At 40.1% G+C, this 128,932-nt stretch overlaps 4 protein-coding genes and 1 long non-coding RNA gene across 10 annotated transcripts; 2 read left to right on the top strand and 3 right to left on the bottom strand.

Moving 5' to 3' along the window:
• Positions 1–9,158: 9,158 nt before the first annotated feature.
• tmem167a (transmembrane protein 167A) lies at positions 9,159–16,004 on the bottom strand. Its single transcript, XM_044369832.1, has 4 exons — positions 15,908–16,004; positions 13,654–13,763; positions 10,047–10,081; positions 9,159–9,920 (listed from the first exon to the last, which is right to left on the bottom strand). The coding sequence occupies exons 1-4, from the start codon at positions 15,908–15,910 to the stop codon at positions 9,850–9,852; spliced, it is 219 nt and encodes a 72-aa protein (XP_044225767.1). The 5' UTR covers positions 15,911–16,004; the 3' UTR covers positions 9,159–9,849.
• A 15-nt stretch (positions 16,005–16,019) lies between these two features.
• On the top strand, positions 16,020–40,272 carry LOC122994957 (DNA repair protein XRCC4-like). 5 transcript variants are annotated; one of them, XM_044369818.1, is made up of 8 exons: positions 16,020–16,147; positions 21,383–21,543; positions 22,344–22,546; positions 31,633–31,799; positions 32,422–32,586; positions 33,327–33,427; positions 33,632–33,659; positions 36,937–36,996. In XM_044369818.1, the coding sequence occupies exons 2-8, from the start codon at positions 21,396–21,398 to the stop codon at positions 36,941–36,943; spliced, it is 819 nt and encodes a 272-aa protein (XP_044225753.1). In that variant the 5' UTR covers positions 16,020–16,147; positions 21,383–21,395; the 3' UTR covers positions 36,944–36,996. The 5 variants fall into 5 exon arrangements, with proteins under 5 accessions (XP_044225753.1, XP_044225726.1, XP_044225744.1 ...); XM_044369791.1 differs by lacking the exon at positions 33,632–33,659 and adding an exon at positions 39,813–40,272 and having other exon boundaries at positions 16,021–16,147; positions 36,937–37,069; XM_044369809.1 differs by lacking the exon at positions 33,632–33,659 and adding an exon at positions 38,197–38,329 and having other exon boundaries at positions 16,021–16,147; positions 36,937–37,069.
• LOC122994981 lies at positions 33,767–36,554 on the bottom strand. Its single transcript, XR_006406697.1, has 3 exons — positions 36,307–36,554; positions 34,770–34,826; positions 33,767–34,367 (listed from the first exon to the last, which is right to left on the bottom strand). It is a non-coding gene; the product is annotated as an uncharacterized LOC122994981 (long non-coding RNA).
• Positions 40,273–50,415: 10,143 nt separating the features above from the next.
• On the top strand, positions 50,416–94,037 carry LOC122994944 (versican core protein-like). Of its 2 annotated transcripts, XM_044369774.1 has the most exons (12): positions 50,416–50,482; positions 51,871–52,254; positions 53,592–53,766; positions 53,935–54,062; positions 55,922–56,215; positions 87,580–87,693; positions 87,834–87,947; positions 89,539–89,697; positions 89,981–90,063; positions 92,152–92,296; positions 92,487–92,669; positions 92,778–94,037. In XM_044369774.1, exons 1-12 carry the CDS (start codon positions 50,419–50,421, stop codon positions 92,933–92,935), a joined length of 2,001 nt encoding a protein of 666 aa, XP_044225709.1. In that variant the 5' UTR covers positions 50,416–50,418; the 3' UTR covers positions 92,936–94,037. The 2 variants fall into 2 exon arrangements, with proteins under 2 accessions (XP_044225709.1, XP_044225700.1); XM_044369765.1 differs by lacking the exons at positions 50,416–50,482; positions 51,871–52,254; positions 53,592–53,766; positions 53,935–54,062; positions 55,922–56,215 and adding an exon at positions 79,235–87,480.
• Positions 94,038–96,906: 2,869 nt separating this feature from the next.
• LOC122994937 (hyaluronan and proteoglycan link protein 1-like) lies at positions 96,907–106,053 on the bottom strand. Its single transcript, XM_044369752.1, has 4 exons — positions 105,735–106,053; positions 100,473–100,835; positions 98,916–99,215; positions 96,907–98,712 (listed from the first exon to the last, which is right to left on the bottom strand). Exons 1-4 carry the CDS (start codon positions 105,823–105,825, stop codon positions 98,423–98,425), a joined length of 1,044 nt encoding a protein of 347 aa, XP_044225687.1. The 5' UTR covers positions 105,826–106,053; the 3' UTR covers positions 96,907–98,422.
• Positions 106,054–128,932: the final 22,879 nt, after the last annotated feature.

The following is a 128,932-nucleotide window of genomic DNA, read 5'->3' as shown; positions in this document are numbered from 1 at the left end:
CCAATCAGAGGCAGAGTAGGACAGGTCATGACTTCGCCATCCTAGGAAAAGAAATTTGGTGAGTGGTATTCAGGAAACACAGGATGTATAGTATATTGTGAGTATTATGTGACCAATTATTAATAATACAGTAATGTTCTCATTAAGAATAAGAAAAACTAACTAATGTTAAGGGTTAAACTGGTCAGTTGAAAGTGTTCAGTCACACTGAAGAGGCTACGAAAATCTTAGATGCATTACTGAGTACTTTACGATTCCCTTAGCCTGGCTGAATGGTACTTTTGTCATTGAAATAAATAACACTTTTTTTCCCCTTTTTTAAAATCTTTGAAACAGTAATAGTACAAAGTAACAGTTTTTAATCCTTAGACATTGAGAGCATGAAAAAAGATGAGGAGGAACTGTGTGAACCAAATACAGATTACAGGGTTCAAGTGGCACATTGCCTCTCTTCTCTGGAATATTTCATTCTATAAAAATCACAGCCAATAAATTACAGAAAATCTGTGCTTTCTGTATTCAAGCCACTTTCCATACTCAAACCTGGAGATCTCGTTTTGTTTCTTTATCTCCCAGCAGTTCATGAAATTGAAGCTGAGCAGAGAATTACAACGTTGAAGGCTCGTGATATTTCATTTTCATCTCTTTACAACCACTGACTCTCAAGTGGTAAAAGTCAATGAGTCGACTCATCGTCTGTCTCCCCCTAAGCTCTATACCCTCTCAGGTGGTCTTCACCCCCCTCCAGCTTCTTCAACCCTGCTGAATTTCAACCTATGGATCCAGACATTGTGTACTACATCAGACATTTCCAGAGAGGAAGCTCCCCAGTCACAAGTTGCTCCAGTGATCTTCATCAGTGAAGCTCAGGTGAAGAGAGAGATGGTGCCCTATTATCCCGGCTACAATGCTCATTCTTCCACCTTGCAGAAGTTCTCATGTCATTTTTGGTTATGCAGGTTAGATGGACCATGACTTCATTATCTCTCCATCATTATTTTCAGGCAAATGGAACTATAAAAACCTTGGGGTATCTGAAAAACAGACAGGATAGACATGATAAGACAAAAGCTATGTGTGGAAAAACTTAATTTGTTAAGGCTCAAGTCCCTCAGTGTTTGCACAAAACTAATATTGGCCCTTTTCATCTAATTACTCTCAGGAACTGAGCTCATGAGTCCCTTTTGTACATTCCTGTTTGCATTTCCACCACACATCTTTCATATTCTAGCGCAACTGATACACAGAGGCTGCACAAGCTTGTCAAGAAGCCAATCTAATGTTGGTTTTACAATGAAGTCAGTAGCGGAGTTGGGTTCATTGGCCAACATATGCACACGCTGATTCCACTTACTTTGGTATAAGTGATTATACTATTTCAAAATACCATGGGCCCAATTATTTTGTTTTCCAAAGAAAGTATTAAGTATTACGATAGTGCCCGTATTTCTCCCACTGCTCACCATTCCTTTTGTTGATCTTTTGTTATGGTCCATAAACAGCAAATCTAAAGCAGGACTGTTGTTAATTAGAAGATGCGTTATTTTCATTGCACAGCACCAAATCCTGTTGTCAGCTGAGTGTGATAAGGGCCTGTTTGTGGCTGCTTATAACAACACTGTTTGGTTGCATCACTGCCGTTTCCATTGAACCAGAGAACATTTACTGAAAATTCAACAAGTGCATCACATATGTGGAGGGCTAATGAATAAAAACAAATGATACGCTTGTAGATTCACGAGAAACATTTTCTGAGAAACATAACACTGTTAAAGTTTTCATCTGTCTTATGAAGATGTTTGTGCTCTAAATCCCTGCAGATCCACTGCATTGTGTGCAGTTGCTGATACAACTGGGGATTATTCATGTGATTACTTCTCAGTTTGAGGTTACACCCATGAGTGTTACTCTAAGATGGGCATCTGACAGACTTTTTAAACTAATGATTTCAAGCTAGTTGGCATGTTTATATTGGCCAGATGTGCCTCGCCACTGCTCTGTGAGTAGCAGTGCTGTCATACATGTTACTGTGCCAGGACGCGCCTGTTTTACTCCATCAGTCCAACATCAGTGTAGCACAACAGTCCAGCACCAACTGCAGTTTCACTAACAAAGACCACACCAACAAAGATATAGGTTTGAAATGATTTTTGGATAGAATTGGAGGGGAGCTGGGATGATGTGGGAGAGATGGATTGACAGCCCAGGGGAAGGGATGAAGGGTTGACGGGTTGAGGCGAAGGTCAAGGGATGGAGGGATGAGGGATGAAGGAATGAGGGTGAGAATCGAGTTGAGGATAGATAAATGAAGGTGTATTATTAATTTTATTGGTTATTCTTGTATTGTTTTCTTACTTCTATATTTTCTTTTTCTTTTTTCTTTTTTAAACATGTTAGAAGTAAATCTAAATCTAATCAGATCAAAATCAAAGATGTTTACAGAGAGTCTTCTTGTAGAGCAAGGAACTGGCTAATTATACTGTACATGTGATATAGAACTGTCGTCAAGAAATGCACAGTACAATCTCTAATCTTTAATACGAAGTGACTGTAATGGAATCCATTAAGTGATGGTTGAGGATTTCTGTTGTGTATTAAGTGTTGTGAAAAGTAGTGAATGTTAAATTATCTTAATCTATAGACTCAACTGGTGTCTAATTTTTGACAGACTCACGTCTCCTTAACGAGATTTTACTTTTAAAACCAGACCAACATATATTAACATCTGAAAGAACAGAGGAGCTTTTATGATATAATTCCATAAAATAGTACTGCATAATCAAGCAGATGGATTCAAGAGTAATTCACAAGAAATGTGTGTGTATGTGTGGGAGGGAATCTGGATGCCTGTGTTGACCTTGGACCTGTATATGCATACGTGCGGTATGTGGGCATCTGTGGTTGTGCAAGAGCAACATGATCTTAACATGCTGACTACTGACATCTGATATTACTGTTCATTACTATCAACAGGCTTCACTCAGCTGCCCAAGTACGAGCTATTAGAGTACGTGTGTTGTTCCATCAACTGCGTGGTTCCTATGGCAGCTCTGAGAGATGAAGTAGAGGAGCTCATGTCCCACCTCATGTCTGGAAACCTGCCTGCTGGACTCCAGAGGCCATCTCAGCTGCCAAAGTTTGAAACAGTCCTTGCTCTTCCTGGAAGCGAAAGAGGAACGCAAAACTCTGGTAGTCAGAGACACCTCGCACAACTGATTTCCACAGTGTCCCACAGTATCTTTACAGTATCTTCATACATGACAAGCTCATGTAATTTAGGAGTATTCACATTGAACGCACAGCAATTTTCACCTTGATTTGTTCAAACAAATATTACTGCTTGCAGTCTGTGTTTATTTGCTACAATACAAACACTGATTGTACATGTATGGACCAACTGTGTGTGTGTGTGTGTGTGTGTGTGTGTGTGTGGAGTGTTTGTGTGCCAGCTGAGACTTTGGATGACCTCAAGAACTTCCATAAACGTGTTAATCTCAAGAATACAGCAAATCTGTGTCTCTGTGTTACGTGTTCTCCACTTTCAGTAACTATGATGATGCATACTCACAGACTCACTCACAGACTCACTCACTCTCACACACACACACACACACACACACACACACACACACACACACACACACACGAAAAGGGCTGGTGAGACCATATCAAACAGAAAAGAAGGATAGTGCTACAGTTATTCCAGGTAAAAAACAACAACCACAATAATCCAGAAGTATATACATTTAGATAAGAGAACCTACATTTCCATAATAACCTAAAATGTAAGTGCAGCCTCACGCCCTGTGTGAAACTAGGTTGGGCCAAAACCACTTCTGAAATGTAGGATACAGCGTCATTGTGAAATCACACACATTATCAGTTGATCTTAGACCAGATAAGGCAATGACTAAAATGTAATTCTTAGGATTGCCACACTTTCACATGGATTTATGTGCCAAATGAGTCCATCCGTCAGTTAACAGGAACTGTGACTGTGTTCACTGTGTTCACATAAAGACACAATGTGGCTTTAATTAGTTTATAGATACAGATCATTATTGATGAAATCTGATAGCCATACTTGTCAGAACTCCTGAGACCAAATCAGCTTTTCCTGTTAAATGGGGATTCTCCTGTGGTAATACAACTAAATGCACAATCATTTTAGAAGAGCATAAGACAGAAAAGACGGAGGGGGAAGGTGAGAGGATAAGTGCTATGATTAATGGCCAGCTTGTCATAGCAGGAAAAGCACAGGTGCCATTAAACGATGCATTAGGGATGACTCTGTTCTATTTAGGTGTGCCAGTAAGATATGCAAATAAGCCAGCATGCACGGTAGCAGAGCCCTGCCACTGACACGGCTTAATGGAATACAGCTATTATTCATTAATGTCATTTATTACACTTGTGTTTGACAAGTCTGTCATCTTAATAACTGCAGTCTGAGTGTGTCCAGCAACAGACTGCGGATGCAAATTGCCACATCAAGATCTAAAGCTTTGACCCCCCCCCCATTGTCTCATCTTCCTTCATGTGCAGTCAGCTTTAAGTGTCTCATTTTTACTCAGCATCATCATTAATTCACATCACAATATGTATTTCTACCACTGAAAAATCTCTGCTGGCACAGACCTTGGGCTCTTCAGTGGAACCGCCTCGGGTTAATGAGCATGGAGTGAAATGTCCTCTGAACAAACTGCGAATGCCACCTTCAAAGGAGACATGCAGTGCCTCAGTTTCTTTGGCCACAGGGAGCTGTCTGACAGGACTGAGTTTAAAAATTTCTCTTGTTACCATAAAATTTCTGGTAAAAGATTACATGTGGAAGGAGTTAGGGTGACCTAGAAGGCCTGGGTTTCAGGGTGAGACCACATAAGCTAATGTACAGTGTTTAAACTATCCAGTGTCCACTGATAACTCATTCAAGCACATTATCATAAGGATTACCTCCGCCCCAGACTTTCCCTACATGGAGGATATTGGTGTCTTTCAGCTTCTTGTCGTTTGTTCCCTCAGAGGCAAAAAGCAAACGTTGCATGTTCCTAATGAGGAAGTGAGGACAGAACAAAGGCTTTGTAGTATGAATGTGATGTCAAGCATTTTTTTATGCCCTTGCTCTGGCAACAGCTGTGGCCAGAGGCATTATGTTTTCAGGTTGTCCATCTGTCCCATTCTCATGAACGCGATATCTCAGGAACGCCTGGAGGAAATTTCTTCAAATTTGGCACAAACGTCCACTTGGACTCAAGGATGAACTGATTAGAATTTGGTGGTCAAAGGTCAAGGTCACTGTGACCTCACATCTGTCCCATTCTCATGAATGTGATATCTCAGGAACGCCTGGAGGGAATTTCATTACATTTGGCACAAACGTCCGCTTGGACTCAAGGATGAACTGATTAGAATTTGGTGGTCAAAGGTCAAAGGTCAGTGTGACTTCACAAAACACGTTTTTGGCCATAACTCAAGAATTTATATGCTAATTATGACAAAGTTTCACATAAATGTCTCATAGGATAAAATGATGAAGTGATGACATTTTATATCCAAAAGGTCAAAGGTCAACTTCACCTTGAGATCATAATGTTCTGCAAAAATACTTTTCTGGCCATTATTCAACACCATAACTTATGAACAGAAGGGGAGACTGTGACCATGTTTCAATTTTGGTTGAATACTGAATAGTTGACAGTAATCTTGGTTCCCACCTTGAAACTGTGGTGATTGTTTAGATCTTCTGTGCTGTCGGGTTGAAGATGTGTGTGAAGCATCAACGTTTTAGAATTTGTAGCTTCTTTGCAGCAACATCTGTATCTGAAGCTTTGTCTACTGTCATGGCTACAACTTTGTGTTCTATCAGAACCAGCTTTATTGGCCAAGTATGTGAACACATAGAGGGAAAATATACTTAATACCTTTTATCAAATTCCTTGAAAATCTTCACTACAAATATCATATGAGTCTGGACAGACATGGATGCAAACTGCAACTTGACTGGCTGGCGGAGGTGTACAACTGCAAGGCTGTATTTCTAGTGAATCAATGATACTGTGGCCTCTAATCCTCTGACTACAGAGGAGTTTGGATTTGTGGCTGAAACCAAAAACAGCCACAAGAGAGATCTTGCCCTCCAAGGTATCAGTAAAACAATAAGTCACTGTTTTTTCTTTTTAAATAAGCAAGGAGGAAAATATGTGTTCATAGGGATGTTGATCATTGACAGATACCAGTTGTATAATAAAGGCTAATCCACTCTAGTCATGTATCCTTCCCTCCTCTTTTACCGTGCCGCTGTCATTATCTCTCACACTTTCTCATCATCCAGGCATCTATTTTGCAGTTTTCTCTCCTTCTATTCATCTTTCATTCCCTTCGACAGCAGAGTCAGTGCTGCGATTCAAACAGGCTCCACTGAAAATTTAAAGGGTCATAGTCTGTTTGGACACTTCTGGTCTGCTCAGCAGGAGATGGTAGAGACTTTATTACCCTGATTGCCTTTGAAGTCCTCAAAACGACTGCAGGAAACTGCCTGTCTGATCAAAGGAGGGAAGAGACATGGAAATTAAAGTGATATGCTTTGGGTACTCCTCTGCTGGAGCTTTATGGATGATGATGTTGAAGGCATAAATACTTTGGATATGAGTTATGGTGTAGAGCTGCACTAGTAATAGTACAAATCTCCAATTATCTTTGAAGGGAAAAATGCAGTGAAAGGTTTCATTTAGCCTTAATGTAAATGTCCTCATCGCTTATCTGAGAATATTTTTCCACAATCACCAGGGGAAAAATAGTCTGAAAGAAATAACAATCTAGAATTAAAACCGACCGAGCTCAGTATTGAACCATTTAGCGAGGTCGACATGAGTCCTGACTACCTGCATCATATGCACCTCTTTACTGACAGGGATTGACTGGTTTATAATGACACAGCTGACGTTTACCATAATTATTCACATAAATTAATAATGCATGAAGCACAACATTGTATTAAATGGGGAATGTTGGAATAGATGTCTAAACTTCATGTTGCCTCATGCTGTCACATCCTTGGCTGCTCCTGTGATCCCTATAAAACAAAAGATAAGAGGGTTCGTAGAGAAAGGCTCAGTGTCAAGTGGGCCTCAGTAATGGAAAATGATAAAAAATGGTCATTGAAACGTTTGGGAAATATGTGCATTAAAAATAATCAGTAGCAACAAACATATTTGACAATTTCAGTATAAATCAGTTAAAAAACTATGTGGCCTCTTAGCTTTAAATGTCCATGAAGTCAAACCAACTTCTTTTTTTTGTGTGTGTAGGCAATTTAGGACGTTTTGTTGCCAGCCTCGCCCCGTGTTTGAAGTGTAGAGAAAGAAATAAAAACTTCCAGCATGAAGGTAATGATATTCAACAGATGACATGTAAAACATAATTTTAAAACAATGAAAAGCTATTGTGTCCTTAGCCATTTGGCATCAACACGAGTAAATTTTGATCAGCCAACTCAAACACAGAAATCAGGACATGCATTAGGTCACTTTACAAACAACAGGAACAGTCCAAATGTTGTTTTAGGCATCTATTCATCGAGTCACTGCCAGATATTATTCTTTGTCATTGTTTAGCAACTGTGCCCACAGTTTAAGTGAGATTAAGAATAATCATTTTTATCCAAAAAGTAAAGAACAAATATTGTCTTGGTTAGATGTTGTCCTGAAATGTCCCTTAAGGCAGGCCCTGGACTTTATAACCCATGTGTTTACTTTCAGTGTTCTGCAGGTTTATTCTGTGTTACTGCACTACAAATAACACACTATTCTTCTTATACATGTGTTAATTTTGTATGAATAACCAGAACAATCTCTTAAACATGTAATGGGACTGATGATAACAGCTGCTATCATCTGCAGTAAGTGACTTCAGGTCTTCCATATCATTTTCCTTTCATCATCACCCAAGACATTCACTTGGTTCATTGACCCAGTGAAAATCCGTCCAGCCCTCCCGTATCTCTGCTCCCAAAGATAGAAGCAGATGACTGAGAGCTTCCTGCTCCTCTGTGTCTCCTGTATCTGCGTCACTGCCTGATAATCACAACTTTACCAGCAGGCATTGATGCCTTATCTGAACCTGGGAGTGCCAAAACGGATGCACATCAGTATGGGAGTGATGTTGCCTAACAAGGGACTGTCCGTGGGAGTGTTGGGATCTGAACACTCATCAGTGATGAGAGTATCAAAGGCGAGTATGTCAACAAGTCTCCTCCTTTATTTAGTCCTCTGTACCACACAGGAGAGAAGAAATGTGTATGGGATTGTTTTTAATCCACAACTTACTTATAATTTATCTATATGTCTTTATTTATCCCTTTCTTGCACCTTTTCATTGCAAACCCTTGATGCAATTTAAACAATACACACCAGCATTTATTCAGATTTAATAAATTAGGCCAATTTCATGGCTTACAATAGTTAATTGGACTATTCTGAACTCGTCCGAATCATATATCATATAATTAAAGCATGCAACATGCAGACTTGGAATACTGTTGTCACATCATGAATTTGGCTTTTATGCTACAAGTCAGAAGATGAAATTGAAAGGATTTGTCATTTAAAATTGGCAATCATAGTCATAACTTTTCCAAAACATTCTGGATGTCCCCCACAGTCTCCTGAATATTTTCCAAAACTTCAAGGCACAACTGTTCATCACTCTTAAGGTTTTCTTTCAGAATGCAAACCCTGCTTCCAAATCTAATGCAGCTTATACTTCTAAATATCTGAGATGAAATATTAAGACAGCTGCACTTTTGTGCAAATATCTGGCCATGTCGTGTCGTGCAGTACAGTCAGCTGACAGTTCCTTTGCAGTAAACCCTGTGAAGATGAGTGTTGACTTCAAGGTTACAGAAGAGGTTATCGCAAACTCTTCACTGTCCATCTCACTCCGAGAAGAATCCTGAGTGCTATACACTTCAGAAGGGACTTAAAGCAGCAATTCTTAACTTTCTCTTAGCCTAAAATTACTACAGCAATTTTTATACACAAGACACTTCTTGTGTCACTTTCCCTATCTTACAGTGTGGCATTACAACAGGATGGTGTTGACAGCAAAAAGTCATCAAAATGGTTGAGTTTAAATGACAAAATCAGCCTTCTCAAACCAGATTTCCAAAAAAGGTTCTTTAATAAATAGCGGCAAACTGACTGGCTTTAAAAACATTAGCTCTTTATATGAAGGACACCTTAAGAGCTAGAACACCATTTTGTTTGCTGTGGGTTACGTTTGTCATTTCTAGATACAACAAAAAGGGCACCGGTTACAAAGGGGGTGGTGAGATGACTCAAAGTCACACCTCTATGTCCAAGTGTATCACAAAACATTTATGAGATATTCAAACAGGTAGATGCAAACGTGACAAACTCAAAAAGGAAAAAAAACAAATTAAATCTTTTTAAGCGACTGTTTGAAATATTTGGACAAACAATATCTCATTTGATCCCACAAATGATGTCAGAATGTGAGTTATTTCCTTTAAACTAAATGGCAGATAACAGAAAGCATTGGCCCCCCCACACACATACATCCGGAGTAAACATTCCACCTAAGCAAACACAAGGACAGACCTCGAGGTCCAGGGAGGGATCTAGACACATTCTGGGGCTATCTGCTCACCCCTCCTCCCACACAGACACATTTTCTCTCTCTGTGGCTACAGTGAGTGGTGATGGGTCTCCGTTTTTACATTATCTAAGTGACAGCCACTGGAGTTCCTGTTGTGCTTCTATGATTGTATTGTCCATGCCTTGCGGTCTGTTCATTTCCCCAATGTTTCCATTTGTGGTTTTCTTTGGACTTCTACTGTAGAAACAGTATGCTGAAAGCCATGATGATACAGCAACAAGCCACCCAGGGACTCTTCCGCTCACCTAAAATGGAGGAAAAAAAAAAAAAAAAAAAGTAAAAAGTTCAAGACTACACTTTGCAACATTTAATTGAAACTACAGAAGTAAAAATATGGGTTCATGTAAAAATAATCACTGCCAATCACTTACCTATTCTGGCACATTTCCAGAAAATTCCTAGAAGCCTAAAAGATAAAAAGGAATTTACTTTACCCATGTTGTAAAATGTAATTAACCTTTTACTGCATTTAATCAAAACAAAGGCAGACATCACTCGGTTGGTTTGATATTAAAAGTAAAAAAATGGCTAGGTGCTGTATTGATTTGTCATGGTAATAGATTAAAAAAAATTCTAACCTTGCTACAAAACCTATAGGCCAAGGCCCAAACGCATTAAACCCGTTCATCAATTGATGCTCCTATGGCGCACTGCAGGCATCAGATTTGAAATTCAAACACAATTTGTCACTTTGTATTTATCACTGCATTAGTTGGATGTAATAAATGAATGAAAAGGAGAAATGCAGAGGAGGAAAATGAAACTGAAACTAAGAGTGTCCACAGTAAATCATCTGTTGACTGTTTAATGGTTATTTATTTGTGCTTTAAAACGTGATTGCCCTGAAATAATCAGAATATAACGTTTTATTTCTCTCATTCAGAGGTTTTGTTCTCACTACTGCTCTCTCTCCTTACTCGTCCACCGCTGTGCTATCTCTCTCTCTCTCTCTCTCGCCGGTGCTGAGCTGGTTTGCGCTATTTCTCTCTTTTTCGGCTGCAGAGAAAACAGCTTTGGTTGCTGGGTGCTCATTTGAAGCTCCAAAAATTGAAACAAGGTCAGAGTGGGCGCGTCAAGGCAGTTTGACGCGCGTCATAAAGCTTCTAGTGCGTGTTCGGCCATTAAAAACAATAGATGTACTTCAAAATGTGTGCGTCAGACGCTTCCAGTGCGTTTAGGCCTTTAGATGTGCATTTCCATGTAAGGAATATGCACAGAAGAAGAAAAGGAGACAGCAAGCAAGTCTCACCATCTCTAGTGACAGCTGAGGCACATGTGGCATTCCAGGCCTTCACTCTTCTGATGCATCTGTCTGCCTGTGTGTCTGTGTATGTTTGAAAGTCACCGTTCTTAACTTTCATACTGACCAGAGGGTGTCAGCATCCCATTGTGCAATTTTCTTACACTGATTTAAGATGGTCCTAGTTTAGGTTACATTTTCTATAACAATCTGTATACTATACGCTGTTCTTCAGTACGAACGACAAATTCTTAGAAATTGCCTGGAGATGGTATTTCCCTCAGATTCTAGGCCTATCCCTACACCACTACAATTATTTGCATAATGTGTGGCACCACATCAACACAAATAATGCCTCATGGCTAAGTCAACAAATCAGTCAAGAGGGAAAACTATTAAATCATCCAATCTGCCACTCGCAGTCTCATGTGTTAAGACTGAAGAGGAGGTCCCTCCCTGCTAAAGTGGTGTGTCTTTATGAGTGGGGTGTGTGTGTGATTGTGTGTGGCTGTTTTTCGCCCATGCCAGACCTATTAAAAGTGAATCATGGATTTTGTACATCCAAGAATAATAATGATTCAGTAATGATGAATATTTATGCCTCTGCTACTTTACTCGCCTCAATGATGAGCTCCTTGTTAGCTGAAAAAAGCAAGTGTCTTTGGTAGCTACACTGAGTGTGTTAGAGTGGGACAGATAATTTAAAAATGTGGGGCATAATTCATATATATATATATATATATATATATATATATATATACACATACACATACTGTATTCTCTAATAGTGGCCGGGGCCTTTATTTACCTCAACTGCAGAGGGTACCAGGCCTTTATTGGAAGCAGGCTTATATTAGAGAGAGGCCTTTATTCCTAATTCCCTGTTTGATAAGTATATTTGCTCATATTTTAGTACGAAACCTCCCTGTTTTCTGATCTGCTTCCGTTTGCTCTGTTAAATCTTTGTTACTGCATTATGCTATTAATAAAATTAAAAGCCCATGGACATAATGCCTTCATTTCCTGACATTTATTGTGAAACATTACACAAAGATTTCAATTTAACTTGTGTGACGTCTGACCAGTCAAATACCGGAGGGGACATATGGCCAGTGTCAGTTAAAAACTAAACAAATTTGAGGTAACGTTACGCTGGATATAGACATTAATAGCACAGCACAATCAAATATTTATTATCAATCAGCTGCCTCTCTAGCTCCAAGCTAACTTTCTTCCTCCCACCTCCAGCTAGCCGTGCTCTCCTCTTGTCAGTTAACAGCAGCTCACGCTTCTGTTTTTTCCAGTATCTGATTCTTTTCGGGTCAGTGTCAAAATGTCTTGCAGCTTTCGCTCCTTAATTTTCCTCCACATATTGCAAAACTCTCTCTTTGAATTTGACATCAAATTTCTGTCTGATGGGTGCCATGTTTGCTCTCTACAGTGTTGTGGCATCGGTGTTATGAAAAATTTAGTCACTGACACTTGCACAGGTCCTACATGGTACTTCAAATATAGCTACCGCCATCTTGTGGCACTTACATTACTACAAACCACAGTTACATTATAACAGGCACTAAGAGGAGGGGGGGCGGACATTTCTTTTCATTTGATAACGTTAAAAGTAGAGTCAGGCTTTGCTGTCAGTTTCCCAACTCATTTTAAAAAAAGATGAGAGAAAAAGAGAGAGAGGGAGCTAGAGAGTGAATAAAGAGATGGAGCTGGTAATAAAGCAGTGAGTCAGATCAATAACAAAATATCTAATTGTTTCACAGCAGTTACTTTCCAGAGCACAAATAAACATAAACACACACACCTGCACACCACAGTACATCCCTGCAGCGGAGCGCAGCAACACCTGATTTGGTCTGAATACGGCCTCAACCCATCCTTGTTTTTTCCCTCCCCGGCCTGTATTTGTTTGTGTCAACCCCCGGCCATTATTGGAGACCCGGCTTTTAATTGAATACCGGCCACTATTAGATAAAATACGGTACACACACTCCATTGTTACATAGTACACAGCAGAATCAGCTCTATGATAGGCCATTGCTTGTTGGGGGTTTTCTCCCACAGAGACAAAACAAACCAGCCTAATATGAGGTAAAACACAGAATAAACCCCTTAGATTAAACTGGCAAAATTGGAGAAGTTCACTGACAGCACCTTGACAGATGGAACAGAATGTAAAGCACTTTGAAATAAAAATCATTTGTGTGTCTAATCATTGCCTTATCCTTACCAGTGGAGGCTGTAATAAAATAGGGAACACTGAAACTATGGTGGCTGCAATATTAAGATATGATCTCTTGCAATTACCTTAGTCTTTGCACTTCATTCTAAGGTCATCTCTTCATTTTAACTGCCTTGCTGTCCGTCAAGATAAGTGCTTTTATCTCCTTCTACAGTTGAAATTGTCACATCAAACTACATGCCAAAAAATGCTTTTAAATTTTGACCTCTCATTTGGCAAAAGAACTGTACATGAATTTGACACACAGTACATTATTTGAAGAAATACTAAAAATAATAATAATTGATTGTTCCCTTCATTGTTGAAATGCTAATAGAAGTAACTTTGCATGACTGCTGATTTTGAGTTAGTTGCACTCCTCTGATTATCAAGTTTGATACTGACATTGTGTCTCATTCAAAGAGATATAGACAGGTCTTTGAGGAGTCAACTTATTATTGGGGAAACTTCATTGTAAAGTACCTGGAATAATTTAATATAATCATACCCGGTCTTGTTCTTGTCTAGCAGGCTGGGAGCCAGAGCTCTGATGTAGGCACAGGTACAGATCAGGAGGAGAATCACTGTAAGCAGTGACTGGAAGTTGAAAATGGCCGACTGTGAAAAAGACAAGACACAAGTCAATGATTTGTTTAGTACAGACACAGTGTAATGCAGGCTACAAGCAATATGTCATAGAAACAATGAACACTGAATTCACCTTAGTTTATCTTCTGTACCACTGACTGATGTTATGCTATTGGTGGCTAGGAATGCTGATGTACCAGCTGTTCATTCTGGTGCTGTGACAAAAAAATGAATGGGCTGTCCAGACCCAGTAAGTCTCACAAAGACACACTGCCAGACATGTTTTCCCATAGAGTGCCAGTCAAAATGTTTTCTTTCAGTGCATTAGAACTAGACTAATATATATTGATATACACTGTATAGATCTATTAGTATTTGTTTATATGTCACCCAAATGCAGTACATATATGCCAAACTTTTAAGGTATCTGTATCAAGATTGCTTATTTATGTATTTATGTTAAAACATTATGATCTGAAGATATATTATATTGTTGTTGGATTTTTTAATTCCCAAATATCTATATCGGTAATGGCCTCAAAAATACAGTATCAGCTGGGCTATATTATGTATATTAATTTACAAGACTAACCAGAAGCCTAACAGGTCTCATACTGCCATGTGCCAAAATGTAGCCCCAAGACTGCTCTGCCTGGCTTTAAGCTATGTAGCTCATATATAAGCTATTATAAACTGTAGGATCCTGCTTCATCACACTACTTCATAAACACATCAAAATCAACTGCAGATTTTTCATTTAGTATTTGGTTTCTGTGTGCAAAAAGCAGAATAAACTTTCCGCTATTACTCCTCATGGTGTCAGTCAGCTCTACCTGCAATTTAATGATTATGACCTTGTTAGCTTGTCACCTGTCTGTATCTGCTGATGCTCCTGACATGGTAAGCAATTCTAAACAAGGATTACAATGAAATCATAGTACACTAAGTTAGCGCTTCCCTGTCAGGGCATAAAATCGTGGGCCTGTCAAACAGACCTGTCAGGTAGGGTTAGGAAATGCAGTTGCAGATAGATTTAATCAAGTACTCATGTAGTTAATTTCTGTCTTACTCTTAATTATTAAAAGCTGCCAGGGAGATGTTGTATTATTTATGGACTTTGCTCTTTCTCCTCACCGATATTATATGTGCATTAATCCGAGGAGACAGAATCTCTGTTCATGTAGAATCACTCTTGGATGATCTCATATCTGATCTTAACTAGAAAAATCAAGAATTTACCTTTTAAATATATACTTGCTAACATGGTCATAAGAAGGCCTTTTAAGATCATTTAAGTTTAATATGCATCGAAGAAAAAGATATTTTGAGGAGAAAAAAACCCAATAAGGACAATTTTATTTTATCACAACATTTTCTATATTGATTGGGAAATTTTACTCTACAATAAGGAATCTATTTTGCTATAATATTACCATAATCTTACTGTTGGCAAAATGAATGTATTATAACCATATAGAATTTTAAACTTGTGTACTTTGTATAATAATTTAGTAACTTGTGATGTATTAAGATTTTTTTCTGTATTTGGTGTTGCTACATGATTTATTGTTGATGAAAACAAAACTGCTGATAACTTCTCTGCTTGAAGATCTCAGTTAAATAAATCAGTGCAGTGAATAACTCAGTTATTAAGTTGGTCACTGCACGTATTAGCCTGCCACTTGTAAACTTCTGTTTCAAATATTATTGCAAGTTTATACATAACAACCTCGTCCACAAATTGTAGCTCACACACATGAGCGCGCACGCGCTTCCTGGTGAACTGTGGTGCAGCTACGTGGCACAACTCAAAACACAGCGATGCACGCATTCATCGTACTCGTTAATTAGTGATTTCTTTCACCTTTGTAATCAAACAGCTCATGTTAACACAAGACCGCCACTAATGTTATGATGTAAATCTATGATATAATCATGCTTAACAAAAGAAACATAATGTGATCGCTAGATTGTCGAAACATTTCGCATATCTTAGCTAGTCAATGCTAGCTGGGTAGTTTAGCATTAATTCGTCCTACTTTCCACCGAATATTCACATTAGTTGCTGTCACAGCGTATTGCCGATACAGATGAGGCGTAGGGTACGTTTAGATGATGCTTAAAAGTCGCTTTAAAAGAGCAGAGGCCCTTGTTTAATAATAGAAAAAGCTTACCATTTTTGTTGGGAGTCAAAGCCACATCACACTTCCTGCTCCCTGGATTTTACGTAACGTATGCACAGCAGTTTACGTAACGTGATTACGCACAACGCTGCAAAACCGTTTGCTGATTGGCTGAGGAAACAAGAGTTGAAGGTTGAAACTGCTGTCAAAAGAACTGTCAACTGAGAGAAAAAGCGGTTTCATACAAAAATGCGTCGTTTGGACACTGCAGTAGTTAGCCTATACAATACCGTAAGTGTTTTGAAAAACAATATTTACTAAGTATTTTACCCACACTAAATATACAGTGCATTTAACCACTGTAGTATTCAAGCAACGCTGAATCACTCGGCGCCCTTCCTTACCACCATGGTGTAGTTTTATATTAGTGTAAACATGGTGGGGATAATACTGAAAGCTGTATTATACAGGAAAGAGAAGAAAGTAAAAATCTGTATCCTAAAGCATAGTGCTCAAACACTGCTTAACCAGTCGATCAGCAGACAATTAACTGGTTAAAGTTGATAGATTGCATGGATACTGCTTCTAAAATGAAAACATCTGCTTGATTTCGCAGAACTGTAAATTTAATACCTCAGGATGTTTGGTTGGATTTTTGAAGTTTGGTCAGGTGGAAAAAGCAATTTAAACATCACTTACTGTATTTAGCAATTAAGCAATTATACAGTTAATTGAACCCTATAGAGAGATTTGATTGATATTTATAGGTCTATAATAGATAAAGTCCTCACTTGATGACGTCAGACTGAAATTTTTGTGGTCCACGTTTCCCTCAAAGTTTTCACAATGGGGTACAGTCAGCTAGCCACAACAGCATCTTGATTGCATTTAATGCGTGTTTCAAATCGCCCTCAATTTTTCCTTCCCAGACACCCCAGAGAGTTCTGTGTGGAAGAAGAAATGTGTCAGATTGCAAACCACACATAAAAAATGTTTAACATATTTTGCTACAAGCGTGGCCGAAAACTGGCTGTCAGTTAAAAGTGATTTTACGTGTTTGGGTGGTGAGTCTGGTTTCTAAGAGCAAGAGATGACGCGTAAACTTTAAACAGACTCACATCCCTCTTAATGTCATTAAGTTTTATTGTTTACAGTAAAGTGATCCGTTTACATCCATGCCTAACTACTGAGCTGATTTTTTAAATCAGTTCAGCTTCAGTATGATGGGAGAATAATGAGAGAGAACATCATTACTTAAGGTGTTTATCTGTGCATAACATGTTAAGTTTGATGCCAAGAGAAAAATTTCATTCAAGCAATGTTAGGGGAAGCTATCCATTGGGGGGGACAATGGTCGCATGTTTTCTTTAGTGTTTTAACCCTTAAATGAAATATGACTTTTACAAATTGCAGAGCATGTTGGCAATTCAATTAGGCCTACACTGGTTTTCTTGTGCCAGAGGCTCAATACTTTTACAGAACCGTTAATCACCAAGGAAAAACCCCTGTACATTTGAGTTTTGCTTTTCATTTAAGCAGGTTTTCACTGTAACTCATCCCTATATTGGATATGTGAAAATGTTATTGTGCAGCTGTATCCAGGGTTAGGCTAGAGGTTACATACAACTTAATGTGTATGCAGAATTACTGATCTTAATTGTACAAGCCTGGCAGGGTAGACATGTTGTTTTGTTTAAAATGATTGCCGTCTTTTTCAAATGAGTCTTCTCTTCAATGATTTGAATACAGTACTGAAGTTGATGTGATCGCTGTTTCACTCCTGTTTGTTCCAGTAGTTTGCAGATAACTTTTTCTATGCTAACGAATGCTTTAGTGGTACAGTTTCTATTATGGAATATGAATTATTGACTGAAGTAATATTTAGTCTTTGTGTGATTTCAGCTTCTGTTCTTATTTTTTCACTCAGTGCCATTAAAGTTGGCAGTAGAGTTGAAATTATTATTGAGGATTAAGTCAAGCGAGCATGTTCACTTGAGGAGCATAGAGATAAATACATTTGTAAGGCTATGTTGGCAACACAGTCCACTAAGAAGACACATTGCCAATGATATTTGGCGGAGGTGGAGGTCACTTGTTCCACTTTGCAGTTGTCACCAGTCTCCAAATACTTTTGCTACCGTAAGGTGACAGGAAATCTTTCAATCTATAAGGAGGAGTTTAGGAAAATGTAGTGTCTGTATGACCCTGACCCATTTGCACTACATCACTGTCTCCTCTGCAAGCAGCAAGAATATATGCACTAAAAGTGTCCATGCTGTAGTTTTTCAAACCTTGTTTTGTGTTGAGACATGCATCAGTCAGGTCACGGTCACATTTCATTATTTCTGCCACTGACATGATCATGGTGTCAGCAAGATTTTACCTACAGACACATTTTTAGCCTATAAGACTTGTTTTACAACATATTATATTAGCTATTTGCTGAATACTGTTCATATATCAAGTGTCCTAAGAAAGATGATACGTGGGAAGAGTAATGAAGAAAAGGCCTGCTGCTATTTGGGACAGCATTGCAAAAATAATCCTTGACTGATCACAGTAACAGCGGACTAGCCAAAGAGTTTTCTTGTTCATCTCAACCCTCATCAAAGCATGAGGAGAAAGTCCAGTGAAAGCACAGTGAGAGGACTTGCCTAATTGTCAGGGCCCATTAAAGAGACAGTTAACTGCTTTGGCTTCTTCTGCTCTGTATGAACTCCTCATTTAAAACACTAGATTCATAATTAGAGGCTCTCTTTCTGACTGGACTCTCTAGAAAATCCCTCATTTGCCTAGTACTTCCTACACACAGAGTTATGTCTTTCTGTTTTCATATGAGGCAAAGCTGAAGAAATGACAATGAAAAGGTTGAGCAAAAAATTACAGAGGGAGTAAGAGAAGAGGATAAAGGCTGTGTGTCATGACTGTAGGGGAGCTATGGCTGATGATTTAAACATTCCAGTGATTGTGTGTGCTAATCGAGTAACTAAACAGATGCCAACAGGAAGACTTCAGGATTGACTTTGAAGGTTTTGCGCGGTTTGCCATTCCTGACAGACAGCGCTGTTTATTTAATTGGAGTGTCCTTCTGTCATTACCACAGGGTCATCGTCCCTGCACAACAGATGTTACAGTAACTAATGAGTAGCTGGGCTCACTTTATGAGGTTAAAGTTGAACCCTTCAGCTCCCTCATCTTGTTCAGCCCCTTCATCCAGCCACACCCCTTCTTGAAGCACAAAGGGTCAACTTTAATCTGTTGGAAGGTTCTTTGTGCATGTGCACATGTGCATACATTGGTATGTCCGTGTGTGTGTCTGTCAGATCTCTGCTTTATCTCTCATTTTGAATAACCTTGACCTCCTGCTCTGTCAGCATATATGATGGTGGATATAAAGAAAAAATACAAAAACCCACCCAAAAAACGTGCTGTCACGTCATAACTTATAGCACAGTGACCGAAGGGGCTCATTTTCATTTTTTAAACATGTCCAACTTGGCTAACTGCCAATTTAGCTGTCCTTTTCCCTCCATCTCCACACTCTTTGCCCTGTATTTAGGTAGGGGAGATGTCCAACTCACCTCTCACTTCACGTGGAAGCAGTAATCACATGTTCTGGCCTGGACATCCGCAATCAAGTAAAAGTTTCTCAAGCTATTTCAGAGAAAAAAAGACAATGTGTAGCCAATAGACCAAAGGGACCTTTTAGGAACAATTTCATAGATCATATTGTAATCCTTAGATCAACATCTTTTGTAACTCTTCTGTTGAACATAGGCTGTTTCTGGCAATGGACTGAACCTAAACTGCAGTACTCAGTCAGTTAGCCAAGACATTAGCCTGAGGGTAAGGTGACATTATCAAACAATCATGCTCAGTAATCACACTGAACAGTGTAGTATTTGCGAATAATGATTTAGTATCAGTATAAAGTAATTTTTGCTTGGCTCACTGTGGTCAGAAATGGCCATGGATGAATTTCCTTGAGACATGATTGGCTGCAGTAGTAAATAATCGGCTATTCTCTCCTTCGTTTACATTAATCCAAACCCCTTCACCTGATTGCACGCATGACTTGCAAGGCTGGCATTGGTCTTTGCTCCCTATTTTCAAACTGGGTAAATTTCCATTTCTGGGAATGTCAACTATCCACCAGTATCTGAATAAGTCCATGCAGTTGCAGAATCATGCATGTAGTTTTAAGGTTTGTTGCGAAGGTTTGTCAGTTTAGAGAGCTTAATCAGGCTTAATCCATCTCAAGTGGCTATTTGGTTGTAAAAACAGGTCATGAGATGTAGTTTTACTATGCAAGGCGAGGATGTTTAGACCCACACTCTGAAATACATGTATTTTATATCTTTGGATAAATGCACACACAGAATAAAATCAGACCACAGACTGGGCCTTTTAGGTAATAGTCTTCAATGTATCTTTCATAGTATGTAATTACCTTGTTTTGTGGTTAGGGAGCCCACACTCCCACACAAAATCCTGCCAAAACCTGTTAATCTCCATGTGGTTCCACTGACTCAATGAGACCCCCATTGAAGACACACACCGAGGCTTTTATTACGAAATCCATGAAGTAAAACAATGAGGCACATTGATGCAACAGAAAGATTAACACAACCGTACAACATCAAAATTGATTGGAGGGCTGTCTTTTCTAAAGACAATGTAACAGCAGGCACACTAAATATCCTGAGCACAATGCAGTGGCCTCATTGCTGGAAACAATGAATCACATTGGCTCCTTGTTAAAGGTCTGGTGTTGTGGAAAACAAGAAAAATGAGCTTTGGGAATGATTAGGGTGATGGTGGGGGCCCTCCTGCGCTGTTAAATTACTCAATTCAATGTCCTCGATCTTTTTAAGTTGTTTGAAATTTTGAAATTCACAGCTCAAGAGCTAGTGGCATTGAGGCGGAACCTGTTAGTACGTCACTCCAGAGAGTCAAATCAAATATGCTAGGAAGCTTTAGCATCAGCCCACCTCTGCACAGCGCTACGCAACTTCTGTAGTTTGTATCGTAGCCGGATGACGAGCAAAGCAGGACACTGGAAGTCTGCTGTTGTACTTTGTGAGGATACTTCGACACAATCTTACTGCTCTGAAACATCCTTTTGAAATATCAACTGTGCAACAGCAGGTTCTTCCCCTTCCCATTCAGGATCAAACTCTGGTTCATAGGCTGTTATATACTGTCTGACGTCTCCAGCTGCAGCCATTACTCCAGGTAAAGATAGGGCATAAGGGAATTTGCATTATTCATTAGGTTGTATTCTGATTGGGATCAGAGTAGGTGGTCATTAATAATGCTAATTTTATGTAAATAGCTTCCGCAACAGCCTGCTGGAGGATAGAGAGGAATCTGGCCTACAAGGAAAGATGGATTTAGAGAAATCTAAACAAAATGTCTCAGATATATTTAAAATAGACTCAGTATTCATAAAAATTAGTCAAAAAAGGCCATAGCTAATACCAGATATTTAAGAGTTTCTGAATTCCTGTCTTTGATTGTCTACAGGTCTGAAGGCCGTATGGGAGACATGAGTGGTAAAATTCGACAGATTGCTGTAACCACTGACCCAGGCACCCCTTATTTCCTGCGAGTAGACTGGGCCATAGACCTTGGCGCTGGGTTCACACTAGCTCTCACTGATGGCAGCTCTGCATGGATTGGAGAAGGTACAGTATGTGTTACATGTAAGGATACAGGTATAGGTTGAGTCTGCTACAGATCAGTCATTAGCGACTTTATCACAATATTCACAACATTCTCAGGCCACATTTGTAGCGATTTTACCCACAATTTTAAGCTTATATGCACTACAAAGACTTGCATCTTTTCTGTGCTGACTAGATTGGGTTGTCAGCAGGTCTACCATTCATCAGGCTGTCCAAACTGTGTAGGCACCTGGCTGAATCCTGTCTCATAATATTATAACTGTTGGTCCTTTAACCAGAGGCACAGCAATGACCTTGTTTTCATTCATCCCTCTTCACTCTTGTGCTGCAGCTTACAGGTGTATAAAGTAGATTAAACTCTACAAGGCTTGCCTTTGTATATGCAAGTCAGTGTTCAGTGTGTGTGTGTATGGTTACATATGCACATGTGTATGTTTTCTCTGGAGGGACACCTGGAACATAACTGCTCCCTAGTTTTCTATTGCTGTCCATCTGCAGAGCTGACAGGCAGAGATGGGGTTGTGACAGCTATGTGCAGGCTTCTGGGTCGTCAGTGTTTCTGTGTTTGATGTGTTAATTGGGACCCTCAACCCCTTGTGAGCAGCTGTGCAACAGCTGATGACATTCCCCTTGGTTTCTCTGCATGCTTCCCTTTAAATCGGCTTTCACATGCACTCATGCATTACTACATAATTCATGTTTATAGTTTTCTTCTGCAGTCTGCTACCACCTCTTTGCCCTCTGTCCAGTTTCTCTCAACTGTATGACAAAAATGAGAAAAATGCTTTCTTTGTGTCCAGTTTCAGAAGATGAGGTGACGAGGGAAGCCAATGACATGGGGGTCACAAGGGAGAGATATGTCAAGGATCTTCTTCAAGCACTAACGGGAGGTGAAGAGGGAAGAGGAGGGGGAAGGAGAGTAGGTGACACAGAGGTGTATTCTTTCCAGCTCACTCCAGATCACTGTCATCTCTCATATCAGAAGATCTGTAACGGCATCTCGGTGAGCAAAAGCTTTGGGAAGCTATTTATTATTATACAAATATGTATTCACATACAAGAAAGATGGGAAACCGTCACTCTTATCCTCATGCAGAAGGGAATACAATAGGGTTTAGTTAACACACCCTTTACATTTTTAGGTTTTAAAGGTCATATAATAAACTTTAAAACACACACACAAGCAGCAGCTTTAAGACTTTATTCAGAAAATACAATAAATGCAGGGGTTGTCTGGGAAAAAAGTTGAACCTGGCTCAACTTTTGCTGCAACACCATCCAGCAAATTGCTTTGTTGGCCAGTCAAAATGCATGCTCACATTCCTGTAGATTACTTTGAAATGTTAATGCCATATATCTACTGTTTACTTCACCATTATTATGATAAAAAATGCAATTTCACTGTGATAACTTTCCAGAGTTCTTAAAATCCTGCCTCATAGTTTTAGCTGCTCTGGAGTGTTCTGGTGTCTGACAAACTCTCAAACTCATGAATTTATTTCTCAATTAGCCTTTCTGGATTGCCAGCAGGTGGCAAAAATTGCAGCAGTTGCTACCCACCTTGCCCGAGGAGCACATTGACATGTCCTCAGTAGTAAACTGCTTACCTCTTTTGCTGACAAATGGCACCAGGTTGGACTGCAGCTCTGAAACTGACTGCAGTGTGTCTCTGCAGATGTTTTGCATCAATGATACTATGTGGACAACATTCAGGGATATATCATATATGTTAATAAAATATAATAATATACTATCCAATAGAGGAATGGCAAACTCCTTAACTAAATTGGATAGACAAGTGTCTATCTGTTTTAGAAAGTCGTCATTCTTAATTATGTAGATCTATCAGTAGTTCACCCTTGAATTCCTCAACATCATGTACCTCCTCATCCCTGTCATTGTTCCCCGAGGATAAATGCAGCTAATGACATACAACAAAATAGAAAGGAAGTCTTATTTTTTACAGGGGGCTGTTAAAAAGATAAGGTTTATAGTCTCTCCGCATTATTGCAGAATAAGAAAAGCCTGTGCCTCCAGGCGACTATGGAAAAAGCCACAGATAGGAATCATTTAGTTTGTTACCGCTCATCCAATAGCAACAGTAAGAGGTTGTGGTCTTATGGCCACAGCTTGTAAATGTTCAGGGAAAAAGGTTGAAAGTTTGTTAAATGGAGAGGTCGAGTTAGCTTGCATTGATCTAAACAATAAGTTACCCACATGAAAGCACATCCCTTGTTAAATTTATGCAACAGTCACGGACAAAAACGAGAAATGTGTGGACGGATACATGTATCACATGCTGTGCTAAGGTGGTTCTTACACAATTCACAGTGAGTGACAGGTTTGATGGAGTACAGGTCATGGTGCTTTCAGAAGATTTTGGTGTTATTCTTCCAAACTAAGAGAGCATGTGGTTGCCTCCAGGGAGCAGGTCACTTGGGGTCCTGTGACTTCTGTGTAGGCAGAGGAGACCAGAGGGAAGGCCAGAGGGTTATGAACACTGTAGAGACCATAAAACTCAGATTTATGGATAGGGCCGTCTCTATCTAACAATGTTAAACAACAGTTGATTTTTTCCTTCTCTTCCTCAAACTCCCCCTGGCTTTTTGCCTCTATGAGTGTGGGCCATGAATACAAGTGTGCCTATGTGTGCTTGCATCCATGTCTGGACATGTGCAGACATACTGTTGGTTTTAGAAGAGGTTGCCTGGCTATCAGCCTTTGGGTGCCATACTTGACAAACAGGTTATTTCAAGTGAATGGAAAATGGTCTCATCCCATATTTCAATAATGGAATGGCGATATTATATATTTTACACAACATGGATTTCCTTTTGTTTTGTGGATGTTTGTCCCACTTTCTCTTTCTGTCAGATACAGAAACACGCAGAGGCACATTTCTTAAAATGTGGTTCATTCCAAGTATTATTGCAAAATAGAATTTGATAGAGTAGTGTTACTACTACAGGGCTATTAGTCAATCAGTGGATTATTGTTATTGGCTGTATAGCCCATTAATGTCTGTTATTGTTGATTAATCTACCAATTTTGTTCACGATGAATCGACATCCTGGAATCCAAGGTGACATCCTCAAATGTCTTTTTAGTCCAACCAACAGTCCAACAATTACATTTACAGTAAACCAAGAAGAGCAACAAGTTCCCAAATTTGAGAGCACTAAACTAGCGAATGTTTGGCATTTTTACTCAAAAAAATAACTTAAACGATTATTTGATTATTAAAATAGTTGCTGATTCATTTTCTGTTGATCAACTAATCAATTAATTGACTAATCAGTGTTGCGCTAGATTATTGTATCTCATTGCACTTTAGGGAAAAAAAATCCTTTATACACTCCATCAAATCACTAACATTTTCTGACCTTGTTTTCATGGAATCTCTGTGAAGTGGCACAAACAATAAACAGCAGCCATCATTTGAATTTGTATTCCCTAATTACACAGTTTCATTGTTTTTTCATTGTTTGTGTGAATGAATGCTTTTGTAGGTGTTTAGGTGGATTTTTTTTTGTTGCCAAAAGGAGCAATCAGATCACACAAAATGATTGACAGTGGCCCAAATTTATCCAGCCCTGTGTGTGCTTTCTTAAAAATGCAATCCATGCTCACATCATTGCTGACTGTAATCATCACTGTGTGCAGAGTGTGTGTGTGGTAGACACAAATATGATACAAGCCATTAAGTGCAAACTACTACTCTTGTCTAACACCTGCTTCTTTTCTTCTCTCTTTTCTTGCTCTCCCTGCCTTTTTTTTTTTTTTTTTTTTACACGTCAGAGGTTAAAAAGTGGAACATATTTTCCCAGCTGGATAATTTGAGGGTGCAGAAATGACCAAAAATGAGACAAGTTTCCTTTGGGAATAGAAGAAAGGAGGGTAAAGACAAAACAGGTGGTGAACTTAACCTGACATTAATATTTTATGAATATGACCCCAGAAGTTGTAATGATGAATGTAATTTGGGTGGTTGTTGTTAAACTGCTACTAAGCAGGTGTTTTACATGGCTAAGTCAGACATTATCTCCTCCTTAATGTCTATTTAAGTACCAATCTGTCACTGGTGGAAAAATAAATATTCCAGCACTACCAATACAGGCCTGATTCACTGATGTAGATTGACAACATCATGGTGGACTTGTGGTTTACTCTGTCATCAATCTGTTGCCTCTCTTTTTGTTTAGTGAAGAGAACAACTTTTCCTTTTGAAATACATTTTAATAATGGAAGTAATAAGCAGTTATAAGTTGCACTCTAAATATTCTAATATAAAGCGCTGTTGGAAACTAACAAGGGCTTCCTGTCATTTTCTAGGAACTGTCACTCAGTCTTTGACTATCACTTAGCTCAGTTCTTATTTCAGACCGCAGCTTCGATCCAGGAAGATTTAATTCTTGACATTTGTGGTAACTTAAGCCACAGGATTTTGGAGGGCTCTGGGTGGATGAATTTGACACTGATTGCTCCATGTTTTATGTTTGTCAAATAGAGCTTGTGTGGGTATTCCAGCTGCACATTGGGACACCACTCACATATTTCACTGGAGTAGTGAAATATGTTCTCTTCCTCTCTGATTCTGATTTTCCCAAATTATGAAGTGCTAAATTGTACAATATTCATTTGTGTGTGGTTATGCCTCCACAGCTTACATTATTTACAAACACTAATGTTTGTAAATCATGTATATATCATTTCAAAGTGTGGGGTTTTTGGAACTATGAATTACATACAATCTACTGAATGAGAAAGCAGTTGATATAATGGACTAAAAGTAAATGCTGTACAGACAAAAAAACATGGCAATACAAAACATTATACGGCAATTTTGATGCATATTTCTTTTCTAGTAACTTTTTTAACTTCAACGGCTTTTATTTGGTTATCCATTGGCTTGTTTTTCTATTTCTTGTCTTCCTGTAAGTTGATTTTGAGTTAACATTTGGTGATGTTTTTCCACATCTGGTCTGTGTCTTTCTTCCACTCTTTTTATATTTTGCAGCTTTACCACTGTGTTTGGTGGCACATCTCAAGGCTGTCCCATTTCTCTCTTTCTTTTCTACCATGCCAAACATTATCAAACCGTGCATCAAATAACATTCTTGGGCCTCTCAGCTGTTTTAAAATGCAGATCTGTGGAGTTCACAGTGCATATAATTTGCAGTAATAATACCTTGTCAAATAGCAAGAAAAATTGCAAACCACACATGAATGACTCATCGTTTTAAACACATGATAAGAGATCTCTTTATCTGGCTTTCATCTGGATTCGCATAACGAATTCCCAGTGAAATGACTTTCAGCCTGTGATTCACAGTCACTGAGCGTGAGTTGTCAGGCCACTCATTTCTGGTATTTGTGCAGTTGTGGTATTGGCATGTAGGGCTGCAACTAATAATTATTTTATTATTGATTAATCTGTTTGTTATTGACCATAAAATAACAGAAAGTAGAAACCTCAAAATTTCCCAGAGCCCAATGTCATATCTTTAAATTGTTTGTTTTGTCCAACTAAGGGTCCAAAACTCAAAGATAATCAATCAATGACACAAAACAGGAGGAAGCAGTAAATCCTGCTGAACCAGTGAATGTTTGGCATGTTTGCTCAATAAATGACTTACCCAATTAACGAATTATCAAAATTGTTGTTGATCCATTATTTTCACCTACTAACCTAGCCTGTATGGAACTAATGTAAAATAGGGCCTGCCTTGTATGATTTTTCACCTAAATTGAGTGATTGAAATAAAGTTTAGTATATTTTTCTCTCTATTTGATACTGTGCCACGGCATTCCTGATGATTGTGGGAACCTTCGTGTTATCGGGGACAGACTGGCTGCTGTCGCCCCTCACTTCCTGCGCCTTATCTGGCCTTACGCCTCTGCACAGTGGACGACGGAGCTGATGGGACAAGCTGATCTCTGCTTCATGCCCACACTTCCCATACTGTGCACCCTTGCTTGCCCTTGAACACTGTCTCTTTGTCATCATGCACACAGCACTCGCCCACTCACTTCCCCGTTCCCTCAAACACAATAGTTATTTTGAGAAAGATAAAGAAAAAGGAGATTTGATTACTGGCATGTTCAGCATATTTTTAATATGAGTTCAATTATAGTTTGAGGGCATCGTCCTGGTCTTGCATGACATTGTAAGAATTTCATTAAGAGCTAGACCTCTTCTTAGCAAATGAAATAAATTAATATGACAGGAATATTTAATCTCTGTATTACAATAATGTCAATTTAGCGTTATTGACTACTTGTTATTGATTAAAGGGGGTTAATGTCCTCGGACCCTTAGGAACATATGGTGGGTCTCCAGCAGTGTGTTGGACGGCGCTATAAAGAAAGTTTTGTGTTTTCTGTGCCCACACTGTGTTATGGTATCACTTTCACAGGGACTGTGTTCTTTTGGCTTTGTCTTCCACACCTACGTCCCCCCTTCTCCACGGGTTTGACCTTATGATCTGCCTAGCTGTCTGGAGACACACACACACAAACAAACAGTTAGACCACACACACTTGTATCTTGAAACCAAGACTTTACATTCACAACCTCTGCTAAATCTCAAATCCAGATCTGATGTCCTCTTTTATGTGCTGCTTTTTCTGGTGTAGATGATGTATCATTTTGTATATATCATCTTGAAAGTAGGTTTTTCAGGGTTTGTAAGGTCATGAACTCTACCTCAGATGACACAGAGATGTACAGTAGGATGCATCTCATCTGAGAGGTCTTTACTCATTCTTTCTGTCTTTCATATTAGCAGCACTGATTTTTTAATTGTCAAAAATTTGCCAACCCTTTGGTATAAAAGTCATATGTCTAATTTGGCTGAAACAACTGTTATGAACAATTTCACTATTCTATTGTTCTTCAGATTGAGTAACATTAGAAAAATGTGGCAGTGGGTCGTGGATCACAGACAAACTGCAGTCTGACCTCCCACATGTTGGCAGCGGCTGGCAGTGTGCAGACTTTTAACTTTATCTCTGTGTCTCAGGAAAGAAGCAGAAGCTCAAGAAAATAAAGAGAGCTATTTAGACATTTCCTTTCTTTCCACACGGAACCTTAATCTGTTTTACTATCTTTCACTGATATTTTAAAAAATAGCATGCTGCTTGGCCACATTTTTAGATGCAAATCTTGTTTTATGCATCCTTCCTCTTTTAGGCTGCACGGTAAGTTAGAAATAAACTTTTGGTTATGTGGAATTCACATGTTTACTGCAGCAGGTTTTCTCAGAAACCCTGAAAGCAAAGACAGTAAAATACACAATCTTTGGTATTTAAAAGAAGGAGAAGATGAAATAAACAGCAGCTGAGTGTCATTACCAGTGTTAATCTGGTAAATGCTTTTTAATAGTAAATACTCTGGTAAATAATTTTCAGTCTATTGTAAACATGGGTTATGCTTCCATCAGTTTAGATCTCTATATCTGGTGTTTTAAACTGGTAAAACCAGCACAGCACTTCAGTAGGGACCGATCACAGAGGCAGAACAGTGCAAGTCAGGAAGATTTATGGTATATAACAGCGTCAGTGGGTTAAACTTTGATGACAAACTTTGACAAGTAAGGGTTTGACTTTTACTGTAGATGGACATTACGACATTCTTTAAAGTGTTTAAATATTAGTGTACTCAGCATGTCAGGGTCACAGGCCTTCACATTATCCTTTCGCACGTGGTTGATTTACTGCTAAGTGACTTTCCTCTGGAAGTACGGTGGAGATTTAGGCACAGGTAGAGGCAGGTTAAGGAGAAGATTGAAGGAAGGTTTGAAGCGAGGTGCAGCTCAAACCTTCAGAGCCTTTGCAAGTATCACTCCTTGAAAACTGCACAACTCTGCATCTGTGCATATAGATATTAATGTGTAAAATTTACTGTATCATTGAGTAGAGAAATTAGAACTTTTACAAACTATTTTATAAAACTCTAAATTCACAATCATGACCAAGCCAGACGTTGCCCATTCTCACTTGACCTCCACCTAGACTAATCTCACTGTTTTGTATTACTGGTGGACCATCTTACACAAACACTGAATCACAGCTATGTCAACCTGTCGATGACTTATGAAGATCAGTGTCACACACAGATATCCTCTAAATCCCTGAGAGGAGCCTGCACTGGATCACTGTGACATCCTGATGTTTCTCTAGATTTTTATGAGTTCTTAGGAGCCTCATCCTCCTTAGATCCTGGGTGGTCTACTCTGTATCCCGATACCATTAAGAGGGCTTTTGTTAAATCACTGATTTCCTTGTTGTGATCAGGCTGACCATTGGCAGCATTGGCACCGAATAAGAAAGTACAAAAGAGCTGAGAGGGCTTATACTACTTGTGCAAAAAAGATTTTTCGCAGAATTATCTCACATTCTTAAGTATATTATGGAATGATACTGAATGGGGTCTTAACCTTTGAGCAGTCACTGTCTGCAGTAATTTAAATGTACCAAAAGTGTTTTTGACCACTTGCAAGTATTTGATTAGCAATCCCAGTTTTGTTTTCTTATCTCATGCCTGAAAAGCACATAAGGGCAAAAAAGGATTTTATATATGATATGAGGTAATGGAGGTAATATTATACATTATATATATTTAGAGAAAGAGAAAGAGACTAAGAATAGCGGATAGACTGAGACAGCCTTGTGATGTGAACGTTGACTCATTGTAACATGTTCATGTTCACCCATGGAGGGGAAAACAGCTGTGTGGCCTGCCAGGACAGCATCAGCCCAGGACAAAAATGACAAGTATTTTATGAGAGTGTTTGAAGATGGCGGCTTTATTACAGTGGGTCTGCGACCTCAACGCAGCCCACTAAGATTTAGCACCTCATCACCTTCTGGTTTCCCAGTGTATCACGAGCAGCACCTCTGTGTGTGTGTGAATAGGAGAAGGATGTTGTTGCTGGAGGAGGGAAATCTTGACAGGTATCTCCAAGGCAACAAGCAAACACAGTTTGTATGGCTAGTTGAAAATATTTGGCGTGACAGCTTTGATGAGTGCATACTGACACTCAGTCATTCTGTGTTTCTTTGCCTTTAGGGTGTGTAAAATGTTAAACTAATCTAATTGTAGCTAGTACACATTTTGCCCTACATTCTTCATTCATTCATTTCAGTTTGAGAGCTAGAATCCCAAAAATTTTACACGTGGTCAAATTGTTTGAAGGTTTCCACATTTATCTTTAGCCCGCTGCAGTGCCTCAGCCCTGCTCTGTAAGTTTGTGCCAAAATGTAAACCAAATGAGGAATGTTTTATTACATCTGAAGCTTGCCTGTGACTCCAAGAGCCACTGACAAGAAGCAATGGAGAGGAAACTGTGTGTTCACTTGCATAGTTTACTGCTGACCGATGAATATATCCTGTATTTCTACCAGACAGAAGAAAACACCTCATCATCACATAAAGTCTCCCACTTCAAAGAAAATGTGATGTAATGGTTTGTTGCACCTTCAGAGCAGAGCTTCTTGGGACGGCGCAGAGGTGCAGATGCTTACTGAAATTTCACTGTAAGCAGGTTCTGGAAGCTGCTTTAGATGAGTGTATATTTTTTTGCTTAAATGTATCCATTTATGTATTTGTTTTCTCATGCCTTACCCATGCCAGGGTTAGAGTGCCATATGTCCTTTTTCCTGGTAACTTTCTCTCTCCTTCTCTTAGAGGATCCCCAGGTATTCCCGGGGCAGCTAGGAGATATAGTCTTAAATCTGTCCTGAGGTCTCCTCCCAGTTGAACGTGCTCAGTACATGTCCAAAGAGAAGCACCCAGAGGTTATGCTTATTGTGTGCCATGAACTACCTTAACTGTCACCTGTCAATGCAGAGGAGGAATGGTTCAGCACTGAGGTCCTCCTTCATTGCTGAGCTCCTCAATCATTCATAAAGAGTGAGGCCAGCTACCCTGCAGAGAAATCTTTATTGCCATAAATACATGCAAAAAACAAAACAAAACTGTGTAAAAACAGTTTATAAAAACTGTATAATGTTATGAATTGTCTTATTTGATCTTGCTTTCTCATTTTCCCTCTTCTTTTTCTTCTCTTCTTCTCCTTCGTCCATCAGGTGCACTTGGGCTCTGCAGAGCTTCAGCCAGCTCCGGACCCTCTAGAGTTGAACCGGGAGATGATTGGCCAGTCTCTAAAGCACAGCACAGATCTGGAGACAGAAAACTGCCTGCTACTGGAGGAGAACCATAGACTAAAACAGCAGCACCAGCGAATACTTAGACAGTAAGATTGAGGAGGAAAGCAACACTGTGTTTTGTGCTGGTGGATTAAAATGTGTGTGTATCAAAGAATATGTGATGGAGAAGAAATGTCAAGTTCAAATGGAAAATACCCAGACAGAATCTAATTATCCTCTTAAGATATTCAGTACTGGTATTTGTTTATTGATTGTATTGTTTTCATGCAAACCCTCTTTGCTTTTTAACTTGCACTGCCAGCTGTTTATATGCGCAGCAGTCACACAGTATGACATCATCACTGGTCACCCATCTGAGAGTTTCGAGGGTTCCACCCAGTGTTGCAAACTGATTTCTGGGAACTAACTACTAATGATTCACTTGTGTGTCTTTCATTTTATATGTCCCTGATGCTTATTTTCAAATAGCATTTTTTGTGTAATTGTTTATCTTCTGGTCAATGAATAGAGTGTTGCCAGAGGTGGAAAATGAGAGTGACTTATGTCTGAGCAGGCAGAGTCACCCGCGTTGTTCCTCATAGCAAATTACCCTCGGACGCCAGACAAACAAGAATCTTCAGCTTTTTAAACATGTTTGTCTGTGTATGCATGTATACCTGTGTGTCATACGTTGTGTGTATTTGTGCACATACGTGTGTTTCTCATCAGGCTGAAGCAGCAGGTTCAGGATAAGGAGATGTTGGAGAGGGAGCTATACTCCCGTTTTGTCATGGTGATGAACGAGAAGAAGGCCAAGATCAGAGGCCTGCAGGATGCTGTCCGTCAGCTCCAGCAGACCAATGACCAGCAGAGAGATGAGCAGAAGAGACAAAGGTTTGCAGACCTTTTGTTTTCTTTGGCACATCTGTCTTTCTGCTTTAAAATGCAGGAATGAGTGAATTATTTATTTATTCTACACAAGTCTGGATTACTGGTAAAAGCTAACATCTGCCTCAGGGCATGTATCCAGTCACCTAATAAGCCCACTAATCAAATAGTTTTATAAGGAATATGCACTGTGTGGGGCTCACAGCTCATTTTTGCCCCAGGGCCCCCAAAAGGGTTTATCAGACCATATATTTCTCATGCATTCCTGCATATTTAACATCTTTATACAAAGGGATTTGATAAGTCAAAGTCCAGTCAAATGCTAGCTAACAGTTATCACCTTTAGTGCAGACTTACAGTACTCATTTGTCTATTACATTCTTTGATTTATGTGTAGAATTCGCAAGACACAATGTATTCGAGTTGTTATTTTGAATACTAATTTAAAAAGTTTCCCTACATTTTATGAGAAACACTTGCAGGTTTTGTTTCCAAGTAGGTCAGCACAGTGCTGTCAGATGTGCCACACCTCTGACTGTTGCAGAACACAGATGGTGGCAAATTTATTGTTTTATATCCTCGGTCATTGCAGGCCACAGTGCAGGGATGAAAGACTTTAATTACCTACAAGCTTTGCCAGCATAGTTAAGTGAGATGCTGTATTTTCTAAAGCATATTCACCCATTAACTTCATTTTTCTTCTTTATTTTTTGACAGTTTCTCTCTCTCTCTCTCATTTCCTTTAGTGACAATGACACAACTCAAGGTGAAGACGGCAGCCAGGACAGAAGAGAGGAGACAATTCAGAACATCCATCCATCACTGGAACCAACCATCCTCATCACAGGTGTGTGTGTCTCTGTGTTTCATCAGATGGGAAACTGCCTCTAAGCCCTGTGACCATTCTCTGCCAAGGCAGACTGAATAATTGAGTATTACTCATGAGTAATACAAAAAAACTTTTCCTCTTTGCCTGTGTCAGGATATGTTGCAACAACAATATGATGATAATAACCAGACTGAGATATCTTCTTAATCTCTAATTACTCAGAGGGAAATAACAAAGGCTTTTCTCAATGGTAAGGCAGCACCTGCCTGATGCAGTTGGCTGTGTGTTTGTGAGTTTGCACGTAAAACTGTGTGAGTTTGATGGCCATGTAAAAACCTTTAGAGTCTTAAAGGGCTTCCTATCTTGATACTGTGGATACTTGAAGCCATTTTGGACTTTCTCAAAGGTCATCTTCATAGAAATGTATGTACCATCAACGCATTGTGGTCCGATATTCCACTCACTCACACATGCACCATGTCTTGGTGGAGCAGGGTGTGCAAGTATTGAACATGGCAAATTTTCGCTCATTCCCATCACTCCTTGTGATGTCATAGGTCACAATCTGACTCAATAATGATGCAAACGGTCAGTGAAACTCTTGAGTTCTAGCTTCCCTTTAGCTGATTTTTACTGTCCAAAAAAAGTGATGGTTGAAAGTAATTGATTATGTAAGCAGGGGGTTTGTACGTAAACTTAAAAGCACACACAAGCAGAGAATATACCCTTGGGTAGCCGGGTTCTGGGAAATAAACTCACCCAACAAAGTCTGCTGTGATTGCTTCAACACGGCCAGTCGTGAGGTGGTCTTCCCCTTCCTGCATCATGCAGAGCCAGTGTGACATCACACCTGCTGAGTCATATCCCCCTGTACTACTGCGCTGCACTCTGCTGGGATATCCCCCTGATCGCTCTCTCAATGGCTGTGTTTGTGTTCAGAGCCAAACTCAAGCCACCCCTAGAGGATAATACAGTTGCAAAACACACAGATGTTGTAGTAACTTCAGCAGGTTGTGTCATTTGGCTCTAAATTGCTGAACTCTCTCTCACTCACATACATACGCACTCACACCTCCCCTCCATGGCTTCAGTAAATATGGATGGAGGTTGTAGATTGTGCTATGTTGCGTCAGTATGGGTCTTGGATCACACACTTTGTTGCTGTGCAGTCTAAAAACTTTTTTGTGTTTTCAGCATGCCAGTGAAAATCATGCATCATTTATCTTTTATTGCTATGCCTTGATAAAGTTATCCGCCTAGTCTGTTGATATTCTAAGATTTTTAACATTATGTGTGTGTGTGTGTGTGTGTGTGTGTGTGTGTGTGTGTGTGTGTGTTTGTGTGCACGTGTTATATTTACACTAATTCAGCTGTCCAACAAATCAGTCTCTGGGCGTTTCTCTCCTGGCCTTGAGCACTGTAGTGGAAACAAGCCATACATAATAATGTTGATGCCTGTTACATTATGCTAATAGTTGCCTAATGCATTGTTACTCCTTTTTGTTTATTTTGTGCAGCCATAGTCTGGTAACCCCAGTGATCAATTAATTCACAGCCACCTAATATGCGCCACAATAATCTTGTGAGTTTACACATTCAGTAAACACAATAGTAATTTAAGTAAACTCTTAGACCTCACTGACATTTGTAACGTTCTATGCTAGGCCCCACCCATTTGGTTATTGCAAAGTTTGACCCAGATCTGAAACTGTGTGCGCAATAGCAGACTGGTGTTTTATTTACATTTAGAAATCTACCCAAACTTTAATGACATAGTGGGCTACACAATTCCCCTGTTACATGCTTGGCCCTAGTTAACCCCTCGTGCCTCAGGCTGTGTTTTCATATTGCTGAGGCCTGATAAGAGAGAGTAATGACAGAGCAGAAATGGAGACGAAAGAAGAAACTCTCTCTTTGACCTGTTCCCTCCAGGTTTAGCATCTGATAGTGACAACAGGAAGCATATCACTCACATTGGGGCGACAGAAGATAAAAGAGGTAGAGAAGGACGTAGGAGAATAAAAGGAGAGGCAGTGTGACACAACGGATGAGAGGGTGTCAGTGTTCCGATAGGGAGAGTAGTAATGGAAAAAACTGACAGACTTAATCTGCTCTTTATTTATTTTGCTCTAAATATCTACAGTGGCATTAACTTCATCATTCACATTATGTCTTTTATCTCCTAATCAGTTCATCTCAACTCTTCGAAGTATTTCTTTTTATCTAACACAACTGCTCAATCTGTTGATCTTCGAATTTGACTAGGCTAGCAGCAGTGTTAAAGGGCAAACAGGTGTGTTTGTATGTCTGTCCGTATATAAACGATTGCATACCAGTGTGATCCAGCTTGTGTGGAATGCCAGATCTCATTTCCCGATAAAGGTTGCAGGACATCAGGGGTGGAGTTGACTGGGGTTAACAAAGGTTATCTGAGGCAATATGCCCTGAAACTGCCACAAATGTGCCACAAGTGACACTGATGGAGGATAGGTTTAACCGATGAAGATGGAGAATTTGGGCTTCAGTAATGAAACCACCAGCAATCTCAAAAATTTGGAGCAAGACAAGATATTAGCATGCAGGCATTTAGAGGCATTTGACTGAACTTGCAGTTCAGTTGTTTTATGTTGAATGTAGACTGTAAAAAAAATGGACATGGCCACCGTGACGTCACCCATTGATTTGTGGACTCCCATTTTGAAGCCTTGATTTTGGACCGTAGTCATCTTGGATTTTTGGAGCCAGAAGTGACTATATTTGAAGAGGGTGGAGCTAGCTGCTAGCTTGGTTAGCATGATGCATTTACAGTCTATGTTTAATTGTGATAATGCTAGTGCTAATGCTAATTTTTGCTAGCGAAAAACTGGCTTCAAACGTTTAAAACCAAATGTACTTACCGGAAAAACTGAACATCCACCTTAGAGGGTCTCTTAGTAGAACCAAATGCTGAACAAGACTTTTAGGTGACCAAAATGTTACAATTAACTTTAATGAACTGAAAACACACTGCAATAGTGATGGCCATGGCTATGGCTACACTCAGTGAATCTGGGTTTATGCCAGTTGCATTATCTAATCAGTGTTGTCAGTGTGGGCCATGCCCAAAAGCATACCCTGCTTTATCATCTGTTCTACTCTAAATGGGGCCATAATTTACAAAATGAACATCATGATGTATTTAAGAAGACTTGAAACTAGCGATTTAGACCATAAACTCATTAGGAATCTGTTTACTGAGGTAATAAATCAAGTGAGTCAAGTAGGATCAATTCTCGTAGACTTTCATACAATCTGACTTCTTTTTGGAGCTAGTGGAGTCGCCCCCTGCTGGCCACTAGAATGAATGCAGGTTTAAGCCACTTCTCCATTGGCTTCACTTTTCAAACCTGGAGCTACCTGCTTGAGTTTGAAGCAACGTAATTGGCATCTAGTACCTTTGCCATACAGTAGACATGATGGATTTTTTCAGATTAACTGCCCTGACTGTTTTCTGAACGGCTCTGTGTGTGTGCACATACTGTTTGCAGGTCGTGATCTGACATGCCATGGCATCCCCGTGGACCACACCTTTTCTGATGATGAGGATGTACTACCGAGACGGAAACGTCACTTGCTTCACTCCCCAAGCCCGGAACCTTCTGAGCTGGAATAGTATCACAGGTTTGTCAGATAACCAGTGAAACCAATGTGTCGCCATAATTGGTACCATAGCTACTTTCCTTAAATTACTTACTTTTATTGGTTCATAAAGATGTCTGGGGAGCCTCTTTTCACATACTGCAGCAGTACAAGGACAGAACTTAACATAGAAAATTTAGGAGAGGGCCAAATTATATATCGCAGATTTTAAAGTAGGTCATATTAAGATAGTGTCAACATCACACAAACTTCTTACTGTTCCTTCATTTAAAAAAAAAGCTGTTCCATGTGGCTCAAAACCAGATTTTAACAGCAATGCAAGAAAATCATTTCAATCTTTGAGTTTAATGGCCCTATGAAACATTTTTCTCTTTTCCCTCAAAATTCATTCATGACTTTTTTTTCAGTCTCTGCATTCAGAAAAACGTCTGACTAAACCACCGCAATAACAGATGTGGGGTGCCCTACTGAATTTTTATCTCCCAATTACTTATTCTTCTCAAATATTGACTCATCATTTTATCGTCACAGAAAAACCCGCAGATGCAGAATGTCTGCCACTTCCCAGCATCCAATGGTCACAGCTCTGGCCTGTTATGTCTAGTATTTTTTTTTTTCTCTTTATCTTTTGGTATTGATTGCATTACTCATCAGGGATATAGTTGTCCCGCTGTCTTTACCACAGAACTAGTCTTAGATGTGGAGTTGGTCTCCAGCTGCTAGACCGGTTACCATCATCTCCTAATAAGCAGGATGGATTAAATGCATGACATGACATGTTTGGGGTTTGTAAAAATGTACTTGGCAAAAAACAAACACAATGTTTCTTCATATTCTATCAACGGTATATAACCTCATAAACGCTTCTGAGTTTCCCTTGGGATTGTGGCTAGAATTTAAAATGTATTTCTATGGGTGTGAACATCTAACAACATGACTTTGTAACGGTGGACTCACTGGTGGGTCTGACAGACTTAAAGAGATTAATCAGCCCCTGTTAATGTTTGGTTTTTCAGTGTCTCCTGTTCTGAATATCCGGCTTAAACATACAATGTTGTGAGGTCTTTTCTCATTCAGCAGCTGGATGTTCTCTCATACTGATGCACTATGGCTGAATGACCATAGATTCTTGGACTTCTGCTTTCTAGGACTGCAAATGGGATCACGCAAACACTGCATGTTGTTTGTATGCTACTGCTACACAAGAGTCTGAGTCTGAAAAGCAACATTTGCTGTATGTATAGTCTGAAAAAAGCATAAATAAATATTTTAACCTTTTTATATCTCCAGATTAAGTTGCAAAATGTGTCGCACTGGGATAATATCAGATTTTAGTTGCCATCATGTCATCAGTCAATGGTACATATAAGATAACCTCTCATTTGTTGTAGCTACACTTCCATGAAGTTCATAACATCCTCCCTCAGCTTACATTTGGGTGTTGGCTGGCAAATAAACAACACTGAAAATGACTGCAGTGTTTAGTGTCGCTTGGTCCAACTAAGCACTGACAGCAAAAGCTTGTGAGCTCCAGTAAAAGCATAAACTTTTTCATTTTCATCCTTGCCTTTGCATTCTATCAGATTTCCTTTGTTGCTTGTGTCTTTTTTGTTGTTGTCTCTAAACAAATAACATGAGCTCCTCACTCACAGTGCAATTCAGTCTTGGTTTGTATTTATACAATGCACTGTATTTCCCCAGTGTAAAGGTATATATTTTTTATATTTCTATCCTCTATCCCTTTCTGTTTTTCCTGTCATCGCCTTGCTTTCTCTCTGTCCTCTCTCCACCCTCTTCCTAAGTGAATAGATGACTTCCAGGACTAATTAACATGATTAAAGCTCTAAATCTAAGGCGGTTGTGAGAAACAGGTTCTCTTGATCCCTCTCCAGCATTGTGGCAAGCTACTTACCGCCACTCAGCCCTCACCTCATTTCACACAACCAAAACAATGACAACCAGGCAACAGAATCCTGGAGATGTCCCCAAATTTGATGCCAGATTTTGTCCCAGATTGTGAAAGCAATTTTCAGAAAGCCAGAGCATGTTACTGCCATCTGGTTCGCCTTAACTGTGACAATTACCTGCCGCAACTCTCATGAGACGCCCACTGCTTGTGTCTTGTCTTGAATAAATCAAAAGACGAGCAAATTAATGCCACCGTGATTTACCATGTGCCCCAGACTTTGTGCTCTAACCAGTGTTGCCGTAAAGACTTAGCTGAGATGCGTTAGTGGCCATGTGATAACAGGCACTTAACGCCCTCCAGTGCTTCCTCTGGAACTGATGGCATTGCTGCTAATGACTTGGAGAATGTGTAAGAGAATCTGGACCTGGAGTATGGAAGCAATTTCTCAAGAGTTCGACTTCACCCTGAGCTCGAAATCCGGCTGCCAAGCTCCGTGGCCTTGGCTCCGTGTGAGACCAGAGAAAGAGTAACACTACTGAAGGACATCAGGCTACACCCAGAAAACAGGGTGTCACCAAGGCACTAAAGCTGCTATGTTGCTGCTTATTCATCATGTCATGCTGATGTTTTCCTCCCTCTTTTCATTATGAAAATAAACTAAACTCTTTAATTTCCATTTTGTAAACCTGCATTTTGCAAACGATAATTTGACCTCCCCACTTCTTCTCGTTTTGATCTGCCCTTTTATTCTGTAGATGTTCTGTGGCCCAAACTACCTGAGGGGTGTTTAGCAGAGGGTTAATAGGGTTAGTTTGTCTCTCACTGTCTTCACCTCCTCACCTCTTCCCTTACCAGCTTTAGGTCCTGAGGTCATCACAGTGTGTCTTCACACTGACAGTAATGAACCCATGGAGAACTACTCAGGGACTTTATCTGACCATTCTACCTTTGACATCTGGACCTGCCTGCTGTCTTTTATGATTTTGATGATATCTACTCAACTCCTGAAGACAACGGGTGGCCGCCAGGATAATCCCACAACACGCGCTTCCTGGTTTAGTAATCCCCACAGGAATGTTACACTCTCCTCCACACTTCCCATCAATATGGCAATTTTATAAAGGGATGTGCAGATCAGTGTATGAGGATAACTTACAGATGAATGGATGACAATGTGCGATTGAGGATGAAACGTGTGAAAGATTAGGAGACTATACTGAATATTTTAGACAGTGGTTCCATTTAGAAAATTGCAAAAAACATGTTTATAGATTTAATTTTAAATATTCTAAAAACGGCATTTGTGTCTTTTTTAAAAAAAAAAAAAATTAAAAATACATTTGTATTGTTTTCATTTTCATTTTTGATTCAAACACGTATATATTTTTACTTAATTTTGAAAATGTTCTCTGGAAATGTTTTAAAAAATACATGCTGGAGAGGAAATAAGATTTTAACATGTGAAATATAATGATTAGATTATATTTACTGTTAACTGTCTCACAAGACAAAGCATGTTCATGTCAGCTTTAGACTTAAGTAAACATTTTACACTGTTATACATTTGCCTTTGTGACATTTTCTAAATAAACTGTCTAAGATGCAAACAACAAACCTTTATGAGAAGCATCCTTTCCCTGATCAGATAAATTCACTTGAAAGCCTGTCATTGATTTTAGACATGTGACTTGTTTCAGTCCTGAGATGTTTCATACTATACACTGGGTTTTAGATTTGTCTTAATTTAATAAAGGCATGTTTTCCCTTTAACATGCCTTTAATGTTTCTGTACTGTCGAAGCCTTTAATATTCAGATGATAGATCTTGTAGCCTGAAGAATATTGATTACTTTTAAGACTGTAATAATTGAGGAGAGACTGTAGTATTGATGTATTTCATTATGACATGAGATACCAGTTGACTGCATGACTTAAGCTGACTTTCTACCAACACAAAAGTAAAGCATATTTAAAAAAGAGGGAGATATATGAACTGCTTGAGGAAAATGAAATCTGATGACTATACCTAGCCACCTCCTACATGCCTGCTGTATCACCGTGTGCCTGTCTTTGTGTGGACATGTTTTTTATAACTCAAGAAAATGAAATGTGATAGAAACCATCCAGTTAAACAAAAAACACTCAAATCGTTCATCCAGCAGTCCAAGTGATTTGATTACATTTTTTAGCACCATGCTGCATAAAGTGACATGTCAACAAGTTCCTTCCATTTGTTGTGGAGCCCTAATTGCTCCTTATTTTCCAATAGTATAAAGTTCAGATGGATTTTCATTGATTAACTCCCTTATTGTTGGCTTGTCATACTAGCTTTAATGACATTTTGACTAATCAATTATTTTTAAAGTTGGTAACTAAGTTGGTGACTAAGTCCCTAATGTTTGAGTGGAAGCGGGTGAATTCCCGATAGTCTGTTGATTTTCTTCACAGTGGAGCCAGGATTTTGGAATAAAACCTTAGTTACAACCACATGGCCTTCTATCAAGCGCACTCTAGACCAAGGTGCTTAGCAGCAGCCCGTGCAGCTGAAAGGGTTATTTGTGAGACACTGTTTGTGAGAGAACAATGATGGCCAGTGCCAGCCTGAAATTAAACATTAAGTCACTTGCTTATCATCGTCACCCACTTATTGCATGCACCTGTAGGATTCCCATCATCCAGGGAAATGACAGCAGTCTTCCTGCTTTCCCGCCACAGAGCTGCAGTGAGACAGAGTGGTCTTTGTTTGTTTTCAGGCTGTGCTGTGCTCTCACCGCTAACACTGTAATGTCTGAAACAAGACATGGCTTGGCTTTACATAAGCAATGCCTGAAAACTGAAGATGACAATTTATTTGTTAAATTCTATCATCAAATACTCAATTATGAGTAATGCTAACAGTTAAGTAGTCACACTCGGAACATATTGGATCATTTGGTGTGTGTTTCCACTTATTATTATTACTCTGCAGCCCTCTTTGTTACACTGTATGTGAATCAACCCAATGTTGTGATTCATTGAAACTACAGTGACTGATGATCAGAAGAGAACTTTTTTACACTACTTCATTTGTTTTGTTTTTTTTTCTAACTCAGAAATGTAATCGTTTTATTGGGCTCATCATGTCAGACTGCATTACCTGTTGTTTCTTTTGCTCACAGTGGGCAGCACTGCATTTTCTGCTGGGGGCGGCACACATATGGAAGTAAAGCAGTGGGCAGGCTGTTAGATACCCAGAGAATATATTTCAGGGCAATACAAAACCAGCAGTGAGTCTTCCTGCTGAACCTCTTTGAACCGAATGTGTAAGCTTTGAGTTCTGTGGATATAGTGTTAAGTGCAGTTGTATATTTGGCGTTTGAAGACATGTAATTACTTACATATATTCAGTAAAAGCCTCATATATGTATATTACAGCCATATACTGCACATTACTTCTCTTGCTGCTTTGCTTGGTGGCATTTACTGCTGCCTTGTCCTCCACTCACATAGTCTTTTTTGCATTGGTCCTCAAGTTTTGCCAGTAGCAAAAGAGTATGCGCTTTGTTTCAACCCGGTCATTAAAACCGCCCTTTGATCATCACAAAAATTAGTGGTTTCCCTTTAAGATGCTAGTGTGAACTGATTGGCCTCATTATTTGAATTAAAGCAAATGTTCTGCAGGTTTTAAAAGGATGGTAGTTGAACATTAAGTGTGTGATAATGACAACCTGCTGCAGAGTGTGCTGGAGGGAGACTTTCTCTTCACATTGTGAAGCACTTGGTGTAGAAATGTGCCTTTTAGATATATATTTTTTTCTTTACTTTCACAGTAAGTCATGCATAGATATTCCTATTCCCATTCCACAAAGCATTTTTTATGATGATTGCCACCTTTTTCATGTCCCTCTTATAATTGGAGGGGAAGGTTGAAATCTGACTCACTTTTCTGCTTGTTAAGATGATTTGTGATGTTTGCAAGTGTGTTGATATGTGTCACCATCATATAGTTGTTTCATGTTTCTGAATGAGGCACTACCTGTAGCTACTTACAGTATGTAGATGTACAGTAACATACAGTAACCACTAAGCAATTTTAAATATTATGTATGCTATCCAAGCATTTTAAGTGATGACCAAAATGGATTTTTATTTCAGTTTTACCAAAACATCCTTGAGAATTGTAATTGGAACCAAAGAAACCAAAATGACTTTCTACAGTTGAGTTGATTTTCTCTCATGGCTGGGAATGCATTATGTTATTATCTTGACTTCCTCTTGGTCAGAGACCAAAGGATTGTTGAGCTGTCCACATTGCCTTCTCTTGTGTAGGCCTAATTGCTGCCTGGCTGAGTAACTGTCTCACACACCCATTTCTTCTGTGGTTGAAGTACAGTGAGACGAATGACTCTACCAGAAATTTCACCCATAGGGGAATTTTTTTAGATGGTCTGCACAAATGTCATAGATCACACTTTGGTGATAAGTTGTCAGATATGACACCCAAGTTTAATTAGAAAAATTGTGATCCCGACTTCCTAGAGGTCATGTATGTACTGTATCAGCTGATTACAGCACAGGGGATGAGGTTAGAGAATTAAATGGGTCCCACAGTATTGCATTATACTAACTGCAATTGGCAAAGATCTATGACGTGGGAATGGTCTGTTTCTGGTTATCAAACCATTTTGTCTTTTCCTCCTCTCTCTCCCTCTCATTCACTTCCTCTGTCTTTGTTCCTTTGTCCTCCTTCCAGATTAAAGTGGTTTGCTAGAAGGTGGCAGATGCAGTGATTCATAAAGGTCCAGTCTGCTGAGCTTCTCAAACAATCACAATTTAAACTATATCCTTCACTAGAGCTTTGACGCTGAGATTTGGGTTAGGTGGTTGAAGCACAGAAAATGTGTTTTTGTGTGTTACATTTAGCAGTACAGACAGGCCTTATCATCTTATCAAGTGATTCAGCCTCACCACAGTGGTGTGAAAACATGTGCTGTGATTTTATCTGTCAATTATCAGGTGATTTTCTTTAAAAGTATCTATGCTAAATTTAAGCTTGACCTAACCTAACCTACATTTTTCCTAAAAGCTGATCCCAGCTACCATCCAATCCACTGTCTAGCTGGAGTAGGAAAGGTACCACTTACACTTTTATAAGCCTTGGAGCCTTCATCTAGTCTTGTAGTCACATGGCTACAGAAAAAAGGTGCAAGATTTTAAAGAGAGAAGTGTGTACAGAGAAAGAAAACACCCAGTGAATGAAGAATTTAAAGCTAGACCAGCTGAAAGATGGATGGAAAGTTGATGGCTCTCGCTAGAAACACCAATTAGTGGACAACAGGACAAACCAACGTATCGCTCTAACACCCTTCAGACTGACTGATAGTCCACCAGCTGTCTCAAAATGATTGACACCTGCCCATTGATTGACACCTGGTGCTGAGGGCTCCAGACAGTTGTGTGACTGCACACTCTTCCTCACTATGGCAGTGTCCAGCCCTTTCTTTTTCTTTTCTTTCTTTTTCCTTTCAATTATTTTTATGTTCGGAAGCATAGAAACGAGCGGGTGTGGTTGGCTGGGAAGAAGAGTGGTATTCTGCTGCTGTCTGGTTGTGTTTCTATTAAAACACAGGACATAGTTTACTGTAACAGCTAGTTGTATTTACTGTAACATCTATTTTTAACATGTTAGACTTGGCTGTAGCAAGGTTAAGTACTAGTATATCTGAACAACAGATATACTAGTAATTTCCTTTAAACCATGGCTTCTTGTTCTCATAGACCACCAGGACAGCACTAACTTGAATTAGAAAATGACTTATGTATCAACATACTGATTTTGTCAACCAAACTGGTATCAAAAATGTTGTGTGCATTTTTATGTATTCTTATCAAGTTCAATATTCCAAATATCTTAGTTGTATTTGAGTATATATTTGTTTTTATAGTGATTTAATAGGTCAAGTTTACTGTTCAAAATATGCTGTTTTCTCTGTGTTAATGTCTTCATTAATAGTTTTAAATAGCTTGATTAGTTGATTGTTCAAAAGACCAATTATGTTAAATCTGAGTTGAGACTGAGTCTAAATAGGCTCGAGACCAAGTCAAGAGTTCCCATTCAGTACACATCATACTGTTGTCCTACTGTTGTCCTTCGTACTTAAAAAGTTTGAGATGTGATAGGAATAGGAGACAACTAGTGGTGTAGTCTATCCAAATAAATAATGTATATGCTGAGAATGTATAGGCTAATTTAAATCAAAGAAGGAGAGGTTCCTACATTTGCTCAAATGTTGCGTTATTTGTTAAAATTTTGATCACAACTCTGAGTAATAAAATCTTAGAAACAAAATGTTCTTGCACAATGTTACAAGCTATTTATGGAAAAAAACAAAACAAAACCAACAATCCAGTTGGAGTCCAGTAGCTGAGAACAGTGGCTCTGACAAGTCCTCGTCAGCCTAAAAAAATCCCACATCAGTCAGGCTCTAAACTGCATGCACAAATACTTTCTTCTTAAGCTGTCTTGTATTTCTCTACAGACAATATCACTAAATATAAATATAAGTAAGCAAAACATACATTGACCTAAATTGGTTTGAAGAAACATGATTAAAATCGGTCAGTGTGCTGTCGCGTACCTCTCTTGGCCTCTCTCTAAAGCTGAAGGGATCAGCCTCGGTGGTCTGGGCCTCCACACTTGGCTCCAAAGGATCAGGGTTCACGTCTGTCCAGAGGCAACTTAATTTTCCCACATTTTCTGCTCTAAACAGGGGATTCACTCACAAAAAAATACATGCATTGCCTTACCTTGGGAAATTACAACAAGCTTTCTTGTTTTGCTCACACATTTGGCTTTTGTTTATCATTTTAATTGTATAGCTTGTTCCACACTATTATTTATTCATTCACTTTTCTCCTAGAAATGCTCAGAAGAGTCATTTTGTAATCTTAGTGAGTGCAAGTTGTTGGTTTCTTTTAGTTTATTTATACAGCAAACATATCATATTGGAGGATTCCCTTTTACAGAACCAAAGAAACATCTAGATCTTGAAGGTCACTGTGAATTGTACAGTATGTAATCAATAAAACACATTAAAATCAGAACAGCTTTTGACCTCCAGAACTGAGAGTTTCAGTAAGAGAGATCCCTTGGGGCCAGAGAAATTTAACGCTCCTTTTATGCCGTCTGAGGTGGCATGGGGCCGGAGGTAGACCACCTTTATAGGTCATGTGATATGTGGGTCATCTTGGGGCCCACGCAGCGGATCACCAGGATCAAACACTCTTTGATTGGCTCTCTGACTCATTGATTTACTGAGCACTGAAAGGCAACAGGCGATCCACAGTTACACATATAGTAGAGACTTTTTACACAGCAGTAAGTGACTTGCAACTTTTAACTTAACGATGACTCAGTTAAGAAGGTAAAGCAGTAAAATGACAAAATGATTCCCGTAACTCCAAAACTGAGTTGTCGTTAATTATGTCGGGGTCAGGTGGTAAATTCCACCCAGAATCAGGTCATTTTCAGCGCTGTGTCAAGTTTAGTTATGAAAGCTGTTCCTTGGAGCTGTGTCATCAGCATGCAATGTGTCTTTGTCAGAGTCTATTATCGATTGCAATAGATGTACCTTTGTTTCCTCTGCATGCCCAGAGTTCAAACATGCCTCAAACAGCTGATACTGAAGATATGAAGAAGTCATTTTCCCAAATACTGACAACCTGTTAACTTTATCCCTCCATTTCTATCTCACCCAGTGCTTCCCTCGTCTCCTCTCTTTCTCAAAGTCCAGCCGTCCAGACCAGTCCAGCCTTGTAGAGATGTACTGGTGCTGAGCCCTGCGATGATTGGTATGGAAAAGGCACCTATACAATTTTTTACAAGGGCCCTTGGGCTACAGGGGCAACCTTCTCTGTCAGAGGCTTATCACCTCTGCTCTGACTCTCAGCTAGCGTGAGAGGCTTCAGAAGACAACACCATGATTTTGAACAATTAGAGTGTACTGCTAGAGCCAGCAGCCAGACCTGCCTGTCAGTTTTGATCCACATACAGAAGTCTATGTGTCTCTTAGAAGCTGTCATTAAGGTACACTATTAACATGGCACCTTTGTGTAACTTTCTGCTGAGCTTGTTCATGGCGTTGAACTGTTGAAATAAAAAAAGGCCTCTATGTCAGGTATGTAGAGAAAAATCTGAATTTTTTGTTGAAAAACAACTGAAAAACTGAAAATTGATTCGTTTTTGCACAGAACTAAATGAAAAAGAGAAATAGTCAATCATGCTCACCTTATAGACCTAAGTTAGGGTTATGCAGTCTTACACAACTCTGTGTTGTGTAATTATAAAGCGAAATGACAGACATACAACTCTTAGTTAAGATGTTGAAAATCTTACAGAAACCACTAAATATACAGTAAGTTAACACAAACAACTCTTGAATTATTTCCTTTTAAGGTATTTTTCCGTAGATTTATTATAGACTAGACCTCATTAAGTTGGGCTACTCTGTCTTCTTTATTAGACAGTGTGACTCAATGACTAAGGTGTCATTGGCTCAAAGGGAATTCTTTATGCTATACTCTAAAAAAAAGAAGTTTGCTCAGTATGGTTTGATTATTATATTGTTTTTTTTTTGTTTGTTTGTTTTTGTCTCTGAGATGTCAAAGACCAACCGGAAGAGACATGCCTTAGACCCACACTCCTTGGAGGTATAATCACTGCCAGACAGCAGATTACCTACCACACACACACACACACACACACACACAGGCAGGCACACCTCACTCACTCAGCTAAGCCCTCCTCTCTATCTAGCAGTAACCAATCGTGGTGATTATTAAGCAAGAGTTGATAAACTGTGGTCCAGCCTCTCCCCCCTGTGGAAAAGCCAAGCACAGAGGTTTTAGTTAAGCACTGTTTTCTGACTGCTCACCACTTCAGTCATGTTGATCACTGATCACTGATCACCAATTCCCATTAGAGATGATCCATTTCTATAGATATCCAAGTTTCTCCTAAACACACTCTGTATAATTTATACATGCAAACACACAATGACACTCCAGTTAAAACTTGTGTCTAAAATAACTGAACTGAACTTATTCTCAGGGCAAACTTGATTGACTTTTTTTTTCTGTGAAGTCCAGATACACATGACAGATGCGACTCCATAAATGGTCCAAATGCTTCAGTACGATGGATGAGAAGAACTTCTTCACAGTATTGACAGAAATGTGTTGTTGGAAACAACAGTGAGTTGTGACTCAAATCCAAGAGTGAAGGACATGTCTGCACCACCCTGTTTCCATTGCGCACCCTTGGATATGACTGGCGCGCTTTAAGCAGGGCACCAATGAGAGACTTAATTAGTTGTTGATACAGCAAATGATATAATCATGACACACCTATAAACATTTGAGAAAAAATGATATAATTTATTTTACATCTGATTACATTTATGCAGCTTTGGTATCAGATTTAGCGTTCTGAAATGAAGATGCACTCACCCTAAAATGACGGATGTGTTACCTGTAGAAATAACCGGCGTGATGTCGGAAGAGTCTGATTGGATGAGGATGTACCTCTCAGGCATAGGGCCAAATTAAGTATATTTTCCTCCTCCCCAAGGTGTCTCATTCACTTTTCAGATGGGCACTGCCCCGCCTCTCTAACACTGACGAAATAACAGTGTGCGTTAGGCAAAATTGAACTTGTTGCTTGCCAGCACTTCACGGTTTCTGTCGCTCCGTTCAGAACCAGGATCATCCCGGAGCTGTACCCAGCAACTTTGGAGCATCAAGGAGAAGGGAAAGGCGCACCGGGGGGATAAGTGCTGTTGCGCCGATTTGGAGTGGACATATTTGGGCACTTTTTACGCACGCATGTTACGCACTGGGACTAACTGGATTTAAGGGCACACATAGTCATTTGCACATTTTATGGAATAAAACATCTTTCAACGTAAGTATTTTTTTCAGTATTTTTAGTATGAACTGAACTATGAATTGAGACTATTGCTAAAAGCCTGATAATTGCAATTAATGCCATAGTTGGCATATTCTTTTCTCAATGTGCAACATTTTATATATTTTAATCTCTTTAAATTAGGGTTTGGTTCAAGGGGAAGTTTGTTCTCACTCGACACATTATTTAACAGGAACGCACCCAATGATGCCGTGTTGTCCTTAGTTAACCTTCACTGGTGTATCCCGCTACTGAGCGAGGCAAGCGAGTTTCCAAAATCAGCACTGCAGATTGGATAGTACTTCGGTACTTTTTGATTCACAACATACAATTTAGTTATCAAGTTAACAAATTAACCTGTCCACTCTTCCTTCCAGCATCCACAAACAGCAGGTGTTTCTTTGAGGGGAGAAAAAAAAGTTACAGAAACGACACCAAAACCAAAAGTCGAAATTTTAATACATTTCTCACTGGATGACAGTATCAGCATCAGCTCCCAGTGGCTGATAATTATTTGTATTTCATAGCAGGGAGCATCTTGGTGTTGCACATAAAGGACCACTGGCTCCAAAAATCTGTAACCAATTATACGCCTGTGTGATGCCCAAGTGCTGATCCTCCTCTGAATTACTCTTTTTTTCGGATTCCTAGAAAACCTTCTGCAGCTGCCTGAAGTTTGCGCACATCATTGTGTGCATTAAAAAAACATTTACATCAATAAACACAGCAGAATATGTAATTCGTTATTTGACCTGATTTCTTGCTCTTATTTTCTCCCTCATTTCATTTAGTTTTCATTTGGGTGGGTCTGTTGACTGTGGATAGACGTTTGGGAGCGGTGGCAATAAAATACAATCACAGGCTGCAATATTTTAGATGATGCTCTTTTGTCATTGTCAGTTGCCATTAAATAGCAAGTGTCTCGTTTTTATAGAGAATAACAGTTTGCATCTCCCAATGTGACCCACCACTTGTGTTTATACAGTGGGGTGCAAATGAGGGCGGGGGGCTCACTGCTCTCTGTCCTCCTGTCTCCAAAAACTCTGCAGACCGACCCCACAGGAAGCTTTACCTATCAGCCCTGCCACCCACAACTTCACTGAAAACATAAGCCTATTAAATGCCATTTCAGCCTCCTTGTGTCCAATGACTTTTGAATTGTTTTACTGTTCTATAAAGTGTAGACATATTTTAATGAGGGAGCTCAATCCATTAATATCAAGAAAAAATGCTTTATAAAAGTTTATGTAATTTATGTGATCCTGGTTGAGTTTCTCATTTTCTAAAAAAGATTTTGAGCTGCACTGATGTCTGGATATTTTATATTTCTGCTTTGTTTAGATGAAGAATAGATGTTGAATTTTGCTGAAACCCATTCAGAAAAAATCTTGAATTGATGAATCTGTAACTCCCTAAGAAAGTATGGATGCAATAAAAGAAAAAAAAAGAAACACCACAAAAAGGAAATCTGTATGAATTGCTTCTTAATGCACCCTTTTTTTTTTACTTTCACCAACAGATGATACTAAATATAAAGCACATCCTGTGGTTATCTTTTCTCTGTGAAACTGCAACTGCAACAGGTAAGTCTGCCTCTTTCTCATTCTCAGTCACTTTTCTCCATCACTCTATCTTTTCATTTTTAAAAAAAATTTCCTTACCTCTCTCTACCTGTGTGTTTCACCGTACATAAAGTCAATATGACATGGTCACATTCAGGTGGTGTGGTTATACTCTACCGCTTATCTGCAGCGAACTGAGTGATGTGTCAGTGTTGCCTCACAGCATTAAGGTTTTACTCTCTTCTTAAAGTAGCAGACTGTGATAAGCCCCTCACAGTCTTCTTCTTGTGAAACCTGTGAGACTCTACTCAGAGTTGAAGGTGACAGTGTTGGCAATGGAGGTTTGCATTTCGGGTCCACCCGGCCCCTCTGGCTCTCCTGGCCCCTGGTCCCTCTCTCTGTCTCTGGGTATGGATAGACACCTTTCAATTAGACTCTGTTTCCAGTCTGGAAATAACAGCTGGTCTCACCCCTCATCCTAATAAGGCCCTCTGTTAAAGCACACACAATCATGCCTCTGGGGCGGTCTCACCACTGTTTCCAGAGCATTCCCTACATTGTTCCTTGTGAACCCCCCCCCCCCTCCCCCTACAAAAAAGAGAAAAAAAAACAAGTAAATCTTCTTCCTCTTCACAGTGCTAAATGTGATTCAGCCTGTTGCCATTCATTTGTGTCTGGCTTCCTGTCTGATATCCCCTTTGGTTTGCTTCATCACACAGAGGTGGAATGAGACTGAGATACAGTCACCAGCTTAGACAGGGCTCAGAGGGGATTAAACATAGTAACCGTTACCTTGTCTGGTTTTGCAGTAATTTAAGACGTAGGATTAATTTAATATCGATACCCATGTACACCAATCTAGGTGTCTAACATCAGAAGTACTTTTTCTGTTGAGAATAAAATAGTCATGAGAGGTGGAAGACATATTGTCCAGTGTGCTGCATGCTGATGACATATTTCACTGCTTTTTATGTGGGTCTACCTGTCATCATCAATTAGTCCTGTAGCTGAAGGAAGGATTGTTTGAGAAGGATGACTAACATGCACAGAACCCAGCGGTGGCATAACATGAAGTGATGCAACCTGTTTAACCAATCACCATTAACTCAATGCAAACATGTTGTACATACATTACAGTCAGTGTTAAATTTGTTTCCACACCCATCATTTTAAGAATGAGGTTTGACTTTCCAAGAACCACTTTCAGGCCATGATGCAAGTTTTTTTAATGGTTTGGGTGTAGTTGTCACACCCTGTCAATGTAAATGAGTCAGGCAGTAAAGAGAGGATACATAAATGAAGAGAAATGAAGAGCAGCAAAAAATAATCAAAAAATACAGTTGTGAGTGAATTAATATGAATTGAAACTGTGTTTATAGTAACCCTTTTGTTTGTCTTTTGCCTTTCAGCCTCCAATGTATTATCCATAATGAGACCAGTCACTGGGTCACTCTCAGGGAAGGTAAATCTTCCCTGCTTCTTCTCTAACATTCCAACCTCAGCACCAGTCATTAGTCCCAATGGAGCAGCCATTTATACCCAAGATTACTTGCGTATCAAATGGACCAAAATAGAGGGAGAAGTGGAATCAACAGTGCTGGTGGCACAAAATGGGGTCATCAAGATAGGCTCCAGCTACAGGAACCGTGTATCAGTGCCTAGTCACCCCGATGATGTGGGAGATGCCTCGTTGACAGTGGTCAAGCTACGTGCCAGTGACGCAGGCACTTATCGCTGTGAGGTGATGTACGGCATTGAAGACACCCAAGATATAGTTAACCTCGATGTCAACGGTAAGAAGTTCATGTTATCCTTCCCAGGTCATGCTGGAATCAGACAAAAGACTCTAAAATTGCTTCTCCCAGGATACTCTCTGATTGTAGAGGGGGGTTGCAGCAAGGGCTTAATAATAGTGAAATGCAATACAAGTGATGATTGAAATGTAAACCATATGAGAGAACTATGGACGCCCTTCTGCTTGCTTTGATAGTAGCAGCTACCCAGTAGTTACGCAGAGTAACCACAGTTTTCAGTTGCTCTTATTTTAGAGGCGATGTAAAAAGAGTCAGATGAGAGTTTGGTACACTGTCCATATCATAAGTACTGCAATGTTTTAATTCCAATATTCATCTAACCCAATCACCAATTGGAGCCCAATTATAGATGGTGTTCCAGATGTTGGTATGGGCAGAGCAAAAGCTATGACATAACGTCATGCATCTCTGTCATCTTGGGTGCCACCTTGTCAGGGGAGATTTTTCTCTTAGTTGGGCACTCAGTGAGTGCCACCAAGTTTTTTTTCCCAAAGTCCCTCATGAAATTTACACAATTATGTATGGTTATGGTTAAATTATGTATATGATAATGTAACATTACTGCACACTCAAAGCCAAAAGATATAGTCTCCATGGGGGAAGTTGCCAGTCCATACCTAGTGTCATTATATGTATTCTACATATTCTCACTTAAGAAGTATTCTGGGAGATATAATCGTGTTTTGGGGATGTAAAAATCATGGGTGGGGTGGGGGGATAGTGGGATAATTTTGGTTTTCAGTGGTTTATAATCTGCACAACCTCTTTTCTAACTATCTGCAATGTTAATTAGGACCATCAATCATATCTTTTGCATCTGTTTATTGTCCATAAATATGGGGACATATTCTCACTTGAGAAGTATTCTGGGAGATATAACTCGTGTTTTGGGGATGTAAAAAACATGGGTGGGGTGGGGGGATAGTGGGATAGTTTTGGTTTTCACTGGTTTATAATTTGCACAACCTCTTTTCTAACTATCTGCAATGTTAATTAGGACCATCAATCATATCTTTTGCATCTGTTTACTGTCCATAAATATGGGGATTTCGGGGCTGTAGCATCATCTGCAGTTATCTTGTTCATTTGTGGTAAACTGTATTTTGCTTATCATCTTGGTTTATTGCAAAGTTCTTCTTTTCCAAATAAACTGAGACACAGTTTCACTCATGTGTGTACTTTATAAGACATTTGCCATAATTTACAGCACTGAAATTATGTTGTTAAATTACAGATTACTTTGTTCACGTTTTTGTACAAAACTTCATTATGTTTCATACTTAGGTGTTGATTGTTTTTTTACTATTTCTTGCCAGGCGTTGTCTTTCATTACCGGGCAAGCATCAGCAGGTACACTTTTGACTACCAGAATGCCGTCCAGGCTTGCCAAAACATTGGAGCAACCATTGCGACATATGACCAACTGAAAGCAGCCTATGAGGATGGCTTCGATCAGTGTGATGCAGGCTGGATTGCTGACCAGACAGTGAGGTTAGTTGGATTTAAATTCTCTGTGGTCAAGCCATGTCTTTTAAACAACACTGCTATTCAACAATATGTGTTTACTTGTTTTATGAAGTGTTGTAAAATGCTTTTTCACAAAGATAAGATGATTTGACCTATGTGTTATAATGACTCTTCAATTCTCTATCTGTACAGATACCCAATTACAAAGCCAAGGAAGGGCTGTTATGGCAACCTACTGACTAAACCTGGCATTAGGTCATATGGAACCAGGAAACCCACAGACACTTATGACGTATACTGTTATGTCGACAAACTTGATGGTAAGTCAGCCACAAAATTAGGCTTTCCTAATTCTCTAGACAGCAATCAATCAGGTGTCGTTTAGAGGCACTGACACACCCTCTGACTGAAAAATTACCACAGTGGCAGAGCAATATTACTTTTATGACTTACAAGACTGCTGTGGAAATATACTTCTTTTATTTTATTTATTTTTATTGTGTATTTGTAACAATGTTTGACCTTTTAGGACAACGTTGTCCTGTAAAAAGGAGATTAGGGTTAAAGAGAAGCTCTTAGTAATTTGACTCATTGAAATTCTCTCTCCATCATAGTGGCTATTGAAAAAGTGGCCAAAAATGTGATAATGGGTGTTTTAAATGTCTCTGGCACTGCTTATGAGAAGTCTTCACTTTTCAGCCAACACTCTGTGACTGCTCATGGACTCAATTCCACTCTTGGCGGAGAGCATTTAGTGTTAATATCCCTCTTAACACTTTTAAAGCTCAGTCAGTCCTCTTGTTCTTCTTACCTGGGATTTATACAGTGCAGCCCAGAGATTCTCCTGCATTACATAATAGAAGTTTAATTTATTTTGGGATAAGTTGCAAATCAATTAGTTATGAATATGAAGACATCATTCAGTAATGTGACATTTGCATTATTAAGGTTTGAGCAGATGGAGACAACGGTGTCAGCCAGGGAACACAAGCCCCAGCCCCGTTGCCACCTGGGACAGGATTGTGTTGTGTTTATTGGCAATAGCAAGTATCAGATATTTTAAAACAAAGTCTTCGACTTGAGTAGTTGGTTCAATATTGTTTGAAGCTGAATGGAAATGACTAGTGCTATAAATGAACCATAACATACTGTGCAAGTGGCTTTAAGATACACGATAAGTTCAAATTTGGCAGGAAGCACATATTCTAGTTTGACATATAGATGAAAAAGTTTTGCTAACAGGAAACTTGTCCTTAACAATAACTTAATAGTAGAAATATCATCAATGAATTTTAAAGGGCAGAAAATGTCCATGTAAAATAGTGTACTTTGTTGAAAGTGACTGTGGAGGATCTCATGTCTCTTTTCTGCTTTTAAGAGGGAAAACATTCCTGGATAGAAGGCATCTCCTAATCTTAATGCCATTGTAAAGTCAATCAATCAATCAATCAATCAATGGGATGAAACCAATATGAGATGTTTAAAACGTTTCCCCCAAGACTAACTGAAAACATGTAGTCAGTCAGTTATCCCCTCTTGTAAAGTTGTTTGGTTTCAGTTAAGATCTTGTCTTTCTGTAGTCCATCATTTATATTACCCTGTAAGCAAAGACAATTGTTAATAATCAGAGTGTGATGATCTTTCAGAAGGTAAGATCCTTATCATGAACAACATAAAGGAAGTAAACATAGAAGGTGTAAGCTAGTTCTCTAACCCACTGAGGGGAAAGCTAATGTCTTGAAACACAGGCAAGGCACATTGTCTGCATTGCTATCCCACCTCAGAATAATATAATGAATGAACTACTGTTGTCCTAAATATGATCAGTGGGAGATGTTTTGGGTCCATGCCCTGCACAGCTGTGACTTTTGTCAACTGTTTTTGGGCTATGTCTCTTCTAAAAGGTCAAAATGGTCTAAAATCTGAAGTTTGAGATGACTACAAATGATAAGCTTTTTAACTCTGTTTTCAGTTCAAATAACCTAAAATGAAATATGAAATTACTGTCCATCTGTTAGTGATACAGTAGCCTACGGACTGCCAAAATTGGTTGAAAGTGAAATGAACCCTGCCCTGCATGACTGCTTCAGATTTTGTTGCCATGATCACGGATGATTTGTTGCTATTTTGGCTATGAGTTAGTGTTTTTCGTTAAGTCTTCATTGCATTTTTCCATTAGGTGAAGTGTACTATGCTCCTGTGACCCGTAAGATGACGTTTGAAGAAGCAAGTGAGGAGTGTAAGAATAGGAATGCTGTTCTGGCAACCCCTGGTCAGCTTCATGCTGCTTGGCGGCACGGCCTGGACCGATGTGACTATGGGTGGCTCTCTGATGGCAGTGCACGACATCCTGTTGCCGTACCCAGAATAAAGTGTGGAGGAGGCCTTCTTGGTGTCAGAACCATGTATCGCTACAGAAACCAGACTGGCTTCCCACAACCAACTACTAAGCTTGGGGCTTACTGTTTTAAAGGTAAACTCACTCACAGGATCTTGTGGTCACTATTTATAATGTTTACAGTGTGTCATGGAACAGTGTGTTACCTGCATGTAGTGGGTCATACAGCATATATCTTTATATTTTGCTTCATAAAGACATAGTGATTGAAGGAACAGACCATTTTCTGTCAACACCAGGCCTAGACTGTAATGACCTATGATCTCATCTATGCTCCCCCACCCTTTGATTTTCTGCTTCTTTGCACCACTATACACATTCCCACATCTGAACCAACCCAACATTTTAAGATGTTTACAATCTGTCTCATCCTTTGTCAAATGTTCTGTTCACTTTGTCTCTGTTTTTTGGTATATTGTTTCAATGACAAAACATGAACAAAGCAGAGGAATTATTGTTTTATGAGCTTTGTGTGTTATATGCCAGACTAGTCTCACTGATCGCAGTGTCCAGTTGTCTCACATTTTAGTTTCTCGCCCATTTCTGTGGCAACAAAATTAGCCAAGGGAAGGGTGAAATAGTGGTAAACTCTGTTTATTTAAAAGCAATGGGCAGACCAGTTGTTACTGTAATGGGTTGCAAGTTTGTGAACAGTCAGTGTCTGTCTGTGTTTTTTTTTTCTTTATTACTTCCAGCTGAGTTAATCAAGACTCCTTAAGCTATCTTAATATAACCTCACTAATGATATAAAACAAACTTAAACAGTTTATGTACTATTCAGGAAGTTCAAATATTCAAATTAATTGTAATTAATTAATCAAATGAGTAAGTAGGGTGTAAATAGTGTGGAAATTCATTCAAATTGTAAGTATGCATGTAAATATACTCCTTGTTGCAAATCATGGCGATTACTGACCATGGGAAGAAAGGAGAATACAGCTATGGATCTCTATAAATAGTGACACTTCATGGTTCACTGGAAGTTAGCAGAATTAGACTAATCCCTCAAAATGTGAGTGTTCTTAACTAATCAGCATCCCCAGGGCAAAACCAAATGACAGATGATAATCACCATTTAGAGAAGCAGCAAAAGTAACTAATACCACACCTGTCAGCCCTTTTAGTCCCACTATCTAACTCCCTTTGCATCTTTCTCCTCTCATTTCCGCTGTCAGAGTTTGCCCTCTGTCATTCTCACTTGTACTTATCAGAGCAGACGTTTGGATAATGGACAAAGCTACTGCTGGACTTCTAAATTCAGTCATCCTTGGTGACCTCTGACCTGGCCTTTCCATCTTTACAAATGAGAGGTTGGACAGATAAGCCATCCCCTGCCTGGCCATTTACTGCCCCTAAGCAATGCTAACTCTCGTGGTGATAAGTCCCCGCAGAGTTCAGAGGGCACACAAACAGGCCACCCTTACCTCCTGCTCTGTGTATTCCATGTCAGCTCTCTCAGTCATGTTGTATTTACGCCCCCGTCTAAGTGCTTTTCAAGTACCCTCATTTGGTGGGACTCACTCCATCATTCCCTGCTTTCCCACTCCCAATAATATCTCAAAAGAAATATTATGTAAACTATGAAAAACTACATCAGTTAGGCTACAGAGAAAGACAGGAAGACAGAAGGTGGGTGCAAAGGGAAAAAGGGGAAAATTGGTTTGTGATTGGTTCTTGGATTGGCCTGAAGAAAACAAAGGCCTCAGTAACAGCAACAGCTTAGATGCATCGGTGAGATAATGCACTCCCTCTGAGGGCAGGCTTAATTTTTCCTGTTAGGAAAAAACATGTCTCACACCTTACATCAGAGATAGTTTCACGAAGAAAGAGGGCTAGTATGTAATAGTCAACAGCTGGCTTTACACAATCTGTCTGCGCAACCGAGGAAAGCTTTTTAAAGCTGTTACACTGTTACACTGAGTAAATGAGAAAGAGCATGTGAGGACAGCGGGGCGTGGAAGAAGAGGCACAATTGAGAGAACCATAAAGGAGCTTGTTCATTAATAAAACCTTAGAAATACATGGACAGTTTAATAAGTGAGCATTTGAGGACCATCGCAGAGAGCTGAAAAGATGAGATGAGGGACTGTTGCTGAATGACAGAACAGAGTATGAATACTCAGATGAACTGTGGGAGGACAGACAATGCACAGGGTACAGCAGAGGACATGAATCGTCAGGGCAACGAAAACCACAACAGTAAATTCCTGGAAGTTTATATGCTGTGTAACTCCTCTGCAACAGTCACATCAATAATTTCAGGAGCTTCAGAAAATGTTTAGAGAAACATTCAAAGAGCTCTTTGCTTTTTTTGTAAAAAATAGAAGACTACCTCATTTGCCATGAGCTGATGGCAAGCTTTCCAATTTCATCAGGTCCAAGGAAAGGCAATTAAATAGAAAATCAACATGATAGTGTTGAGGTCAAAGATACCTTAACCTCTTCACATCCACAGGGTTGCTGGTGACCCGCTTAAGCCAGTTGTAAGCGGTAGCATCACACAGTAATGAGTAAAAGCAATTGGCACAATTGGAGATAACCAGAGAGGTTCAGGGACACCAGTGACACCACAAACTAAAAACTCCCTAAGCTCCCATAAGGTTAGGCCTAGAGGTCTGGAATCTTATACAGGTTGACAAGATGTAGAAGGTATGTGGTGATTTGCATGGTTCTGGCATGAAGCATGTCCTAATTATTGTGATTCAAATATGAATCATGATAAATGAGGACCAAAAACACTTTTTTGAGCCTTATTGATGAACTGATGTAGTTTTGTTTGTGTTTTAGCCACATGCTAGGCAAACACATTTCCAGAAACTAGAAGATGTCAATTGTCAAATGAAGCCTAATACATGCATCTTGGCCTTACAGTTCTTCTGTTATAAGCTTTTCCATTTGGGTGTGCCAAATATGTCAAAATTCTATAAAAAGGGTGGATGTTAGGGTTGTTAGGGTTAAGATAATTGAGGTTATTTTCCAGTTAATGCACATTAAAACTCAGATGTCTATGTAACGTGCACTGTTTCTTTGACAGCATTGCATGAATTAATGTTAGAGTCGGTGAGGAACAACATCAAGAACTCAGAGAGGACGTCCTTGACCCAGAGGTTTCTGTCATAATGTCAGAATCACACTGTCGTTGCCACTGCAGCATATTGCTGCTTGATCAGTGAACATCCTGTCTGCTTCACATACTTGCAAAATACAAAAAATGTAATAATGTCTACAATATTTCATGTACCCATGTTTTAACTGTTTTACACACCATGAATTCCACGCAATTCACCAAATGTTGTCTGCAACACTGTGTGAATTATGGCTGCTTGGCACTGTGACATGGCAGATATGGCATTCTGGTGCTCACCAAAAGAACCACTGAGGAAATTAATGGTCTTAATAGATCCTCGATTAACAAAGAAAAATATGCCCCAGAAATAAAACTGTTGCTCATTTATCTTGAGAACAATCACACCATTTCCATATAACAATTACATTTGATATTTAAAAGAGTAATAGTTTATTATTAGTCATTATTTTTTAAATCTGCAATTGCTTAACTTTTGAGCTTGAGGTCGATGTGGTTTAATTGGATGAAGGTTGCATAATGTCTATAACTTTGTGTGTTTTATAGGATGGAAAGAGTTGATCAACCACACTTCCTTTGTTGATGTATCTGTGGTAAACATCACCACCAGCAGCTCCACCACCTCCATCCCTTTACTGGAGAGTAGCACTGTCATTGTAACCACAACATCTGAAACTGTATCAGAGGAAACAGAATCTCTGGACACTCCATCTATGTTCTCTACCAGTATGGCTCCACCTCGCCCGACTCCAGTAGGCCAAGAAGAGGAGTTATTCACCACAGTTGCACCCACCATAAAAGAAGAACACGAGGACACTGATGAGGTGACAACAGCCGCACCAGACTTTGATGTTGATGACTTTGTAAGAGAAAATGTAACCTACGTAGAATCTATTCCCCACCGAGGTGACACATTCCCAGAACCCCAAAGCACTGCAGAAACCATAGACTCAGTGTCAGCGCCAATTGAGGAGCCAGATGATCACTCGGTAATTGAGATCAGCACAGTCCAACCCGATGTCCCCATACCAGATGCCTCTCTCAGCACAGAGTCCATGTTCGCTGAGGGGAAGACGGAGAAAACTATTCTGGATTCTGGGATCACCACAGAGATGACCTTTGACCAGAATGACACAGAATCAACTGAACTGACCAGTGAAGAAGTGTTAAGATCCTCAGAATCAACACCCTCACCTGCTGGGACTCATTCAGCAACACCATTTACAGACTATGATAGCAACATTGCTGAGATTGAGACTTTTCCTGTAGAGGGACTGCCGCCTATGCAGCCAACCAGCTCATCAGACAGCACTACTATTACTGATAAAACTGTCATTCCAACTGACACCACTTTTATCTTTAACACCCGACCCAGGAGTGAGGCGGACATCACCACCACAGCACCACCAGAAACAACCAGAACTGCAGCACAAACCACACCTCAAACGCAGGATGTAGAGACACCAGCTGTTGTCTACAAAGAAGAGACCGCATCTGTAGCAGTGACAGCCAACCCTGTCCTCATTGACAGTGGAACCTCAGCTGAAGATGTGACATCATCAACAAGTGTCCATGTCTTCGATGAGTCCTCTACTCAGGTGCCAGAGCACAGCGGTGATTCCCTGATGGAGGATGACACAACAACAGACATCGGTACAGAGTTCTTTACATCTGCTCCAGTGGTGTCAGCTGTGGCTGGCAGAACCACCACTCCAGGTACAGTGGTCGCTGATGAAGTGACCACTGTCATGCAGAAGCAGAATGAATCAGGTAAGACATACCAACAATGATTTTAACCTTTGAAGATAATTTATTCAATGCATCTGATTCCAATTTAAGCCTTATCTTCTTTACTGCAGTAATGAAAGGGGAAACAATTACAAGAGGGCCTTACTGAATAATACAGTAATGTTGGATGTAGTTGAAGCTTTCCACAGCATTGTTTTAGGCTGGCCTGTTTCTGCCTCTTTTTGTTTTATATGATAATACTAGTATTTCTAAACCATTTGCACTGTACTTAACCTTCAGTGAATTGCTATCCAAATCACTACAATCTTTAGTGGTAACTGTAATTTAAATATAAGAGCACTTATAGTGTACTAGTAATGATGTGTGCAATGGTGAGGAAATGCTTTGCATGTAAGTTCTTCAACGATGAAGTGTTTTGTGTTCCGGTTCCCTCGGGCTCATGTTTGTGTGTGTTAGACATTGTAGGCTGCTGCTGAAAGACTGTTTAGCCTGAGGACCTCCTCAGTCAGTCCAGCTTAGCAGATGTCCTGACAATGATTTTGACATAGACAAGAGAGAGGAGATGGGAAAGAGAGAGAGGGAGATTATGAGAACCCCCCCCCCCCCAGAAGAATACAAGGATAAAGGAGAAAGATCACAATCAAATCTGAAATACAGTTACATTAACAAAGGTCGTTATAACCTTTGCATGAAGACCTTAAATTTTCTTTTTTCAAATATCAGTCTGACAAATATGCCCCTCATTCTTTTTTTAAAATGTGATTCTTATATTTATCATATTGTGAATTAAAGGAATTTGTAACAATACATTGAGATTATTCAAATACATATCTAGGCCATGACTTTCAGGTCAACAGCCTATGATCTCACATGCAAACAGCAGCTGCATCTTTTTTTATTCATTTAATATGCAGTCCATCTGAGATGCAAACTTTGCCATGGTGACTCATTCCTTGTCTCTGAAGAGCAGCTCATGTTGGAGGAGAGGGATCTGCTCAGTTGGAAAGGGTACAAGTCAATTAATTGGTTATTTGGCAGTCTGGGGAATTTGGTCCATCTTAGCAGTAGAAGCAAAGGCTTCCTGTGAGAGCAGTAACATGTATTCCTTGTTATACACACTCAAACTGCCAGTATGTTTAATGCAACACATCAGTATTGTGTATATGCAGCATGGTCAGTTTAGTTGCCAAGAATACAGCCAGTTTAGTGTGTGGGAATGTGCTAAATGTTTAAGGGAGAAAAATGTGTCTGTGTGTCTGTATACCATGTGTGTATTTGTACTTCAAACCAGTATGCATTTGCAGTATTTCTGTCCTAGCGTGAGTATGTACCAGCTTACTGACAGCCAGCCTGGCAATGACACAGACATGTTGGCAGTCTACCTGAGTAAGCACAGATGCCTCTCTTCAGCTTAGATTGGACACTACCTCGAGAGGTGATGTCATCGCTAACGCAAAGTCTCTTCTCTCAGTAAGGACAGCTGGAGGCTGCCTGACCAAAAGGGGTGATTATAGCTAGTTTTACTGCTACATCATGCGATGTGGCTCAGCTAAGACACTCAAGATCTCTTTTTGTCCTCCCAGTTAGTGTGGGAAAAGCTTGTGGAAAATACTGTGGCACAGGGAGACGTGTGCTGTCTGGCTGCATGGTAACATAGCACACAATACTATGAGTATATTAAAAAAACAGTTCATAAATATTTAGTGTTGCTTAAAACCTGGCCATATTATTGTCATGTGAACAGTGCTCATGTGGTTCTGATTAACTGAAGACAATTAAATTCACTGTTTACATAGTGTTTCAATGATTTGTAATGACTTGTAGAAATATTGGTCCTCTGAGGCGTGTCAACCACAGATGTCACAAAACAATGCACAAAAAACCGACAGAATATTCTTACTGTAATAAAACATCTATTTCGTGTCCAGCTCAGTAAGGCTTGGCAAACCTCCTCAACTAGCCTCCTTAACTAACCTACTTACTGTTGAAGTCTTTATATATTTTTTTAATTCTTTAGAATCTAATGAGACACCACAATCCTTCATTTTTGCTACCCTCAATAAATTGCTTTCATCCCATTTTTAAACCATACTGTGTAAGTATAGTGTAGTAGGTCAAAAATAGTATAGTATTGCTTTATTGATGGCTTTAAGATGATACTAACGATTATGATATGCAAGGTTAACTTATGCTTTTATTACAGGGTTATGTACTGTAGATTGGCTGGGATGCAGTCCACATTAACCATAACAAAATAGACACTGTGCCTAAAACTACTAAAAATGACTGGAGTGGCCAGTGCTTCTGTGGGCTACTTTGATTCGGACATTCATGTTTACTGTGGCTTTGGGAGCTTTAGCGGAGCCAACTGATGATGCAATGTGGAGGCAACTAGAGGGAAAGGCCTGTATGTGTGTGTTTTCAGTGTGTGTGTGTGTGTGTGTGTGTGTGTGTATGGATCAGTCATGTGGGTCCGCTGCTTGAGTTCTAAACAGGTGTGTTTCTGCAGAGTTGAGCTGGTGCAGGTGTTCTTGGTTGCAACCAATAATCTTTCTGAACCACCATTTGTGGGAAACTGAGAGAGAGGGGACAAGAGGCTGAGTGAGAGAGACGGAGAGAGAGAGAGAGGGAGAGAGAGAGAGAGAGAAAGTTTGTATACTAAAGGATTTCAGGTTGGTGTGTGTGAATAATCTCTTCCTCCTCTTTGCTTGTACTATATGCAAACACTAGCAAGCAATTCAGGCCCAAAAAACCCCCAAACTGTTCATTTAAGGATTAACCACAGCTGTCTTTTCTTCTTACCACCTGCCCGATTCATATTATCAGATTTGTCAAAAGCATGACGCTATGGCTCACTTTCAAGGCCTTTTATTAATTAGGAACAATCAAAACAAAAATGGAATGTATGTTCCCGCAGAGAGGATAGACACATGAGTCATAGAGAATTGAAGATGATTTCCAGATATGAAGGGCAGTTGTGAAGGTCAGTCTTCATATGTGGCAGGTTCCTTTCTACAGACACATTACATGGACTTTCTGTGGATGTCATCAGGGTTTTTTCCTTGCAGCATTTCAAGGAGAGGTGCATGAACTGAAGGCCTTTTCTTAGCTTCAAAAGTTATGGTTGGCATCTATTAATTTACCAAATTGACCTACAGCTTTATTATCTTGATAGTTTGTGTAGTTTAATTATTTCCAGCCAGACAACATCTTGTTTATTTGTTGAAATACATAAACTCATCTGAGGCAACATAGCGTAGGAAGATGATGATAACATTGCGTGCTGTTAAGGGAACTGAACACTGCTTCTGTCTTAGACTTGAAATTAAGAGCAGACAGCTGCTGACATGAAATCTCTCAGTCTGTGGTCTGCTTTTTAGATCATATACAAGGAGTGGACATAATATGAAGACTTCAACTATACAATGCTGTCCGAATTAATAGCCCTCCTATGCATGTTACCTTTGTGAATGTTATTGTTTATTTCTATTTAAAATAGGACAGAAATGTTTTGATTTATCTCTCTCTATTAATATTTTAGCTTGTAGTGTAAAGTGATGATGTTGTTTTGGACTGTATTGTATGATATGAATTTCATGTTTTATATCCCACATACGTAAGAATATGTTAAGAAAAGTTGCAACAATATTTGCATGATATATGTCATAAATGTTTTTTACTTACTAACATACTACGATTCATATTTTCAGTGTTAAATCTGTCGCATTTTTTCAGTGAACACAGCACACTATTCATTCCATGTCATTTGTACTCAATTATATCAATAGTACCTCTGGAAAATCAATTCGATGCAGTCTCTGTTGAAATTACTGAATGACTTGGCAATGTCTAATAATATTTGGTTTTCACATCCATTCAGAATATAAATCTTTGGATTATGGTTTGGATGAAGTTAAGACACCAACTCAACCAAGGCTTACAAATATGTTGAAGAAAGATTTAGTTTCAGTGTTGTGCAATGTTTGTTTATTTCTGAACTTTTTTTAAGTTTAAAATGTTTATTTTGTTTTATTTGATACAGATTTAAAAAGTAATCATCAGAATCAGTGTAGCAGAGGGCGAATTATGCTGACTTTTAGTGCCCAGTATGAGTCAAGCTCCAAAAATACAGAATCCTACAATTCCTATGACTCGACAGCATTCGTTAGACCCTCTTGTCTGATAAATGTCCACGTCTCTCAAACTCAACACCTCATTTTTAACATTGGCTTTCTGTTAAAAATATATTGTCTCCAAACCCAAGTTGAGATAACCCTGGTGACATCACTGGAGTTATTTTCTCAAACTCGATAAAGCTACCTCTAAGGTCACCGTACCAGAGCCACCAGAGCAAGTAGTAGTTATTTCTATGACTAGTAAACTAAATTTCTTAAAATTGGTGGAATTTCCCCATAAAGTTAACATTTAAATCAGCCATTTCCAACACTTTAAATGAGCTTGTCTCCTTTTTCATTAAGTTATTTATTTTTAGTGTTTTTTCCACTGACAACAATGGCACCTCTTAAGTGTGATCTTTAGGGCTGTTTCAGTTCAATCAGTTTTTTACCCTCATTTTCCTTTACGTTCTTTGCAGATGACCTGGGTGTACAGCCACAGTATTCTCAGTCTCCTGTCATACCAGTTGTGCCTGATCATCCCACCCCTTCCATAGTAGATGGTGAGCCCATCCTTCAGAGTGGAGACCCAGATGACCTCTTCTCTCCAGCTGCAGTAACCATCACTCCAACTGTTAGCTTTATAAATGGTAAACATGAGATCACACTGGAGCCACTGAGCCCAGAAGAAAAAGAGGCCAAAGGTACCCAGATTTTGACAAATGTGACAACTCTGGGAGCAAGTGATGAAATAACAACAGTGTTCGATCATAGGTTGACTGATCTCCCTGATTATAGCTCCACTGAATCTACAGAGGAACCCCTCTCACCCACAGCAATACTAACTTCTACAGAGGTCCCAGATGTTGATGACTATGACACAGTAAACACAATAGTTGAATCAACACCTCCTGATATATTCCCTGAAGAGCTGACCACAAAAGGCCCCACACAGAAAGACACAACCTTTGCTTCAGCCTCAACAGTGGAGGAAACGGCTTCATTGAAAACTACACAGAAAACTGAAACTGGCTCAGCTGCCACAGATGCCACAGAGGGGATGAGTGATGTCACAGGTACCTCTGCTGATTTTGTTCCTACAGTATCACCAGCTAAAGCACATATCACTGAAGCAACAGAAGAAACTGGAACAACAATGGCTGAAAAGGAAACCACCAATGTCATCACCACATCTATACAAAAAGAAGTAGGTGAGTCAAGGACGACTCCTACATATGTGAAAAGTGACTCAGAAGTAACTCAGACAGAAAAGGCTGAGGATCAAACTCCTTTTACTCCTACATCCGAACTTCACACAGACAGAGATGACGCTGAAATAACAGAGGATACAAAGAGAACATCTGCCTCTCCAGCTGCTGAAGATGCCACTCAATCTACTTCACAGACTGTGTACACTCCCTCCTCTGATGACACTGATGCAAAAACATCAACAACTAGTGACTCACAGAGCTCCACTCAAGACATGGAGGGAGGGAAAGAGACTCAAACCCCAAAAGAATTTGCCTCGAGCTCAATATCTCCAGTATTTAGTAGTTCAGCCTTTCCTGAACAGACAGCCAAGACTGAGATAACACCAAGTATAGATGCAGGCAGCATTGAATCATCATCAACTGTAGCATCAACCCTGGCTGAGTCTTCAGAGGGTACAGTGACAAGTCAAGGAGGGAGTATGGTGAGCCACATGTCTTCCATCTCACCTACTGAGAAAGTTGCAACTGATGCAATAGAGGAGGAGGGTTCAGGAGTTCAAACAGTAAATGTGTTTACAACCAGCCCACCATCACATACCTCTGCAGGGACTGTGACATCATCCTCAAGTTTAAGCTCTACACATACAACAGATCAAACTACACGAGACAGTGAAGTACAAACAGCATGGACAGATAAAACATCCGTTCCTGCCACTGGTGAGTCGGACAAAATCTCAGCACCCACTGCAAGGCATGAGGAGAAAGAAGATGAAAAAACTCCTCCCTCTCATGAATCCATTGCAACTACTGCTTCACCCTTATACAGTGCTATTGAAATAATCAAGACAACAATGGCCTCAGTCACTGAATTTTTCACTCAGTACTCAACACAGAGTGTATCACTAATGACAACATTACCTGACCAAAAAGTGGATACAAGTGAGGAAACTACTGGTGTTATGGATAAGGAAAGCTCAATAGATCAAACATCCTCACCTGTGGCCACCTCTACTTCTCCAGTCATTAGTACAATGAAACACCATGAGTCCGTTTCAACCACAGTTTCTACAGCAGAAATCTTAAGTGTAACTGGGGACACAGAACAAACGCAACCTTCAACAGTGACCCCAGTAAGTGACATTACAGAGACAAATTCATTTCATCCTAGCATGGCTGGACAAAGTACAGACACCCAAACTTCTGGTATGGCATCAACAGCAGCTACTGTGGCAACATCCATCTTTAGTACAGAGAAATTAATAATAGCAACAACTCAATATGAAACAGCTCATGGTTCAGCCACAGCTGAAACTGTAGCTCCTTCTGCTTTCAGCACTGACATACCAACATCAGTATCACAAGAAGTTAGCTTAATTTTCACACCCACAGATGAGGTGCGCTCTGAAGGACAGACAGTATCGCCTGAAACATCAAAGAGTAGTTTTACAGAAGGAACACTAAAGCCATCAGAATCAGAAGTAACATCGAAGACTAATGTTTCTTCTGACATCAGTGCAACCCCCACTCCATCCTCTACATTTAGCACAGGCAGTGAGGTGACCAGGGAACACTCTGAAAAACCATCCAGCTCACAGGAGCCAGTAGTTGGTGGCATCACTGAAGTACATACCAGCACACTGCCCATTTCAACAGCAAAGGTGAGTTCTGGAGGTCAAACAGCTACATCTTCTGTGTACAGCACTGAGAAACCAACAACATCGTATGAAGACTTACAAAAACCAACAGTTTCAGTGCAACCAAGCACATTTGCTACTACTAATGCAGAAGAGACAGCTACATTACCAACCTCTACACATGAAGAAAGCTCGGGCAAAGAATTTGTAACATTACTTCCAGTTGAACAACAAGACAGGACTGTCAGCGGTCAGACAGAAAAACCCTCAGTCACTTCTATTTCTGATAAGACAGAGGGAAGTACTGCTCTCACTCCAGCAGATGATGATGGCTCCGGTGACCAAACCCCTAACATGTTCACTCCAACCCCTTCTATTATAGCCACATCTTCTCTCTTCAGCACTGAGGCACCGACAGCAATGTCACCTGAAATGACAGAAAGTGATGTGACAGAGGAGACAGAGATGGCTTCACAGTCTGGAGTACCAACGGTTTCTCCAGTTTCTTTTATGACAGTGACAAGCTCAATAACAGTATCTCCAAGTGTAGCCTCTGCTATATCCTCACATGAAACCAAAATAAGTGAAACTTCAGAGGTAGCTGTTAGTACAGCTTCATCTCTCTACAGCACTGAGAAACCAGCATCACTGTCAACTGAAACAGAAAAGACTGTTACCACAGCTGAGACTAAGGAAATATCTTTAACATCAGAGAAAAGTTCTATGTTCCCAACAACAGATGAAGAGAGCTCAGGTGAACAAACAACTGAAACATCCAGCAGAGAAACAGCAGCTCCTACATCCCTCTCATTGTTAAGCACCGAGAAGCCAACAGCTCTGCCAGTTGAGGAACAAGAAAGTTCTGTCACAGGCCAGACAGGAGAACCTGCAATAACTCCAATAACTGGCACGGCAAAGGAAGATTCTGTTTTCACTCAAGGAGATGAAGATAGCTCAGGTGGCGAAACTCCTGACATGTTCACGCTGACCTCTCCTATCCCAGGTACATCTTCTTTTTTCAGTACTGAGGTACCATCGGGGATGTCACTTGAAACAATAGAAAGTCTAGACAAAGATGGGACTAGAACTCCATCACCCTCAGGAGAACCATCAGTTTCTCCCTTCTCTGATATAATTGTGACTAGCTCAATAACAACGTCTCCTAGTTTGACTTCTGTTACTCCAACTACTGGTCTAGACAGTGAGGATGATGATATAAGCAGTGAACCTACAATGGTAGAGTCCATTCCTTTCTTCAGTGGATCAACAATGAAACCTGAAACATCATCACTCTTCACTTCAACTGACAGAGAGAGTTCTACCTTCCTAACAACAGATGAAGAGAGCTCAGGTGAACAAATGATGGAGATGTCCACCAAAGACATTGCGTCCCCTACAGTTTCATCATTGTTTAGCACAGAAAAAACAACAGCACTGCAAGTTGAGGAAAAAGACACTGTTTTCAAAAGTCAGACAGAACAGACCACAGGTCAAACTGAGGAAGCTTCCATAACACCAGAGACAAGTTCTGCTTTTCCAACAACAGATGAAGAGAGCTCAGGTGAACAAACAACTGAGATGTCCAGCAAAGACACTGCATCTTCTACAGCTTCCTCTTTGTTTAGCACCGAAAATACAACAGCACTGCCAGTTGAGGAAACAGACAGTGATATCACAGGTCAGACAGAGAAGCCCTCAGTGTCTACCACTCCAGATAAGATTGAGGGAAGTTCTGCTCTCACTCCATCAGGTGAAGATGGCTCAGGTGATGCAACCCCTGACACGTTCACTCCGACGACCCCTTCTGTGACTGGTATGTCTTCCCTATACAGCACTGAAGCACCAACAGAAATGTCACCTGTGGCAACAGAAAGTGATTTGAAAGAGCAGACAGAGATGGCTTCACACTCAGGGGAACCATCAGTTTCTCCAGTCTCTAATGTGAAAGAGACAAGCTCAATAACAAAGTCTCCGACTTCAGCCTCTGATCTATCATCTACTATTCCAGACATTGAGGATGAAGATATTAAGAGTGAACCTACTATGGTAGAGTCAGTTCCTTCCTTCAGTGGATCAACCACGAAACCTGAAAGAACATCACTATTCATTTACACTGACAAAGAGAGCTCTGGTGACCATACTTCAGATTTTACTACAGAGTCATTAATTGTAGCAACCACTGTCTCCTCTATGAGCAGAACAGAGACTCCTGTTGTGACAGCATCACATGAAACTCAAACAAGTGATATCTCAAAAGGAGCTGTTACTGCTACATCTTCCCTCCACACTACTCAGAAACCAACATTACTGTCACCTGAAACAGAAGAGGCTGTAACCACAGGTCAAACTGTGGAAGCATCCATAACACCAGAGACAAGTTCTACTTTCCTAACGACAGATGAAGAGAGCTCAGGTGAACAAACAACTGAGACGTCCACCAAAGACATTGCATCACCTACAGCATCGTCATTGTTTAGCACAGAAAAAACAACAGCACTGCCAGTTGTGGATAAAGATACTGTTGTCACAGGTCAGACAGAACAGACCACAGGTCAGACTGAGGGTGCATCAATAACACCAGAGACAAGTTCTGCTTTTCCAACAACCGATGAAGAGAGCTCAGGTGAAACAACAACTGAGATGTCCAGCAAAGACACTGTATCTCCTACAGCTTCCTCTTTGTTTAGCACAGAAAGAACAACAGCACTGCCAGCTGATGAAAAAGACAGTGCTGTCACAGGTCAAACAGAGAGACCCTCAATAACTCCAATAACTGGCAAGACAGAGGAAGATCTTGTTCTTACTCCAGGAAATGAAGATGGCTCAGGTGACCAAACCCCTGATATGTTTACTCCGACCTCTTCTGTCACAGGTACATCTTCTCTGTTCAATACTGAGGTACCATCAGTGATGTCACCTGAAACAACAGAAAGTCTGGACATAGATGGGACTAGAACTCCATCACACTCAGGAGAACCATCAGTTTCTCCTTTCTCTGATGTGATTGTGACTAGCTCAATAACAACGTCTCCTAGTTTGACTCCTGTTATTCCAACTACTCATCTAGACATTGAGGACGATGATATTAGCAGTGAACCAACAATGGTAGAGTCCATTCCTTCCTTCAGTGGATCAACCATAAAACCTGAAACATCATCACTCTTCACTTCAACTGACAGAGAGAGTTCTACTTTCCTAACAACAGATGAAGAGAGCTCAGGTGAACAAACAACTGAGACGTCCACCAAAGACATTGCATCACCTACAGCATCGTCATTGTTTAGCACAGAAAAAACAACAGCACTGCCAGTTGTGGATAAAGATACTGTTTTTACAGGTCAGACAGAACAGACCACAGGTCAGACTGAGGATGCATCAATAACTCCAGACACAAGTTCTGCTTTTCCAAGAACAGATGAAGATGGCTCAGGTGACCAAACCACTGACATGTTCTCTCCAACGACCTCTTTTGTCATAGGTACATCTTCCCTGTATAGCACTGAAACACCAAAAGTAATATCATCTGAAGCAATAGAAAGTCATGTGACAGAGCAGACAAAGATGGCTCTACACTCAGGGGAACCATCAGTTTCTCCAGTCTTTGATGTGACAGTGACAAGCTCAACAACAATGTCTCCAAGTTTGGCTTCAGTTATATCATCTACTGTTCCAGATATTTATAATGAAGATATTAGCAGTGAAATTACAATGGTAGGGTCAATTCCTTCCATCAGTGGATCAACAATGAAACCTGAAACAACATCACTATCCATTTCCACTGTCTCCTCAGTGACCAGGACAGAGACATCAGGAGTGACAGAATCACATGAAACTGGGACAAGTGATACTTCAAAGGAAGATGTCACTACATCACCATCACTATATACTACTGAAAATCCACCATCTCTGTCACCTGAAACACAGGAGGTCTTTACCAGAGGTCATACTGAGGAGGGATTCATGACAGAGACAAGTTCTACTTTCCCAATAATAGAAAAAGAGAGTTCAGGTGAACAAACAACTGAGATGTCCAGCCCAGACACTGCAGTTCCTACAGCATCCTCATTGTTTAGCACTGAGAAGCCAACAACAATGCCAATCATGGAAACAGACACTCTCACTCCATCAGATGAAGATGGCTCAGGTGACCAAACCCCTGACATGTTCACTCCAATGACCTCTGTCACAGGTACATCTTCCCTGTACAGCACTGAAAAACCAATGGCAACGTCACATGAAATAACAGAAAGTCTTGAAACAAAAATGCCATTAGTTTCAGGAGAACCATCAGTTTCTCCAGTATCTGACGTGACTGCAACAAGCTCGATAACAGGAACTCCAAGTTCGACATCTATTGTTTCTGATATTGAGAATAAAACTATTAGCACTGAAACTATGATGGTAACATCCATTCCTTCCATCAATGGATCAACAATGTCACCTGAAACAGCATCATTCCTCATTTCGACAGATATAGAAAGTTCTGGAGACAGCACTGCTGATTTCACTGAAGAGTTGATTATCACAGCAACTACTATCTCTTCAATGAGTACAGAGACACCAGCATTAACAGCATCACATCCAACTGAAACAAGTGTTGCTTCAAAGCCAGCTGTTACTGCAGGATCATCACTGTACAGTACTGAGAAACCAACATCACTGTCACCTGAAACACAAGAGACTGTTAGCATGAGTCAAACAGGGAAAACATCAGTTACACCACAGATAGATTCTACTTTCCCAGCAACAGATGAAGAGAGCTCAGGTGAACAAGCAACTGAGATTCCCAGCAAAGACACTTTAGCTCCTACAGCCTCCTCATTGTTTAGTACTGAGAAGCCAACAGCACTGCCAGATGAGGAGCAAGACAGTGCTGTCACAGATCAGACAGAAAGCTTCTCAGTACCTTCTTTTACTGATAAGACCAAGGAAAGCTCAGTTCCAACCCCAGCAGATGAAGATGGCTCAGGTGACCAAACCCAAGACATGTTTTCTCAGACCTCTTTTGTCACCGCTGCATCTTCTCTTTTCAGTACTGAGGCACCAACAGCAATGTCCCTTGTTATATCATCTACTGTTACAGAGTCCATTCCTTCTGTCAATGGATCAACCATGAAACATGAAACAGCATCATTATCATTTGTCACTGCCTATGATACTGAAAGTTCTGGAGATAGCAGTGTTAAATTCACTGGAGAGTCATTAATTTCAGCAACCACTGTCTCCTCAATGTCTAGCACTGACACACCATCATTAATAACATCACATGAAACTGAAACAACTGATACTTCAAAGGCAGTTACTGCAGTGTCATCACTCTACACTACTGAGAAACCATCATCACTGTCACCTGAAACAAAAGAGACTATTACCACCAGTGAGACTGAGACAAAGACAGCTACACAAGAAACACATTCTACTTTCCCAACAACAGATGAAGAGAGCTCAGGTGAACAAACAACTGAGATGTCCAGCAAAGCAACAGAGGCTCCTACATTCTCCTTGTTGTTTAGCACTGAGAAACCAACATCACTGTCACCTGAAACACAAGAGACCTTAACCACAGGTGAAACTGAGGAAGCATCCATAACACCAGAGACAAGTTCTTCTTTCTCAACAACAGATGAAGAGAGCTCAGGTGAACAAACAACTGAGATGTTCAGCAAAGACACTGCATCTCCTACAGCATCGTCATTGTTTAGCACAGAAAAAACAACAGCACTGCCAGTTGTGGATAAAGATACTGTTGTCACAGGTCCGACAGAACAGACCACAGGTCAGACTGAGGATGCATCAATAACACCAGAGACAAGTTCTGCTTTTCCAACAACCGATGAAGAGAGCTCAGGTGAAACAACAACTGAGATGTTCAGCAAAGACACTGTATCTCCAACAGCTTCCTCTTTGTTTAGCACAGAAAGAACAACAGCACTGCCAGCTGAGGAAAAAGACAGTGCTGTCACAGGTCAAACAGAGAGACCCTCAATAACTCCAATAACTGGCAAGACAGAGGAAGATCTTGTTCTTACTCCAGGAAATGAAGATGGCTCAGGTGACCAAACCCCTGACATGTTTACTCCGACCTCTTCTGTTACAGGTACATATTCTCTGTTCAGCACTGAAGTACCATCAGCAATGTCACCTAAAACAACAGAAAGTCTGGATGCAGATGAGACTAGAATACCCTCACCCACAGGAGAACCATCAATTTCTCCCTTCTCTGATATGACTGTCACAAGCTCAGTGCCAACGTCTCCAAGTTTGACTACTGATAAGTCAACTACTGATCTAGATATTGAGGATGAAGATATTATTAGCAGTGAACCAACAATGGTAGAGTCCGTTCCCTCCTTCAGTGGATCAACCATGAAACCTGAAACATCATCATCATTCATTTACACTGACAAAGAGAGCTCTGGTGACCACACTTTAGATTTCACTGAAGAGTTATTTATTGTAGCAACCACTGTCTCCTCAGTGACTAGGACAGAGACTCCTGCTGTGACAGCATTGCGTGAAACTCAAACAAGTTATACTTCAAAAGCAGCTGTTAGTACAGCCTCATCACTCTACAGTACTGAGACACCAACATCACTGTCACCTGAGACACAAGAGACCTTAGCCACAGGTCAAACTGAGGAAGCATCCATAACACCAGAGACAAGTTCTACTTTCCCAACAACAGATGAAGAGAGCTCAGGTGAACAAACAACTGAGATGTCCAACAAAGACACTGCATATCCTACAGCTTCTTCATTGTTTAGCACAGAAAAAACAACAGCACTTCCAGCTGAGGAACAGGACCGTGCTGTCACAGGTCAGACAGAAAAACCCACAGTAACTCCAATAACTGACACGACAGAGGAAGCTTCTGTTCTTACTCCAGGAAATGAAGATGGCTCAGGTGACCAAACAGCTGACATGCTCATGTCGACTTCTTCTGTCACAGGTACATCTTCCCTGTTAAGTACTGAGGTACCATCAGTGATGCCACCTGAAACAACAGAAAGTCTTGAAACAAAAATGCCATTAGTTTCAGGAGAACCATCGGTTTCTCCAATATCTGATGTGACAGTAACAAGCTCAATCACAGTAACTCCAAGTTTGTCATCTGTCATATCAGCTACTGTTTCTGATATTGAGGATAAAGCTATAAGAACTGAAACGACGATGGTAACATCCATTCCTTCCATCAATGGATCAACAATGTCACCTGAAACAGCATCATTCCTCATTTCGACAGATATAGAAAGTTCTGGAGACAGCACTGCTGATTTCACTGAAGAGTTGATTATCACAGCAACTACTATCTCTTCAATGAGTACAGAGACACCAGCATTAACAGCATCACATCCAACTGAAACAAGTGTTGCTTCAAAGCCAGCTGTTATTGCAGGATCATCACTGTACAGTACTGAGAAACCAACATCACTGTCACCTGAAACACAAGAGACTGTTAGCATGAGTCAAACAGGGAAAACATCAGTTACACCACAGATAGATTCTACTTTCCCAGCAACAGATGAAGAGAGCTCAGGTGAACAAGCAACTGAGATTCCCAGCAAAGACACTTTAGCTCCTACAGCCTCCTCATTGTTTAGTACTGAGAAGCCAACAGCACTGCCAGATGAGGAGCAAGACAGTGCTGTCACAGATCAGACAGAAAGCTTCTCAGTACCTTCTTTTACTGATAAGACCAAGGAAAGCTCAGTTCCAACCCCAGCAGATGAAGATGGCTCAGGTGACCAAACCCAAGACATGTTTTCTCAGACCTCTTTTGTCACCGCTGCATCTTCTCTTTTCAGTACTGAGGCACCAACAGCAATGCCCCTTGTTATATCATCTACTGTTACAGAGTCCATTCCTTCTGTCAATGGATCAACCATGAAACATGAAACAGCATCATTATCATTTGTCACTGCCTATGATACTGAAAGTTCTGGAGATAGCAGTGTTGAATTCACTGGAGAGTCATTAATTTCAGCAACCACTGCCTCCTCAATGTCTAGCACTGACACACCATCATTAATAACATCACATGAAACTGAAACAACTGATACTTCAAAGGCAGTTACTGCAGTGTCATCACTCTACACTACTGAGAAACCATCATCACTGTCACCTGAAACAAAAGAGACTATTACCACCAGTGAGACTGAGACAAAGACAGCTACACAAGAAACACATTCTACTTTCCCAACAACAGATGAAGAGAGTTCAGGTGAACAAACAACTGAGATGTCCAGCAAAGCAACAGAGGCTCCTACATTCTCCTTGTTGTTTAGCACTGAGAAACCAACATCACTGTCACCTGAGACACAAGAGACCTTAGCCACAGGTCAAACTGAGGAAGCATCCATAACACCAGAGACAAGTTCTACTTTCCCAACAACAGATGAAGAGAGCTCAGGTGAACAAACAACTGAGATGTCCAGCAAAGACACTGCATATCCTACAGCTTCTTCATTGTTCAGCACAGAAAAAACAACAGCACTTCCAGCTGAGGAACAGGACCGTGCTGTCACAGGTCAGACAGAAAAACCCACAGTAACTCCAACAACTAGCACGACAGAGGAAGGTTCTGTTCTTACTCCAGGAAATGAAGATGGCTCAGGTGACCAAACAGCTGACATGCTCACGTCGACTTCTTCTGTCACAGGTACATCTTCCCTGTTAAGTACTGAGGTACCATCAGTGATGCCACCTGAAACAACAGAAAGTCTTGAAACAAAAATGCCATTAGTTTCAGGAGAACCATCGGTTTCTCCAATATCTGATGTGACAGTAACAAGCTCAATCACAGTAACTCCAAGTTTGTCATCTGTCATATCAGCTACTGTTTCTGATATTGAGGATAAAGCTATAAGAACTGAAACGACGATGGTAACATCCATTCCTTCCATCAATGGATCAACAATGTCACCTGAAACAGCATCATTCCTCATTTCGACAGATATAGAAAGTTCTGGAGACAGCACTGCTGATTTCACTGAAGAGTTGATTATCACAGCAACTACTATCTCTTCAATGAGTACAGAGACACCAGCATTAACAGCATCACATCCAACTGAAACAAGTGTTGCTTCAAAGCCAGCTGTTACTGCAGGATCATCACTGTACAGTACTGAGAAACCAACATCACTGTCACCTGAAACACAAGAGACTGTTAGCATGAGTCAAACAGGGAAAACATCAGTTACACCACAGATAGATTCTACTTTCCCAGCAACAGATGAAGAGAGCTCAGGTGAACAAGCAACTGAGATTCCCAGCAAAGACACTTTAGCTCCTACAGCCTCCTCATTGTTTAGTACTGAGAAGCCAACAGCACTGCCAGATGAGGAGCAAGACAGTGCTGTCACAGATCAGACAGAAAGCTTCTCAGTACCTTCTTTTACTGATAAGACCAAGGAAAGCTCAGTTCCAACCCCAGCAGATGAAGATGGCTCAGGTGACCAAACCCAAGACATGTTTTCTCAGACCTCTTTTGTCACCGCTGCATCTTCTCTTTTCAGTACTGAGGCACCAACAGCAATGTCCCTTGTTATATCATCTACTGTTACAGAGTCCATTCCTTCTGTCAATGGATCAACCATGAAACATGAAACAGCATCATTATCATTTGTCACTGCCTATGATACTGAAAGTTCTGGAGATAGCAGTGTTGACTTCACTGGAGAGTCATTAATTTCAGCAACCACTGCCTCCTCAATGTCTAGCACTGACACACCATCATTAATAACATCACATGAAACTGAAACAACTGATACTTCAAAGGCAGTTACTGCAGTGTCATCACTCTACACTACTGAGAAACCATCATCACTGTCACCTGAAACAAAAGAGACTATTACCACCAGTGAGACTGAGACAAAGACAGCTACACAAGAAACACATTCTACTTTCCCAACAACAGATGAAGAGAGTTCAGGTGAACAAACAACTGAGATGTCCAGCAAAGCAACAGAGGCTCCTACATTCTCCTTGTTGTTTAGCACTGAGAAACCAACATCACTGTCACCTGAGACACAAGAGACCTTAACCACAGGTGAAACTGAGGAAGCATCCATAACACCAGAGACAAGTTCTACTTTCCCAACAACAGATGAAGAGAGCTCAGGTGAACAAACAACTGAGATGTCCAGCAAAGCAACAGAGGCTCCTACATTCTCCTTGTTGTTTAGCACTGAGAAACCAACATCACTGTCACCTGAAACACAAGAGACCTTAACCACAGGTGAAACTGAGGAAGCATCCATAACACCAGAGACAAGTTCTTCTTTCTCAACAACAGATGAAGAGAGCTCAGGTGAACAAACAACTGAGATGTTTAGCAAAGACACTGCATCTCCTACAGCATCGTCATTGTTTAGCACAGAAAAAACAACAGCACTGCCAGTTGTGGATAAAGATACTGTTGTCACAGGTCCAACAGAACAGACCACAGGTCAGACTGAGGATGCATCAATAACACCAGAGACAAGTTCTGCTTTTCCAACAACCGATGAAGAGAGCTCCGGTGAAACAACAACTGAGATGTTCAGCAAAGACACTGTATCTCCAACAGCTTCCTCTTTGTTTAGCACAGAAAGAACAACAGCACTGCCAGCTGAGGAAAAAGACAGTGCTGTCACAGGTCAAACAGAGAGAACCTCAATAACTCCAATAACTGGCAAGACAGAGGAAGGTTCTGTTTTTACTCCAGGAAATGAAGATGGCTCAGGTGACCAAACCCCTGACATGTTTACTCCGACCTCTTCTGTTACAGGTACATCTTCTCTGTTCAGCACTGAAGTACCATCAGCAATGTCACCTAAAACAACAGAAAGTCTGGATGCAGATGAGACTAGAATACCCTCACCCACAGGAGAACCATCAATTTCTCCCTTCTCTGATATGACTGTCACAAGCTCAGTGCCAACATCTCCAAGTTTGACTACTGATAAGTCAACTACTGATCTAGATTTTGAGGATGAAGATATTATTAGCAGTGAACCAACAATGGTAGAGTCCATTCCTTCTGTCAGTGGATCAACCATGAAACCTGAGTCAGCATCATTATCCTTTGTCACTACTACTGATACTGAAAGTTCTGGAGATAGCAGTGTTGACTTCACTGGAGAGTCATTAATTTCAGCAACCACTGCCTCCTCAATGTCTAGCACTGACACACCATCACTAATAACATCACATGAAACTGAAACAACTGATACTTCAAAGGCAGTTACTGCAGTGTCATCACTCTACACTACTGAGACACCAACATCACTGTCACCTGAAACAAAAGAGACTATTACCACCAGTGAGACTGAGACAAAGTCAGCTACACAAGAAACACATTCTACTTTCCCAACAACAGATGAAGAGAGCTCAGGTGAACAAACAACTGAGATGTCCAGCAAAGCAACAGAGGCCCTTACATCCTCCTTGTTGTTTAGCACTGAGAAGCCAACAGCATTGCCTGTTGAAGAACAGGAAAGTATGGCCACAGATCAGACAGAAAAGCCCTCAGTTTCTACCATACCAGATAGGACAGAGGAAAGCTCTGTTCAAACTCCAACAGATGATGATGGCTCAGGTGACCAAACCCCTGATATGTTCACTCCGACCTCTTCTGTCACAGCTACATCTTCTCCCTACAGCACGGAGACACCAACAGCAATGTCACCTGAAGCAACAGAAAGTGATGCGGCAATCCAGACCATGATGCCTTCACAGTCAAGTAAACCAGCAGTTTTTCCTGTTTCTGTTATGACAGTGACAAGCTCAATAACAGAGTCTTCAAGCTTGGCCTCTGCTTTGCCATCCACTTTTCCATACACTGAAGATGAGGATGATATTAGCAGGCAGCCATCACTCATTGGCTCACCCATTCCTTCTGTCAGTGGATCAACCATGAAACCTGAAACAGCGTCATTCCTCATTACCACAGATATTGAAGGTTCTGGAGACAGCACTGCTGATTTCACTGAAGAGTCGATTATCACAGCCACTACTTTCTCTTCAGTGTTGAGTACAGAGACACCAGCAGTGACAGCATCACGTCAAACTGAAACAAGTGATACTTCAAAGCTAGCTGTTACTGCAGCATCATCACACTACAGTACTGAGAACCCAACATCAGTGTCACGTGAAACACAAGAGGCTGTTACCACAAGTCACACAGAGAAAGCATCGGCTACTTCAGAGACAAAGTCTGTTGTATCATCCACAGATGACAAAAGTCTCACTTATATGTCCACCAAAGAGCCAGTCAGTGTTGTAACTGTTTCTGTCTTCAGAACTGAGAAACCAACATCAGAGTCAGTTGAAACATTAGAAACTGCTACCACAATTCAGTCTGAAATTTCTACCGACACTTCTAATCAAACAGAAGGCTCTACTTTTACTGCTACTGGTGAGTCCCAGACTTCTCCTGTAACTCATACATCCCTTCTTAGCACAGAGAAACCTGCAATTACAACAACATTGTATAAAACTGAAGCTGACAAAAGTTTATGGACAACTGTAACTACAGATGTGGAAGGTTCAGGTGACCAGACCACAGATATTTTGGCATCTTCTATCCCAAGCATAGATTCTCTTAGTGCCACATCATCTGTACTTCTGAGTCAGGATTTGGATCACAGAATAACAACAGAGTCTACGTTTGTTAAGTCTGTTCCCTCCACACTAACTCCTATGGTTGAAGACCATGAGATGAGTACAGTCATCTCTTCTATGGATGCAGAAAGTTCAGGAGATAAGGTGACACATATTACAACCAGTGGAATAATTTACACAACTGGAGCACCACTGTCCAGCACTCATCACAAATTATCATCTACTATGGTGTCACTCACTGATCTCTCCAGCCAGTCCACAATGGCAGGAACCACTGCTACCCCACCTCTGCAATCAAAATCAGACATTACAATCACACAACAAACTCAAAAGCTATTTAGCACAGAAAAACCATCAGCCATCCCGTTCATCAATGAATTTGAGACAAGTTCTGCAATCATGTTGACAGAAGAAGACAGTTCACCTGGGCAAACAACTGAAATTTTAACAGAAGCATCATCCACCCATTTTTTGTTGCCGACTGCAGACCAAACAGTTAAACCAAGTAGCCACTCAGCTATAGTGATTGGCAGCTCACAGGAAACAGCTACTGCATCTCCAAGCTCCATAAGGCCCTCCATTCCAATCATTGATGACACTGTATTTATTGATCAAACCCCTGACTTTGCCACCAAAATCACTGGCAAAACACCAAGTACCTCAATGTTCAGCACAGAAAAACCAGCAGTAACAACAGCATCAAATGCAACTGGAACAAGTGATAGCGCAGAAGCCTCTCTTATTACAGATTCTTCACTGTATAGTACTAAGACACCAATTTCACCTGACACAGAAAAGAGCACAGAAAAGCACACAGTAACTCCAGAAACAGCATTTGTGATTACATCTACCACCGAGGAGAGCACTGGAAGTCAAACTCCTGATAATATATTCACCAAGGAGCCTCCATCTCCTCCCTCTGATGTCTCATTATCTTCTGTGTTCAGCACAGAGAAACCTGTGATGACAACTGTTTCACATGCCAGTGCAGCAGTTCAAAGTTCAACAGCAGATGTTACAGCAACAGATGTTGAAGAGGGCTCTTGGGACCAGACCCCTGACAAGTTAGCTCCAACTTCTGCTGTGACAGCTTCTTCTGTTGTCAGCACAGAGTCCCCAAGTTCCACGTCCTCAGTACAGCCAGATGAGGAAATGGACAGCATCAGCACAGATGTTAAAATAGTTGAATCCTTACCTACCTTTGTGAGAACAACTGTCAAGCCTGCCAGCACTGCTTTTACCACAGACTCAAGGTCGATATTCATCGATGAAGAGGGTTCAGCTGATGTTGACACTCATCCAGTTTCTTCCATGTTCAGTACAGAAACACCAGCAGCAAAGTTTGCAGAGACAATTAAGAGCACTGCAACAGATGAAGCATCAGTTTCTCCCACAGAGGTTCATATAAAAGAAACGGCAAGCAGAGCTTCCATAGTGTCTTCGATGTTTAGCACAGAGAAGCCATTGCTGACAACAGCATCACCTGAAACTCAAACAAGTGGCGTCTTAAAATCCCATGTAACTCTTACTTCTTCTATCTACAGCAGTGACAAACCAACATCTCGACCACCAACTGCCTCCAGTGAATCTCAAAGCAAATTGCCTATCTCTGTAGTCACAGATGAAAGTCAGATATATGAGACTCTGAGCACATCACGCCCTGGTTTCGAATCATCAACCCAATCCTCATCACAATTCATAACAGAGAAGTCTACAGATGCTACCAAATTTTCTGTCTCCACCAGCACAGCTACAACAATTGAGGCAATGACATCAGTGTCTGAGTCAGGAAGTGGTGATTTTACTGAAGCAGAGAGCTCGGGAGATGACACATCTCTATCCACAGATGAAACTCCCCTAGAAACAACAAAAGCTGCTGAGCAATCCATTGTGGAAAAAACCCTAGCAACAACCACATTTACACCATCACTCACATCCACATTTGTTGAGAAAGAAAGTTCAAGTGATAGAGAATTTACAACTGTTACAACAAGTCCCTATACACTTGAAACTTCTCAACCTATGGCAATCCCTAGTGTCACTGCATTTACCTCAAAGGAAACCTCTCCTTACATTGATATGGAGAGTTCTGGTGGCTCACCTGAGGAGGATGATTTGGAACCAAGTATTGATGGATCTGGTGCAGAGATAACTGAGACTACTACAAAACCCCAGGATGAATTCACTGTGGCCACAGATGAGACTGAAATAGCTGAGACTGAGAGCACATCTGACATGTCGACTCAGTCCAACACACAGTTTACCAAGGAGTTTGTTTCACCAACCCAATCTCCACACATAACAAGCACTGAGATTTACATCACTGAGCAGGGAAGTGGGGTCTTCACCGATGACTCTACAGTTGAGGATGAGGGATCAGGTACTGAAATCTTCGACAGGTCAGCTACATCTGTACCAACCACAAGATCTCCAGTGATGTCCACTACTGTAGCAGCAACAAAACAAATCACTTTGTCATCCAGTACTGTTGCTGTCTCTGAGCAGAGCTCAAGTGACCAAACAACAGTTAAGTCCAGTGATGATTTTATTACACAAGAACCTACTAGCACTGCAGCTTCTTCTCTTTACAGCACTGAGAAGCCAACAACAATGTCTCCTGAAATGCAGGGAAGTGGGGTCTCCACAGATGACTCCACAGTAGAGGATGAGGGCTCAGGTACTGAAATTTTTGACAGGTCATCTACATCTGTACCAATCACAAGATCTCCAGTGATGTCCACTACTGTAGCAGCAACAAAACAAACCACTTTGCCATCCAATACTGTTGCTGTCTCTGAGCAGAGCTCAAGTGACCAAACAACAGTTAAGTCCAGTGACGATGTTATTACGCAAGAACCTACTAGCACTGTAGCTTCTTCTCTTTACAGCACTGAGAAGCCAACAACAATGTCTCCTGTAATACACATTTCAGCTTCCTCCTCCACAGGAGTAACTGACAGGCAAGCAGGGTCAACTATGAGTAGTACTGCTCCTCCAGCAGGTACAGGCTCAGTGTATACAGAAGAGGATGGTTCAGGTGACCATACCACTGATGTGCTTATTAAAGTAGATTCAACAGTGTCTTCAGTGTTCAACACAAAGGAGCCAACAGTAACAGCAGCATCTCATGAAAGTGCATCTACTGATAGCACAAAGATTACAGCCTCTTCCTTGTTCAGCACAGAGAAACCCCAAATGACAACAGCATCACATGAAAGTGGAACATCTGATATTCCAAAATCTGATGAATCAACACCAAGTCCAGCTTTTACTTTGACAGAGGGAGAGAGATCTGGTGACCAAACCATAGAGATGTTCACCTCAAAGCCATCAGTGATGGAGAGCATCACATTTGGAGAAGCAACAGGTGAAACCGAAACTTTTGTTTCAGTCACATCAACCACTGAGGAGCAGGTTTCCTCACAGGAGGGTGAAATTTCTCCAGATACAGAAACCCCCATCTCATCTGAAAGGATAGAGCCTCCAGTTTATAGCACTAGTAAAGACGACATTATTGTAGCTGAGCACACAACACAATCCTATACAACTATGTCCCCCCATACAACTGGAAGCTCAATTAGTGATCACAGTACAAGAGACTTCACCACAGTAAGCTCCAGCAGTAAATATAAGCAAGATGGATTCACACCTATGTCTACCCCTATTCCCTCCATTATATATCATAGCGTTACAGACCAACAGGTTGTGATCATTACTCCCAGTAGCAGCCAAGCCAAGACTGACCTAACAGAACAAACACCTACCATGGTCCTCCATGTGTCCAAACCGTCAACCAGCACAACCATCATATTTACAGAAGATGTAAAAAATGAAGACGAGCTGTTCTCTGCAGTTACAGACAGTGTCAGGGAAAGCAGTCCAACTCCTGAGCTTATCACCAAAGACAATACTATCATTGATGCAGATACTATCTCCATAGTTCCCTCTTCTCCATTCTACCCAGCCATTCAGACAGAGGAAGCTGGAGGTGTCACAGCAGTTACAATGTCACAGAATTTGCCGGTGACAGAAGAACCAGAGGGCTCAGGGACCGATAGTGCCACCTTCTTCACTCCTACACCAGTAACTTTACATGCATCACCAGCCACTGATTCATTAGCCTCAACATCTTCTGAATATTTACTGTCCACTTCAAAATCATCACCTGTGGATGGTGTTTCTAGTATGGAGACATCCAGTGACAAGACAGTCACATCATCACCACAGGCCACCTCAGCTACAACTGTATCCACAAAGTCAAGCTCAGAAGATACATATGATTTAACTACACCACATACAGTTTTCCCTGTTGATGCTCATACCACATCAGTTCCTGAGCTGGTGGAGAATTTATCAAGCGAGGACACTGCTGATAATGTTACTGAGTCTGTGACTGAGATTGCCACCTCCTCATCTTTGCCTTCTCAAATTTTAACTGAAACATCAGACACAAGCTCAGCCACTCCAGTGGCTAGTGAGGAGTATATGGTCAGCACAGTTGAAAAAGAAAAATCTACAACTTCACCCACAGCCATCACAGCCACAAGTCATGACATGACAGATGAAACCTTGAGTTCATTGACTTCCACACAAACCAGTGTACCTTCGGTCACTGCCACACCACACACATCAGTGTCCACTGAACCTGGCACAGTGAAACCAACCAGTAAAGCATTTTATGACGAATCATCAGGTGATGATGACTCTGACGAAGGCTCTGCAGTGGAAACCTCCACTTTGAGCTCTGAAACTACTACAGAGACAACGTCAGCACACTCTGTGAATGGATGGTCAGCATTTGAAAAACCAGTGACATCTGCAGCTTCTTCGCTGTTCAGCACTGAGAAATCAACAATTTCCCCTGGCACAGATGATAAGGACAAAGAGATTTCAGGTGACCAAACCCCAGTGTCACCAACCTCACCTGGAACTGCCACAGGAGAGGATGTAAACCCACCAACAAGTGCTTCCTCGTCTTTCGATAGTACAGTGAAACCAACCGTCACTTTTCTGCCTGATGTTACTGACATTGTCACCTCAAGTGACCACAAGATGACAGCTTCAACAGTGAAGGCCAAACCAGAAACACTTTCAGTTGCCTCACCTGAACCTGGCACTGGGGAGTCTGAAATATCACATGCTGCTTCCAATCTTTATAGCACTAAGAAGCCAACTGTCACACCATCTCCTGATGTTACTGATAAAGATAAATCAGGTGATCACACAGAGCCTGTGACACAGACAGCTGCTCCTCTGCACAGTACAATGACAATGGACCAAATGCTATCCACAACAACATTATCTCCATCCCACAGCACTGAGACATTGTCTATGGGAAGTATAACTGATCTTGCAGGTATGGAAGGTTCTGGTGATGAGATCTCAGGTGCCACAACTGCATCACCGAAGACAGTAACATCTGAGAGTGAAAAGAGTGTAGCCAGTCCAGTATCCCCTCTGTTCAGTACAGAGAAACCCACCACCATGACCCAAGAGGATGAAACTCAAACAAATGAGATTACCACAGAGGTAGAGAAAGTCCCATTGTCAGAAGCAGTTCCACCCCCTACCGATGGAGCAACAATCACATCACATGAAGAGAGCACAAAGGACCACATAATGTATTCATCTACAAAAGAACCAGTTTCTACATCCACAGTGTCTAGCACTTCAAAGCCAGATGTAATTGTTCAGTTTGTCACCACTTTTGTCCCAGAACCAGATCCAACACCACCTGAGGGGTCCTTCCAACAGGCCAGGTCTGAGATCACGTTCACTCATCATCCCCACACTGACATCTACTCTGACAAAACTGTGTTGGCCACAACCAGCCCAATGATGCCAAGTGAGGAGTCAAGCCAGCACGTTGAACATAGTGTTTTAATCCCACAAGCTGGAGTTACAACCACATCAGTGGAAGATAAGACTGAAGCACCAAGTCAAGATTCAACTGAGGGTGAAGGCAGTGCTGACAGAGACAGCAAAGTTCAAGAAACATCTACTGATGTTACAATAACGTCACCTCCTACACATGAGCCTGTTGGGGATGAATCTACTACTCAGAAACTGGAAACTGAAAAATCTGCAAAACCTGAAGAAGAAACTGCAGCTGTTGAGATGGTATCTTCTACAGACTCAAGCTCAGTGCAAACATCTGCAGAAGGTTCAAATGAACAAAGCCTAGATGAAACAACTTCCTCACCGCAAACAAAAAAGACTCCAGCAAGCACACATCAACCTACTGTTCATGCACATGCTACAGAAATCTCTGCACACTCTGAGACTAAAGTAGTGGTCACCACAATGCCAGCTGAACATATTTCCTTTGAACCTACTTCAGATGTCCTTTCAGCATCAGCACCATCACAGCCTGATGTTATGGTCCAGTTTGTGCCAACATTTTCCCCTCGACAAGACCCAACAGCTTCCCACCAATCATTGGAACAAGCCGGGCCAGAGATTGCACTAACGCATCGCCCTCACACTGATCTTTTTCCTCAGGATGTAACACTGAACTCAACCAGCCCTATGTCTGCAAGTTATGAAACAAGCCAGATTACATCAACGACTGTCCTTGCCACTGCTGCTTCCGTGGCTGAAGCTGCATCTGCCTCAGGAGAAGGTGAGACAGTTGAACCCGCTGTTGAACAGGTTTCAAGAGGTGGAAAGACTGAACCATCTCCAGAGACAGATGTACAAATAACACCTTCTCCTGATGGAAGCACAAGTGAAGCACAAAGCCAGCCAGTGTTGGTTGCATCAGTAGCCCCCACTCCATCCTTCTCTGACAGAGATGAGCAAGTGGACAGTGATATACCTGCACCTGCACCTCCACCTGTCATTAGAAGAGAGCCACCAATAAAAGGGGAGAACACAACTGCCCTACGTGAAACCGGACTCGATTTGGGGAACACTATTGTTGGCGAGGCGGTTGAAATTCCAGGTATGTTTCAAATGGCTTTCATTGGAATAGAACAAAATGTGTAAGCTCAGAATGAATTTCAGTTTAACACAATTTTACTTTTATTTCTTTTCTTAACAGGACTTAACTCATGTGCAGAGAACATTTGTCTGAATGGAGGATCTTGTTACAAGACTGGCAGCATTCTTACATGTAGCTGTGCTCCTGGTTACAGCGGTGATCACTGTGAAACAGGTAGAATACTGTCTGTCAAGAATTCCTCTAATCATATCTCACAGCCTTAACTTTCACCCAAGAAACATCATTTAAAGTGTTTAGAGACTAGGATTTTTTTTTGGATGTCTTCTATAATTCATTGTCTTTATCTTATGTAGATATTGATGAGTGCCAATCAAACCCTTGCCGCAATGGAGGTACATGTGTTGATGGGCTGGCTTCCTTCACTTGTGTGTGCCTCCCTAGCTACTCTGGGCTATACTGTGAGGAGGGTAAGTTAGTGTTTCATTTGATGGATTCTCTCCCTGACCGCCCTCTGAGTATTCAGTTTTAGATTAATAAAAGCTTTTCATTTCCTTACTGTTTTAACTGCTTCCAATCATCCATCTTAACAGTCTAGACTCTGCTTAAATTATCTGACCTGATAGAATAAACAATTGTAATATTATGGGCAGGTCTATCATTTGATAATGTATTTAGACACTTATTGTAATCAATCACCGGAGTCTCTGGGAAGTAAACCAGAAAAAAAAATAGACATTCAAATTTCAGACAGAAATACAATTTAATTTAGCTGCATGAAGCAGAGTATTGTCTTCAGGTTTCTCCCAGACATTAGCTGAGTCATAAACACCATCTTTATCTCATCAACACAATCACTTTTTGCAGTCTCCTTTTATTGTTGCCTGAAGTTCCATTGTATGTGCACCCTCCAGCTTTATTTTCCACCTGTTTCAGATACACAGATGTCAACCCATTTTTAGTATACTCTATTTCAGACATCTGGTTCTTGTGGTATACACTGAAGGTATGCTAGACTTCAAGCTAATCTACACAAGGCATTTCTGAAATAGAATAGATGAACTTATACTGAAGTTCCCATTCCTCACATTTTTACTTTATTTTCCCAGTTGCACCCTACTTTCATCTGTCTACACCCTAAATTTTGTCAGGATCACTCATCAATGAATCACACTCAGATTGTGTATTCAGACGCAGCTGCTGTCGTAGAAAGCCTTGCCAGGAGAAAGGGTGTAAAAGTAACTGGACGAGGAACAACCCAGGGAAAGATTCTGTCTCTGTTTTTGTCTGTTAGTGTCCTTAAGCTGGATAGAGGATTGGAGGGACAAATAGACAGTAAACTAAGTTGTTGCGGTATATGTTTGGACACACACAGTGCGTACACACACCATCAGTAGGGTAAAGATGAGGGTGTTATCATCATGTCACTGGGGAAACCTCCAATCTTTGTTCAAATAATGCAGAATGCATATCCTTTTGAACATCTAACCTTAGCTCAAGTCCATTTTAAAACTCATCACTCAAGTTTCAGGGTTTGACACAAATTTGATGTGTTAAAGACTGCATGGGTCATTCTCCATTCCTTTACTTATGAGTCTAACTATAATTCTGAATCTTAATTTAGTTTAACTCTTTGGTTTTTCATCTATGATACCTGTGAAGTACTTTCAGAAGAGGCACCTGCTTCAGCACCATAATAACACCTTTTCCAGTTAGGTGATAACTGGCTCTTTAATTGGACTCCTTTTTGTTTTGCCTCCTTGTCCTCTTATAGTGCTGATGTTAGGAGCTGTATTAACCCATCACATTGTTCCCCTTTCATCTTGATTAGAGACAGTAGTTGCAGATAACAGCAGGCCTCAAGAGGTGGTATACTCAGGTGTTAAGAGTAGACACAGTACATTAGATGTTGTCATGAATTTTAATGTAGTGAGGTTAATAGATGCATGGATAGAAGCAACTGCATAATGTGTGAAAATGTTAATGCATTTCATGTCTTTTGATCTGTTGAAAATCTGTCAATTTTCCTGCCTCATTCCCTCTTGCTTTCTCTCCCATTAGATACGGAAACATGTGACTATGGCTGGCATAAGTTCCAGGGCCACTGCTACAAGTTCTTCCCCCACAGAAGGAACTGGGACACAGCAGAGAGAGAGTGTCGCATACAGGGTGCTCACCTCACCAGTATCATCTCCCACGAGGAGCAACAGTTTGTCAACCGTAAGTTAAAGATTATAGTTGTAGATAACTGATAATCAGTAAAGGAACATATTCAAGTCCCGCTCTTTAAAATCTGCATAAGATTTAAACAGTACAAGTTCTCCTTTAAAGCGACACCAAATACACAAATGTAGTTGCAAATGCAGGAAACCTGATTCAGGCATCAAAAATGCCATTGCTATCTCTGTTTCCTCTTTGATTTCTGTAACTGAACAGTCCTAATAAGGACATATGGCAACAGTGAAATGTAATCTGCTGTGTTTCACTCTACCCTGTATGGCAGGTCTTGGACAGGACTACCAGTGGATCGGCCTGAATGATAAGATGTTTGACAGCGACTTCCGCTGGACTGATGGCAGCCCTGTGGTAAGATAGGTTGCTTTCTCACATATTTTTTTCTCAACAAACATGGCACAGAGACAGTGTAAATATTTGGAAGTGATGCCGATGACAGATACAGTCATTAAGGGTGAGCCAGTCTTTTTCAGGGGCTGTGGTGATTTTCTCATGACGCACTCTCGTCTGCCTCATATCGCTACACCCTGGTGGGTGACTGTTCTGGTAATAAATCTGATGTAGAATATGGCGCCACTGAATACTTTTACTCACTGTGAGACCAGCGCTTGAAAATCAATTGCTGCAGCAATGCAGGAAGATGACAATCCAATTTAAAAAATGGAGCAAGGGAGAGAAATGCACACTGTTCATAAATGCAGTGTATATAAAGCAGCACACAAGTGGGAGCGTGTTTGCTGTAGTGGCTGAAGCTGTTGAAGATCCCCCTCACTAGACAGGAAAGTGGCTAATTACTATGAGCATCCGTGTTGTACAGACTGATGTCCTCACTTCAAAGATAATCCTCCAGGACCAGAGATAGGGGAAGCATTGAGACAGCCTGGGGGTTAAAAGATAAGCAAAGGATGGCTATGGAGACCCTTGCTTAGCTGAGAGATTGAAGGGAGATGAAGGTGTGAGTGACACTGTGTATGGGGAGCCTGGCAGGCGTAGACAGGTATGGTCCCTCTTCAACCCCCACATGCATCAGGAGGCCTGGGCCAACAGGCAGCCACTCGGGGGAAAGGCCACCAGGCAGGCAGACACACAGATGGGCAGCACCTGTGTCTGGCTGCAGAAAGAGAAAAAAATGACTAGAAGCTTTCCGGGGGGTCTGGGTGGGTGGTCAGCCCCAGTGGATTTAAATATAATAAATAAGACTACCTTTAAACAATTTTGAAATATTTACATTTGGAAAATTTAAAGAAAGTCGATTAATATTAACAGAAGGGCACCCAAACACCCTAGCTGGAGTATCTTTGGTTGTGTGTGTGTGTGTGTGTATGTGAGTGTGTGTGGGTGATCAAAGTTTGTTTGATTATTTTGAAGAGGATGCAGGCCTGCTGTGCAGATGATGAGTAACCCATTTGTTAACTTGAAGTGAGCTGAACAGGAAGTCGGTGTGTGTTTGTTAACCATAATGACAGAGTAGCAGAGCCCCAGGGCATGATTGGTAGAGTGGGGGGTCATGACTTTGAAGAGACTGTTTGAACCTAGAATGTGCTGAAAGACTGCAGGTAGCATCACTTGCATGCTGAATGCCCCACAGCACTACAGCTGTGTGTATACTGTATAAATGTGTACATGAATGTACTATATAAATGTGCATCCATGGAATTTTGTGCCTGCACATGCAATGCCAAGTATGCAGACTGTGTGATGTAATAATATAGCACTTAGGTTTGTCTATTATCACACAGCCCTTTAGTCTCAAGCATGCCTGTAACATGGATAACAATCATGCCAAGTATATAAAGTCACATCAGTGTGTGATTTGATTCATCATCTTCATATAAATGCACTGGACTACACTGTGTTTCAGAAACCTGTTTTTGGTTATATTGTGGCTTAGTGTATAATTTGCAGCACAGTAATGAAACTAACAAATATCCGAACATTTGTAAGCTAATTTTTTTTTACATGTGTTGGTGTTTCTTTTGTTAGTTAAAGGGAGCATGGTAGGGTTCCTCATAGCTGAATCATGATGAGGTCACTAAATTGCTGAGCTCAGGTTAGCTCATAGAAACATACAGTTTCCTCCTCCGCTTCCTCTTGTGGCCATTAATAAAATCACAGGCAGTCAATGGAGATGGGGAAACTGCTGCTGCAACAGCACAGGATCCCTGGTTTTGGGATCACTTCTGAAGGAGATAGGTGGTATTAACAGTCTTCAGTGTAATGCTGCGCTGGCTGACTAAATATACATACTGCAGTAGATTACTACTGCTCCTAAAATATGTTATGATGATAAAAAAAATATTAAAATAAAAGTAACAATATCTTTGTAGGGTTATAATTAACATGATTTATGACATGTTTTTTGAGATAAATTGAAGGAAAGGTCCTTTAAAGGACACAAAACCATAAGGTCTTACTCTTCATGCTCTGCTCTTATTGCAGCAATATGAAAACTGGAGGCCCAACCAGCCTGACAGCTTCTTCTCATCTGGTGAGGACTGTGTGGTGATGATCTGGCATGAGGATGGCCAGTGGAATGACGTTCCTTGCAACTACCACCTCACCTTCACTTGCAAGAAGGGCACAGGTAAAGATACAAAAGACACTTACCTGGTTTACTGTTGTATCATCATGTAACTGGTTGGAATTGAAAGATTAAGTCTTGCTCAGAAAGAAAGAAACTTATGAGATGACTTGTAGAATCATGCATAACTTTGAGGAGAAAATCTCTAGGTACAACTCCTCACTTTAATGTTATTGTCTCTTCTGTTCCTTAGTGGCGTGTAGCCAGCCCCCTCTGGTGGAGAATGCATACACCTTTGGTAAGAAGCGAGAGAGGTATGAGATCAACTCACTGGTGAGGTACCAGTGCCGCACAGGCTTTATTCAGAGGCATGTCCCAACTATCCGTTGTCGTGGGGATGGACGGTGGGATATCCCTAAAATCAACTGCATGAACCGTAAGTATAGCAAGTATTGCTGAGAGGATATACATTGCTCTGGGTGTCTAGCCACTGTGTAAGGCACCATCACTGTTTTAGGGCTAATTTATCACTTTTCTCTGACAGCATCGAATTATCAAAGGACCTTCATTAGAAGACATCAGCACAATAGTCTCTACAGCATCAACAACTTCAAGCAATGGCCAAATGAGGCCTTCCGCTTTCACCATCAGCGCTCCAGGGGCAGGAGAGACAGGACTGAGCATAAGAGGAAGAGACAGTGATTGCCATGCACTGTAACATGGCACAACTTCCCCTGAGACGAGAACACATGTCTGTCACTTGTGTGGAAAGAGGAAAAAGATTCTCAAAGGAAAAGCACAAGAGAAAACTCATCAAAGAAACCAAGTGGATAACCTGCAGTTTTCTTGCATTTTGGATGACGATGGAATCTTGACTGAAGTGCCTTTTAAAGAGATGTTGATACATGACTTTTCTTATCAAGGGGCACTGTTTTTTAGCAACGCCAATGTGGATAAAATACTTTCAGCTGGCTACTGGAAAAGCAAAAAAGTACACCCATCATTTTTTTTAATTTCAGAAGTGTTTTCTTTGCCATTAGGTTATCAAATAATACCTTCATGACTGTTGTCTAATACCTTTGTACACCGACTGTGCTATTTAAAATCACCCTAAGTGTTCCTTATTCATAGAAAAAAGCTGTTGAGAAATTATAGCGCTTATGTTATGTAAAGGAATTCATTATGTTGTCGTGCTGTTTTAAGCTGGACTTCATTTTAATGAACATGCATATATATGCATATACATATATTGAAGTTCTCAAATTTTAACTATGTTTATTCTATGTCAAGAGATTCAAGTTTGGCTTCTCATAACACAAATGGAGAAATCAGTGGCAATGACCCGATCATGCAAAGGACTCATCGTTTATTTTAGCAGAATATCATATCACATACATAGAACTGTAAACCCTTTTATAAAGAATCTTTCACTACTCTTAAAACTTTAATCAGCAGAGGCACAAATGCTCATTGTGAAATATGGTTTCATAGCATTGATAATAGTAATGAATCAGATTCCATATTAACGGTATGTGCAAGTCTGGGGAAATTTCACCAAATTACTCATTTAACTGCTGGAGACCTTCTTTGTGGTGGCAGCTTTCAATGTACTAAATTACCACCTTTCATGAGCTCCAGCCTTCACTGGATGTCATTGATGTCTTGTCAAAATAAATGTTTATAGAGATATTTCTATGGAGAGAATTTTTAAAGACTTACTGATGTTTTTTACATATGATACCTTGCATTCTAATATGAGAGATTGCTCTCTAAGTACGGTACGTATCGATAAAGCCTTTGTCCATCAACTATTTTAAAATGAAAGAAGGGAAGTGTGGCTCAAGCAGCCTGTATTTTCTGCTCAAATGTTTTTAGTGCATATCTTACAGTTTGTTGCTACAGTATGTTTACAATAACAGTAATGCTTTTCATAGCCTGATTACACACCAAACAGTCTTTATCTGTTGCTGCTGAGCTGTAGCTTGTGGTAGTTCTCTAGGACCTGCTTTTCTTCTGCACACTTACCCTTTCTGTCATTGTGGTCAATTGAAATCAGCCATTGAGAGAATGTATTTTGTGAAACACTCAAAGACTTGAACATAACGGCTGTTTAAGCAGAGATGTGTATAATTTATTTTCAAGCTGCTCTTGATCTCCATAATTGTTTTATACCCACATGTAAAATATGATGCTGTCATCTGGCCCAGCAGTGCTCTTCATATATTTTATTGTATGTTCAACAGGAGCCACAATCACAGACAGTTTAAATGGAATGCATTGAAGATGAAATATTACTTAACAATATGATGGATTTATATGTTTTTTGTTTTTTTTTTCTTTTTTACATCTTTAATGCCAGCAGTGGACCAAAGAATATGGAGGGCCCCTTTGGCTGCAATATTGTTGTTCTGTAACATTAACAAAATATTTTTACATGTGGATGCATTTTTTAATGGAAACATGTTTTTGTTTTGTCTGCCTGTGAATGTCTGTGTGTTTGTTTCAGCCTTAATGTGCACATAATATCATTTTATATTTATAACATTCGTTTCTTATTTTACAATGTGAATGTCTGGGATGTTTGTGAATTTTTTGAAGAGATCAAACTGTTTTTTTCCTGCTTTAAATCACAAAAGAAATAAAATAAATATATGAATATTATATACTAATAACATTTCATATAGACTTTTTGTATTGGAAATACAGTGTTTGAAAGTTCGGCATGTTCTTCTGTGTTTGTAAGCTTCTTCCAGATGTTGTGTTCATGCTGTGGTTTCACCAGCAGGTAGTGCTATCAGACCAGGCCATAAACCAGAGTGTTTGCGCGTCCAGTACCATGGAAATCGTAATGTGAAGAATTCACACTGAATTCTGTGAATCACAAGTGTAACTTTGTAGAACAATTTTTCCATCATGTTGCTACTATTGAGGGGTCTTGCACATACATCAAGCACTGCTGAGAAACCTATTAGACATGCTCTACAAGCCTCTTAGGAGACAGACAGGGTACATTCAGGGGGAGCAAATAGGAAGTGACTGTGAATTATAGCAAACATATGGAATAAGAACTGGATTAGGGAAAGTGACATTCATGCTGAAATGCGGGAACTCTTGACCTGCATACCACACCACAGTTTTTGGGTTTTTTTTTGGTCAATAGCATGGCTGTACTATAGGAGCTCATCTTGAATGTTAAACAGTTCTTTTGCCTACACGACAGTTTGTGCAGGAAGCAGATGAATTCCCTTGGTGTAAAAACAGAAGCTTTTTGAGTACATTACCGGTGTTCCCAGAGTGCCTTCTTATACAACAATCAGTTGAAGTTCACATTGACACTGGCTAATAGCACAAAGCACCATTACCAGCAAAATTATAAAATACAGTTGGTCATTGTAATCTTTGTGTTAGTTTGGGTTGCTGTTGTTTTCACTGTGATTTCCAACTCTGTCATTAGAGCAAACTTGACTTGTGATTAAAGGCTGCTCCTGGATACCCCAGCGAGAGTAAAACCTACAATCTGCCTCATGAAATGCAGATGTGTCTTGGGTGATCAGTGGAAAAACCTGGACTTCTCCAACCAGGTCTCTATGGGATTTAACAGGCTTTCAGGGTTTGTTTTGCAAAGGAAATGCACACTGGCTCTTCCTGATTTCGTAGGCTTGACAGGCGCCTCAGATTCTGTCTGTCTCAGTCTCTGCAGAGTGTCTATCATTTACTCATTACCCTGCTATTTTCCTCTCCCGTGTAACCTAATCTGGATACCTGTGAGTGACAAACATTTGGGATGTGCCACCATTAGACTTGCTTAAAGATATGCAGTATTTGATTGGAAGAAACCACAAACTGCAAACCAAATGAAAAGCTCAGCATTACTCCTGTAAAACCAAAGACAATGTTTATCTACAATAGCAAATGTTCATCAGTTTTACAGTTTGCCCCGAGCATAAACAAACAAAAGACAAAAAAAAAAAAAGCTCACCTCATGCCAATAGTGTGCCGAAACAAATGTGTTCTGCATTTCCCGAAAGTGTGTACTAGCACAGTTTACTCCTCAGATTTCACTTGAGAATTCAACATTGTTAGGATTTTCTATGCTGAAAATTGTGTGAAAAGTTTTGCAAAATCCCTGTTTTTCTTCAGTTCCAATCTGCTGCAGGGTCCAACGAACAGAGAGCTCGCATCAATGGACTTTTCACCATCACATTTACATTTGTCTAGTATTTCACTGCTGTATCACCCTAAATCTGACCCAATTCCCATGCATTCCCACAAGAAGCCTTTAAGACTGGGGTACTGTTCCCTTTGTCCAGCTCAGTGGTGGGCTGCCAGCCTAGCACTGAATAAAAAAAGCCAAAGAATAAATAAATGTGAGGAGAGTCCTCTAATCTTAAGTCCTCTCAACGACATGAGTCCATGCCAGATACATGGCCCCTAATTTGGCAGCTTAAACAATACAGTTTAAATCTCTAATTAAAATTCTGCATTACCACATATAAAACATGCTGATTTTGTTCCAGTGGAAATAAAAACGTTCCTTGTTGTTAAAACTACAAATAAAAGGGACAGTTTCAGAAATTTATTTAAAAGTTGTATTCTTTATTTCAACTTGCTTTGTTGAAAAAGGTACATGGCAATAAGATACAAAAATACCTTCACCTTTTTTCATGCACAAGTGTGTAAAAAGTTTTGCTTTTACAAACAATGCACCACCATATTACCACATGTAACCTGCAGTAAGTACCATATGTCAGTGCCCAGGGTTAGGAAAAGAAATGAGATAAAGTAACAAAAAGCATAACACAAAACTGTTCCTGAAAGCTAAAAAGAAGAGTGCTGTTTGTAACAGTTTTAGATTACCAGCTCTGTATGTCCAGAATATGCTCAGTGTAGTCAACAGAAAACCATTAGAGACAATATACAGTATACTAATTGTTTACTGGTTTTGATTCTACTTAACTCCAAAATACTTATTCAGATTCAATCACTATAGCATGATTAACAATGAATCCTTATTTTGCAGTACAAGTGATCATCAGTATTAATCAGGAGTGCCAGTGGAACTGTATCATTTACAGCTCATAACCTCAGTAACAATTTGTGAAACTGTCTCAGCAGAGTGGATCTCCATTCAGCTAATCCATGTGTTAGTTGTATTTGTAACTACTGTAAAATTAGATTTTCTATATTATCTAATTGCTACTAATGTTTGACAATCAGGGGTATGTTTTGGTAAAAGGTGGTTTTCAGGGCAGAAGGAGAAAATTTGTACTTTTTCAGCATTCATTAGTATTTAGATGAAATAGTACTGTTTTATATGTGCCAGCTATGAATAGTTCAATAACAGAACTAAAAACTATACAAATAACCTTCAAGTGACTGAATCTGTATTTTTCTTAAAAAACAAACAAACAAACAAACAAAAAACATTATGAATGTGTAGAAAACTATAGTGACAAACATTAAAAAAGTAAAAACATTTTGTTCAGTAAATGTCTTTCAAATTGTAATTGGGAATTGATCTAATGGGAGCTATCACTGCAGAATAGGTCACAGTCCAAGACATTTTACATTCACTTTCTCGTTAAACAGTAAATTTAATCACAACTCCTCAGGTTGAAGAGCCTTTTTTTGCAGTTAAAGATGTGAAAATGAACACCTCCAATAGCTCAACAGTGGTTGTCAGGTTATGCTCATGACTCTGTAATCAATTTATGGTATTTCTATGAAATGATAATTGAGATATGTATCACAATGTTTTGTTCTTTAGACAAATTTTAAAGCAACAATAACATCTGCACATGAGCATACCTGCTCTAAACCTTGAACTTCACACATCTAATCATTCTGTGGAAGACAAACCAAACTTAGATGATGTCTCTCAACCATCAAGTTCTTGTCTCTGTCACTTTAACACTGTTGCCCTTTACCCAACAGTCTGTAAAATTAATGAATGCACAGTTAGAGAAAAACAAAACTCAATGGCTACAAAGTATTTTGTCAATCATCGCATATGGATGTAAAGTGTACAGTATTTGTTTTCTAGGAGTTAAAAAGGTTATCACAGTTTCTGAAAGGTGTTGAAATCATGCTAGTTAAGATCCAAAGCGTATCTGCTTTATTGTTGATTTTACTGGTTGTGGTTGTTGCTGCTCTTTGGTGGTTATGGCTTCCCTACTCTCCTCTACCCCTTCACTGATAAGCCTTGAAGCAATAGACGCCATAGAGCTTTTGATCCCTGTCTGGGAATCCAACAAAGCGCACTGCAGCTTCGGTGGGGCTGCAGTTCTTGCGGGGCCTGGAGATAGGGTAGCGGACACTACCATCAGCCAACCAGCCAGCATCGCAGCGATCGTAGCCTTCCAGCTTCCAGGCAGAGTACATCTGGCCCACCTTAGCGATCTCTGAACCATCGTCTAAGCATGCCTGCACAGCCTCGTGAAAGGTCAGCCTTTCTGGCTGGACCAGCCAATAGAAAGTTCCTGACAGCAGAGAAAGCAAAACAGGTGGTCAGGACAAGAATTTCCTTTTTTCTAGATACAATGCTTCAAGTAGTTTACATATTGGTCTACCAAGTTATGCTACACAAAGCAATTTTTTAACAAAACCATGAAATTGGTGCATGGTGCAATCCTACCATGAGAATATTGAATCAAGGCAATGGATAAACAAGCTAAATACTCACCCTTCAATGCAGAAGCAAAGCAGAACACATCGTACTGGCTCAACTTGTTACGCCGACCATAGTTTCTAAGGCCAGGCCCGTTGTTGGAACCACCGCAAGGCCCTCTTGGTTTGGTGATTGGATACTGCACTGTGCCATCATCCAGCCAGCCAGCATTGCACCAGTCCAGGCCACCTTTCCAGGCCTCAAACAGCTGGTCAAAGGTGGCAATCACAGCATCCTGGTTCGTGCAGGCCTGCACAGCGTCTTGGAAGTTCAGGTTGTAGCGGCCTTCATAGGGGGAGTATGGGAACACAATGCCTGAGCGAGACAGAGGACACAAAATTAACATGATAACATATCATAATATTTGTCTGAATGGAGATCCATTCCTGATAAAAGATACCAAATTAAATAATATGGCCATGTACAACACATAAGTTATCACATTGTTGCACTGTACAGAATCTTTGGTTTAATTTCTCTCCACTTAGATGCTGATATACAGCAATTCAGGCCAGTAGATATATAAAGATTGTGTGTCTTGGAGTCCATTGCAGTCTCTCCAGGGAAGCCAGCTGAGCTGCCATGAGATATGTTTAGTTTTATGTTATTGAATGTAGGCCTATTAGTCACTCAGGTCCAGCAGCTTGCAGAATGTCGGCATTGTCTCCAGAGGCCAGACTTTGCTAACTTATGAATTTAGTGCTTGTCTAGCCCCTTGCAGGGAAGAAAAGATCATCTCATGCAAACTAGGTGTTAAGTTCTGCTTCATTAAAGATCAAAGCAGTGGGCTCTAAACTGCTCTAACTGCATGGATCAAACAAGAAGTATTTAAATAATAATTTAAAAATGAATCCACACATCCGTGCAATCTAACTCAAGGGAAATATGTTGACCGAAAGACTGCACATATTTGGTTAAAAATATTCTGTTAAGACTACTTTAGTCTAAAGTTACATGTGTTTGCCTAGCCTCTGTCCAGATTGATCCTTCCCACATGTGGAAAACTATCAACAAAAAGTAGATGGGAGCTGACCTTTTGTCCAGAAGAACTTTAACATGCGGCAAGGATTTAATATGTCACCATGCAAGGATTCAGAAATCTATGAATAAATATGTTGATAACCCTAGCTGGCATGAAAAGCAGATTCTCTTTGTATGGCACATTTGAGAGGGAAAACAATTTAATGATTATAAAATCTGATAAGTAAGTCAGATGTCTGACCATGTGGACTGGAAAAGATGGAAAATGTGTTTCTGTTTACTGATGTTGAACAGTATTCAAATGTCATCATGACTAAATCACTGCAGTGGATTGAAAAAATCAACACAAGCTGTCTGTTCTTTTGTTTTGCCTCTTCCATGAGAAAGGGAGAGGTGAATGTTTTTAATCGCTAGAAACATACACATTGTTAAGGAAGATGGTTTATCCTGAACAATGCATTTTTTAAAACGGAACAGGTACAAAAATGGTCTGATGAAAATAAAATATACACTAATGTCATTACAACTGGAATTTCAACATATACTTTAAGTATATGTTGAACCAAAAAAAAAAAAAAAAACAGGATTTACCATCAATTTTGCTAGCTTGCACCTCCAAGAAAACATCTTGCATTATGTCATCCATCCCATTGATGATCTCACAGCGGTACTTTCCCGTGTCATCCACGGAGAGGTCAGTCATTATTAGGGAGGCATCTTCATTGTCTTGCTCCTGCAGAAAGACACGGTCCACGAAGTTTCCATAGGTGTTCCTGTGGAACCCCATAGAAGTCAGCACCTCCTCATTCAGAGCCTCATCCTCCGCTACCTTGGTCCATTTGATTCGGATACCACCAACGATACCAAAGGCATAGCTGTCTTTGGCCATGTACCGGCAGGGCAAAGTGACATTGGCACCAAGCTCAGCAAAAACCTTTGTAAAAGTTGGAAAAGCTGGAAAAGAGGAGAACATGATAGTTTGACGATAGGCCTATAATACTTGGATATTATGTAATGTTTATATAAACTTGAACTACAATTAATGCATTGATTCTAAAGATTGAATCAGAACATTTTTGAGTTGTGTTTGGCATGAAACTGACGCAGCATGAGAAAACACCAGAAAAGGAAAAATGCCTGCACACTGCTCTCTGGTTCCCTGTTTTTAAATTTATGTTATCTGATGTAGTTTTCCTTTTTTGTACATAATTGTTGCACAGCACCTGTGAAGCAAATGTTATGGCCTGCATATACTGTTCAGAATATTACACCATACACATGCACACACACATGCAGTTACAGCTAAAGGCATTCTCTCACACACCAAACTATCAAAGTGTCTGGGGGGTATCCTGTTTGGTTTATTAGATACAGTATTGGACACCAGCCAATGCTCAGACCCTGGAGTCAATGGTCTTCTTCAGGCTCCTTCCTGCTCTTGTCAGTTCTGACACTTATAAACCTTTGGCTCCTCTGAATTGACCCCCAAAATAAAGTGCTTATCTTTCATCCGCTCCATCTGATTTGTATAAAGTATGTAGGTCACCCAGCAAATAACAGGAAAAGTTAGCAGATAACACAGTTAATGCAGAATCTAGCTGATAAATGTATTTGCAAACAAAATGGGGGTTGTCCTGCAGATTCTTACTTATTCCCTTCTTGTAGTATTGCTCTATCCATTTCTCTTTTCTAAGCAGACCACAATTTAACTTAAAACAGCAGGTCATTTGTGTCTCAACATGGGTTCCTACAATCTCCCTGACCTCTATATTGAGACCTCACAGGGTTTGCTTAGTTAAGAAGACCCCAACCAGTGAGGGGTGGCCTGTGCCAGGCAGTAATAGGCACCAGATGGACTGATGTAAACAACCCTTGACCCCTGTCATGACACGTACAGCCTTGAACAATCAACCTTGTAAGTGGAGTCAAGATCTAAAATGCACAGGACATGTAATATAATGTGGTAATTAACTAACTGAGTAATCATTGTGTTTAAACTGGCTTTTTAGATAGAAGTAGTCTGCAGACATAACCATTAATCTTATGCAACCAGGCAGTTTTTGGCTGAATCCAGATCCAATGCTTAATCGTAGTCCCTTGAGTGTCTGTAGCCATGTCTTATATTCACTAGGAAAAAAAAAAAAAGTAGGCTGCTCTGCTTTTGATTTATTTTATACGCACTCACTCAATATGGATGATCTGTGCCTGAAGTAGTCTATCTCTACTTTCTGAATGAGGATGCCAACAATTGTTCTTAGGCGCCTCATTTTGAGCAGCCACACCAGAGCCATGACTGGAATACTGTGTCACTGGCTCTTCAGTAGGGAAAACGTTTCCCACATGGGCAATGCAAGAAATAATTGGAGCCACTGGCTTGCTGCCTTCCACTCTGATCAACCCATAATCTGCCCCCATCCACAGACAGAGGAGTGACACTAAAACAACTTCTAATCAAGCCCGTGTCTAAACTGTCTCAATCCTCCATTCTAACCACACAGTAGGCGCGTGTCTGAACTTTGTTCAGTGGCCGTCAGATCATTAGTATTGAGCTCTCCTGCAGAAGGATTTAATTAGCAGAAGCACTGCTGACAGACCAAATCTACCCTTCAATCCCACCTTTTCCACTTTTTCCTCCATTTCTTTCATAAGGCTGCATATGCCAGAGACTGCTGCTACCACACCCAGTAGCCTCACTTGCCTCTTGACTGGTCAGCAACATGCCAGCTAGGAAACACCCTTTTGCCGCTGCTAATAACTTATGTTTTCGAAAGAAGTGCAGAGTTTAAAAGCAGTCTGGACAAGATTCCACATTGCCTGTTTTGCCAGTAATGACTCAATGCTTTACCGTGCCTCATTAATTCTCTGCATGGGTAGCAGTTGTATAAAGTGTGATTGAAACCTGAAGAACCCGGAACGACTAAACTGCTAATCAAAAGCCCTGGCAAAGGTGAAGGTGACATCAACATCATCTTACCTTGTGTGATGCCATCCAACATTTATGCCTAAAAATTTCCAAATTTCTAATTCATACTCAGGAAATAAGAGTAGACGGAATGAAGACTTTCATTGTACAGTCTTATGGGACATTGTTCTACCCAGAGATGAATAGCAACCTCTGGATGTGATTTGTGGAAGGAGGAGATTGATTAAACATCACAGTGCCAACATAATGCTGAGAAAAGAGCTTGAAATGAAATATAGAATACGTCCTGACCTAAAACCTTAGGAACTCTGCCTCAAAGACATATTTTAGAAATACTGGCGTGAACTTGAAAGAAATGATGCCTGAGAGACAGCAGTAGCAGACAGAGAGGCAGGCATGTTGAAAGTAATTCCATACTCTTTCCTGCTCCTGCAGTTACCAGCAGACACATGTCCCACAGGAGAATGTGGCCCCAGCCATGTGGTGCACACTACACTCATAAAGCAACAGCCTGTTGTGTGTACTTAGCCTTCTGGGAAGAGAAGGAAGCCTTTCTTTTCTTTGTCGCCCCTCAGACCAAATCTTATTTGTATAAGACTCTCTGAGGTTAAAGGTGTCGCATTTAACATACAAATGGGTCATCAAAATAATTCAGAACCATTTCTATCTGGAATTCTTTGTGAAGAGTGTAGCTAGGAGTGAAAACACAACAAAGAAGTAAATGAGCATATGTGTAAGACAATAAAAAAGCTCTGCATCTGCAGCCAAGACCTACTGCCATTTTATGAGAGAGCACAATTCTCTCTCACTCTGTAAAAGGCTGCATTAGCAAGTGATTGGAACCATCTGCTTCTTTGTAACACCAAATTGTAAATTAACAACAACAGTACAATGGTCCAAATCTACTCAATGACCTATATATTCTGAAACTACTGGAGTCTAATTATGCTGTTAAATCCTGAAACATAGTTTGCACTGTTACAGTTATTGAATTTATTGAATGAGCAAAATGTTTAATTGGCTGAAATCTCTCCTCTATGAAAGGATAGAAATCTGCAGAGAGCAGTGGCTGCATGTTTATATCAACGTGTGCACAGCCACACCCTCTGACAGACATGAGATACAACATCACAGCTTTTCTCTCTTCTGTTGCCTGCCCGCTTGTGTCAATATGGAGAAAGAATTAACAAGCGAAGCTGGGACAAACACAGCAGGGCAACTCCTACACACTAAGTTCAATAAACTCTTCCTCATGCATAACAAGCACAAACATAAAGTATGGGTGCAGATTGCTCACATGGGTACACATACTCAATCCCCAGCACACATGTCCAGGAGACTTGTCACCAGAGACATTTGTTAAATTTCACTCAAATTTAATGAACACATACACAGTAGCACTAAACATGGTTCCATCAATGTCTCATGTCCTAACCTGAACACATTTTAAACTCAGCCCCCAACCTCAGCCAATTTCCAGGCAAGCCCCTTTTCCCACCCAGCCCTAGCAACCATGCCAAGTCTCAGTTACCAACAGCCACACTAAGCATTAGACTTAACAGACTATTACCTCACAGGGAAAGACAGAGTCATTTGGCTGCTGTTCAGCATGGGGCTCTATACGTTTGGCTACGGGTCGTTAATCTTAACTTTGCTTCTGTCAGGCCACTGCCTGACTGCCTGTTACTGTGGCGGATTTCCAAAAGCTCCCAGTGCCAGAATGAGTCAGTAGGTATAAGGACAGGCAACGCCCCGTGAACAGGCAGAGAATACACTGCTCATATGGCTAGTAAAAGACTATACTGTACTTTATGGAACAATGATTCTGAGCTGAGCCAATGCTTTTTCATAATGTAGACAGTGAGGTCATGTATAAACATGCATGCACTGTACACACACACACACACGCACACACGCACACACGCACACACACACACACACACACACACACACACACACACACACACACACACTTGTGACATCACTGGCCAATGGGAGTAATTTCAATGTTTGGATAAAAAAAGCATCATCTCCTACAAGAGTGAAACTATTTTCCCTGCAGACAAGCCATTTCCTCCCGTTTTGGAAAAGAGAGAGCTGAGACATCCCTAATTTGACATCTACTGAGTCAGCTTGCAGGGCTGCTGAAAGCGCATTAAATATCACTCAATACATATAACATGAGATATGGGTTTCAAGCTAGCCGTTTTTGTCTTCTTTCACCACAGCACCCATCTCATTGTGTCATCCTGTAGGCAGGTGTGAATTTGAATTATAACAGCCTCATGATGGAGTGCAGGCACTTGCTGATAAGACTTCTTTCTTCGTTTTCATTTTCTGTCTGCCACAGGGAGAACAAGACAGAAAACTGATAAAATGACAGAAAAAAAAACGACAAAAGGTCAAAACTTTGCTGCGGGAAACTCCTGACCATTTTTGCACTCTAAGAAGAATTTATATCCAAAAAGTTAAAAGCCCTACTCGCCTATTTTCAGACACAGAGGCACCTGTGACCAATTTTAAGGGTGCACCCAGTAGTATTAGTGGTGTGGTCCTCATTAAGTAGTGCAGGCAGTGAGCCTCTATGAATGACAGGGTGATTTATTCACCAGCTGGATCATGCTGTGGTGGTCTGTATGCAGCAAGTAAATGAGTCAATGGTGAGTCACACTGTGTCTGTGTGTGTGTTTCCCCAGAGACAACTTGTTACCTACTGCTACAATGACTCTGTTGTTACACGAACTTGTGCTGTGCTACCACTTTTGCTCAGGTCTCTTACACAGCTCATCTACTTCTTCTTCTTCTTCTTTAAGCATGTATACACTCACACACACAAACATGCATTCACCAAGGATGGTAACAGACAGCATACAATCATCCACATATTTCAATATCACAACTTTTTTTTTTCTACATAAATTGAATCTTACCTGATATTGGTGCAGGAGTAGTCGTCATCTGACTGTACACACTGCCAGCCAGGGTCAGGGAGAATATAGTGATGCACAGCAGACTTGTCATTTTCTCTTTTTTTCACACAAAAGCCCTCTTCAATGAAAATATAAATATAAAATTCAAAAAGAAAAATCTGCACTTGTTATCTAAGCAGTAAATATTTTAGGAGAGCTGAATTTTATCTTAAAATGTTAACAAAGTTTCTTCTTTTTTGATTTTCTTTTAATTTTTATTCATGTAGCCTCTTTCTTTCTTTCTATGCAGCAGCCGCCTGGTGCTACAGGAAAGTTTGGGCTCCTTAGAAGTCCAGACAAGTGCCTTTTATTGTAGCCTAGCATGGTTGAGACCACTCCCCCTCCCCTCAGCCCATCACCATGCACAGCTCTATACTGGCTCCCCTTTGCCACATTATGTATGAAAAACTCCCTCCTGTCCCATGGGAAAATGGGAGATACAGTGAAACTCCAGCCAACTGACCTGCAGATAATTATGTGCAATGATTGCAGTGATTAATACAGTTCAGTAAAAACTACACAACATTAAAGTTGATTAGATATTAATTTATCTTCATTAGAGGCTGATGAAGCAATGAGTGAAATATGATCTTAAAATACAGATTTGCATCCATAGTCCCATGACTAATGTGGTTATTACAATTTCTGTATGTTTTCACTCTGTTAACTCTGATTCAGTCTGGTTTAACGTTCCATTACATTTTTTTTGTATTTATAGTCTTTTTGTTAGTATTTATTTATGTATGTATTTATTATTATTTATTATAAGTTGAATAGTGTTGTCATGTTTAGCTCTGAACTCTGTAAATGGCCTGAACACTTCCCCCATGTTCAAACACACACACCCACAAACACCAACACTTGGGATAAAAGTGATGTGTAGTCACTTTACAGCCCTGTTGGCTGATATGTTTGATGCAAGATCATTAAATCCAAAAAGATCATAAAAATGATGTATGCAGTAGGTCCTCCTACTTCATACTTTTGCCTCGTCCTCTTTTGCTTCTTTTATTTATTAATCTCCCTTCTCTTTCCTCTCTTTCTTTCCCCTGTAACATTTACTCTGTGCAATCATTAAAGGCCACATTTTTCTCTTTCACTGGTCCTATTTGAGAGTTGTTTGATAAATGTCTGTAACCAAGAAAGTAAGAGAGTGAATTTGTTAATACCCATCTGCCCTTTTAAACATTTCCACAGTTACCTTAAATTATGTGAACATTTTTCTCTCTGTCTCTTCTGATGCTGTAACAGAGCAGAGGCATCAGAGCAGCTCTAGGGAGGCAGGACATGGATTTGCGACCAGTCATGGGCTAAGGGGGCCTGTGTGGTCTCTCCTAAACGTTTTCTCAGCCGCCTAGTTTGTCTCTGAGAGATGGCAAAGCTGGGAGTGGAGCAACACGCTGCAGATGCTGTTCTGTAGCACTCCATCAATGAGGTTATTACAGCTGGGGCAACTCAAACACTCTCTCTTTTTCTTGCTACTCTGCCCTGTCTGTCAAGTCCCTCAAACCCCACAGAGATGGAAACTGAGTACATGGTGGGCCTCTGTTGTATATTCTAAACTCCCAGCTTGCCCTGGGCACATCCTCTCCGCCCCAACCTTGAATCCTCCAATCTGCTGGAGATCTAAGGAACTGTTACATAAGGCAGCCTTATCCCCTGTACACAGGGTGAAATTATAAACATACATGGCCTCGGTGTGAGGGCACAGTCTCCTCCTGACACAGGCTGTGAGCTTAAACCAGAGCTGCAATCATGTACAGCATCATGGCAGCATCTGTGCTCTGAGGGTATCAAAGCCAATGTAGTCCCCAGTTGTACCAGCATTGTTAACAATAGGATTGCTACAGAGAGGCAAGCACTTCCCTCCCTCCCAGCAAACAGTCATTTGTGAGAACACAATAGTCTGGCAAACATGTGTTTGAAAGAATTGTCTTTTATGTTACAATATTCCCATTCAGTCCTGCTTGACAAAGGAGTTCAAAGAAGAATAGGTTGGCAGTGCTCATGCAGGGTGTATACATGACGGAGGTGTAAAAGAACCAGTAAAATCAACAAAAAGTGTTACATAGCTTACCATGGGTTGCCAATCCATCAGCAGATATCTAAGCCACATTACGAAACTGTAAATATTTTGGTGGTCAACCTAATTGTGTTTGAAAGAGCTTGGCAGTTCATATGAGAACTACAGTTTGGCTCTGGGTTTGGAGAAACTTCATGGCTTGTACAGTACTCATTTTGGGATTTTGGTTCAACATGAACTCCTGAGTGTTCTCTGCTGATGAAATTTGAGTGATGAAATGTTACATAAGTCCTGTAATGATCAACAGCATGAGGGGAAACACAGATACTAACAAGGACATTGCTGATTTATGTAATTTAAGGAATAGATACAGATAGATAGATCTTTAGAGAGATATCTACTGCAGATATTTCCTCCTCATAAATTGCTTCAGTTTTCATTGACCATGTTTTAAAGGTTCTATTTGTAAAAATCTCATTAGTGACACCGGTGGCCGTTAAGTTAGCTGCAGTCAACACGCTGTTGCTCACACTCACTCGCGGAGCAAGCAGGCGTGAGCCTATTGCTGGAGGTGGTGTCCTTTTCCTTGCTTACACTTCTCATAATAACTAATTAAATTAAAAGAAAATCAAAAAAGAAGAAACTTTGTTAACATTTTAAGATAAAATTCAGCTCTCCATAATAACATAATCTCTAATGTTGTGTTTTGCACCGTGTTTCAGCAAAGCATCGCTCACTCCCAGTCAGTCAGCCACTGCTACGCTGTGGCTGTTTGCCAGTGAGAGCCAATCCGCGCCGCCCAACCTGTAAAAATACGCGTTTAATCAACCACCCGAACCTGACCTGACCCACAAACCACCAACTTTTTTTTTACCAAGTGCGTGTTTCCTAAACACCAGTAGGCTCATGGAGCTGTGGCCTGGAAGCAACGCGCTGTGGTTGGGAAGCAAGACACTGCTGTTGGGAAGCAGCGTGCTGCAGCCGTGGAGAAACATGCTGTGGCCGGGGAGCAACACACTGCGGTTTTGTTGTGAAATGTGTGCTTATTACGACCTTTGAACTACCAGCGGTGGAAAAAACAAAACAGGTAAGCTATGTTCTGCTATAGTTCTGTTTTAGTTGTGTGTGCTGAGGAGAAGGCAACTTGTCATTGTGGCGGTGTTTTGTTGTGAAAAGTGTTGTTTCTACTTGGTCCGTTTTTGTCTGTTGACGTTAGCGGGAGAGAGGCAAGGCATTCAGGAGCGCACAAAAACGTCACATCCTTTGGATTTTTGCGGAAAATCCAGCCCGGGTCTTTCACTTACAAATCAGTCCACAGACTGTTACAGGTAACCAAGAAAGTCAGAGAAGGTCTCACTTTTTAAGTTACGTAACAACTCATTCACTCATTGGCAATAAAAAGTGATTATTACATGTAAATTGCTTCACAATTCGTACATATAGAACCTTTAACTTTTTTGTTTTGCTATGCTTTTGGATGCACAGCTACTTCCATCTGCATGTCCTGCTCCGCTACAGGAGCCAAATACAAGACCTTTAATCATGACATGTTCTGCTTGAATGGTATAATGGAAGTAGATTTGTTGTCTGGAGAAATGCATTCCCGATGACGTATCCAGAAGGAGACCTGGCTGATTTTGACATCAAAACAAAAAAGGAATGGAAAACGGATATATCCCCACATTTTACATATGTAGAAATTTATCAAAACACCTAGGCCTGACTTCAAACATGTCACAGAAACACATCAAAAAACACAAAGGCAGCACTTTCTCTGAAAGTTTTCCACTATCTCTCCTGTATGTGACTACAAGGAGTTAATTCATGTGCTTAGTGATGAGAGAGTGAATCAAGAAAGTCTGTGTTGCCAGACAAGCAGCACTATAGATTAGTCATTGGCATCTCCATGAATACCACTTTTCCAGTACTGGCAATGTCAATGTCTGTTGATACAAGCCATACCACTAAAGTAAACATGTGTGTATCAATTTTTGCATATGTCTTTATACTTGTGCACGTTTATACATGCACAATAAGTACAGAATGTACTGGCCTGTATAAATGTATATTGAATGTCTAGAGGCTGAGAGGATTTGGAGTCCCACCCAAAGGCTCTTTCATGCGTCTGCTGTATCAGAGCCAAGTCTCAGGGCCATGAGCACATTTGCAGCTGGCTCTCTGCAGACTGCGCTCCCAGCTCTTGGCCTGGTGATATGATTCCTGCTAACATTGAGCAGCTCCCTTGGTCCCGGCCATCGCATGAAGGCAGGGATGGCGCGCAGCATCTGAAGGGTGACTGGCAGGTCCCATGGGAGTCTGTTATATAAACCTCTGGACTGGAAAGGTCAAAGCTGAACAAGAATTGGTTATCTCATGTAAGCCACACTCACATTAGCCACCGCCAAACATGTGTTCCTCATTATCTGCGCTAGGACAACACGTGATTAGACTTGGAAGTGTTTCTGAAGGTGACGTGGGGATAATACGTTGTTCACGCCTGGTAATGAGGCAGTGATAAAACAATGAAGTGAGAGACTAGGGCTTTAAAATATCTGGGTGGGATGAGAAAGCAAACGTGCTGAATGGGTACATACGTGAGCAAAGCAGCTCTGACGCCACACAGCTGTGTCACAGCTTCATCCCCACCATATCAGATCGGGAAGAACAAAAAAGAGTATGATTCATTTTGCGTTTTGTAATGGATATACTCTGTCATCAGATCCTGATTAGAGATGCCTCCACACATGGCTGCCTACTCTTGGCTTCACCGGCCGTTCTGGTTGCCATCTGTGTGCAATGAATGGTGACTGAATGGTGGCCAGGGTGGCAATGGCAACTATGACAGCTATACTTAAAAGATCAAGTTGTTTTATACAAAGTGCATGATTCTCTAATTAAATTTGAGGTGTTGTTAAAGATTATACTATTTAGCAATACACATATTGCTTACACAATAATGCATTTGTGTAATTGGTACTCAATGTACATTACTTTTACTTGTAATGGAGTGTTTTTCATTAAAGAATTATTATTATTTTTACTCAAGTAATACCACTTTCAATTTATATATCTCTTCCAACACTTTCAATATCCAGTTATTTTCCAGACTGTGTCACACTTTATACTCAACTTGCAAGCACACAGATTGAGGATGGTCTTTTTTCAGCATCTCAAAGACATAAAACAAGCCAGCTGTGAATCAATCCTCACTCTGAACCAATAGCTTCAGGTTAATCCCTTTCCTTTCCTTTTTTCCAAAGAGTGTTATTTCTCTCTTGTGATTGCACAAAGTTTCAGTTACATTGATGCATCACATAAAACCTGGGTTATATTCACATATGTGTAGTAGAGCACAACTTGGATCACATTATGTCATGAGAAAATTGTATTTATCAACTGCTGTGCCACAAGCAACCATTTGTTTCTGCTTATCCTTTTATCTCTTGTTTCCATCTGATGGTTGGCCTTCTTCATCTGCTTGGCTGCCAAGCTCTCATCAGGAGGCAGGTCGGAGTATAATTCCATGTTAGAAACAGCTCCAGAGGACTGTGGGGGAGTCACAGTAACGCAACTTGAACAATCACAGTAATGTCAGCTCGCAATATTAAATTATGTTGTCAAGGTTAGTTGTTCACCATTGAGTGGCTGGATATTGGCGGGGGATTTTCTGTCAGCAACCACAGTTAAGTTGTTGAGTTGAGTTTTGAGTTGATAAAATAAACTCATTATATCAATATTGATCACTATGGAGAACACATGTCATATGTTTCATCTGTGAAACCACTGACATCTGAAATACTGAATAAATAAAGCTGTAGAAATATAAAAAATATAAACAAAAAACATTTACTTGCAGTCATTTTTCTTATGTTTAGATTGGTGAAAATGCATTGTGGTTTGTGATGGAAATAATTAGTCTTTACTTTAAACGTCATCTGTCGTAAAAATTTCACAGTGTCAGTAGTTTTTGGCACACACAAACACACTGTGCAGAAAAATAACTTAGTAGGACATGACTCAAACCAACATACGTATATCTGAGTCATGCCTCACAAAACAAATGGACCATGGTCTGAATGCATAAGTGGGGTATAACTGGAAGCTGTAACTGCATTCATTTGACCTGTGTTTGAGGTGAGCTAATGGAATCTGTGTAGTCATAACACAGTGAGTAACACATGGAGATTGCCATGTTACAGTCATACAGAAAAAAGACTCTAATATAGGCACACAGTCTGCATCATTTCCAGGAACCTGAGAAAGAGGAAAAGATGAGAAAGTCATCATCAAAAGTGTATACATAAGGGAACTGAAAGTTATGCTTTTGGGGTTTTGCATCTTAAAAATCATGACAAAACTGCATGTTCCTAACCATATCAAAATAAAAATAAACTAAATATTGCTTTTGAATGTTGTAGGATGTTACACTATAGGGAACAAGAGACAAGGTAAGCAAATTTGCGCTGTAGGTACAAGTCATGGGCAGACGTCGACAGCTTGTTGTTAGCAGTGGTATTAAAGAGTAAGTAGTACACCATCTAACAGGGCCAGAGTGACATTTGTAGGTGTGTTTACATGTTTAATGTGCTACAGCTGAGCAGCTAATTAGCTAACTAGCCTACAAACTGACATTAGAAGGTACACTTTTTTCTGGTGAATGTCTGTTTGGTGGCTGTTTGAACAAGCTAAGGCATTTTTGTTCATGTTTGTAAGTTAGATAAGAAGGAGACTTTAGCAGGAAAACTAATGTGGGTTGTTGCTCAGAGTCTACGTTGTGCAGCAGGCCGCCATCTGCTCTGCCAATGATTGACATTATTGCTTTGTGCAAAATTTGATTTGCTAGTTTCAAAATGCTCTCCATCCATGTCCATCAAACTAATGCAAAACTAGGGGGCATCGTCATAAAACCAAAAAATATAAAATATAAATTTCTACCTTTTGGTTTTCATTTTTGAAACACAGGAAGTGATTCACAGAGCAAATGCTGTAGCAGTCAAAAATGTAAAATAATACTTTACTTAATTTCAGTGTGGACTTTTCAAGTCTCCCTTATGGGGTTCTTGTTTTAATACAAGTCAGCTGGAAACATTAAAAGGTCAGTCTTAGATGGCATTTTCAACAAACTCATGAAGATTGTTAATTAAATTAGCTAGCTAGCTACAGCTGAATTAATCTGCTTACAACAGTCATTTCAGCTATCAAAATCAATGGTCACTGGCGTGAAATGAGTAGCCTGCTTTTGTCTGCCATTGTCTGAAATCAAGGGCCTATATTGTCATAATATGAAAAACATATAATATGAAAAACATATTAGGAATTTTAAGTGGTAAATCTGACACTGTCATCATATGTGCCATGCAAGACTGGAGAGCTTGACAAGTGTAGAACCATTAGCTAAGGTCATTAACTAAAGACATTAACTGGTATTTCAAGCAAGTTGAAAATCTGCTTGAGTACATTTTAATACTGTAAAAGAATTCAGTGACTACCAGGAAAGAGTTAGATGCACAATATAAAAATCTAATAAACTATCTTTAAAAAAAGAACAAAAAAGGGGTCAGCAGTAACATGATGTGTGGTAAAATAGGTTGTTATATGCAAACCCCCCCGCTAGGGCCCTTTAAAACAATAACAGTATACGTCTCTTTAAATATTTTGAATGGAAAGCTATAAATTCCACACTGATGGAGCTCTTTAAAGGTAAACAAAAGGGAGCCATGGAAACTTAGATGTAATTACAGTATGTTGTCAAAGCCCACACATTTCTCTTTAGGTTTTCTGGGATGCATTTCCAGACCACATTGGCACAGTTAGAGAATTTACAGTAGCCCTGGGTAATGACTATGGAGACATCATTTATGGGAAACCAATCTGCATTCAGTTTTCTTCTGGTAAAGGTGCAAAAGAACAAAACAAAAGTGTGATGTGTGGTGTGTCACCCTCTAACTGATTATACCGTCTTCTAATCTGCACTTCCTGAAGGATTTTTCTTCATTATTGTGCAATATGTACATTAAACTATGAGCCAGACCTGCTGAAAAGTAGCTACTGTAAAAAAAAATGTTAAAATGGTGCAGTTAAAAAGGAGAACATTTTGTCCTGCGGGTAAATGAACATGTGTTCTCCTGTTTTGTTTTTTTTTTTAACTCAAATTTCTTCATTGCTGTTAAGTCATTATCACCAAATTTATTGTATTTAAAGAGAACTATAGTTGGAGTTGAAATAAGAGCGAAACATAGAATTTTGACATGCCTAGTTGAGCTACAGTGAGGCTGGATGCCAGAATGTGGTCAAAAACAGCTGAGGGGAAAAATCAGCATCAAATGACAATTGAGATATTAAGAGCTAGATGAAGGGAGATAGTTTGGGTGGGTTCATGGCAAATTATTACACCCTTACCAATTTAATGTATAACCCAGGAGCCCAAGACAAAGCCAGCATTAAAGCCACATGTGTGTTTAATTCATGATTGATTTAAGGAGCCATAAAAAGTCATACAATCCATTTAGACTTCAGAATCCCAACCGGAGCTCTAGCCAAGGACAGGGGTGGGGTCACTCAGCCACCTGGCATTGTGAATAAAAGACAGACATCAACTTCAGTTGGTTCTCTGGCCTGATGTTTAATTTTACTTGAAACTAATCAGCATTATCATGCTTCTCTGTGAAAGTTACTAAACCTATATGGCATGAAGTTGTGTGGAACTGTCTGTTTCAAATTGAAAAAAGTGGGCTTTTAGCATCTATTTACAGATTGGAAACAGATGGTGCCTAAACTTCAGGTACAGCACAATCAAAACTATAAGATGCTTTAGTAAAATGACAAAAAAGTAAAAGCCATGCTGATTTAAAGGGAATCATTCATACTTAACATAGAAGGAACTGAACACCGTCCATTGACCAGCAGATCTTCGGTTTAAGAGAAACAACTTCACAGCACAGCTGGACAGGCAAGTGAGACTTCAAGTGAAACAGTGTAGATCTCTCCCAAGCCAGTAGTATGGTAAAGTTATAGATACCATATGTTGTGGGAGACTGAGGAGGAGGACATGTGGGAAGCAAGAGGCACAACGCAAAGATTTCCGCTAAGTGAAGACTGAAGGAGCAATCAAACACATGAAAAACAGCTCCAAGCTAAACTGTGTGACTTGTTTCAAGGCCCGTGTTTAACAAAGAACTGTAATTACTCTAGAACAGCTGCTTCATTTATAATCGATTAGACATGAAATCCATTTAATGAGCCAAACAGAGAAAAAACTGATGAGTACAGGCCCCCAGTTGTTTAGCATTCATATAAAGCTTATATCAAACTAGATAACTGCCAAAATTAAACACAAATCACTCAATATATAGCTCAGGAAGCACTGACTCATAAAAAACATGCAAACATTTATTAAAATAAAGATAATAAATGGGGAAAACTTAATCTGCTCTACATACAAATTACTCCATACCATATGGGAAAATTGTAGCTACTATGCTGTAGTGTAAATAAAAAACACTACAGAAACATGAATATAGTTGCAGCACATATTTACATCAATTAACTATACAATGTAGCAGTGCAAATTGCCAGGAGACATGATTAAATTTACTTTCAGATCACATGGTTATTTTACATGAACACTTTACATGAACACTTGGGTCGTTAATATTACTGCATACTTAACAAAAGAAGTCATGCCAACTCAGCATCTAACATATGTTGGCTGCTGATCTAGGCAAAATACAGTAGCTGTGACAGTAATTTCAGCTCTTGGACTCATTTGAATGTTTCATTCGTGATCAGAGTAGTAGAGAAGAAAGGCCACATTTCCATTTAGTTTGTAAGGTTATTTTCATTATACCTTCAGAAAGACAAATTTCTGTTTTAGATTACTGTAAATTAAGGCGATGTTCAGTCTGGAGGAGAAAGAGCTCCACTAGATCTGTGACTTGATTGCATGAAAAATTGTATGACTTGTCACTACTTTGTTGGTGTAACTTGACAATGACATAATATTAAGTTGGCACTGGAATCATTATCAAAACAATGGTGTCACAAATCACATCAGTAAGGCTAAAATACACTGTAAATGTTGGCATCAAACCTGGCATTGACAAATTAAATGTCTAGCCAAGAGTGCAACACAATCCAATGCATTTTCTCTATTCCCCCAACCAAACTCCCAGCCTCCTCCCCTCCCCTGCCACACACCATCTCCTCTCACAGAGGATCCTTTGTGTAACAGGAAGCAGTGTGAAAAGAGGGAAGAAATAGGAGAGGAATGAATTTGTTCCATCCTCTTCTCTTCTCCTGCTCAATCCTGATGAACAGAGCCCTGTTTGACAGGAAATAATCCTCAAATGGAGTGGTGTTATAAACTCTATTAATCCCTCAACATTGCTGAAGTGATCATTACTGCTCTTCTTTCCCTCTTTTTCTCCCTTTCTCTCTTTCTCCACCTTCAGTCAGACTGCTGATTTACATTCCTGTGCAAGCCTGCAAGGCAACCTGGATCACACTATGCCCCCTTTACTCAAAATCATTTACCAACCCTGTGCTTCGTTCCAGGAACAATTAAGATAGAGGGAAATATGAGGCATAGAAATTGCAAAAACATATACAATATAATGAGAAAAAGCTCTCAGATTATTAGCATAGAAACACTCTGACACTATAACATACTGACTATTTTTTTCAACTTTCTTTCATTACTGATTTTATAGGAATGTTGGAGCTTTTGCTAGCATCGAAGGAGGCATACGGCCTGCAGTGTTGTGCTTGTAGAGAGACTTTGACTTACGTTACATAACATGATTGACTATAAAGTTCTCAAAGTATTAACGTTCAGCCAAATAATGATTCAACTTTTACAAGGATGCCTTAACCCTAACTCGCCCCACCCATCCACCCAAAACTAAACAGCATTAGAGCTGAATATTTTTTGTTTTCATCAAGCCCTGAATTTCCAAAGTGGTTACATGTATCCATAAACTTTCCATCTGTGCACTTATAGAGTAAGATATATCCTACTCTTGTTTTCTCTTCATGCTGCTGTGTAAACACAGTTTCAACAGAAGTGTCTTAAAGCTTTCCCAGGGCAGGGGTGGGCTAGGGGGATGAAGTTTGAAGACCACCCTATAATTCTAAAGCACCAGTATAGACAGGAAGGCCACCCTCAAACCTCAAATGGGTTCAGGGACAGTGTTATGGTACAGTGCCCAGCTGTTCCTACTTTCCACTGAGGTCCCCAAGATTTGCAACAACTGAAGAAACATGTCTGTTCTCCATTGTTATGTATGAGTGACTTAACCTACTACATAATGTTCCTTTGTTTCCTTACACAATGCACCGAATACTGGCATTGACAGTATTCACTGACAGTATTCTTTTGCCAATTTACAAATCCCAGATGGATACCTCTGTGTTATTTCTGACAATAAAGGGAGATTTCCCCAAAGAGTAATGCAAAATAAAGCACAGAAGCTATGATCCAGAAGTTTGATGTTCTACAATCAGATCCAAGACAGTTCACATTTCATCAACAGCAGTCCAACACCGGTGTGTTCTGGGCAAAGTAACAGTTCTCCTTTATAAGTGTGCTGTGTAATGCCCTCTTCATGCTGAGTCTTTTTCCCCTCCACTCTTGCCCACTTACACCTCCTTTCTTCTCTCCAGCTCAGCATGACACCCTCCCATATGTCATTTATTAATAAAATAGGGCTGTGAGTGACAAATATCACCTATGGAACAAATAGTATACAATGTTACAAAGGGAGCTGAAAGCTGGACAAATAACTCATGGGTCTTGAATACAACAGCCTTTTCATTTTGTCTAGTTCAGCCCTTAAAATCATTTTACAGCATCTTCCAGTGTATCTTTGCTCTAAATCACCCAACCTAACTATGTTTCCATTTTAATAGTGATGTGCAGCTGCCTCTAGCTGCTTCCCTGTTCTGGGGTCAGCACACTGGAACATGAGAATAACTTCCACATGTTCTCTACAGAGGAGGGCAATGAGAACAATGAAGGGATAATGAGAGGGAGAAGCCGCAAAGAGATACTGTATGGTTCTAAACAGTAAGAAGACTCAAAATCATTTTTAGACCCTAATTATTGTTTCCAATAGTGACAAGTTTTACAGTGGAGAAAAAGTAGATTTCCATTGAAACGTGCAACTTCTCCTGCAGCAAAATCCACTCTCCTGTCTATCTGTGTGCACAGATGTTCCTAAATCTGGCCAAATACATGCAACAAATGAATGCAAATAATAGTCACATGTTATTCATGCAAAGAAAAGCATCAGCAATATTTTGTGGCAGGGCTCTTCTTAAAGCATAAAAGAACCACCATCTTGGCATTTCAAGATGGGATGTAAAATGCATGCTGTATACATTTAACTTTAGTGACAGGAATTCTGGGAAAACTCCTTTGTGTCTATCTCCGTGTTTGCCTCACGTGCAGCAGTGACTCAGCACCTACTGTTTTCATGGGACAAAAACTGAGGAACCAGTCAAAATCTTGAACACATGTGTGGAACAGTAATTCCATGTGCACGGATTGACTCCACAATTTCTTGGTGGCACTGGTATAAACAGTATGTCAGATCCCCATGATTCACTTCAAAGAACCACCGAAAAAAACATCACTTTTTTGTGTAAAGGTGGGTGGAGGTCGGTTTGAGCTCACAGTGTTCATATTAACAATTGTTCATCTGTGTTGTATAATAAACCAGATGCTACAGCTGAAGAAAACAAGGCACACCAAACTGACAATAGAGGCGACTATAGGATTAAATTACCTCATGGAATTCATTAAAAGATCCCTTATGTACAACATGTTTGCCTCTACATTGGCCAAATTAATATGATTCTTTTCCTGTCTGGGGTATATGCTTTACAGAACATAGTTCCCTTGGTTTGGACCACGTGCACACTGTTCTTCCTGCTGGGCAGTAAAGCTCATTGGCTACTGAGCATCAATCTGTTTCCAATCTATTCTTCTGCCTTTCCCACCAGCAGGCAGTAATGTGACAAAAACACATAGGAAAACATGTGCATGTTGAATCTTACATACATAATTGATGAAGTTATATAGGTGAAAATGCCTGGGTGAAACACAGAAAAGTAAGATATTAGAGTATGGCCTTGTCATCTGTCTTGTGTCATTGTTAGTTTTGGTGACAGTCAGTCAGCTCTTAGCTACACAAAGTTGATCTTTCTTTCAGAGCCATCTGACGCAATGTGGAAACTCTGAGTGTGCCTTCTGGTTAGCATCAATATCTCAGTCTATCAAGTAAGACAGCATGCACCCTGATGATTGAAATCTTTCTTGTTTGTGCAGTTTGGGCTCCGTTTAACTAGAAAATATTGTTTCCTCCATTTTATTTCCTATGGCAGCACTTGAATTTCCCACATATTTTCCAACCAAGGCATTTCAACACCTCCCTGTGCTAGTATTTTGTAAGGGTGGAATGACACAATGTACATTAAACGGTATGAAATTCGAGGGCATGACAACAGAACCACAGAATTGGAAACATGTCACAAACAGTAATGGACTAGTGGATGTATGAAATTATTAAACATCAGGAGCAATATCCTGTCTTGGCTAGATGTCTGAATGCTAAGTTTTCTCAAGTGTATGGTCAGATGTATCCATTTGGAAGTCTTGACGCAGCCTGCTTTAGGCTGACTGCACTGCCTTTTATAATAGTCAGTTATATGTCCGCAGGATCCTCCTTGCTATTCTTTGTCACCCCCCACATTGACCCCATCACTCAAACAAGTGCTCAGTGTAGCAATTCAGAATTCCTCGTCATAGAACTACTTCCATTGGAAACATATTGTTGGCTGTATGTATACCCCACAAATGTAAAGAAACAGCACCTCAACTTAGTACCAATATAACACCACATATTTTCTCGACCATAATCATCCTCCTTCCTCCTTTCTTCATCCTTTTTCCATCTTCCACAGAAAATCAAAAAATTTTAGGGGTCATTCTTAATATTTTTCTTCAACAAGTCAAACAGATATTCTACACATGGACCACACTGAACTGAATTGATTTCGTATCTACCACAGTGAGGGAAAAGGATCCTGTTTGCGCAGCAGGTGACAGCAGGACCTGGATCATGGTATCCTTTATGTTAAAGCTGACCCAGCAGACACCCAGGTCAGAGGTGTGCCAGTCTTCATTCTCAGCATGAGCTGCTTAGGTTTGAGGGAGGCCCAGATTTGCTTTCAGCAACAAATGGATTCCAGCAAGGCTCGATAAGATTACATAACCCAGTAGTCCTGTCATATACTATCAATCCATCAGGGCTACAATGTGCGTCTCCTGTTAGCAGAGTAGGCCAAACTTAAACAGGTAATATATGGATAAAAGTCTGTGTACCCTCCGTCAAAAGCTGTTTTCTGGTTTTGGTTTAATTTCTATTCCAACTGCTGATTTGAAGACAAAAATGGGAAAAGCACGTAGATTTCTGTTTTTTTTAATTCACATGAAAAACAAAAGCAAAAATAATGTATTGTGTATTTGTTTATCCTGTTATCAAACAGGTTGAACACAGCTTTGGACGGAGGGTACACGGATTGATAAAAGTAACCTATGAAAACATTTTACAACTGCTGGCGACTGAAAATTTACCAGTATAAACCAATAAGATGTGTTACTATTGCAAATGTAAAGAAATGACAAATAGCCCATGTCTGAAGCCTTTAGATACTCCGTCCTTTAATGGATTTGGACTGGAATCAGTCATCTTGCAAAAAAAAAAAATTAAGCTTTAAGACAAATCAAAAATGATAAACATCACCATGTTTCTTGCATATGTTTTGAATCGTCTTGACAGCCCACTGATGCCAGCTAATTGATGATGGTTGGGACTTTTAAGCTTTTAAGATTTGTTGGCTTAGACTGCAGCTTTAGAAAGAACTGCTTCTCTGCTGCACTGCTGCGAGTGATTCAGCTCAACACTGACCCATTGTTATAAAAAAAAAACATTTGGTACCACTTATTTCGGAGGGGTCCCATATGCTTCCTCAAGGCTGCAAGAAAGGACACCTGAGATTTGGCTTGATCTGATAATGTTCTGAGGGAATGTTTATCTGATAAATTTTTACAAAGCAGGGCGGGGAAATACAAACAAATCTTTTGTACCAATTCATTCTCGAGCCTGAAACATTAGCAATCCGCAGTTGTAGTTTTTCCAGCAAATCAAATCTTGCAATGCAAGTAAGACAGCAGCTCTTCCTGGCTCATTGCTTCTCTCTGCCCACTAATGGCCTCTGACCATTGCCAAGGTAACTACACACTGCTAGTGTGCAATGCAATTTGATGACAGGCTGTATATATCTATACTGTTTGTGTTACTGTTTCTGTAGCTTACTTTAATTGTTGTGGTTGTGCTGACATTCCTGTATGAACTCACATGCTGGCATTACCCATGTGCTGGAAACTATAACTCGATTGGCTCAATGGTGGGACTGAACATGGAAGATTTCCATTCATTCAGAGCATCCCATACTCACATCAGTGCTGTGCTGACACAGCACAGAATTGGCACAAGGTTTGGAACATAAAAAGAAAACCCAACTCCTTTCAGCAGTGACACTGAAAGGTAAAGAATCTGTTTGTGTGTTTAGTGTTTCATTCAGGTACAGGAAACAAGTACACGTCATCCTCTTCTCATGACAGCCAGCGGATATCATGCTGCGGGGTTGGTGAGGTGCAGTGGTTGAATACCAGGTGTTGGTGTAATCTCCAGATATTTCTCATGTGTGCCTCTCCCATGACATAAGATACACAACCATGGGTGTGTATATGTTATGATAAATCATAAATTCCATCTATCCTTCCATCATCTGCAACTGTTAATCTTGTGCAGGGTTACAGAAGGCTAGAGCATACCGCAGCTCACATTGAGCAAGAGGCGGAGTACACTCTGGGCAGGTCGACAGTCTATTACGGGATTGACACATACAGTACAGTATAGACAGACAGCCATTTGCCACATTTACATCCTTAGGCAATTTAGAGTTTCCAGTTCACCTAACCTGCATGTCATTGGACTGTGTGAGGAAACCCTTGCAGGCACAGGGAGAACATGCTAACTCCACACAACTCCTGTTTCTAGTGTAACCACTGCACCATCATTAGTATCAATTAAAACTAATTACCTAAAAGAAATACAGAAGTGAAATAAATGCACAAGTGCATGAAAAAGAAACACAATCTCATAAGTCACCACATCAAATAAAACTGTAATGACAGGATAATGAATTATAGTCATCATGAATTTAATTGGATCTGCCAGAGTACGCTCTCTCAATGCAGGTAAAAAAAATATTAATGTGCCCTGGCCTCTACTGGCATAATAGGTGCACAACACTTAATTAGCTCAGCTATCTTCCAGGTTGGTCAACATGTTTGATATCATCGCTGGAGTACCCTATAAATTATCATTGTTATGCTGACTATGGCGGATGTTTCATTGGTTTCAGTGGCACAGCTCCATTATGGCCCATGGAGATCACATTGATTAATCCTGCAGCATGTTGCCAGATTTAAAAGAAAGGTAAAAGGTGTTTTTTTTCCCTCTGGCCTTCAGCTTAATATTTTGTATTTGGCTGTAATATGAAGCATTCCTAGAAGCATGGAATAATTCTTGGATTCACATAAAAGAGTCACACAAGATGTTCTGTTAATTGTAAATTTATGAGCTGAGTGAAAATAATTAAAAAACATAACAAAACAAAACACTGGGCTTCAGATTCTCATGACCAAAACTTAATGGCACATGAACAATCAATTCAAGTTATTAGCTCATTAGTTTGGTTGGTTACAGTCCCAGATTATAGGGAAACATGGTTTATTTTAACAGATTAAAGGCATATTGTAATTTTTTTTTTTGTTTGTTTTGTTTTTTTCAAATTCTATATTGGGACTTGACCTGCACATTTAAAGATCACCGCCATTACCAACTGATACAATATTTCTGAAACAGAACCTATTGCTGGCCTGCTGTCACAATATTTAGGATCTAACACTACTAAATTTTACACAGGGTAATATCCATATCTCCACTGTGTACAAACTGCCTTACATTCAACTTTCAAGTACAGCATATATTTTATTCATGTGTTAGTGTCGACTGTTTGCAAAATGTAAAAGGTCCTTAGAGTCCAAAGCTCCTTCCACCTTTCAAATACTGCACCAAGGCTTGCTGAACACAGTGACCTAAAATATCCAACAGCCAATGAAATAATCTTATAAATCATATATATATTGTGTACCTGTATATATTTAATTAAGTTATTAACTGGTAAGTAAACACAAAAACCTATACTTTCCTGGTCTTTCAAATGACACACAACTCAAAAAAAGAACAAAAAAACCCTTTCCAAATGTTTCTAGCATGATATTCTCATGATCTGTCACTGCTCGCAGTAAACTTGCCCTGAAAATGTAGCAAATGGGGGGGGGGGGGGGGGGGGGTCCTCATACATATTGCAGTGCTCCTGTTGGGTAATTGTCTTGTGAATTTTTCATTTTCTGTCACTACTGTATATACTGTAGATCTCTAAATGGCCCACATGATCTCTAGCAGCCAGGTCAACTTGAGTGCGCCACACAGCTGCGCCAAATACATCGTTCATCATTACACCACCAAACATTTTAGTGCAGCGGCTATACCTCACGCACAGAGAGGGTCTGAACAAGACTTTGTATTGTGTTTATTATGTTAACAACTTAATATGTATATACTTGACATGATTAACACAATGCCTATCTCCAAGCCTTTATCCCAGTTGTCTGTTCAAGTGGCTTCTAGCTCTGGTTAATGACTGTATGGTGCAGCAGTGGCTGATGTCATTAAACTGTGCAACACTGTGCTTTAACACAAGTAACACTGTGTCATGCTGATAAAGAACCATACTGATTACTGCCAACTCTCACAGGATCCTGTAAGTTGCTGTAGATCTCACAGTGTAGATGGTGTAACATAATATAATCATCAATGTAATGTAATTGCTGGCTGTCTTTGGAGAGCACCATAACTCAACTTGCTGATAGAAAATATAGGTGAAAAAACACATGGCCTTGGGACCAGCAATGTTCATCATCTTGACTTTAAATAAAATGAGGAAATAATGACAAATGAAAAAGAATAATGACAAATACATCACACATTAGTTGTGGACAGCAGTACCACAATATGTACTGTCAAATAAGATACATTGCAAACCCCAGCAGAGGATATAGATAGCAGTAATATATACACAGCTGTATTCTTTATCAATGCCTGCCTCTGTCATGTACAGTATTCTCTGTGAGTCTGTACTTATGTATAGCTAGCTTCCTTCCTTCCTCTACTGGAAAATACATGCAAATGTATTATGTAATAGAATAAAGACTAATATATACTCCAGAATAACAGAGGATCCATGAAGAGACAGTAAACACAAAAGTGAACATCATTTTTTTTTACCTTTGCTTGGTGATAAAACAGAGCCACTGACATTTTTAGTGTTTCTGTGGAGCAGAACCTGCTTCAAACATCACCCTGTGAGACCAAAGCTGAAGTTTCACAGTAAAAATAGGCGTGTAAAACATATGGCACGGCTGTGAAGTGACCATTGACCCTTTGTATTTACCATGGACTTTGGGTTCTTTGTCAAAAAGGAGGGAAAACCATATAGCCATAAACCATATAGAGTCTTTGTTTGTGATGTGCTGGCTCTGTCACTGCCTCTGTCTGTGAGAATTATGTCTATGTGAAGTTAAGACAACCAGTCCTCTCTGTATTTGGTAGTTTGAGGCACCTTTTCCCTCCATCGATACATAATTTTGTGTATATTTTGACTGTTATGCACCACAACACCAAAACGAATTCCTTATATGTGCATACTTACTTGGCAATAAACCTATTTCTGATTCTAAATTCTGATGTTCATTTTAACATGTAACAATATATTTTCTGTTCTTATCCATACTGTTATAGGTTCTTTCCCAGCAAAAAGATGGCACACTCTTAATGAATGCATATATGCAAGGCAAAAAAAAAAAAAAAAAAAGTACAGTCCTTGTGTTGCTATAATGAAATATGGCATTTTCAGAATCTGGCTTAAACCCCAATGTAATTCCTTAAGCAAATTCCCTGCGTAACTTGTGGAAAATCAGCAGCTGGCTGAGGAAAAGAGATGGATTGCTGGAGTGACAGCTTGCAAAACACCCACAGAAGACCTCAGCAAGGCTCCGTGACTGCACAGACAGTCACGTGCACGTTGAGCCACAAAGCCAATGACAGATTCATGCATGGCTTTAACATATGTGTGCCTGTGATACACACATACATATACACACTTACACATACATGTTACTATACTTATGAGGACGCTCACTAATGTAAGGCATTACATGTCCTGTATTCCTGTCCTTATCTCTCATTGGAACCTTAATTTAACCCTAACCCTAAAACCAAATTCAAACATCCTGTTGGAGAAGTGAGGATTAAAACACACACATACACACCCACTTTTGCTTGAGACAATTTGACCTTCTCTTTTCCCATTTGCTAATAAATCTGAAAACACTAGCATCTAGACAGCAAAAAGTTAAGAAAATACGGTTTTCAAAGGTGTGGACGCATAGTATATACCTTATATTAACAATAAGACTAGCCTGACTAAATATCCTAACACACATACATGTACATATACACGTACAGAGCACACGTGAGTGGTGTTTGACGTAAGCAAAGCCCATAAAGACCGTGTGGATTCAGCTGTGCGCCAACTCAAGTGAGAGGACATGCAGAGGAGTTTTATTTGCAATGAGAGAATCTGACTTCACAGTAACACCCAGTATCACGCAGAAATGGCACGTGTACACTTTCCTTGTCACTGGGCATTGCTGTACAGTTTTTCTAAAATAGTCAACATTAAGGAATATCCTTTTATATACTTATATGTAATGTATGTACCATGTGTATCATTGTAATATTATTTCATGTATAGAAATGTGTTCTGATCTGATCAATTGCTCTTAAAAATGCTATTTGAAACACATCTGCAAAAAACAGACAGAACAAGTAGTAAAATGCAGTCCACAACAAATGACTTCAGCTTTGAAAGTGTGTGTGACATGTTCACATTAAATACCAAATGTTACCCTGAGGAAGTGACTTAGTCATGATAATTGGAAGCAAACTTCAAAACAAATGCACAGAGTTCAAAAAGAGACCCTCCCCTGTTTCTCTGGATGTAATGATCCACCTCCACACTCCTCAGGCAAAATGTCACATTCATACCAATCAGACTCCATTTGCCATGAAAACAAATGCTGTCCTGCTCTCTTTCCCCATACCTACCATTCACCGCTTGTGTTTTTATTTTGTATTATTTCCAGATTTTTCAAAGCGACTTGTTGAAGAAGTGTGCACATAAAAGGAAACATTTTTGACCCTCACAAAAAGGACATAATCAATTAGAACATGGATATTCTTTTTTCCTAAAACATATTACTATTAGGTTACTGTAAAAGCAACAAAACAATTCCAATTCTCTGTGAAAGTAAGTGTTGTGAAAAGAGATTTTTCCAGACACTGCCAAGTTGTTAGTCAACCTGAAAGCATGGACAAGGATCTTTGGAAAAACAACCCTGAAGGCTGCAAGATTTTTTTCTCAACATGACAACGAAAAACTGCATCAGCAACAACAGTTTATAGTGCAGCACAAAAAAAATGACATTTCTGTAAGTTGTGCCTGTGCTGTGCCGTAGAGTCATGACAAATGAGGGGACACTGAGTGGAATCCAGGTGACATTCTTTGGCTGACTGCCTTTTCTCTGCCCACCCAGGGGAGTAATTTCACACTGTTGAGAGGCTCCTCCATTTTTCAAACGGAGGGAGGAAGCAGCTGGAATGGATGGTAGCATTTGATTTCCCATGTGTGCACCTGATGATAGGTCTGGTTTTGAGAAGTTTCATGGATTATAGAACTCTGGAGTTTTCTGAAAACGGCTTCACAAGGTGAAATTAACTCTCTATAGGCAAAAGCGGACAGAGAACATGTCTGCTATCTTAGTTTAAAAATGAATCTCAAAAGCACTTGACTTTTGTGTTTGCCCTTTTATTTTGCTCTTCCACTTCTCTTTTCTCCTCACACGGTGTGAGGAAAAGAAAGGGGAGGCGACAGAATGCACTGTAGATTCAGAAGTCTCTGATATAGGGACAACACCAACCCTCTGTTTTCTGGGTGAATTCTCATAAGGATTATCTATGGTTATGCTTCTATTTTTTGACAGGTCGATTGAACAGCGCTAGCTTGTTTTCTCTCCTAAGATACTGTAGGACCCAGAGCAATGAAAAATACTTTGTCTGCTTTCATCAAAGGCCACAATAATCCCCTGTGTTGAAATATATAGAACTCCTGTCATAGAAAGCAAAGAAAAAGTGAGTGGACATGAGGAGAATGCAAGAACAAAAATCCACAGAAAATTAGTATTTTAATGCTTTGTAGACCGGGTTAACTGTAACAACAAAAGAACCATTCCTGAACAGTCAAACTGTAGCTTTTCTGTGATCAAAGCCAGAAAATTGCAGTTTGTAGTCTCTCAGAAACTCGTCATATGGAGAAATGCCCTGGGCAGAGGAGCTGCTGAAAACAAGTTGGTGTTAGAATCCTTTAAACCTCCTTTTAAGTACCACTAAGGTTTTGGCTGGGTGTGTTTCGTCCCACACTAATTTCTATCTGTCAGTGCAGTGTGCAAGGTAATAGAGCAGAGGAGAAACACCAGCGGTGCAATGTGAGACAAGTTCAATGAATGAGCCCATTCTATTCACATTTGCTCAAGGTCAAAAGTCAAACACAAACATTTGGAATTTGCATGCTGTGTGCAAATAAAGTGGTGGGTAACAATAAGAAATGATAATAATGACAGTGGCGAAATTCTTTATTCTCAGATCATTATAAGAATCCCTGTTATGAAATAACTAATTTTCATATTTTAGCACAAACCTTTCCAAAATGACAGAACAATAAGGCTTCTCTAATAATAAATAATCAATTGAATTCTCTGTTGTAAAGAGGTATGCAATGGTACTATTATGGGTTATTCATTGACCACCACAAAAAAAGAGACATTTTATTAAATTTTGAAAGTTTTGGGATATTTGCACTACACCTGTATTTTCACAATCAGACTCTACACTATACAGTATAAGAGATGTATAGTGTTAAATTATGCACTGTATATATATATATATATAAATAAAGATAAAAAAATGGACAGCATCAATTAACATAAATGAATCATCTAAATCTTGCAAAAGAGAATGTGTTAAAGATATTACATAACATAAGGGATCTTTTGAGCTTGTCTCCCTTGATGCCTGCTGGATTTTTAAAATTCACTGAGCTTACTGTCACTGAGCGCTGAACACATTTTTTCTCATGTTTATTTCTCTGGAAGAAATACACAAGAATGTTCCAGCAAATTAGAAGAACTGCATTGCACATTTACAGACAATTCATCAACCTGACTGCACTCTGCAACAGGTTTTGTTTGTGAAATATCATCATCATTATATAATGTATATGCACTAAAACATAATGCAGTTACCTTTCCGGCACCCTCTTCTATCACCTTCTACTAATCCATTTATGGCATCTGCAGACCAGCCTAGTCACATACAGTGCCATGCACGCACAACACCTGTGAAAGTTAAATTCCACAGTTATTACAAGTTTGTGACCATACAAACAAAGTATAAGGCAGGTCAAAGGTCAAAGACAATCAGTATCATTCAGTGAAAGTGACAAAGCTGGACACTCAGGTCAATATTGACTCTCTCTGTGTACCTACATTCTTCCTACTGGGAGACCTGGAGCTGACAATACAAGGACAGCAGACTTCTCTGGACCTTTCATCTCCCCTTGCACTACCAAGATTTGATGAAAGGAGGAACAACTCAGACAACTTTTGAAGTGAAGAAAACTTCAGCCAAACTAAATGAAAGATTTCAGAAAAGGAAGAATGAGTAAACCAGTTTTATCCACCAGATATTTTTTTTAAAGAGAGAGAAATCCTTGTCACCTGCTGAAGTGCTGAGTATTACTTTGAGGAGAAGGTCGTCACAGTGTAGAC

This window comes from Thunnus albacares, chromosome 2 (genome assembly GCF_914725855.1).
Source record: "Thunnus albacares chromosome 2, fThuAlb1.1, whole genome shotgun sequence".
NCBI classification, from domain to species: domain Eukaryota; kingdom Metazoa; phylum Chordata; class Actinopteri; order Scombriformes; family Scombridae; genus Thunnus; species Thunnus albacares.
The sequence above is the reverse complement of the archived record's forward strand: the minus strand, read 5'-3'. Positions and strand labels throughout refer to the sequence as shown.

Excerpts from the sequence above, each read along its gene's own strand:
- tmem167a (XM_044369832.1), bottom strand. Across the intron at positions 10,082-13,653 it reads CTAGACAAGAACAAGACCGG|GCTTCTAGGAATTTTCTGGA; the intron begins GTATGATTATAT and ends TTTATCTTTTAG. Across the intron at positions 9,921-10,046 it reads CTGGAAATGTGCCAGAATAG|GTGAGCGGAAGAGTCCCTGG; the intron begins GTAAGTGATTGG and ends CCTCCATTTTAG.
- LOC122994944 (XM_044369765.1), top strand. The coding sequence starts at position 79,326 with ATGTCCAGCAAAGCAACAGAGGCCCTTACATCCTCCTTGTTGTTTAGC. Across the intron at positions 87,481-87,579 it reads CGAGGCGGTTGAAATTCCAG|GACTTAACTCATGTGCAGAG; the intron begins GTATGTTTCAAA and ends TTTTCTTAACAG. Across the intron at positions 87,694-87,833 it reads CGGTGATCACTGTGAAACAG|ATATTGATGAGTGCCAATCA; the intron begins GTAGAATACTGT and ends TATCTTATGTAG.
- LOC122994957 (XM_044369791.1), top strand. The coding sequence starts at position 21,396 with ATGGGAGACATGAGTGGTAAAATTCGACAGATTGCTGTAACCACTGAC. Across the intron at positions 21,544-22,343 it reads CTCTGCATGGATTGGAGAAG|TTTCAGAAGATGAGGTGACG; the intron begins GTACAGTATGTG and ends CTTTGTGTCCAG. Across the intron at positions 32,587-33,326 it reads GATGAGCAGAAGAGACAAAG|TGACAATGACACAACTCAAG; the intron begins GTTTGCAGACCT and ends CATTTCCTTTAG.
- LOC122994937 (XM_044369752.1), bottom strand. The coding sequence starts at position 105,825 with ATGACAAGTCTGCTGTGCATCACTATATTCTCCCTGACCCTGGCTGGC. Across the intron at positions 100,836-105,734 it reads TACTCCTGCACCAATATCAG|CTTTTCCAACTTTTACAAAG; the intron begins GTAAGATTCAAT and ends CCTCTTTTCCAG. Across the intron at positions 99,216-100,472 it reads GCAAGCTAGCAAAATTGATG|GCATTGTGTTCCCATACTCC; the intron begins GTAAATCCTGTT and ends TGTCTCGCTCAG.